The sequence below is a fragment of the Xiphias gladius genome, chromosome 11 (genome assembly GCF_016859285.1).
Source record: "Xiphias gladius isolate SHS-SW01 ecotype Sanya breed wild chromosome 11, ASM1685928v1, whole genome shotgun sequence".
In the NCBI taxonomy this organism is placed as follows: domain Eukaryota; kingdom Metazoa; phylum Chordata; class Actinopteri; order Istiophoriformes; family Xiphiidae; genus Xiphias; species Xiphias gladius.
The window spans coordinates 1,026,610-1,165,193 of NC_053410.1; the positions used below are offsets into that span (position 1 = coordinate 1,026,610).

At 46.0% G+C, this 138,584-nt stretch overlaps 4 protein-coding genes across 9 annotated transcripts in view; 2 read left to right on the forward strand and 2 right to left on the reverse strand.

Annotated features, from left to right (window-relative positions):
* Window positions 1-7,658, forward strand: part of shld2 (shieldin complex subunit 2) — a 14,147-nt gene extending 6,489 nt beyond the window's left edge. The window contains exons 6-11 of the mRNA XM_040138507.1: window positions 1-43; window positions 149-295; window positions 436-651; window positions 1,574-1,817; window positions 2,195-2,310; window positions 3,716-7,658. The exon at window positions 1-43 is cut by the window's left edge and continues 152 nt beyond it. Coding sequence (XP_039994441.1) covers window positions 1-43; window positions 149-295; window positions 436-651; window positions 1,574-1,817; window positions 2,195-2,310; window positions 3,716-3,888 — 939 coding nt within the window. The 3' untranslated portion in view covers window positions 3,889-7,658. The remainder of the gene's footprint in view (window positions 44-148; window positions 296-435; window positions 652-1,573; window positions 1,818-2,194; window positions 2,311-3,715) is intronic.
* Window positions 7,659-24,955: 17,297 nt separating this feature from the next.
* mmrn2a (multimerin 2a) lies at window positions 24,956-56,813 on the forward strand. 2 transcript variants are annotated; one of them, XM_040139036.1, is made up of 12 exons: window positions 24,956-25,459; window positions 25,494-25,559; window positions 35,982-36,104; window positions 37,632-37,738; window positions 40,194-40,268; window positions 44,528-44,755; window positions 48,838-49,244; window positions 49,497-49,691; window positions 50,775-51,239; window positions 52,246-52,609; window positions 53,719-54,255; window positions 55,007-56,813. In XM_040139036.1, the coding sequence occupies exons 1-12, from the start codon at window positions 25,308-25,310 to the stop codon at window positions 55,408-55,410; spliced, it is 3,123 nt and encodes a 1,040-aa protein (XP_039994970.1). In that variant the 5' UTR covers window positions 24,956-25,307; the 3' UTR covers window positions 55,411-56,813. The 2 variants fall into 2 exon arrangements, with proteins under 2 accessions (XP_039994970.1, XP_039994969.1); XM_040139035.1 differs by lacking the exon at window positions 44,528-44,755 and having other exon boundaries at window positions 24,959-25,559.
* A 1,747-nt stretch (window positions 56,814-58,560) lies between these two features.
* usp54a (ubiquitin specific peptidase 54a) lies at window positions 58,561-121,287 on the reverse strand. 5 transcript variants are annotated; one of them, XM_040138994.1, is made up of 23 exons: window positions 121,121-121,287; window positions 104,156-104,250; window positions 96,746-97,658; window positions 88,685-88,777; window positions 88,460-88,594; window positions 88,130-88,243; window positions 86,105-86,187; window positions 84,497-84,599; window positions 84,207-84,353; window positions 83,774-83,923; window positions 80,583-80,751; window positions 80,022-80,213; window positions 78,550-78,684; window positions 76,192-76,900; window positions 74,950-75,074; window positions 74,011-74,175; window positions 72,478-72,597; window positions 70,082-70,298; window positions 68,173-69,077; window positions 67,720-67,817; window positions 66,472-66,588; window positions 64,284-64,542; window positions 58,561-62,784 (listed from the first exon to the last, which is right to left on the reverse strand). In XM_040138994.1, the coding sequence occupies exons 3-23, from the start codon at window positions 96,914-96,916 to the stop codon at window positions 62,201-62,203; spliced, it is 4,791 nt and encodes a 1,596-aa protein (XP_039994928.1). In that variant the 5' UTR covers window positions 96,917-97,658; window positions 104,156-104,250; window positions 121,121-121,287; the 3' UTR covers window positions 58,561-62,200. The 5 variants fall into 5 exon arrangements, with proteins under 5 accessions (XP_039994928.1, XP_039994925.1, XP_039994926.1 ...); XM_040138991.1 differs by lacking the exon at window positions 121,121-121,287 and adding an exon at window positions 109,303-109,421; XM_040138992.1 differs by lacking the exon at window positions 121,121-121,287 and adding an exon at window positions 108,854-109,202.
* An 11,541-nt stretch (window positions 121,288-132,828) lies between these two features.
* prorsd1 (prolyl-tRNA synthetase domain containing 1) lies at window positions 132,829-137,067 on the reverse strand. Its single transcript, XM_040140128.1, has 4 exons — window positions 136,887-137,067; window positions 135,780-135,905; window positions 134,763-134,852; window positions 132,829-133,579 (listed from the first exon to the last, which is right to left on the reverse strand). Exons 1-4 carry the CDS (start codon window positions 136,965-136,967, stop codon window positions 133,367-133,369), a joined length of 510 nt encoding a protein of 169 aa, XP_039996062.1. The 5' UTR covers window positions 136,968-137,067; the 3' UTR covers window positions 132,829-133,366.
* Between the last annotated feature and the right edge of the window lie 1,517 nt (window positions 137,068-138,584).

Here is a 138,584-nt window from a genome sequence, read left to right on the forward strand (position 1 = left end):
GTTCACGCCCTGCTGCGTGTCACGCACGCACGTATCAGCCCAGGTGAGTCTATGACATACAGTGTGGGTGTGGTTATGTCACTCGGTACCTGTCCTGTTCATTTATGTCATAGAAAGACAGAAATGATCTTGTGTGTGTGTGTGTCAGCGTGGCGGAGTGAGGCGGAGTCTCGCTGCAGGTCGGGGGTTCAGTTGAAGGCTGTTCTGACTGTGGAGCAGCCAGATGGCCAGCAGGGGGCGCTGCTGCTTTGGGGAGCTGCTGTGGACTGGCTTCCTCGCTTCAGCAGAGACAGAGGTACACACACACACACACACACACACACACACACACACACACACACACACACACACACACACACACAAACACACACACTTGTACTATACTCTTACACTAATCTTAAAGGGTCAGCTCACACACTCCTCCGTCTCCTTCAGCGGCCGTCTGGGACTTCCACGTCCTCCTGGTGAGGGATGGTTTGACCCCTGACCTCCCGGAGCTGCACTCCACCCCCTGGAGCTCCGTCCAGTCCGTGCCCCCCACCGACGGCCGGGTGCAGGCCTTCCTCCCACCGGGACGCAGCCAGAAAGGAAACAGCAGCAGCAGCAGTCTGGAGCTGGACCTCGACACGCTGCTGTCCCAGAAATACAGCGGTGAGCCCACTGATCACTGGATGCAGAGCACTGTTTTTAGTTTTGTTTGGTGTTCACACAGGAAACACTGCCGGTTCATTGCCTGCAGCCCTTACAGTGAGAGACAAGCTACGTTTTTGTTACATATCGCAGACACGGCGATGAACTGCACGATACTCTTGAACTGCATCGCTCCCTTTCATAATAATGATGCAGTCGTGGTTCTACCTGGTCTCTGATATGATTCTTCTATGCATATATGACAATATTTAAAGAAATTTATAAGGGAGATCAAATTTAGAAAATGTTTATTTTTTTCTGTCCCAAACTGTGTGTGCTGGAGACTCTGAGGAGACAGGAAACTCTGCGCTGGACAACATTTAAAGATTTCAGCCTAAACCTCATCGTCCACCTCATATTTGTTGACACTTCGGGATGTTTGCGAAAATTGAGATTAATTTACACAGTAAATCTAACTTTGTTAATAACTACTGTCAGTGCTGTAAATACAGACAAGAGAGTGTTTCTCTGGAATAATTACAGACTTCCACCAAGTTTAATTATAATCAATTAATAAACAGATCAATTAAAAAAAAGGCTATTATAAATTAATTAATTAAATTAGCATTAAAAATTATGTAATATAAAACATATTCCATCTCCTTTCTCTGTCTAAAAAAATAATTAATAATCACAAAATGTATTATAAGAGGCCTTTTGGAACTCTTTGTTACCCCATGTACTTACACGTCTGCCTATCATATGTCCATAAGACCTAAAATCAAAGTCACAAGTTATCAACGCTGATAAAAAGCATAAGACCTCAAATCGAGCCCTGAGTTACACCGCAAGTAATTCAAAGCTGTTTATAACCTTTACATAACAGCAAATTTGAAATTTTTTTCAGGGGAAGGTTTTATTTATTAACTCTCTCTTCCACCAGGTGACGTGGAGCTCAGAGTCCAGGTCACCGCTTTCCACTTCCAGGACGCTCCTGCCTCCCAGAATGCACCTCGACCGGTCCTGGACAGCTCCACGCCGCTGGATGGTATCCTAGAGGCGCTGAGCGGGGACATCACCTACACCGGCTGCGGTCACTGCTCCGCCGAGCTGGATACCGACACCAACGGCATCTACAGCCCCTGTTACCCCTGCCTGCCCCACACCGCTGTACGCCGCTACTACAGGTACGACTGATGTCGTTGTAATTATTATCATTTTGATACTGACATTTTAGGAAATCCTCTTTTTGTAGAATAAAAGATGAAAATTCATCATTTTGCGTGTTCAAGAAAACGTTAGTATCTTAGATTTAGATGTTGTGTACTGTTAATCCCAGTAATAAAAGGCCTGTCAATCAATTTGGAAGTGAGAGGTTCATCCAATCATGTGGTTCGATCTTTGGTGGTAGGCCGGGCTACACCTGTCTCCTGTCTTACATTTGGATTGAAATGGATAGATTCACCCTAAACATACAGTCTGTGTGTGTGTGTGTGTGTGTGTGTGTGTGTGTGTGTGTGTGTGTGTGTGTGTGTGTGTGTGCGTGCGTGCGTGTGCGTTTCAGGCCAGGTGTGCTGACTGTGAGCGGGCAGGGCAGCATTCGGGTTTGTGTTCAGGTTCCTCCTGTTCCTCTGCAGAAGATCCTCAATGCTCCGCCTGATAAACTGCACAGGAGCTCAGGTGAGACACAAACCAACTGACTGGCTGTCCGGGTCTGTCACAACAGCCACACCTGTGGTCTTGAGCACTTAAGTACACGTTCACTCACCACCTAGTAGGCAAAAATGAAGACAACCGCACACTAAGCTCCAGTAATTTTATTATATGACCAATGTTTCAACCACACCTCCTCTTTCTCAAGGCAAATTCAATAATAGTGTCAGGCAGCGTGATATACACACACATCCCACACCTGAAAAACAGTGAGCAGAAAAGCGTCTAAGAATGAACAACATGTCCAACCTGGAGGTGGATGGATTACAACAGCAGAAGACCACGTCAGGTTCCACTCCTGTCAGCCAAGACCAGAAACCTGAGGCTGCAGTGGACACAGGCTTCACCAACACTGGACAGTTGGAGACTGGAAAAACGTAGCCTGGTCTGATGAATCTGGATTTCTGCTGAGAAAGCAGATGGTAGGTCAGAATTTGGCATCCACAGCATGAATCCATGGACCCTACCTACCAACCAGGCTGGTGGTGGTGGTGTAACGGTGTGGGGAAGGTTTTCTTGGCTCCGCTTTGGCCCCTTAACACCAACCAATCATGGTCTGATGCCACAGCCTGTCTGAGTGTTGTTGTTGACCATGTGCTTCCCTTCACGGCCACAGTTTACCACCTTCCAATGGCTACTTCCAGCAGGACGATGCTCCAGGTCACAAAGCAGAAGTCGTCTCAAACCGGTTTCATGAACATGACAGTGAGTTCAGTGGACTTCGGTGGCCTCCCCAGTCACCAGACCTGGATCCAGTAGAGCAGCTTTGGGGTGTGGTAGAACAAGAGATTGGCAGCAGGAATGTGTAGCTGACAAATCAGCAGTCATGTGAACATGGACCAGAACCTCAGAGGAAAGTTTCCAACATCAGGTGGAATCCAGACCACGAAGACCTGAGACTGTCTTCAGAGCAAAGGGAGGAATTCCCCTCTAGTGGTATGGTGTTCCTAATAAAGTGCTCGCTGAGTGTATGTCGCTAAAGTAGACACTCACAAACACCACAGAAGGTATCGGGACAGACCCTTGTACATAAAGTGAGAAATAGTCCGATTAAGAAAGGAAGTGTTCTCTTCTCTCTAACAGACACTGATGCCACCTGCTGGTACAGAAGAAATGTCTTCATTTCATCACTGACAACAGATCAGATCAGCAGCTGCTGATCAATATTGGATTTGGATTATTGTTGTATTACTGGACGCTTCCCTCGACGTGTCTATAAAAAACAAATTTATTACATTTAGATGTGTTTTTTCACGTACCACAGTGACTCTACGACCACAACTGATCTGAGGACTCACCTGCTGCTGCAGCCCAGGTGAGGCAGGGGTGTCGTGCATTAACCCGCGGGTTTTTTCTACCTGTCGTCTCGCAGCTCCAGACTCGCAGGTGAAGCACATCCAGGTGGCAGCAGAGAGGATCCACACCCTCCTCTCCCTCCCAAGGAAAACCTTCATCATCACCATCCGGAGCCACTTCCTGTGCGACGAGAACAGCGTCCCGCTAAACCAGGACTTTACACTGCTGGACCTTCAGTTCCCCGGCTGATGGAGTTCGGTTTGTTCATCGTTGGTTTGCGTTTGACAGATCACTGAACCCTGGAGTGGTGTGCATGTGGTGGAGCTTTTAAACAGTGTGTTTATCTGCCCTGATGTGAGCTGCTAACCTGAGCGTGTCCAGCTAACTAGCTTTACCACTGACAGTGGTAACCTCCGAGGCCGAGGAGCGTTTCATTAGCTCACTATTTAGTTTGTGGGGTTAAAAAGTGAGAACGAGACAAATGTTGGCTGGATCAGCCGGCTACAAACAGCTGATAAAAACTGCCGGTGACGGTCATCTTTTCAGTAAAATCGAAGGTCGTCGACCGGAAATGAGAAGCTGCTCTTGTCTAATTTGATCTGAAATCGAAGATGCACTGTTGTCAAAACTTTTATGATTTAGATTGTAATTTAAATTATTATTGAGGCTCATTTAACAACTCAGAAATGTGATGATCTGTGTAAACCATCAAATTGTTCACAGATACTATGACAGTTTTTTTTTTTTCTTTTATAAATGATTGACCCAGTCGGAAGAGTTGGTTCAGAAAACTGTCTCACACCATATAAACAACTGTATATCCCAATATCACTGTGACCAAAAGCTTGAGGATCTCTACTCTCGTATCACATTATCAATACGGTATTTGATCAATAACAAATCACACGGCAGACCTGAAGAACCAACCGGGGCTGCCGACGGGAGGAAGGAGCTGCTCCTCAGTCCACCCCAACTCCTCGTGGTCACGCACGTTGACCGGGGTGACTAGTACGAAACCTTTACCGATCTGAGATGATCAATCAATTAAATCAGTTTGCTCGTTTACTTGCTACCGCTGCCTCTATATTACAGCTTTCACATGCATCTGAGCATCATGTGCAACGTCATAACTGGTGAAAAAACCAGGTGAAAAACGAATAACGGTCTCGTCAGTCCCGGGCCGCTCCGGGTAGGCGAGGTCACTTCCTCTTTTTTTTATCCACCTGGAAGATTTGAACCTTGGACGCCTGGAAACTAACTGCTAACTCCTTGAACTCAGACATAAACGGTCAAATGACAGTTATCATGGCATCATCGGAAAACATGGAGAAACTCCACAAACCATTACGCCCATCAAAGATCCCAGGATGAGAACACCTCTGCTTGACGAACCCCAGCCTCTGCCAGCGGGACACGTCCACGATAATGACAGAAACCATAGATGCCACGGCTGGTAGTCAACCCAGGTTCAGGAGACAACAGCCTGCTGTGGCCACAAGGGGGCAGTAAATGACAAGATGAATGAAAACAGGAAACACCAGAACCTTTATGAACCAGAGGAAATTATAAAGTGATGCTGTTATGTTATTATTCCGCTCTGAGGTGTAAGGAGAGAAATCTCTTCCACTTCGGTATCGTTCCGATGTCTGTTTTTAGCTTTAACTGGTCAAGCGCTGCTTGTGTCCTGACGGCACGACACTGCTTTTAGAATAAACTCTTTATTACATGGCATAGTTGAACATCACACGCACCCTATTGCTTAAAGTGATATTCACTAAAACACGTGTTTCATTGATAAAACTTTAATACGCAACCTCATAATTTCACACGTTGTTGCTGCTAAATTGAGTGAAGTAAATCTGACATTTGTGCTGAAAAGGCAATAAAATGTTTTGTCATGAAGTGAAGACGAGACAGTAAAGAAACAGGAGAAAAGCTCATAATCACAGTCTGTGGATACTGTGCAAAACAGCCAGTGTTTATCAGATATGAAGAAAACTGCAGATATCAAGCAATCAATATAGCCGATCAGCTAGCGTAGCATTAGCTAGCATATCCTCACCCCACATCATGACTTCCAGGGTGAGGTAGGAGACGGATGTTAAACTCTCCTTTTCCTTTTGGATGCATCTTTTGACTCTGCGAAGGAGGCGTGTTCAAGCTAAATGTGAGGAGATGACGGATTTTTCAGTCTCTGGAGAAGCTCTCCTGACAGCTGAGGTCAGTCAACACATGACGCCGAAGGTGAGGCTGGTGGTCAGCCGCTTCAGGTTTTTCCTCAGACGTCAGGATGCGGTTTGCTGGTCTCTGTTGGCCTACTTCCCTTTTGATGTTTCTTCAGCCACGTCGATCAGATCGTTCAGTAAATCTGAGATGGAACAAAAGGCGACAATTACTGGACCAATTCATTCAAGACCCACAATTTTTACCCTTTTTGCACCAGAAAAATACATTTGATTAAAGAGTGAACCAGAGGAAGGTTCTTCAGATGAGTCAAGAAGGCGTGTTTTCATCATTTTCTGACTTGGTGTGGAGTCTTCCAATATGAACATAATTCTGTGACAGCTCAGTGAACCCCCCTACATACCTCCATCATTTACTCCCCCACTTTCTCCTGCAGTTATTCCCTCGTTCCCTCCGGCAGCGCCCGCTCCCTCCTGCTCAGTGAACAGACCTGCGAACCCTGATTTCTTCTGCTTGCCCTCGTCGCCCTTGTCGTCGTCTTTGTCAAAGAGCTGGGAGAAGAATCCTCCTTTTCCCTCCTCTTTCTTCTTGTCGTCTCCAAATGAGAACAGTCCTCCCTTCTCCTTCTCCTTCTCTTCATCCTTGTTGCCTCCAAAGAAGGAGAAGATTCCTCCTCCCTCTTTCTTCTTGTCTTCGTCCTTGTCACCGACACCCAGAGCGTTTTTCACTGCGTCCTCCACCATGTCCCCTGCGCAGCAAACAGCACCACACTGTCAGTTCACAACATTTCAAACGAAAGCCATGTTTGTTTGATTTACCTGGCCTGCACCACCGGAGGGGTGGGGATAATCTCGCCTGGCGAAGATGAGAAAGTATTTGAAAGTATATTTGGTGAAAGTTGGCCTGAATCTCCACTCACCTGGAGCGTTTTCTTCCAGTAGAGATTCATATTCTGCGGATTATCTGTTAATTTATTGAGCTAAGTACTTCAAATGTCAGATGAGGCTCCAACTGAGAAATGTTTTTCTTATCATTAATCTCTTATTTTCTTCTTATTTTCATCAATTATTTGATCAGTAAAATGTCATTTTTTTTAAAAGTTATTTCTAAGCTGTGGTTTATTCCAGATACCTTTCTCCCATTGCTCCTTATCAATCTTGTCTTCAAGTCAAATGTACATGAAAAATAAAGTATGACAATAACTGTGAGGTCAGTCTCAGCTCAGTATCACATTTCTGCCTTACAAGACATGGATCCCATCCCCTGTGTCCCCCTCAGTGTCCTGGGCTGTGAAAGTAAATTACATGAGAAAGGGCTGTTTTTCACAGGATTGTTTGTATCTCTGCCAAAGGGAAGAGAAACACAACAAGGCGACAAGTTGAGCCTCTAAACGAGATTTAGAAAGAAAGTTCACTAAATGCAACAGTGGCACGTGAGACATGCAAATCAGGACCATGAGAAAACAAATCCGTGACTCCTGGATTTGTTTTTCCTCCCCCTTCGCCCTGTTCCTACTCACCCATTTTCTCCCCGACAATATGTGCGAGTTTATCCATCTCTGCCGACCTGCTGGTCTGTCCTCTGGTCTGCCTGCTGGACTTCGTAAAGAGAGTGTGGGGAGTGTCTCTTCTGGCAGGTGGCGGTGAGACCGAGGCTGTCCCCGTCTCTTTCGCTCTCAGGTGTCTCCCTGTTGGCTGTAGCGGAGTCAGGTGTGTCTGCAGACAGGACCGACCTGTTCCACCTGTCCTGATGCTGAGCTTTTACCTCGTCACGAGCCACAGTAAAACCTCATTTAATGATACAGGATTTTATTGACAGGAGCCTGATATATACGTATATTTATTTATTTTTTAGCTGAATTAATGTAGTTTTTCTGTGTTGTTACGATGTGAGGTGCAGCTGGAGCCCTGAGTTTTGACTGCAGGTGTTTGTGTTGCTGAAGGGCAGGTTGCTCATGTTTCTCTGAGACAAAGAGAAAAATGCCATCTATGTGTGTTGTGTGGCTCTTCTCCCTCGTATGACTCACTATGACACTGACACACACACACACACACAAAACTCGTCAGATAAAATCCAAGGCAGCCATTGGTCCACACAATGGCGTATGTTGTATGCAGCCCGCGAGGAAGACCTGCAGACTCAACCCAGGGCTCAAAATAGTCACAGTCAAATATTCTCTGCATTTTCAGCTAAAAAAAAAAAAAGAAGAATGACCAGTTTTTATTTACAAATAATCCTACCAAAAGATACTAGACAGAAATAAAACATTCATTGAGTTAAAGGTTCGTTGTTGAAACATGGTGCTTTAAATAACATAGCAAATAAGTTTGTATATGAACACGTTTTGGTCCACAAACCGATTCATTCGGTATTAATGCAAAAGCCTCTGCCAACCTCAGCTCCTCCACCAGTGGCTGCCTCACATCAGATCCCACGTCACTGATACGGCGAGCGATGGTTGTGTCCGACAGCGGAATCGTTTTCAGTTTATTAACCTTCAGATCTTTCCCAAACACTGTGTTACACATATCAATATTAAATCATGGCCAGTCTCTGATACCAGAATTTGCAGGTGATATAATTTAAATTGATTATTATTTAAATTGACTTCTGGTATTTAAATGCATTAACCCCAGGCCATTTCTGGATGTGAGAGCATGTGGGGTAAATTTGGAGTTTGGGTTTTATGTTCATTAAATTTTCAGGGTTAAAACAGGAAACAGGCTGGTCGCGTTTACGGGGGCCGTTATTGATCAGGACAGGAATGTCAAACGCAGGATCAGAGACTGAGAGTGGAGGACAGCATGCGTTCTGAATGTGATACCTTCATGATTTATGCTACAAAAATTAATTGTAGTTATTTATTTCAATGTATATAAAAAAATTGATTTGTAGACCACTTGAATGTAAACCTAATTTTCCACTGTCCACCACCTGCTCAGCAGCAAACAGCAGACAGACCCAGTCAGAGACCAGCTGGTGAACAGGGTGGAGTATTCAGCAGATGTGTCCCTCAGGAGCTGGTGGAGACCAAAACTAGGGCTAAAAGAGAGGGAGTACCTAGACCTAGACCTAGATTCATCAGTGGGACACAAACATCAGATCCAGATGAAGGATCATGTTGCTCTGTAGCTGCTGGATGTGGAAATAAACAGCTGTTTAATAACGAGTTAGAAACAACTACTTTATAAACTGATGTTATAATGTGTGCAAGCTTTAATAAGTGTCTTTTGCCCCCTAGTGATCAAAAATAGAACATCATCATCTAATCATTTGAAGTTGACGGAAAAAAAGTTTATTATATTTATCTCTGTAACAATGTCCTCATGGTTAATTTTATTGGCCAAAATTAAAATTCATATTTCAAACTGGAGGCTCAGTTTTTTTTTTCATGGTCGCATCTGTTGACTTTCACTGAAATCACCAGTATCTCTTTTATATATGCACTGATTATAATAACAAAAAAAAGTATATGAATATGGAGTGAAAGAAGATGAAATACAACAAGAAGATTCCATCAAACTTTGGAAAGGGTTTGATTAAAATATGAATATCATTTGAACAGCATTACAAGTCTTCACCAAAATACAGGACAGCACGGGTGTTTTAATTCATTTAAGTTATGACAGTGATTGTTTAACTTAATAAAAATCCTGGTCGTCTCCAGGTGACATTAGTCCGCTGTGGACAGGGTTCACAATCCACAATTTAGCACATAATAATCCAGTTTGCCAATATTCTCATATCTTTTCTACCGAGCTTAACAGATTTCAGTACAGATAATAGCGTTTCATTTCCATTGTTTAGAATTTTTCAGTACATTCTCATGGTTTAAAACCAATAAAGAAAAAATAAGCAAGGGCAGTGTCGACAGGAATTCAGTAATTAACATCTAATTAAACATTTAGTCACGACCTTCAGCATGTTTATTGACAATTACATATATTTTTTAAGATATTTTCATATTCACTGTACAGTCAGGTTTTTTTTTGTTACTGCAACAATTTTAAACAAACAAATCATTTGTAAATATTGAAAACGGTCATTTTTCTACCAGTGTGGGTGGAGTTGCTCCTCTCCTCCGTCCTGACGGCTGAGGTCAGGTTGGAGGTGAGGGTGCTGCAGGTGGAGATTTGGTGGACTGTTTTTTTTCAGGGGAACCATGTTTTCCTTGGAGGTCAGGATGTGGTCTGCAGGGTTTTTATTTAAAGAATCCTGTAAGGGTATTCTTCACATCCAGTCCTGAGGAAAGTGACGGAAAGACAAAGACAAGAATTTTAAAAATACACCACAAAAAGCAGCTGCTTTGCTACAAACTTGTCACCTTTTGGCAAAAGTCATCATTTGTAATGAAAAATGTTGTCTGTATGACTTTTCTGAAGGGTATCGGCTGCTTTTATTTGAAGGGGTTACTGTTTATCGGAGCTACAGTAATGTTTCATTAGAAAAAGTCACTTTCTAAAATAATTTATTTGATAAATTCCAGTCTGGTTTTCGTCAAAGACAGAGCACATCTCTTCAGAGTCACAAATGACATCCTGTTCCAGGCTGACCATGGGGACAGCTGACGGTAAGACCTTGTTAGAAGAAGTGGGTGGGGATAAGTGGCTATTTATCACATGGTACATTCTTTGTATCCATCGGTGATAAACTGTCGGACTGTGCTCCTCCAACCTGTGGAGGTCCTCAAGGCTCCACGCTGGGTCCAGTCTTATTCTCGCTCTACACGCTCGCTCTGAAACACGTCATACATACGTTTGTCTGTGTTTCTTATTGTTATGTGGACTCTTGTAGTGCTCTGTATTCCTGTTTGAGTCAGGACGCAGCAGATTACAGTTTGATCAAAACTCAGCTGAAGAACTGCAAACTAAGACTGCACAGCGTTGTCGTATCAGCCCGGTGCTGGCCTGTTCTAGACCCTCTTCAGGATCACTATCCCTTTGAAGAAGCCTCCTATTTTCATCCTCAGCTTCTTTACTGACGGTGCGATGTCTGCTTACAGAATTTGCTGGTATTTAATTGAAACCATTCTTCCCTCTACCAGCGAAATGCTCCCCGTGCCACTGGCTGCAACACAGGCCCAAAGCATCATTGATCCACCCCCGTGCTGAACAGTTGGAGAGCTGTTCTCTTCGTGACATTCTGCACCTTTTTTCTCCAAACATACTTTTGCTCATTGTCGCCAAAAAGTTCTATTTTAACTTCATCCTTCCACCGGACTTGTTTCTGAAATGCATCAGGCTTGTTGAGATGTTCCTTTGCAAACATCTGACGCTGAATTTGAGGACACAGGAAAGGTTTTCTTCTGATGAGTCTTCCATGAAGGTCATAGAACAGGGCACCACCGCTTCAGAGTCTGATCAATCTTCCTGAAGGTCTTATGCAGCCAGACGGGGGGGTCTGATTTGCCCCTCTAGCAATCCTTCCAGCAGTTCTCTGTGAATGTCTTCTTGGTCTTCAAGACCTCAATTTGACCTCCACCGTTCCTGTTAACTGCTGTTTCTTAATCACATTAGGAACTCAGGAAACAGCTGTCTCAGAGCGCTAGGCAGCTGCTTAGAGGAGCCCACGGCTGCTGATTGTCGGGACGAGGTTTGAGGAGTCAGAGTCTTTATGAAGCTTGGAAAAATACATCACCTGGCCTTTCCCAGCCATGACAGTGGTCCAACCACAGCCCTGACGGGCTAATTAAGCTCTGAGACCTTGGTATAAGTTAACTGAGAGCTCAGATCTCTTTGGGCCCAGACTTTTGGTGCTCCATTCTTATTTTCACTCTGACAAAAACTCAGTACAAAAAGAAAAGTAACACACTGAAACCTACGTAAAATGTTGAAAAGATTTTTTCCTCTTTAACTTTATGCCTTTTGGAAATCAGGTCATCTTCTACTCACTTAACTATTCACAGTAACAGAAACTTTGACCAGCAGTAACCAAACTTTTTCACGTCACTGTAGATGGATGAACTGCTTCAGCGGTACACTGTACAAGTAATTACACTGTAAATTGGGAAGAATTACGCTCTGTGTTGCAGGCCGCAATCCAAAACAGTTTCTTAGGTCGGTTTGAAGGGCTGCTGTGGAGGACTCACCTTCTCCTTGTCCTTCCTTATTGCCACCAACGAGTGAGAGGGCGTCTCCGACACTGAATCCTCCTTCGTCGTTATCCTTCTTTCCACTGACGAATGAGAGGGCGTCTCCTACTCCGAATCCTCCTCCCTTCTCCTCCTCCTTCTTTTCCTCACCTCCACCCATGACTTTATTCACCGTGTCCTCCACCATATCACCTGCAGAACAAACAGCTGTTAAGTTCCTCTGCACCGGTGAGGTCGACCTGTGACGTACGCAGGTAAGGGCGGGTCCAGGGAGGCGGCAGCCCCGAGTGTAATTTGAAAGGCTGCCGTGGGAGCCCCCCTGTTAAATCTGACAGGTGTTAGTTCAGGTAGCACATGTGTTTTCTGTCTGTGTGTTCAGATCTGACTATGGTAGGACTCTGAGAAGGACGATGGTTCGTGACTCTATTTCACCTCACTCGGGATCTTTGCCTCCCCCTCGGCTCTGCCCCGCTTTCTTTCTCTGCTCAGAAACGTCTTAATTCAAAGAAGCTCCTGCCATTTCAATCATTCATACGATGCTTCTTTCTACCAGGTTCCCTTTAATATCTATAGATTTTTGAGGTTTCGATCGTATGTGCTGGACTGTGCCTGAATTACTTGTATTTTCCATTAATAAATAAATAATGACGAATAAACTCTCATTGGTCAGGGCTCCAACTGTCAATCATCCGTTGCCATGGGAAACACCCACTCACAGGCTTAAAAGTTAATATTATGTCCAAAAATGTTTTTATCCTCCAGTGGCTGCAGTGTCGTTATGGTTTATGTTTCCTGACACAGAAAGTGAGGAGCAGTTTGACTGTGAGACACTAGTCTGGAGACGCCCCGTCGACGGCATTTGCATTTGATCGAACCTGCCTGGAGCACCAGACGGCTGTGGATGATCAGACTCGACAAAGAGAGCACATCACACCTTCAACTCGTTTAATTGAGTAAAGTCGGTACAATTTCACCTGAAGCTCCAATCACCCGATGGTACCTGAACTCGTCTGACCCTCTTCTGTTTACCTGTCGATCACAGATTTTGCCTTAAAGGAGGCAGGAGTGGAGTCAGACGTGAAAACCAGTTGTCCGAACAAACTCTAGGAAACAGAATGTAAACGTTCAGCTGAGGGTTAATTCATCCTAAAAAAGCAACAAACCTCACTGATCACCAGACAGCAGCTCGAGCGATCAGTGCTAGAATTGAAATTTGGAAAATATGAAGAATTGTAACTTTCTGAAACCTGGTGTTTACCTTCAATCAAGAACTTTTTAGGTCGGAAACGTGATTTCTCTACATTGTCTGATAATATTCCTTATTTACTGTATACTGTTTGTTAGAGCGCTCCCTTTCCAGCCGAGGGCGCCGCCAGCTCGAGGGGCGCCAAAGAGGAGGAAGAGATATGGCGAAGTTAATTTCAGACGCTGCCTTCCAACGCTCACATGACGCCGCTCGGTCTGTCCCAAACCCCCGAACCTGAGCGGAGACGCTGCTGGGGCTCGCTGTCGGACCTTTGACCTGCCGGCTGCTGCCGTTCATTCGGTGTAACAGAAGAAAGTCTACAACGACAGTCAATCATCTGCACGCTGAAATGAAAGGATTATAACTGACGTCCTGAGGACGTTTCCATGTGGGAAGTCTATCAGCCGTAGAGCTGCGTTACACACCGAAGGCTTTGAGAGCGAGTGACTGAGCCGCATCCTACTGTGTTTAGAAACAGTCCTGTCCAGACCTTCCCACAACACCCCGACGCCCTCTCTCTGCGGAGATGACAGGAAATGCCACAGGAAACGAGCACGTTGTTCGCTCTTAATGCCGAGCTTTTCTGCCGTCAAACAGATCTGAATGACTCCACTGATCATGATGTGCGCCTACGGAGCGAGCTGCACGTTGCATAATGAAGGAAAATATAGTCTGGATCATAAAACACAGTCAGGACAGCTACGGGTAAAAGTCTCGCATCAATAACAGCTGCTCCTCAGTAAAGAAATGACAGAGACTGTTGGATGTGGAGGAGAAGACACAGACGATCAGTAACCGGAATCAAACCGAGAATATATGATAATGGACTATATCCTGACCATGATTCAAACTAGGATGCTCCGTCACAGGGACTAGTACAGACACTAACTGACAGGTGATGCTGACGGCAGGACACAGGACACGAGCGTTATAAAATTATTATAGTTGTGGTAGAATAGTCAAACACAAGGATCAGTCCACCAACAGCCCCGTCCCTCTGAATCATATTCCATGTGTAGTAAGCTGTGCATCATGGTTATGCTGTGTGTGTGTGACTCTTACACTGGGTGAAATATTCAAACCCACGACACCACATATATGATAAGTGTAATTTTAGACACGTTTCCCCCCATAAATTCAGCCGGACTTCTCTGGACACTTTCTACTGGAATTTCAAACAAGCGTCTGCAGGTTTGGAGTGAAAAGATGTGAGCAGGAGGAAAGCCTCACCTGACCTCGCGAGATATTTTCCAAACGTTACTCACCCACTTTGTCCCCGACTATATTTGCAATGCCTTCGCTACCCAGCACGTTGGAGAGGAGGTTGGCCATGGCTGCCGGCGGGTTTGGACTGCGTTTGTGGATGGAGGAGGTTTGGTCTTATAGAGGCAGGTATGCCGGTCCCGTCAGCGTGACGCCTCTCTGGTCTCGCCCTGCAGAGGAATCAGGTGCGGCCGCAGGGAGTCGAACGGGGCCGACCTGTCGCACAGGTCTGAGACATCACCTGTGTGACAGGGTGAAACATGAGGATGAGGAGCTTTATTTAGGTTTATTTAGGTCGAGTGTGAAGGTCAGCGAGCACTGAGGCCCTGAGCAATGACTGCAGGTTCTACCGCCACGATGGATGGTGGTAAACGGCTGTTGTGAGCCAAACACACCCAGTGTGTGTGTGTGTGTGTGTGTGTGTGTGTGTGTGCGCGTGTCCTAGTTTGTTATTTGGTCTCCTCCCTTCAAAAGAATCTTAAAAAACCTGCGTGACTCATCACAACACTCGCTCTTGTTTATGTTCATGCAAAGGCCCTTTGACTGAGAGATCGATCTCTGGGCTGATTGATTCAAATGTCCCTGAAGGAAAACACAGCGCCGGGATCCTGGGCGTCATAATTTCCTGGTGCTGGCAGAGGTGCTCCTCATTTCAGGCGAGGTGCTATATGCTGCTATAAAACCACGCTGCTTCCAAAACAACAGGCACTCAAGCTGAAATTTCTGCTCAAATGCAAAATGTCTTTTTGCTCACTTCAGCGTTGTTTTTCTGCCTATTCTCACCTGTGGTAAGATTCAGCCAATCACATTTATACAATTAGTGCTGCAGAAGGTGCAGATCTAATCAACGTGTGTGTTTACCTGTTTTATTGTTCTGATTTTCTTTTATACGAGTTGTTATGAGCCCATGTTTTAATGTAATCAGAGTTCTGATGACGTCTGACGTGCTGCTGACCTTCCCTCAAAAATAACACATCTCTGCTGTCAAACCGGCCGTCCTGCTTCATCACAACCGCTTTTTTATGTTCTGACTGTTGGTGATGGTGGAGAGGAGGATCCGGCCTCTGTACTGCTTAATGATTGGTTGTCGAGGACAGGTGTTGCTCCGGGGCAGGTGTACAGTCATTCGTGGAGACAGAAACTGAACATGTTGCTTATTCGTGCCAACGCGGTCTGACCCGACCTGATGCACAACTAAAACGGTCGGATGTTCTGAGATGCAAAAAGTACCTGAAAAGTGATGGAGGTGAGGAAGAGTAGGGGTGATTTCCCTGGTTTCCGTGGTTACCTCCTCTTAATTGAGACAGCCACCTATCCGGGAGATGCTTGCTGAATTCTTTAAAAGTCTCTAAAGTGCAGCGCGGCAGTAGGAGCTGGGAGATACGAATAAAGCAAAGCATACGTTCATGAATCAAAAGTTCAAAAAGAAAGTTCACGCTTTACTTTTGAGACAGAAACTGACAAAAACCATCTCATCACGAGGTCCATTCAGTAGCTGTTCTGGAGCTTTCGGTCGTATCAAATGATCGTCCCCCGCAGAGGGAGTTCTCATGAAATTGCTCAGATAAATTTCTGTCCGAGCGCTTATCGTTCGTGTTGGCTTTTAAACCGATTGAAATCTCCAGCAGGACAACTGAGTGGAGCGCTGAGCTAAAATCAGACTGTTGTTTTCATTACTGTCAGAAATATCACCACGACAAAGGCCCCGTATATTCTGTGCAGTGACCTACGCTCGTTTCTCACCAGACAAGTGGAGGCACAAAAAGGGTCAAACAAGAGGGTTTTGGGGAAATATGATTAAATGTTCAGTGTGTCTGTCACACGTCGGGACAAGATGGAGGCTGTGAGAGGGGGGTTCATTTACATGTTGAGTCCATCAGTGAATTCAACGCAGAACTGAGGCTGTCGCTGTCAACATCGACATGAACGCTGAAATCCTTCAGTGTAGTGTCTTCATCTGTACTGAGCACTGACTCGGATACAAAGGACGACAGACAGTGAAGAGTAGATCTGGTGTTTGCTTTCAGATGAGTTGTAACTAGGTTTGGGTCTGGGGTTGATTAATAAGATGGAGTAAATAAGAAATCGCTGCGACCCGTCCCCCTGTGCTTCGAGGAACGTGAGAATTGATATGATTCGAGGGGGTTGAGTCATTTAGACTCACACGTTCTTCTTGTCGACGTGGTCGGTTAACGACCTGGAGCTGCAGTTCGTTTGTCCTCTGAGACAGGGGACGGGGGGAGACCGACCCCGAGAGCAGGCTCAGCCTCCGCCTCGCTGTCCTGGGAGAGTAGAGTGACTCTAACTGGCAACTGCTGCAACATGATCATTCATTTCTCCACACTAGTCCAACCTGCTCTTCACAGACCTCACAGGGCTCCACTGTCTCCCACTGACACAATCTGGTATTACACAAAATAAAACGACAGGTAACAAACGGGCTGGAAATGACTAATTTTCATTAAACAAAAACTGTTAAATATGCAATAACTCAAGAAGCACAACTCTGCTTGGATTAACCCTCACACACTCACAATCACACCTACGGGCAACTTAGAGCCAACAATTAACCTGCATGTCTTTGAACCCAAGGAACTTTTCATGTAGAGCAGGTCTAGACCCGGACTCGTTATAGTTACGTCTACAAAGACCCAACATTCCCCCACGAGCAAGAACTTGGCAAAGGCGGCAAGAAAAGAGGTTGAGACAAAGATGCATTTTACAAACACTCCTTGGAGAAGGAGACAGGACAAATCTCGCTGCCCGATATATGTCAACATGCCACAACCTGTGGGACAGTGAATGACCTAGACACACACACGCACACACACGTTTATAATATACTGTAAGAATAAAATGAATGTATACATGTATATCGATCTTGCTGTTATTTTATTTGTAATTTTATTGCGGGTTTTTTTGGGGGTGGGGGTGTAAAATTGTATGTTGATGCTTTGGCAGCATTGTTTGTTTTTTTCATTCTAATAAAGCACCTTTGAATTGAATTGAATTGAATTGAATTGAATTAGAATGAATCGAAGCGACTGGTGGGGAGTTCCAGGTGTTTAACTGCTGTGGGGTCGTTACAACACCCACGGTGGGGTCCAAAGACCGTGTGTGTTGTAACGACCCCACAGCAGTTAAACACCTGGAACTCAAAAATTCTTTGGACCCCACCGTATTCATTCATTTTTCCTCATTTTCTTTTGAACCTCTTCTTGAATCTCTTCCACATTTTTTGCACCGTCTTTGTAATGTCTTTTTGTCGTGTGGACGTTGTCTCTGCGCCTCTCGACTCCCCTGCAGCACACGGCAACTTTGGTCTTTCGGGTTCTCGAGCTTCCTTTTTCAGGGGAATTATCACATCCTCGTTGTCGTCAGTCTTCTTACGAGACTTCTCTCTGTCCAAGGCCTGTAGTTGCTTCTGTCTGTCCAAGGAGGCATTTTCTTTGAGGCGTTTGAATTCTTCTCGAAGCCCTTTGTTTATCTTTTCCTCAGACTGATAGAGGAGACGCCGTGCTTTGTATTTCATCTCTCTGGTTTTCAATTCATTTATGAAATTTTGAGTATCATCAATGTATTTTTTCTGGTTCTGAATCAGCCTGTCTACCTCCTGAATCTGTGAGACAAGCTCCTGCTTTTCAGCAATAAGTTGTTTAATGTTCAGACAGAGATTGTCCTCCTCTCTGTGCATGTCCCTCTGGAAAATTTTAAACTCATTTTCAAGTTTCTCTATTTTTCTCTTGAGCAGCTCACTGTCATTGAACATCTCACTGCAGACGCCCTGTAAGGATTCCAGACCCCCACTATGTTTGAGATGATCTCGGAGGAACTCCATGCTTGTCCTGTCCCGACCGGAACCGTCCTGACCAGTCACGTCCCGACTGGAACCATCCTGACAGGTCCCGTCCTGACAGGTCCCGTCCTGACTGGAACTGTCCCGACTGGTCCCGTCCTGACTGGAACCACCCCGACTGGTCCCGCCCTGACTGGAACCATACCGACTGGTCCCGTCCTGACTGGAACCATCCCGACTGGTCCCGTCCTGACTGGAACCACCCCGACTGGTCCTGTCCTGACTGGTCCCGTCCTGACTGGTCCCATCATGGGTCCCGCCCTGACTGGAACCATCCCGACTGGTCCCGTCCTGACTGGAACCATCCCGACTGGTCCCACTCTGACTGGAACCATACCGACTGGTCCCACTCTGACTGGAACCATACCGACTGGTCCCGTCCTGACTGGTCCTGTCCTGACTGGTCCCATCATGGGTCCCGTCCTGACTGGAACCATACCGACTGGTCCCGTCCTGACTGGAACCATCCCGACTGGTCCCACTCTGACTGGAACCATACCGACTGGTCCCGTCCTGACTGGTCCTGTCCTGACTGGTCCCATCATGGGTCCCGCCCTGACTGGACCCATCCCGACTGGTCCTGTCCTGACTGGTCCCGTCCTGACTGGTCCCATCATGGGTCCCGCCCTGACTGGAACCATCCCGACTGGTCCCGTCCTGACTGGAACCACCCCGACTGGTCCCGTCCTGACTGGAACCACCCCGACTGGTCCCGCCCTGACTGGAACCATACCGACTGGTCCCGTCCTGACTGGACCCATCCCGACTGGTCCCGTCCTGACTGGAACCACCCCGACTGGTCCTGTCCTGACTGGTCCCGTCCTGACTGGTCCCATCATGGGTCCCGCCCTGACTGGAACCATCCCGACTGGTCCCGTCCTGACTGGAACCATCCCGACTGGTCCCGCCCTGACTGGAACCATACCGACTGGTCCCGTCCTGACTGGAACCATACCGACTGGTCCCGCCCTGACCGGAACCATCCCGACTGGTCCCGTCCTGACTGGAACCACCCCGACTGGTCCTGACTGGACCCATCCCGACTGGTCCCGTCCTGACTGGAACCATACCGACTGGTCCCGTCCTGACTGGAACCATCCCGACTGGTCCCGTCCTGACTGGAACCACCCCGACTGGTCCCGTCCTGACTGGTCCTGTCCTGACTGGTCCCATCATGGGTCCCGCCCTGACTGGACCCATCCCGACTGGTCCCGTCCTGACTGGAACCATACCGACTGGTCCCGTCCTGACTGGAACCATCCCGACTGGTCCCACTCTGACTGGAACCATACCGACTGGTCCCGTCCTGACTTGAGCCATACCGACTGGTCCCGTCCTGACTGGAACCATCCCGACTGGTCCCACTCTGACTGGAACCATACCGACTGGTCCCGTCCTGACTGGTCCTGTCCTGACTGGTCCCATCATGGGTCCCGCCCTGACTGGAACCATCCCGACTGGTCCCACTCTGACCGGAACCATCCCGACTGGTCCTGTCCTGACTGGAACCACCCCGACTGGTCCCGCCCTGACTGGAACCATCCCGACTGGTCCTGTCCTGACTGGTGCTGGCTGACTGGTGCAGGCTGTTGTCCATATTTCCAAGGTTCGTAAAGGCGTCAGGACGGGTGCTTCAAACAACACAAGTTTAAACTGGTTTGGTGGACAGCCTCTTCCGTCTCACTGATGACATCACGACTGCTTTGATGTTGTACTTTGACTTCTGGCCATTGAGGGGTGTGATGTCATCTGTGATGTCATCTGTGATGTCATCTGTGATGTCATCTGTGATGTCATCACCAGAGCTTTATTTTGAAAACACAACTATTATTTCTGTAAAGTTCATTTGTAAACCTTAACAAAATGTTTTTTTTTTTTTTTTAGTTAGTTCTTCCTTCCAGGAAGTTCCTCCTTTTTCTGCTGCTTGTCCAGGTCCAGGTCATGTTTAATGACTAAATAATGATATTACAGCAGGGAAATGCTCACCGAAAGCCTTTCAATGGGACACTGCTGCAAAGTGTCTGGGAAGAGTGAGGAGGGTGGTTGGGTTCCTGCATCGCAACACGAGGTCACCATTGTGTGGGCATTAAAGTTACGTTAACGTTACCTTGCCCATATGTCAAGCTTAATGTCAACATTGTTTAACGTTGGCTAACAAACGTGGTTGACCTTTATTTTCCAACCTCACACAGATGCCTTATGCTAAAAAGTATTATCAGCATAAAGTCTAACACTTCTCTTTTAGTTTGGACTTCGGTGCATGCAGGTTTAATAAATGTGCATATGCTCCCGTTAGCATCGTTAGGACAGCTGGGGACGTTGCTCAAAGGCTAACCCAAGGCTACTTCATTAGCTGGCTAATTAACTAGTTAACAAGCTAAGCTAACAAGCCAGGTATGGTTGGCCGAAGAGAACCGAAACACCCGATGACCTCAGGAACATCACAGACGATGTCGACCAGCGCATCCTAGGATTGATCTTTGGTCAAAAAAAGAGATGTGTGTAGAAACAAGGTCTAAAACTATAAATCTTTACGTGTGTAAAGGGCTATATGGGCTTGTGTTAACAGTTATCAGACCCTGCCTGGTTGGGACGTACTGTAGGCGTAGGTTTATGGAGGTGTGTGAGCCTGCTGCCCCCTGCTGGTCAGATCCTGAACACACAGCAGCCTCACGGCCTGAATCAGATCAGTGTATCGCCGGACTCAACCTTGTCTTTGATGGCTTGGGAGAAGAGCTAATTCAACTTTACTACATTTTCTGTTCTGATTTGGAAACAAAAATCACTTTTCTGTATGTTTAATACATTTTAGTGGAAGAGTCTCGAAACATGAGGCGTGTTTCATCCACACACAGTCTGACGCTTCAAAGAGGCGAGATCACATGATGTTGGGTTGGTTTTTATAAAACACTGATTGACAGATGATCTTCTCCTGCAGGTTATTTTGTCCCATGTGAACTCAAGGCACCTGTCACGGCCCTGGTTGCATTTCCTTACCCGCGCCTGGTTTCTCATGTATTTTTTGTGCGGCTGTATTGTGTGAGAGCGTGTGCTCTTTTGCTGTGAGGATCTCTGAGTGCCAGGCTGGCTGGATTTGTGGGTTTCGGCTTGGGGAGCCTCTACCGCTGAGGGGTCCGTTCACAACATCCCTGCTTTTAAAATGGCTGCCAGTCCAGCGGCAGATATCTGACGGCAACACCTGTTCCGTCCGCCGCCTCCAAACCTTTACTCTGGTCTTGCATTTGTAAGGATGGATTACAGCTCCGTACCAAAATACTGTGGCATCCTGTATTCAGAACCAGCGCAACACCTTTCTGATACGAGTCTACTTCTGCTTTGAAAGGACGATACTGCGTCATGTTGTCTTTAGGGTTAGGTTCAGTAAATCTAGTCTTCTTTCACCTCGGTGTTAGTTTTCACGTTTTGAAGAGAGCGATTCCTTTGTTGCTTCCGTTTACTGACACAGCTTCACCTTTTCACTCCAAGTCAGTGGTCAAACTTTTGTTTGCGGTCGGTCGGGGGGGGGGGCAAGCTTTAAACTTTCATGTTGCCTTGCTGCCCACCTGCAGGGGAGGTGTAACATGCAGCTTTGTCAAATGCACAGCTATGGAAGGTTTCTGTTGTCACCTGAGAAGGAAATAGTAAAACATAATAAAGTCATGTAATCATATAACATAGATATAGGTCTATCAAAGATGGCTATTCCTTAATGTTTAATGAGGAACCTGGTAATTATTATTTTGTTGGGTTTTCTTCCACTCTACCTACATTTAAGTTTTTATTACTGGTACTACATACAGTATGTAAGATATATTTTTTTTAAAAGATGTTGGCGTTTGGCGTCTTCCTGGGCTTTGCAGGTCTGCCCGGTGTTGATGTTCTTGTGTGGTGAGTGGGGTTTACCTCGCCGCTTTCTTTCTGCCCAGACTCACAGGACACAGGTTCGATGATACGTAAATATCTACGAAAAAAGATAAATACCATTCATGTAAAATGGTAACCTCTTTGTGTCTCTCGCTGCAGTATTGTTCCACACTTTCTCCTCTAATTTCACTCTCTCTCTGACTGTCACATATTTACAATATCCCCATCCTCCACCTCCTCACAGCTCTCTGAAACAATGCTCGGAAACGACTGACCCCCCCTCCGGTGGAAAAGCCCCCAGCTCCGTCAGCCTGGACAGGAACAGTCAGCCTCCCTCCCTCCCACTGCCTGTCTCCTCTGCTTCTCTTTAATTCACTTTAATCTGTTTCAAACAAAAACCTGTGCCAGAATAATGTTGTCAGAGTGAAACTTCTCCCCGGGACCGTGACATTTCAATGATTCAACCCTGAGGGTGAGAATGTTAAGACACCGTTGGACCTTCATCTAATGAGTCACCAGTAGACTCCCTGTTCTCTCGTTTTAATTCAGCGAGTCTTTAGAAAAGCCAACACCATTTGTTCATTTATCTTCTAAACCTGTGAGGACGCACATTACCCCCCAACGTCACCCTGAGTAGCCAGGTTTCCATCCAGTGCGAAATTTAACATGAACGTCTAGAAAACTGGCAAAAGAACGTGTGAATCGATGCTTGTTTTTCCCTCCAATGCTGCTGTGTGAATACATAAACAACTGGCGGAGCTGATTCTCCGGTCGCCGCCGTTAAACCACCACAGAAGAAGCAGGACGCGGCGAGACGAGGTCGTTAAAAGAGCTGCAGTCAGAGCTCAGACGATGGGAAACCGTGTGGAGAACGTGATGGAAATCTGAGGTTTCTGTTGGTTCCATGTGTTGATGCGGTTCCGGTCTCAGTTCTCTGCGTGTCCACTCAGGGATTTTTATGCGCAAACTGAAAATCTGCCTGAAAACAGGTGGACGTAAAAAACACACCTTGTGTAGCCTTTGCTGAGTAGGAGCCACAGCAGCCTCTGCTGCCACAAATGGAAATGACAGGATGCTGGCAAATTGAATTCCTCAGGTATCAGCAGTGAGAGGATAACACTGGTCCAGGGGAAGCAAACATCGACCCGAGAGCGAGACAGAGAAGAAAGGAAACATGTCTTCAAATGAGGTGAGAACCCTCAGACAGCCCGTTAAAGATGAGACCACCAGACAAAATGTCCTAAACACTCCAAAACTGTCCTCGCCCTCCAAAAACCCTAGATAGAAGTAGAAGAACACACACACACACACACTGAGGAAGGAAGGAGGCCATTTTTCCTGCAGGTCAGTGGACTTCCCGTCTTATCACTTCTACAGGAACCAGACGAAGACGGACAGAGAGAGCGAAAGAGTAAAGGACTGTAGGACAGTCTCAGACCACATGAGCACACAGTCCGGGGCCGTAAGTATTTGGACAGTTACACGTGTTTTGTGCTTCAGGCTCTGAGCCTCAGCACATTCAGTTTGAAATAAAATAATAGAAACTACGTTAAAGACCCAAGTCTCATGTCATCATCATATTTAATATTTTGTGGAAAATCCTTTAGTCTGGTCTTCACCACAGTCAGCAGCTCAGTGGGACTGAGACCAGGTGACGGACTCGGCCAGTGGAGGATAATCCACCTCTTCACCCTGACAAGCTCTGTGGTTGCTTTGGCCACATGTTTGGGATCGAATGATGAAACGTCGTCCGCTGAGTTTCGGTGGATTTGACTGAATCTCATCACATCTGATCACAGGATGCTCCTGCTTCCGTCAGCAGTGAAATCAGCAGGAAATGCCAGCGACCCAGTTCCATTGGAGCCGAACCTGCCCGAGTCATAACAGAACCAGCACCAGGTTTGACAGACGAGGTGGGGGCTTTGGGTCATGAGCCTTTTCTCTTTGCCATCATTTTGACAGAGGTAGTTTTTGTTCCATCAGTCCATAGAACTGTGGTACTGAGCTCTACTGGTTTCTCGTTGTGTGTTTTGGGGGAACTGCAGCCTGGTCCTTCTGTTTCTGAGGTTTACCAGGGGTTTGCATCTTGTGGTGAATCCTCCGAGGTTCTGGTCATGGAGTCGTCTCCCGATCACTCACGAGGAAACATGTCCTCCTACATCCTGGAGAGCGTTCTTGACTCGCTGTGGGGTAACAAAAGGGTTTTTCTTCATCATGCAAATGATTTTCTGCTCGTCCACCAGACTGGTGCTCCTCGGTCTAACAGCTCGTTTCACACCTGCGATGAGCTTCCTCATCTGCTGATTTTGACAAACCAACTACCTTTGAAATCTCTCTGATAGATTTTTGGGTTGTTTTTAGTCTAATTATTATCTTCTTCACAAGCCAAATGTCCAATTACTTTTGAACCCCTAAAGTTTGGGCACTATGTGTTGTGTCTTTATTGACGTAAACCTGCTCAGAGCCGAGACCTGGCTCATTAATGTGGTTTCCATTATTTTATTTGTCACCTAATGTGCTGAAGCTCCGAGCCTGAAGCGAAAAAGAGAAAACTAGTGTGACTAGTGACTCGTGTGGTCCTCGGCCGAGAGTCAGACGAGGCGCCGCAGAGGTAACTGGGAACACCTGTCCAACACCTGTCCAACACCACATCTGTTTGATATTGCACTGTCCTTTTTTTGTTCTACTCCTTGTCACCGCATTTATATTCTCATAGATCACTGACAGCGACGCTCACACCTCAGTGCTTCTGTTATTAGGACCAAGTTTGGCTGCGTCTCCCGTCTTCGCATGTTTTAGTGACACGTTAACCAGCTTGTCCTTTCTCTGGTGAAAATTCAGTATCTGTAGCTTTACTTCCATCCAGCTCCCTGTTCTACATTTGACGCACTCCCTCCTCGGCTGCTCCGTCTCTCTCTCTCTCTCCTGTTCTGTCCATTTTTTCCCCAGACTTCTGGGGGAAGGTGAGAGAAAGAGAAGGAGGAAAGACGGAGACGTGTAGATGTGACCGCTGAGAGAAACACAAACACACTCTACCAGCAGAGGAAACGGGAGGTGTGTCCTCCCCCCTCCTCCCTCCCTCCCTCTCTCTCTCTCCTCCAGCTGTTTAAAAGCAGCTGGTGGTCGTGCGAGCCTCCACTCTGTATTGTGGCCCTGGAGCAGACATGACAGCGGTGGGACAACTGGTGCTGGTACTGGGTTTACTGGTCAGCGCTCACTGTGAGGTGAGAGCAAGAGACCCCGAGGTGGAGGAAGAGGAGGAGGAGCTGAGAGCAAGAGCTTCAGCAGGAGGAGGAGGAGGACTGGCAGCGGGGGGGTTTGGGTCGGCGGCGTTTCCCCCACCTCAACAGGCTTCACCCAGGGGCCACTGAGACCCCCCCAGTGGGAGAGAGAGGCAACTACCCAGCCCGGACTGGGTGAGTCCAGATATAAATATCCCCAACTCAAGCTTCACTTACTAACTTTTTCTCTGTGCTATTTTGTTAATGGACTAATCAATGCGTATAATATGTGCACATTTGCTGCTTTTCCTTGTCTTTTATTACAGTAGATTAAATATGTTGTGTTTTTCGCCTGTTGGTCAAACGCAACAAGACATTTGATGACGTCGCCATGGATTTTCTGCTACTGTCTGATGTATAATGAACCAATCAATCAATCAATCAATCAATCAAGAAAATATGATTACCTAATAAAGAAAATAATCATTAATCGCATTGATCTTATGTTCTTGGTTAAACATAAAGTTCAGGAAACAAACTTCTTGTTTCCACACATTTAGTTAAAGCACAAATTTTGGTTTATTATGACTAATTTTTATTATTCTGTCCAATCAGTAATTAATTAGTATATTAACAATATACTCACCAAGCTCATATCTGAGACCTGGCAACAAGTGGTGGAAAATAACAAACTACAATGTACTGTATTTACTGTATTCCAGCACAGTTTTGAAGTACTAGTACTTGAGTATGAGCCTGAGTATTTCCATTTTATGCTACTTTCTACTTCTACTTCACTGAATTTCAGAGGGAAATATTTGACTACATTACATTTCTCTGTCAGCTGCAGTTACTTTTCACATTAAGATTTTACATAAACAAACATATAATAAGTTTAAACAATACAATGAAGTGTTAAAGTTTAGGGATTAAATCAGTGTTTCCCAACCTTTTCAGCTTGTGTCCATTTACACAAAATAGAGCTGAGCGTCCTTGTCACGTTTGAGACGTCTCTGAGCTGTTTTCAGCTCCACCACAGAGACATTTCCCCTCTGAACTTCTCACATGGTTTCATTTAAACGACCGTTCAAATGATCCAGTATCTCACAAGTCCCCAAACTGAATCCAGATCGGATGGATCACTTTGTTTCTTCTTCTTCTTTCCCATGAATCATCCGACGACCCCTCAGGTTTATCTGGTGACCCTCTGGAGGGGCCCGACCCCCGGGTTGGGAACCAGTGGACTAAACTCTCTGCCTGTCTATGACGTAGCTAAAAGCAGCTCCACCCGGAGCAGCTCCAGCAGTAAAACGCTGCTGAAGCCTCCGTGACTCAGGATCAATGATCTGAGAATCAGAGACCAGTCACAGGAGACGGGTCCCTGCACAATGAAGGACTTTTACTGTGATACTGGAACTACAGGAAGTTCTTTTACTGTAGTTACGTAGGATCGTGAATACAGGACTTTGAAAGGTAATTGAGTAATTTGATATTGTTGTGTCAGTACTTTTACTTCAGTGAAGGATATAAATACTTCCTCCTCCACTGCCTGGAGGACAAACAACGGACACATAAAGCCCGTCTGGGACTCATAAAATCTGCTGTGTGTGTGTGTGTGAGAACAACCTGGGTGGTAGCAGCCTATTACATGCATGCTGGCAGTCAAAACATTTAACGCTCCCTCTTTGGAACTTGTGCGTGTGTTATTGTAGTTCCATCTTTGTGAGGAGATTCAGATCTTTGGAAAGTGAGGACACTTTGTCCGGTCCTCACTCCTTCAAAGGGCTGTTTGAGGGTTCACACTTGGTTTTCGGGTTAAAGTTAGAGAACTGGGTCAGGGTTGAGGTTTGGGATTGGGTGTTTGCGAATGCATTACGTCTAAGGAGAGGTGCACAAGGGTCACCAGATAAATCTGAGAGCTCGCCAGATGATTAATGAGCGAGAAAAGGAGCGAAAACAAAGCGCTGCCTCAAAACTCTGTGGTAAGTTTCGGCTTGAGCGCAACAGCGGGTCCAACCTTAGAAACACAGATGTCTGCTGCTGACTGACTGACATGCCGAAGCTACGCCACTGGTGACAAACCTTAGCTACTTTCTGTAGAAGAGAGGAAGGGAGCCCCCCCCCCCACGGGAGCAACACCCCCACACTGAATGAGACACCAAATGACCACAAACAACACGGCAACTTATCTTCGTGGTCATTTAGCGTCTCATTATAGTGTTTTTCCCAAAACAGCAGTTAGAAAGGAGGAGTCGTCTTATATTTGGGCCGATACAATATTTCTCGCTCTACCTTTTAGTTTACCTTTAGGAATCGATCACATTTCATCACTGCATCGCGTGAACTGATCTGCTGTATGTGGAGGTTTGGATGTTTGTTCTAGGGAGAGTTTTTACAGATTTAAAACGGAGATGATGGATGGTCAACTGTTGGTCACTTACTGAGACTGACAGACTAAATAAGAGGATTTTTTTTCGAGTGCCTCCCTTGTCGTTCAGACCCACATCCATACATTAAACTGCAGATTCCCTGATAAAACTATCCCTGAGGGCTTTTAACAAAACAACCCTCCATTAGCTCCATAACATCCCCTCCCCAGTGACCCCCCCCACTTTAAATGCTGCTTTAATGACAGCATTCACAAATGGAGCTCTTTGTGCAGTGAGTCAGAGATCTGTCGGTGTAATTGTGAGCAGGTTTTGCATGGTTTTCTCTGTTTTTATCTTTGGGGGCTGAGGGTTGATTGGATGGGGGGGGAGTCAAAAGGTAGTTAAGTGCTGATGGAGTGGAGGTGAAAAAGTTTGTTGTTTCGCTGCAAGAAGAGAAGATGTGAGGCGTTGCAATAACTTAAAGAAGCGTTCTTTTGTTTTTACACGTTTGATAGAAAACATCCTATTCCCTTTACATCCTGATCAGTTTCCACATCATTAGTTTTTAGACTGAGTTCCTTTCTTCAGAACAGCCATTGGTCTCAGTTCAGTTCAATAAGATCGACTCGCAGAGAGACTGCTGGATGAATTGTCATTAAAACGGGTTCATACATTCACGTTCCCCTCGGGATGAACTGTGGTAACTTCAGTGATCCTCTGACTTGTTAGTCCAGGTAGTTCAGGTGCACTCACTTTCAGTTTGACCTCCAAATAATGTCGTTTAGATAATCTGAATAATCTGCTGACGGGAATTAGCTTTTAGCTGCCCGAGAAACGGAGAAACATCTAAGGTACGTGCTCTTATTTTGAAGTATACACAAATCCTTCCTGTTTCTGTGCCCCTCTGTCTGTCATGGTGGCCTCCCAGGAGGACAGGAACATTTGCTCCTTTGTCTCGGCCTTGTGACCTTCAGCCTCCTCGGCTGCTGGGATCACTGCTGATCTTGTAACTGAAGGCCTAGGTCAAAGTGAACTGCACGTATCCCCGGGTGCTCGGAGCACACGTACGCCTCTGTTTGAAAGAAGAAGAAGAAGAAGAAGTGAAGGTCAGACAGATTCAGATCAAAGAGAGCCGAACCTGCTAACGTGATCACGAAGGCATCATTTACTGCTCATCCAGCCGCGAAACACAGCTGGCAGATGAAAGGACGACACTCGACGTCCGAGGAAAAGTGGATGAGACGGGGATTCAAAGACAGAGCTGTTTTCAGGCTGAAGATCGTGCAGGTGAATCTGAACGTTAAATCACAGTCGTATAAGGTCTTTTTCTGGGAGAGTGTGGTGGGATTTCTGAGAGCCAAAAGTTACGGCTGGATGAGCTGCAGAGGAAGGAGGAGCTGACTGTGAGAGCACTTAACGTACATCTTTGATTTTAGCAGAGCGGCTGAGAAACTGGAGGATTCAAAAATATGTCCGCAAAGGAGCAGATTCGTCCTGGCCAACACCGAAATATCTTCCGCGACCACTTCAAATTTTGAACAACGGGAGCCAAACTACACATGGCGACACTCGTATAGAATTACTGTGCAGTTAATGTTGAGCCAATGACGTAAAAAACCAGCGCAACGCGCAGTGATGACGACACTGGTGCTTCTCTAACCTAATCATATTCACGATGATCACATAATCACCTAACTCAGCTCACCCCTGGTCTTCATGCAGTTCGGGGTGATGGGTAATCATGGCGACGGAAAGCAACCAGAGGACTTCTAATGTGACAATTCCGGAGGGCGTATCGAGTTTCTCTCGTGGTAGACTATCACTGAGCGGTCTGTCCAGGTTCAACTGCATCTTGTTGACACAGTCTTAATTCCCGAGGAGCACAGGACGTATGTTGTAGTTGAATGTACTTGAAAGGAAAAACTAAGACCGGAGATACGAACACGTAGAGCCCGGAAGGTTTCGCGGAGAAAGAAAAACTCATTTGTGCAGTTGCATTGATAAACCATCCTCTCAGATTTATAATTTGTGTACACAATTCATTAATTCCAGAGCCTCAAGTAATTATTTTTCTCCATGACACCTGCTAAGCAGCCGGATAATTTGGTAGCATTACGTGTAGTTCATCCACCCGATGTGTTTATGAGTTAGTGAGCAGGATTTATTCATTCATGCACTTGAATTTGTTACAAACAAAAGGAAAAAACCAAGAAATAAATGCAGAAAGTACAGAAGAACAAAAAGGACAAAAAGGACAATGGCTGTCTGAGGTCAAACACTGGTCTAGAGACAAATATCTCAACACCTACAGGCCATATTCCCTTTAAATTCACTGCAGAAATTCCTGCTCCCCAGAGGATGAACCCTTTAGATTTTAACGAACCCAGGACCTTTTTCCTCAGGACAAACTTTACATTTTTAGATCCACTGCTAGTGTTATTGTGACAGACCATCCAGCCTTCGGCTCTGAACTCCTACGGTCTCATTATTCAGACTCTGGCTCGTTCACAAACATCCTTCAGATCTGAACCTGAACTCTTGGACAGAAACCCCCGCAGACCTCAGCTTTTTTTCCTCTGTCTCTCCCAGGATGAGCCAAAGTCTCAAAGACTCTCTTTGAAATACAAAGATCTCTTTCTTGAACACTCAGCACAACAAATCCACACGAGACACAGCGGCTAAAAAGTCACACTTGTCCAGATCACAGCTGCGTGACGCTTTAAGACACAGCGTCAAATAAAAAAAGAGACGTCTTCAGTCAAGATTTGAGGATTTTTGGTCCAGAACGAGACGTGCTGTTTGAACAAAGTGACGCCTCCTCTTACAAAATGACTGACAGCATGAAATTAAACCAAATGACTGGATGTTTGTGTTGGACGGAAGAAAACTAAAGGAAAAAGCCATTAGCTCTCTCTTACAAGGTTACAGCTCTTCAGTCTGAACAGTTATGTTGAGATGTTACCTCGTGGTGAGCCCTATTTTAATCGCACAATCACAACAACAAAATGTAAAGTGGGTCTTGGACACACGCTCCAGATATTCTGTTTTCTTTTGCTGAAAGAATTAACAAAGTGGCAGCAGAGTGACTTTTCTCCACAGGCGTCTGTTTTTTAAGACACAGTTTCTACAAAAACACCGGCGCCTCTCTCTGCGCTGCCTCATTTGAAGGTAGTTGGTTAGTTAGTGTCATGGACGGATTACTGAATAGGTATATCAGGCAATGGCCTAGGGCCCCTGGACCAGAGCTGCTGGAATCAGTTATTGTTGGAATAATTGGTTGGTCGATAAAACATCCAAAAAGAGACAGAAAACAACCAGAAAGAGACAGAAAACAACCAGAAAGAGACAGAAAACGGCTACAAAGAGACGGAAAACGGCTACAAAGAGACGCAAAACAACGAGAAAGAGACAGAAAACAACCAGAAAGAGACAGAAAACGGCTACAAAGAGACGGAAAACGGCTACAAAGAGATGCTAAACAACCAGAAAGAGACACAACAAAACTACAAAGAGACGGAAAACATCCACAAAGAGACGCAAAACAACCAGAAAGAGACATAAAACGGCTACAAAGAGACAGAAAACGGCTACAAAGAGACGGAAAACATCCATAAAGAGACGCAAAACAACCAGAAAGAGACACAACAAAAATACAAAGAGACGGAAAACATCCACAAAGAGACGCAAAACAACCAAAAAGAGACGGAAAACGGCTACAAAGAGACGGAAAACATCCACAAAGAGACGCAAAACAACCAAAAAGAGACGGAAATCGAACACAAATGCAGCCGACCTTTTGTCTGGGGGTGTTGCTCCTGTGTAGGGGGGTTGGCGGGGACACATGTCTGTGTCTGTGATGTCACAAATAAGAGCTCTTCATTGATATTATTTAATATTAGTTTTAATATTAGTTGTTTATTTGACATTCATTTATACCGGGACTTTAAACATGAGTCTAATTTCTTAATCATTTTAAAAATGTGCCCCCCCCCTTCTTTAAAACTGAATCAGAGTCAACACAGTCAGTCTGGGTTTTCAGGGGTTTCGCAACAAATTCTGGGAAATATACAAAGAGCTCAGCTTTAGGACGTTACAACAATTCATCAACCAAGAAAAACATTTAGTTTCATTTTGTTCAGTCACTTTGTTCAAACGTCTCATGTCAGAACAAAACTCCTCACATCTCGGGACGTCCTGTCACTAAATATGAGGCGGTGATATCAGACAGAGGGGGAGGATCTTAGAGGAGTTTTCTGCACCGCTCATTTCACTGAATCGAACTCCTGAATGTGCCAAATCTGCTGCACATCACCGATAAACCAACAATTAGCTGATAAATAAATGGAGTTTTAGAAATATCTTTTTCTCAGGCTGAACCAGGACAGAGGAGGAAGCGTCTGAGATTCAACGCCGTCACCTGATGGAGGAAAGATTCACAGAGAGCGAAGGGCTTCCGATGATGTGATTCGGTGCCCAGAGTTCAGTCTGACAGGACAGATTATCCTGAAGATGAAGATTAAAGATTCATTGTCTGATGTTGTTCCAGCGTCCTCAAATCCCCAAGTCTCCTGTCAGTCCACCGACCATGGTTTCAAACTCGGCTGTAGAGAAGTCTGGAGACAGCCTGACGTGAAATTTTGACCCTTTCGGTGACTTCAGTGTTGTTGTGAGTGTGTATTTCTGTAACCACACACCCTGGACACGGGCCATACAATCACACAACAACCCCGTCTCCTAGAAATCACGTGTACGTCCCACTGACCTGAGAAATGCGATGACACATAAAATGACATCATTTACCAACATGATGAAAAAGCATTTTATTTGTACAATTTTAACCGACGACACATTTTATTGGTTTTCATTCAAAGTACTTTTGTAGCAACTAAAGCATTATTAGAGTTTTTCGAGGTGGAAACTGACGTGTTTACTGTGGGACTCGTACGCAGTACAAACACATCCTGCACTGGAAAATCCATCGTCAGGGAACTTGATCCAAGCAGCAGTTACTTTTCCTTCAATGTGTAACTGGTACATTTTCTGGCATATAAATGAAAGTTGCACACAAACACTTACGCAGCCACATTAACGTCCAATAATTTGAGTGGACTCCTTGCAAACCGAGGACGTGCTACGTCTTTCAGTACGTACAGCAGTGAAAGAAATCCCTGCCAGACCAATTCAACTCTCCCGACGGAGACAGTTTTTTGCCATCGAACGCTAACGAACCACCCGGACAGTGTCGTAGAGTCCAGTGCGGAGAAGCCTGTCGCCTTCGTTCATGTTACTTCATGCAGTTCTGCTGCAATACTAGGTGGTGGCGTGGTCTACTGTCATTACTGGTCCAGTGTTGGGGAAGAACCTGTGTGTCCTTAAAGACTGGCATTATTCCATACTTCTGTTATTGTCAACTAATCCCATGTTTGGACTCAAACCAACAGTGTGTTTGTGCATCTGTGGCTCTCAGCTCCGAGCCCATTGGTTCCCACTGAAGACGTCAAGCTTTATAAAAAAACTTCACAAACATATAGTTTCACCTTAAAAAAGAAGAAACAAAAACAGCTGCTCACTGTGGATTTTATCAAACAAACAGGAGAGAACGGTGCATTTGTGGGGGACTATTTTCAGCGGCGGATTGTTCCACATGTGGTGCTGTAGAGAATATTTGGGGCAGCAGGACCGTGTGTGTGTGTGTGTGTGACTGAGTCAAAATAAACTACAGTGTGTGTGTGTGTGTGTGTGTGTGTGTGTGTGTTCATGGTGATGAAGGAACGACAGTGGAGCTCTGTGGCTCAGAGGAATAAGATATAATATCAGGCACTCAACAAACAATAAAGGCAGAGGAATAAAATCCAAAGGCAGCAGCGAGTAAAAACAAATGTTACGTAAGACAGAGGGAAAAAGCTCAGTGTATAAACCGTAAAAAGATGTCGCACTAAAACACAGAATGATTCAAAGGCTAACAGATCAAATTGAGTTTTAAGAAGTGACTTAAAAGAAGATAACGACTTGGTGAGTCCGACCTCGGTCAGTCCCCTCTAGTCTTAAATCTGACCCTGGAACAGCCAACAAGTTCTTGTCTGAGAACCTCAGGCTGCACACTGCTTGGTCAGGCGAGAGCAACTCCGAAATACAATCCGGAGCCTGGACGTGACGAGCCTTAAAGGTCATAAATAAAATCTCAAACTCGAGCCTAAGACGAACCAGTAGCCAGCAACGTGTTCTCTTCTCCTGGTTTTAGTTAAAACTCTGGCAGCCGCTCTGCTCGCTGATCTCTGGGTCAAACCCTTAAAAGACCACTGCAGTCATCCAGACGTGAGAAGGCGAAGAGAACTGGTCGCATCTCTGAAATAATTCTTAAAAACCGCTTGGTGAAGCTGCAACGAATCTGTCCATTGGCAGGAAATTGATGTAAAAGCATCTTCTTAGTCTTTTTTTTTTTAAACACAGGTCCAGTTTCTCCAAAGTCAGGATTGGATGATTCTCTTGGTCTTACTCTGTAATAAACTGAATACCTTTGGGTTTTGGACTTTTGACGACATCATCTGTAAACAGGGATTTTGACAGTTTTTGGATATTTTATGGACAAAATGACGCATCAGAACAATAATTAATCGATAATGAAAACGATGGTCATTTGCAGCTCTGCTTACTCGGACCTGGGTCTCTTGAAGGGATTCGTTGACGAGTTAAATATAGAATATCCCGGACGCACGTCCTCATCGCTGCCTCCGCTGTTGATGCGCAGAGTTGAAGATCAACTTGGACCCGAATCACGGCGTAAAATGCTGTAAGCTCTAACGTGTGTGTTGGTAGGTTTATTTTAAAGTCTGCGTACTTTTGTATGTGTTACAGCAGCTCAGGACGAGGAGAGATTTCCTCTCTATGGCTGTGTGTGTGTGTGTGTGTGTGTGTTCCCCCGGTGATGTTACAGCTCTCCACAGGAAATGACACCAGAGGAAATGACACAGGGCTTGTCTGAGTCACATGAGTTCATTCACATGTAGAAACAATGGATGTATAATTATCTTTCTGCATAATGTTCCGACCAGGTTCAGGATTTTCACGCCGTCTGTCTCTGAGCGTCCAAACTTGATCGGGACCAGAATCCGGAGAAAGTTTTTATCGCTGCTCTCCAATCAAAATACAGGAGGTTTGCCTCTGAGACACAAGCAAATCTCATCGATCTCATGAGTAACCTGGCAGTCAGGGCATCCTATGACTGAAACAGATGTCGAGGCTGGAGGATCATTTTGAGGAGGATTTGCTTGGTTTCCCTCATAAGCGCGTGAGACGTAGCGAGCGCTGAGCCTCCGGAGAACCCCAGCGAGGTCGTGGTTTGACCGGGTTTGTGTAAAGAGCCGTTTCCAGGAACACAGAGGCGATTGTGAAACACGAAAGTGGAGCTGAACTCTCAGGGCGGCCGGTGTCACCGTCAGCCAGAGTCAACGGACAGGAAGTAACGAGACACGCGGTCCAACATCCACATCACAGTAAACACACGCCCCGACCCGACACCACGCGGGGTTGGCTCCGGAGCGGTGGAGATGGAGAAGGCGTCAGGTGACTCTCTAACATCTACGCCAACAAAAACCAACAACAAGCATAAAAATAATCACAGCGGTTACTGACGTCGGCTCTGACAGTACAGGAGAGCGGAAACAGGGGTCTGATCCAGGAGGAGGGTCCAGCTGCAAACCCGAGTAACAGATTATGAGACAACGCCGAACCCAAAAGTACTGAGGTGTCACAGAGGGTCTGTTAAAGGACTAGTATGGAAAACGGGCCCTCTCTCTCTCCGAGAGCTCGATGTTCCGACTGATCCCACTCTCACGTCTGTACAGTAAAGATGAAGCTAGCAGCCGCTTAGCTTAGCTTAGCATAGAGACTGGAAACAGAGGGAAACAGCTAGCCTGGTTCTGTCCAGACTCGCTGCCGGTACAAAAACCAAAGTGTGAAAATGACTCGTTGCGGTTTCGTGGAGGTTTGCTGGACCATTTCCCACCAGAGGCGTCGATCTTCTCACCTAACTCGCAGCTACAAAAGTGAATAAGTGTATTTTTCCCAAAATGATGAACTCTTCCTTTAAGAAAAGTGTCGGTGGTCAGTAGGGAGAGCACACCGTGTTTGACCTCTGACCCCTAAGAGGACGGAGGCCACAGCAAGCTGCAAACAAGCAAAGTCAGGAGCAGTTAAAGACCGTGTGTGTGTGTGTGTGTGTGTGTGTGTGTGTGTGTGTGCTGTGCAGGAACTGGTGTGCCTTCGTGCAGAAGCGTGTGGTAACGACGGCCATGGTGTGTGGAACAGAGAAGTACACCATCAAGTCTCAGAGTCCCTGTCCGAGCGGGATCCCAGACTGTCAGCTGGTCTTGTGAGTTCACACCATTAATAGTCCTGATGTGCAGTAGTGGGCTCAAATTATTCCACTGTATGTACACGCACACACACACACACACACACACACACACACACACACACACGCACACACACACTTATTATATATATACATTTTTTTAAATAACATGATAATGTGTGAAACGTACTTTTATTTTGGAATGTCTGTACTGGAGGTACATCATCCTTCAGAGGCGGGGTCACGTACGTGTCCAGTCCTCATTGGATGATGAGGAAGGACCTGCGGGGTATGAACCGGCTGTGAGTTTACCTGCGCTGTAGCACACCTGAAGACAGGTGGCGACACCAGCAGAGGCAGCTTCAGCAGGTCAGTCAGGTCTGAGGTCTTTTCCCACGTTTCCACTTGGAGGCAGGTTGGAGAGGCTCAGTGACTCCGTTAGACTCGGCTGCCAACGGGTGACACTACATCTGACCTAAACAATTACAACGAGAAAGAGGAAAGTGTTGGATAGATTCTTGATCAACACTCAGCAAAAGGGAACTGAGAACGCGAGTAAGTTTAAATATCTTACCTCAGATTTCAGTTTCCAACCCAAAATAGAAATAACTGTCCTATGACATAAACTGATTAACGCTTGGTTTTTATCTATATATATATAGAGAGAGAGAGAGATAGATATACACATACATACATGTACATGTCTTTATCGAAGCCTCTGAGGTAAATGTTTTCAGAACTGACAGGAACAATTAATAAAACCACCAAACTAAGAAACTGGTACTTTTCCTGAAACCTGACCCACAGTCACAACATCCTGCTGCTCGCATTTAAAAACCTCGTTAGCTGTAAATTCGATTTTCCACATTTTCTCGTGTTGACATCAGCTGAAGGCTCAGATCGACACAACGATGAACTTGAACAAACTGTTTGCACTTGAAGTACGAGACTGTTTGAAACTCTGCTGAAACCCCAGAACATAACAGGTTTGGTGGTCGAGCTGAAATCCAGACTGTCGGACCTCAGTCCCCGAAAGGTTCGATTCCTGGAGAAATTTGGTTTATTTTGTGACCTGGCAGCAGCAGAACTCTGATCTGAGACCAGGATCTGTATTTATCAAACCTCTAAAAGTCAAATTCTGGACTGAAGTGAAAGATAAAAAGTAAAAATCCTTCACTTTTACTCCCAAACTTAAGAATAAAAACTATTTATCAAACTCTTGTTCTTTTAAAACACGTCAAGGTGCGTACGACTGAAGTCCGCGGGTCCGGAGCGTGGACTTATGGATTCATCCAGCGTGTCTTATTGCCCACACTTGCACAAGTTTTTCCTCTTCAGCCGGTTCTTCAGACCCTCCGGTGGAGTTCTCCAGATCCCTGTCGAAGGCCGTGTCCGGACTCATCCATATTTTGAACCTTTACGTTCAGTATCAGGTTTCTTGTCAGTTTCAGGTGTAGGTTTCGACTTGAACAAATGTGTCCTCAGCAGTGAAGACAGTGTTTGCAGCTTGCTAAAGTGTGTGTGTGTGTGTGTGTGTGTGTGCAGGTACAAGCTGTCCACCAGGCCGGTGTACACTCAGAAGCAGAAGGTCTTCACCACTCTACAGTGGCGTTGCTGCCCGGGACACGGAGGACACAACTGCGAAGACACAGGTGGGGCAGCCGAAGCATCGCCGTCACCATGGCAACAAGCCACGGTGACAGTCGTTACGATACCATGGACGCAGGCGACAAAGGGCATTCCTTGTCTCCTTACTTTACTCCGGCTCCGACGAAGGCCATTAGCTGGATTTAGGATTCTTGTGTAGCTCGACCAGCCCTGGATTTCTGAGGCTGATACCAAAACACAAACACAGAACGTACAGAAGCCATTTTCTACTGGTTGGCTGCTCCACAGTTTAGGGGCATCCATGGAAAAAGCTGCATCTCCAATGTTTAGTGCAGTACGATGTTGAGAGAGAGGCTGGGTGCTTGAGGACCAAAGGACTCCTGCAGGAATACGTGGATTTAAAAGTCTGGTCACCTGGATTCTGAAAGCTACAGGGAGCCAGTATTAAAGAGACCAGACCTCAGGGGACGCGGTCTCAACTTCTTTGTCCGGGTTAAGAGATCAGCAGCAGAGCTCCGAATCAGCTGCAACCAGTTGATTGTTGTGGTAGGAAGACTTGTTGAAGGGCAACGCAATAATCGAGTCTAATCATTGATAAATCTGATCATTGTGCAGGGACCTGTCTCCTGTGACTGGTCTCTGATTCTCAGATCATTGATCCTGAGTCACGGAGGCTTCAGCAGCGTTTTACTGCTGGAGCTGCTCCAGGTGGAGCTGCTTTTAGCTACGTCATAGACAGGGAGAGAGTTCAGTCCACTGGTTCACAACCTGAGGGTCGGGCCCCCTCAGAGAGTCACCAGGTGAACCTGAGGGGTCGTCAGATGATTCATGGGAAAGAGGAAAAGATAAATCTGTTTTCAATTTCTTTCTTTTCTCTGATCTTAGTGACGTTTTAGTGAAATGTTGGATCATTTTCTCTCTTTGGGATTCAGACATTTTCTTTGAAACCATGTGAGAAGTTTAGAGGAGAAACGTGTCTTTGGTGAAACTGAACAAATAATAGACGTCTGAATCATGAGAAGGAGGAAGAGACACGACAAGGCAGAAGCATTGGGAAACTACTTTGAACTGTATTTTATGATCTTATCATGTGTTTTTAATGCAAAATCTGACACGTTTTAGTAACTAGAGCTGACAGACAAATGCAGCGCAGTAAAAAAGTACAGTCTTTCCCTCTGACATGTTCCAAGTGGAGGGTCTGAAGATATTAAAGACAAACCAGTGTTTCTGATTTTAACCAGAGGTTCTCTGGGGCCACACACAGTGGACACGTACTGAAAAGAGACATTAGCTCTCTGAAAAAGACGCCTGACGGACGCACAGTCACGCTGCCTTCAGGTCATGTCGAAATTGACGGAAATTGCAGCGGACCACATGAAGGCTGACAAAATGGGAAATGCAAAGGAAAGAGTTGGGTGTGAAGCACAAGTAACGTCCTCGTGGAGTTTTTCATAGTGAAAAGTCCGATCCTGGACTCTGTATTTTAGAGTTTCAGAAACTCAGCTCTGGTTTTCCCCTCATTCACTCTCCTCTGTTTTTCTCTGCTGGAGTCTATTTTTAAATGTCCATTTTTCAAAAACAACCTAACTTTGGTGTGTCGCTCAGGGACTTAATTTAGTCCAGATTTTCTGTGTGTGTGTGGGAAACTGCAGTGTTTACCAGATTTCTGAAGGAGGACGTCCTCTCCTCTGTTCTCAGTCTTCTCTCTGTGTTTGTACTGAAACTCAAAGTTTATCAATGAAAACTTCCTCAAAGCCAAATAAAAAAAGTAGTACTTCCTCTCTATCTTCATCCACCTCCGGTCACACCCAGATTTTTCCTCGTCCTCTCCCTCCGCCGATCACGGCGACGTTGTTTGAGAACCGTTTACTGGCTGGAGTGTTGAAGTGCAACAAAGCGAGAATATTTCACCATGAGTGAAACTCCAGAGGAAGAACATACCTTGTGTCTGCAGGCAGGACTGAGAGAAACCGATCCCTGCCTAAATTTCCAGAAGGTTGGATTCAGGTACTGGTCTTGTCTCGGGTCTCGTCTTCAGCTCATTCAGAAAGCTGCTGCTCGAGCGCTGATGAAGACACGTGACAGCAGGACTGGTCTCAGGTCGTCAGGTCAACAGGTCGCTCACTGTCCCCTGAGTCCAGACTAAACATGGGAGAGGCAGCATTTAGTTACTGTGCAGATCAGAGCGGGAACAAACTTCCAGAGGATACCAGACCACTTTCAAATCCAGATAATCGACAGGCTTTAAATCCAGGTTCAAAACGTTGATGTTCTGCACCTGGCTGAACCTTAAGTACTCCTCCCTAATGACCCTTCACCCTCCTTTCCTGCATTTTCCTCTTTGCTCTTAACTTTGGAAGTTTTTTTATCCTTTCAACTTGCATTTTACTCTTTCAATTCGGGTTTTTTCTTGGTTCCATACATTATGCAAAGTGCTTTTTCTGTGCGTTAGTTCGTTTGTGTGTCAGTCTGTTTGAAGCCTGTGTTTGTCTCTGACAGTCCCGGACCCTCAGCTGGATCCTGGAAGCTCGAATCTGACTGGAGGATCTGAGAGAACAGAGCCCCGTGGTCCAGGTACAGTTACACCGCTCTACGCCTCACATGTACAGAACCACACAAAGTTTTAGGCCGTCAAAGTAAAGTCGGGATGTTCTCAAAAATAACACCATGGATTTTTCAGGTTCTTGGCAGGTAGGTTGTTCCAGCATCTTGGAGAACCTGCCACGGTTCCTCTGTGGATTCAGTCTGTCTCGGTGTCTTCTGTCTCTTCACGTGGTCCCAGACTGACTCCATGATGTTGAGATCAGGGCTCTGTGGGGGCCAGACCCTCTGCTGCAGGATTCCTGGTTCTCCTGGTCTCCGTAGACAGCTCTCTGTGACTCTGGCTGTGTGTCTGGTCTCGTTGTCCTGCTGCTAAAAGTCCAGTCCGAATGGGGCTTCAGTCTTGTTAATCTGTCACTTGCGAGTCCCCCGACTTTATGAACGTGTCACACGGTATGAGTACACCTGAAGTCCAGGGATCAGCTCAGTCGGTACTGTTCGGAGGTTGAAGGATGAACATGACGACCCAGAATTTGAGCTGTTGAGATGTTTCAGTCAGAACCAAAGTGGTGGACCCACTAACCCACGGTCTGGTGGTGGTCTGTCACTGACGTGGACTCAGAGACCAGTAGTCCCCCGCAGCTCAGTAACCCTCAGACTGTTCATGATGTGTGATGCAGAGGAATAAAACATCCATCCAACATCCATCTGCGAGCCAGATTTTCTTTTTCTCACACACACAGTCTCTCAGCGTTACCAGTGTCAGTGCGGTCTGACTCATTCCCGCCTCTTTAACAAAGCGAGGAAGCTGTGAAGTGCAGAGCGACACTCGGGTTTGATAAACCTCCAGCTCAGGTCAGGAGAAGGTTCAACCACCCCCACCCTCCTCCATCCCCGGCAGGCCGCTCCCATAGGACCTGCAACCGAGGTCAACCCCGCCCCCCCCACCCTCCACATCCTCAGCCTGTAAACACGCAGTGACTCACACGCTGGGGGGGGGTTTGACCTCGGTAGGGGGGGTACAGCGGTGTCCCGATGGAGGTTTGTTATCGGAGTCGTGGCGTTAAACTGTACACAGAGCTCAGAGGTCACAGCAGCGTGACGGACGAAATGGATGAAACTCATTACTGTGTTAATGTGACCTGACGGAGCGAAGGAAGAGACGCAAGCGGAGGAGGGAGGGTGGACAGGAAGTGTGTCGGTCGTAGGCAGTAGCTGTGTTTGTTTTAAGTCCAGCCCAGCACGGGTGGGCGGGGTTTGAGCAGACGGCCACGCTCCTGTTTGAGGACACGTTTCCGATATCGAAAGCTGGATGAACAATGTTTTCGTGTTCACGCCACCCTTGATGACAGCGTTTCCATCCACAAGTGACCCGTTGGGTTTGTGTATGATGACTGTTGCCTGTCAGATTTAAAGTTAGGAGTCGCATGGCAGAGCAGGGCAAAACCTGCCAGGGAGGAGGTCAGGGCGGGCGGTGACTCAGGAGAGCGCTGTTGGTTTCCCATTTCCTGCCAACGCTTGTAGTTGGGATGAGAAACTAGTCATGGAAAAACCACTTCTGTGACGTCTCTGACAAGTTCTTAAAACTGTTACAGTCTCCAGCCGCGTTAGCATTTCCGGCGGCTCCGGGGACGACAATGTCAGTTCCACCACTTTGATTCGGACTGAAATATCTCAACAACTGTCGAACTCTGATGTTCCTCTGACTGTGCCTCTGGCGCCGTGAGCTTCACCTTTGTGGTTTTGAGTGAAATATCTCAACGACTGTTGGACGTCGACGCTCCCCTCAGGACGGGCTGTAATAACTTTGGTGTCCCAGCGTCCTGCGTGGCTGGAGACCCTCAGCCCGGTTGAAAGTTGACCTTAGGCTGATGATTATTTCTGAAATTTTATCACCAAACAACAGAAAAGGTTGTTGTAAATTCATCACGGAGGGAGTGACTTCGCTGCCACCTGAATATGAACGTTTGGATCGTAAAGAGAGACGGCGGAGGAGAGGATTAAGCCGCAAGTTTAAGAACTCTCTCGCCATGAAAGCTCGTCACCATTTGGATTTGTTGTAAGTTACAAGAATCCAAACTGACCACAGCGGCTGTTCTTTGTGAAGAAAGAAACAATGTACGAACGGCGTCGAGCATCTGAAGCAAGACATTTCTCCTGGCCTCAACTCTCGGACGGTTTTCTGTGAAGGAGCCGTCTCTCATTCGCTTCTCGGTCTTTCTGACAAACTCTCGGGTCAAAATTCACCTCTCGTCTACTTTCGCCTGCAAATTCGCGGTCGTTCGGTAGAAACTGCGTTGGAAAATGGAGGAGTCATTCTTCTAGTGTATCCCATCAACTCTGTTGCAGCCTGCAGCACAGCCAGGCTTGATATTTCTTTGTCACCTGTGACACGGGGGTAGAGACATTCGACTGGCCTGTCGTTCACGCAGCCGCTGGCCCCGTGGTTCGGTTTAATTCAAGCTGCGGTCTTTCTCCCAACCGGGAGACGAAGTGGAACTCAGCTGAAGTCAGCTGCTGCAGGGCTGTAGGATACACATGCGCCGTGCCTGACATGGAGCTTTTCTACCACTGAAAACTCTGAGAATCAAAACAGTCGATGTTTCTGGAAAAAATTCAGACCAAAATAGATGTTTGCCCTTTTAGAGGCTCGATTCAACAAAGAAAGACAAACAAAGAGGCTGTTGCACGCACACGCCCACACACACACACACGCCTCGACATGGTACAGTCCGCTCCCACCACGCCTCTGATTGAACCGACTTCCTGTGCGCTGAAGTCGATGTAATTAAGTCATCAACACAACTGTGGCCCGGCAGAAACCGACTGGACACAATAACAGGAACACCTTCAAATTCAACGGAGGTGAGTCACCGCCTCTGCAACGCAATAAAAGTCAACTCTACAACCTGACCACGGATCAGATCTGCAGCAGATTCGCCAGGTGTTTCTGTCACCGTGTCCACCGCCTGTACACAAAGGGAGGATATGAACTAGAAGAGAAAGTTTTCCCAGGAAACGTAGGCGGGTCCGTGCCGCTATGCTTCAGATGAAGCGTTGCCGTAGTTTCTGTGGGGTCTGAAGTGGACGATAAAGGAAGAGAATTAGTGAAGTTGAAAAGCTTCACAGCTTTTTCTCAGTCAGCTGCGCTGGACTGAACCGCCTGATATGCAGTGCATGCTGGGATACAATCCAGGCTGCGCTGTCCCACTCAGTGATGCTTCTTCAACATGTTCACTTTAGTTCTTGAGGGTTTTTTTTTTTTGTTTTGATGATTTTGATGTTGTTGACTACAGCTAATACAAAGTCCAAGACTTAAAGGCCAGGATGACATTTTTAAAATCTGTCTCAAAACAATACTCAGCCTTTATGCCCGGTAGTAACAGTAACCGTTCCGTTCTTGCTGTAAGCACTCCTCTCGTTCATGTCGTCCATTTAAAGATCTCTACCTGAAGTGTACTTCTCGTGTAAGTGATGGGGAATGACATCCGCATTCTCTCATTCTGTGAAAAATGTTTTCAAAAGTTAATATGAAGATTCAATCGGTCTGAATTAGACAAATCCCGTGGACATATCTCAGGTTTTGTGGCATAAAATTCCCTCCTTTTGTTTCCGTCCGTGCGCTGCAGCTCAGGACAAGAAGGGAAGCACAGAAGAGGGAACTTACCTCTAGCAACACTGGAACATTGGAAGATAAACACTTAATTTATCTGACTGAGACAGTCTCATATAAACCTCAGCTGAACTTTGGAAATCATTCGTCTCGCTGAAATGGCTTCAGGGAGGGATCTCTTCACGGACAGTAATAGGAACCAAGTCAGTGGCGAAAATGCTGCGAGTATTCTGCTCAGGCAGACTTGAAAAATGTTTATTTGAAAAGTTCTTTAGCAGGACTTTCTGACCAAAAACCGACCTCTGTTTAAAAAGAAACACAAGACCGAGGAAACTCGGTTGAGCCATCTCCAAATACATCAGCCTGTTTCCCATCAGCCCCCCGTCTCGCTCTCGGCCCGTCAGCCTCGCTTTCTGTTCCTCTCTTTCTCAATTCAATGCAATGAAGCCATATTTATCGCTCAAGTCAGTAGGATCTATCCCGTCCAGACCCTCAGCCTGGACAACAGCGGTGGACTGACGGACAGACGTTCTGATATATGCTGCTACGTGGCCAAAAAGGAATGAAGCGCATGAAATCCCGCTCCCGAAATCGCTTCAAGGCAAAGGCTGGTGATTTGCTGCTTGTATTGCGCTCTCTCTTTTAAAAGTGTGATTTCACTGTGACCCGTGTGTTTCAGATGAGCAGGCGCGACTCCAGCGGCGGCAGGGCGACCCGAACCGCGAACAGAACGACCACCAGGCGTCCGTCGGCGAGCTGTATGACGCCGGCGACCCCGACAGCCAGCACAACACCACACACCCGGACCAGGGCCCAGGGCACGCCCACGACCCCCATCGAGCGTCACACCACGCCGTAAACACGTACGACCCCCACCACCACCGGCGGAAGGAACACCACCTTCCTGGTGAGTTTTGGTCGGATGAGACTCTAAAACCTTAACCCCAAACTTGACAGAACCCAACGCTGAGATTGGTCCTGGTCTGTGTTTCTGCTGGACTTGAAAAACCCCAACGGTGAGTCAAGAATCATCACGAATCCTTAATCTCTCTCACCGGGCTCAGAACCTGTGAACTGTTGTTGGAAGGTGGTGGTGTGATGGACCCGGGCTCCATCACACCACCACCTTCAGGGTCTGTGTGAGCAGGGGGGTCACTAAGCACTGACTTGGTAGGGGTCCAAACCCCTGCACAGGCCAAGAGCACTGACATTTGGAGAAAGGATCCTTTTAGTGTCAGTTCGCTGCAGGAGCTGTGTTTCCTTCTTTTACCTGTAAAAACATGGAATCAGCTCAGGGGCCTGAACCTTCGCTTACAACCGAAGCTCCGAGTGTCGACGCCGCTGCTGCAGCTGCAGCCTGAACAGGACGTAACGATCAGCGGGGAGTGTGTGTGTGTGTGTCTGCGCAGGCAGGTGACTGTCATACTGAGAATCCTGGTGTCTCATTCACATCCTTTAAATGAACTTTTAACACACTGAACCATGAGATGAAAAAAAACACACACCGAGCTCTGTTCCTCTGCACTGACACCTCCCCCAACCCCCACACACACACACACACACACACACACACACACACACACACACACACACAGTGTATATATGAGAGGCAGAAGAAAGAGAGGATTTCCTGTGGAGGAAGTGTGTGTGTGTGTGTGTGTGTGAGAGAATGTGGACTATACTATGACTGCTGACTCCATATTGTACCTCCTGTGTCACCAGACCGGCCTGTGCATTGCATCACACACTTCCTCCGTCCCGTATGGAGGTTGTTTGGGGATCCGTCTCGCGCTCACTTTCCCACAGTGCTCTGTTCTGCCCTGACCTTTGACCTCACTGACCAGCCAGCGTTACACATCCCTTAAAGGAACATTCAGCTTTTTTTTTTTTTTTTTAATAAAAGTTTTTCCCATGATCTAAAACAGCTTTACACTTTCCATCCCCGCTGATCATGTTCCATATCGTCCATCCGTGTTTAGACTGATTCTTTCTTTCCAGACAGACGTCATTTTTCAGACTTTACTCACCAAGTAAATGTGTACAAGGAATTCATTTTGGCTTCTGCGAACGTAGACCTGTTGCGACGGTGGAGAGCCAGGACTGTTCTGGAACACCGCTGCATTTTAGTCCTTCGTGGGAAATGGGAAATTTTAAATTCAGCCGCTGAGAGGCTTTTTCAATCATTCTGGCAAAAACAAGCCCCAGATGACCAATAAAAATTGGATCCCAGGTCAGTGACACGCCACACACACTAGTAGCAGTGTCTAAATTACCTCTGAAGGAGGGAAACAAGGCCAAATGCTCTGCAGGGGCCAAGAAATACCAGCACTTGACAGTAGCTGACTGTAAAAAGTCCTATTTACTGATGAATCCCAGTTGGAGATTTATGGCCGTAACACTCCAGTCTTTAGGGATGTGATTGGTAAAAGACAAAAAAGCAGGAGAATGTACAAACGCCCCGTCCCCAGTGGGGATAACATGGGAAACGGGTTTAGCACAAACCTTGACTCCATGCCAGCCTGAGTGCTTGTTGTCATGAAATCAAAAGGGGGACAAACCAGGTTGAGGTCAGGTGACCCACTTGGCCATTGAAGGATCTTTTATTCCTTTGCCTGGAGAAGCTCCCGTGTTGCTTTCTCAGTAGGTTTTGGGTCATTATCCAGTCAGTTTTGCAGCATTTGTCTGAATCTGAGCAGATAGTTTAGAACTATACACTTCAGAATTCATCCTGCTCCTATCAGCAGCCACATCATCAATAAACACCAGGGACCCTCTTCCACTGGCAGCCACACAGGCCCAGACCACAACACCGCCTCCACCAAGTTGGACGGATGACGTGGCGCCGTTCCTTTCCGCTGTTATCGATCATTCTTCTACAGTTTTGAGCTCAGTGTCTGACAGAAGAGTTTTAAAATGCTGTTTTAATTGCTCTCACCAAACCCCCTGTCCAGCATGGAGACATGTCTTTAGGTAAACCATGTCTATTTAAAACCAAGAGGTCCAGCAGCAGTCCAGTCCTTTCCTCGTCTTCAATCCTTTACCAGCCCTCAACGATCAGAGAGTCTGAGAGGATTCTGTTCAGGGAGCCGGTTTCTTCAGGCTCTTATCTTCTACTCTGTGTCCTAACCCGTTTGGTGCTGTGCTGTCTCCGTTTCCCCTCGTGTCTCATTAAAGTGTCGTCCTACTTTTTAATTGAGACATTTACGACAAACGTCAGAAGAAGCAAACAGAGCCACGGTTGTGTAACGCTCGTTTTATCCGAACAGGAAGTCGACTCAGCGCGACTCCGTAAATCACACTGACGGTCATTAGATAGGAACGCTGCCAGCGGGCGGGGGTGTGTTTGATTTCAACCTCCAAACGCCCCCGCAGCACCCCTGCAGCTGGAGTCGGAGGTGACCTGGAACTTCCTGTCGCAGCGTGGCCTCACTGTACGGTGACCTTTGACCCCTCGGTACCCCGCAGCATGTGGGAAAAGGGAGTTTGGTTTGCTGTAATGAAAACAGATTGTGATGAAAGCGGCTGTGTGTGTGTGTGTGTGTGTGTGTGTCTGGACTGTGTCTCCAGGAGAGTGACAGCACTGACCTGAGGCAAACACACACAAACGTTTGTTTTTCTATACCTGTGAGGACCCCCCCCCCCGCCCATTGCCGTGATACATTCCTTAACCTATGACCTTAGACCAAAACTAAACCCAACATTAACCTAAAACCAGGTCTGAACCCTCAAGCAGCTCTTTGAAGACGCGACAAACTCTCCTTTCTAGAAAAAGTCCACGCTATCAAAACATGTTCTCACTTTCTAGAAAAATACCCTCACCAAAATCCTTTACTCTCGTAAGTCTTCACCTTCGCTCTCTCTTAAAAAGCTTCACTTCTTAGAAAAATTCTCACTTCACAGATGAAGAACCCGCTTTTCCAAAAATATGCTCGCTTTACGGGAAGTCCGCTTGCTGCCCAACATGTCCGAACCATTCCTCAAATGAATGTGACTTGCCTTTACCCTTCTCTTTTGGTTTCTGTTTCACCCGGTCACGAGAACTGTCTGCTGCTGGACATGAGGTCGATGGATGAGGCCCCCTTTCTTTTTTCCATCCAGTTCCATCGAGCAGAATCGAGGCTGCCGCTAAAGTTGGGAAACATCTTTGCCAGTTAAAAAAAAAAAGTTTTCATGCTTTCACCTGCCAGTTTCTCCATTAACAGGATGAATCACAAAGTAGGTTTGATCAGAATCTGGTGGATCACTGACTGAGAGGAGTGCAACGCTGATCTGGACTCAAACATCAGCAGCTTTTTTTTTCCCCAGCCTCTACCTTCCAATTCAGAGCCTCTGTGGATTCGTGAGAGCGATAAACAACAGGGAATGTAAGCGCAGTCGGGTCTGTTTCAAACCCCGGAAATAACAAGAATTTGCAGGATCAGATGGATCCACTGAGCCCCGAGGCGTCTCAGACCTCCGGAGTGTGAAGTCCAGCTGGAGGACGGGCAGCGTCCTGTGGTCGGTGTGTGTTCTGGCTTCACTCTGTCAGTCTCTACCGAACCAACAGAAACAAGCAGTGAACTCTCATCTAATCTCTGAGCATCTCTCCTGGAAACCGTCTTGCATCAGTTCTGACTCCGCAGCCCCCGCTGTGTGTCTGCAGCAGCGCTTTCAGAGCAGAGAGCCGTTTTTAGGTGCTTTCCAGGCGGAGGGCTGCGGTGCGTTTGCGATCCGGTTTTGGAAACTAAACTGGTTCCATTTTAGAGCAGAACCACCAACGGCCGACCCCCAGACAGCCATTATTCATCATGGAAGTGTGCGTTTTTGTAGTAGGGAGGAGAGTGTGTGTGGGTGTGAGAAGAGCTTTTTTGACCATTTCTTTATTTTAGCACAGAAATCCGGTTCAGACGTTCACATTTCCCACAGGAAAAACCCTAATCCTGCCCTCACTGAAATTCCTCCTATGAAAATTATTTTTATCTGTAATTAAACAACTTTACTCCCTTGTAGATGAGGCGGATGCCACTGTTGCCCTCCTCGTCCCCCACATGCTGGCCCTGGTCATGTCACAGCTGCAGCCAGTCCTACAGGGCTTCAACCGCTCGCTGGAGCACCTGAGCCGGCAGGTAGGGGACCTGGCCAGTGATGTGGCCCAGCTGAAGAGCAGCCAGCGGGGGGCGGAGCTGCGGGCGGGGCCCCTGGAGGGACCGGAGATTGAAGAGGCAGCAGAGGAACGCTTGGATGTCAAACTGGGCGAGGTGTTTCAGCAACTCAGGGAGGTGCGGAGGCAGATGGAAAGTCAGCGGACAGAGATGGAGAACAGGTTGCACTCCCAGCATGCAATGCTGCACTACAACCTCACCAGCTTTAAGACGGACGTGGACATGAAGCTGAAACATCACCAGAAGATGCTGCAGGTCAGTGGACGACAGGGACAACGGAAAGTTTTAAAAAGGTCTTTTTTCATTCTGAAGGTCTGGACAGCAGTAAAAAAAAAAAAAAAAACCCTCAAAGTATTTTTTTTTTTTTATTATCATTAGTGGGGTGATTTTGAAATGAAGAAAGACAAACTGCTATCTTAATGCTTAATGTGCATGAAGCTGTGAGCAGCAGGTTTTTGGTTTTTTTAACACTCCCTCACAGGCATTAACCTCCGTCCCCGATCTTAGGTCAGCCTGCAGGCTATGAACACCACATTGTCTGAGCTGAAGCTGGACCAGGATCAGGCCAACGAGACGCAGCTGGATGACCACCTCCCTCTTCCTTCCCTGGCTCCCCCCCGGCCGCAGCAGCCCTCAGACTCCTCCGCACTCTGGTTGGCCATCGAACGACTGGACAACATGGTGGTCAACAACACGGTGAAGGTGGGTCGATCCACAACACATTTGTTTCCCGTGGACAGACGTTACCCAGCGTCCTGTTTACAGCCACAGTCCTAGTGCTGGACAGAAGACTTCCATTATTTATCTATTCTCACCACAGCCTCTCCAATAGTGGATCTAAGAATTTAAATGTTCCTCCAGATGGCGGCGCTACAGAAAAGATTGTGGGGCCTTTAAAATCTAAAAGTTCATCCTCTGTGGAGCAGGAACGGGATCAGGACTGCACCTGTTGATATTTCTTCTGTATAAGTGAATATTTTTCCCTGATGGAGGCAGACGAGGAAACGTCAGGGGGCGACCAAAAATCTCCAGCATTCAACCTCTGGGGATCATTACATTTATTGCATTTACTTGCTCAAACAAAAGAAACTGCTCAACTCAAAGGTCTTCAGAGTTTAATGGGCGACGACCCACAGCCACAGAAATGGCACAAAATAAAAAAAACCTCATCAGCACTCGCAGACAAGTATATAAAACTTTTAACAGGATAATTCAGAGAAAGAGTCGGACGCGCTTCAGCCCGAGGCATTTTTCAACGTTTCTTCAGCGTTTCTCTGAAAATTGTTATAATTACCAAACGTTTTCTGGGGCCCTTCGGCAATTGTCCACTTTGCTCCGCCTGTAATCCAGCCTTGAATTCATGGACAAATCCTGTGAATTGAAAAGTTGTAATGAGGAAGTTCACAAAGACTTGATCCTCTACGAACATGATTTACATACATTAACAGAATCATTACATTGTAATTCAGAGAGACAAAAAGTTCTTTGATTTGTGACTTTTTCATGATATAAAGTTTCAAAATGATAAAATAATAAGTAAGGACAGTCCTTATTCACATGACCTGCCACGATTTATTTCTTCATTGCTGATACAAATGACACAAATTCACCTTCTTACAACAGTAAATGTCAAATGAAGTGAGAAATGTAAAAAGTGCCGGAGCTTTGTTTTCTCTTCAACCTTTTCTAACCTCCTGCAGCATTTTGGAAAATACAAACCGGAGGTGAAATCTTACTAAAAGGGGGAGTTGGAGAAAATTAAACCCTTCATCACACGTTGTGCAGGTGAGCGGGCTGATGGAGGACGTGGAGGTGACCTCGGGGAACGTCCGGTGGCTGAAGTGGGACTTGAAGGAGCTGGAGAAGCAGATCAACCGGACCGCCCGGAATACCCAGATCCTGTTCATGGAGACGGGGCTGGAGGTGGAGGACGCGAAGGTGGCGGTGCTGAAGCGGGTGGAGGAGCTCGCGGGGAACCTGACTCAGCACGACAAGCATCTGCAGGAGGTGGACGTGGACATGGACTACCTGTACGTCAACCTCTACCAGAACCACTCGGCCGGAGACTGCGACTGCAAGGGGCTGAAGGCCGCCGTGGTCCGCCTGGAGACCAGCCTGGCCAACGTGACGGCGCTGGCCAATGAGAACAGGTTGGCCCTGGATGAGGACAGCGAGGGAGGGGCGGAGCTGCAGGACGGGGGCAGCGACTGGGAGCCGGCGGTGGAGGCGCTTCAACGTGGCCTCCAGCAGGTACCACTTCAAAACTGCTGACAACAAAACAACATTATTGTTAGTAGTAGTATTAGAAGAAGAATTACAAGAATCAGAAGAAGAAGAATCGAGTTAAAGTAGTAAAACCACACTGTACAAATACTCCATTAAAAGTAAAAACACTTAAAGTTAAACATGTAAAATTACAGAAGTTCTGGCAGCAAAATGTACTCAAAGTATCAAAAGTAAATAAATAAATACTTTATATTAGAGGATTATTAGTACTGATGCATTAACGTGTAAGTAGCTGTTTTACTGTTGTTGCTGTTCTTGGTCGAGCAAATTTGAACTAAAGTGTTCAGTTCAGTTTCATCTGCAAAACCCCCAGTTTCTGAATAGAATTACACCCCAAAAGCCTTATTTTGTTCCAACCAGTGGAACAGTCTGTCGCAGCAGTAAGAACTGGTCAACAGGTTTTACTTGAGTCTGAAAAAACGCTCGGAGAAGGAGAGTCTGCAGTCGGACACATTTCCGAAAACGGGTTGGAATATTCTCGCCGCACTCTCAGATTTCTTTCCACTTGTCTTAGAGAAAACAGGACTTTCAGGACTCAGCTACAGAGTGAAATGACGAGAAGGAGAGTTTCTGCCCTGAGCAAGTTTTAGATTTTACAGGCAGATCCCACGTTTCGTATGAAAACTCGACAGCTGTCAAAGTATGAAGTCACTGGGTGACGTGTTCCTTCATCACCACAGACACACACGCTGTGGTTTATCTTGACTCAGTCCCACACACACACACGCCGTCCTACTGCTGGAAATACTCACTACAGCACCAGATGTGGATTAATCCACCGCCGTCCCCAGCAAACGCACCCTTTCCTCTTGTTTTTCTGATGAAAACTAAAGCGAGCAACTGTTTTAGGAAAATTACTGAGACTTTTTAAAATGAAACTATATTTGTAGGAACCACTCAGCTTTCTAAATACTAACCTTATCATTTAATAAAACGGGTTTGTTTTCTTTACCTCATCCTCATCCTGCAGGCGAAGGAGTCCCTGGCCTCGGAGCAGAGCAGGACCAGGACTCTGGAGCACAGCCTGTCCCGGCTGGGCGGCTCGGTGACGCTCAGTCTGGCCGAGGTCTCTGGCCTGAAGGAGCGGGACAAAAAGCTGAGGGAGGAAATGCAGCACCTGTCCAGCTCCTTCACCTCTCTGCTGAAGGACGCCGTCCGACACAGCGATGTGCTGGAGCTGCTGGTGGGGGAGGAGGTGCTAGATTTCCTGGAGTTGCCCCTCGAGGACCGGAAGGCCATGTCCATCCTGGCCCTGAAGGAGCAGCTGAGGAACCTGCAGGAGCAACTGACAGAACACAACCTGAGTATCACAACACTGCTCGGCAACAGGCCAGGTACGAGCCACGAGGAGGGAGATTCGGGGGGGGGGGGGGCTCCGCTTCACACTTTCTGCTCCTGTTCCACTTTTCCTCCTCCTCCGCAGTCTCTCTGCGGGCCTATGGCGTTCGTGAATTCTTTTTAGATTTTTTTTCTTTGGTCCCACTGAGGTTGGAAATGACATGTTTGGACTTATTTTCAACAGTGGTGGAAAGTAACTAAGTAGATTTACTCAAGTACAATTTTTTTGAGGTACTTGGGGTTGAACATTTGCATTTCATTCTTCTTTCCACTTTGACAGCTGTCTCGATCGTTACTCCGCAGTGTAAGAGTTTTCATATGAAACATCATCTCTGTAAAATAAAAGGACTGCGGATTTTGTCCGCCACCTCTTACGGACAGGAGGACGGATTTTACACACACACACACACACACACACACACACACACAGACACACAGACACACACACACACACAGACACACACAAACAAGTGTTTTAACTGAGTATCGAATGAGAATAGACTCCATCCAACCTACAGCTGCTATCAGTCAGATGCAGCTCTCTAGCGACATCTGGCGACGACTCTAACTCCGTCAGTGGAGGCTGCTGCATGAACAGATGATGAACAACAAGGTAGTAAAACACAGGATGGAATAACAGAAAATGTGTGGAACAAATACTGAACATATAAAAACCACATATATTCTGCTTATAACGCTACATAAGGGGACTTGAAGTAAATTGTTACCATCAAAACTGCGTTCAGTGCATCTATCCAGGGTTTTTGTACACTGAGAAGTTTCCACACTTCCAATGACTACAAACGGAGTTAAATTAGGAGCTGTACAGCAACATTATCGGATGACCTCACGCCAGGTCGGCTCACATCAGTCACTGGTGTCAGTGACCTCTTCGGCCATCGACGGGAGCTGGAACGTTGATTGACCGGCAAAATGAAATAAGTATATTCAGCATGCAAACTGGCGACTTAAGGAGAAACATTTGGTAAAAGAGAGGGAAAAAAAAGACGGAAAAATCTGTCCTGACACCAGAGCTACTTCCTGAGGTTCGCTTGTTTTTGCACCAATAAAACTGCTTTTCCTTTTCGACTCCTTCTGTTCCCAGGGGGCAGAGAGGAAGTGCCGTCTGCTGACCAGCCCTCCTCCTCCCACCTCCTCCCTGACGACTGGCTTCCCGGTGGCACGAGGAGGAGCAGGAGTGAAGTTCCAGCCAGGGAGCGACAGCTTCTCCTCTACCCTGACATGAGGCGTCCGGCGCACAGAGGAGACGGCAGCGATCTGTGGAACCTGGAGAAAACGGTGGAGGAGCTGGGGCTGAAGGTGCACCGGCTGGCCGAGAAACCCTGCCCCTGCCCCAACACCTCCGCCGAGAGGGAGGTGCCGCCCGGCGGCGTGGACGCCAAACTGCAGGCGGAGGTGACGTGGCTGAAGAGAGGGCTGGAGGAACATCTGAGAGTGTTCAAGAACGTTTTCAGTAACGCTGACGTGCTGGCGGGGTCCGACGCCACGCTGGAGCTCGATAAACTGTGGCAGCTGGTGAAGAACAAAAACGGGAAGAAAGAAAAGAAGGGAGGAGGAGGAGGAGGAGGAGGGGAGGGATCAGCAAGAGGAGGAAACCATCGAAACACGAGGGACTTATCAGGTGAGTGTAGACTCACTGGGCCTCATGCAATGTTTTCCTAGACTCTTTCTAAACCTCTTTTTCTGTGAGGTTTGTTCGTACTGCTACTCCCAGTTGACTTTACCGAACTCTCCTAACTGCACAAACAATTTGTAAATTGCTTATTTCAACTTCTGCCATCTAATCAAGAGAAAACACGACTACAAAGGAAACAAAATGTCTGCAAAGAGGCAAAACTACTGCGAACGACGCAAAAAGACACTCAAAAGAGACATTAGTCTAAACTGTACAGAAACCCAAGTGTATAAGCGAGTGTTTGTGTGTCAGACTGTTTCTTGGGTTTGCAACCATCAGCGACTTTGGGGAGCCCCTGCTCCGAGCCGAGATGTAGTCCGACAAACACCGTGACCCCTGTACAACAACTGTCATTTTCACACTTCAGTTTTTGTACGGATTAAGCGAATGAGATATAACGTGTTAGTCGGTGATCTTCAGAGGCGCTGGTAGGTGGACTTGGTTCCCTTTGGACGGAGCCAGGCTAGCTGTCTCCAGTCTTTATGCTAAGCTAAGCTAACCAGCTGCTGTCTGTAGCTTCATATTCACCTTCCAGACACGAGAGTCAGATCATTCTGAACTACGTCCAACTTTTCCATAAGGACTGAACCTGTTGGTATGAGTGGTTCTTGCATGAGGTCCCCGTGGTTTTTGTTTGTGGTTCGTGTTCATCAGCAGATCTCCATGTACACACTCGTGACCCTCCTCTTCTCTCCAGGTGTTGGTCCTGTCCCATCCGGCCTATCAGAGGACTCTCTGCTGTTCGTGGCTGGATCTCCTCTGAGTGTCTCAAACGGCGTCATCTTGTTCGAAGCATCTCTGAACCGGGGTCGGTTTTACTCAGACACAGGCACCTTCACGGCTCCGGTGGACGGGATCTACATGTTCATCCTCACCTTGGACTTGAGGCCGGGCCCCACCCATGTGGTCCTGAGGAGGGGGTCGGGCGGAGCTCTGGTGTCTCTACACCGACAGAAGGTGACGGAGGCGGGGCCGGCCACAGGTGTGGGCCTCCTGCCGCTGAGGAAAAGGGAGGTGGTGAGGCTGGAACTGAGGGGAGGAGCATGGGGGGAGTCAGAGGACAATGTGTTCACCGGGATGCTGCTCCACCGGACCACCTGAGGGCGCCTTGGATCAACCAGCTGACTATTGGAGGAAAGACACTGATCAGAGACTCTGGTAGCGGCAGAGTCACCGAGGTTCAGAATTTGAGTTGAAACGCTTTCAAGATGAGAATTTAACATTTGCTGAAATCCAGTCAATGGAGGTTTTATTCCAAAAGCACCTTACAGTATCATTAATAGATAGATTGTGTTGGATTCAGAGGGAATCAAACCCTGAACCCTTAAAACCACCTGTCAGTTCGGATAAATCTGTGGACTGCAGATTAGTTTGAGCTCTGTAAATGTCTTGGACTAAAATTCTTATGCGCAGACCTCCACACCAAGATAAAACTGACTCTCGTTGCTCAGCTCTCAGTTGTTTCCCCCAATCCTAGCATGTATTTCCTGTTTCAGTGCATGTCTGAGTTTAGAGCGAAGCTCGAGTCAGGATGTGGTTAGCCTAGCTTAGCATAAAGACTGGAAGTAGGGGGAAGCAGCTAGCCCGGCTCTGTCCAAAGTTCAGAACTCCTTTTAAAGCTCACTGATTAACACCTTGTATCTCGTCTGTCTAATCTCAATCGATTGGTGGTTTTAGTGGGAGTTGCTGTAAGTGCTGCGACATTATACTGACTACCAACAATCTATCCACCGGCCCAGTACTTCTGTCCAGCGTCTCTGGTCGTAGTCCAGGTTGCCAGATTCGGCAGGTGTACACAAGCTGTGGTTTTCAGTCCACGCAGCGACTGTCGTTCCATAAAAACTAGTCACAACTTTGACCAAAACCACAAAATCCAGTTTTTACATTTCTGTTTTTGTACGAATTAAAGAAACATTATTCAACACGCATTATTCAATGCGTGAGCTTTAGAAGAGCTGGTAGGTGCATTTTTGAAGTTTGGACAGAGCCAGGCTAGCCGTTTCCCCTGGCTTCCAGTCTTTATGCTAAGCTAAGCTAACCACTTCCTGATTCCAGCTCCAAAAACCAGGACAATCACGTAACTTACTGTTTGCATAAGGAAACTCCAATGGGCTGATGGACTAGAAGGGGCAGAACAGTCACCATTAAATATTCTCAGTGCTCCTTGGTAAACAGTCTGACTGCCGCTGCCTCGCTCTACTGACTGAGCCCAACGCAACAAGCTTCAAACCGTCATGAGTATTTGCCCGATCTGTTTGGTGTCTCGACTGTGATCGGCAGGGCTGACCCTGCACAGTCACTTTAACCTCGAGTCTTGACTAATCGTCAGCTTGAAAAACCTGACCACAGATCAGCTGCTGCCACTTCTATCTGAGGCTGAGGACGGTTAAAAAAAAAAAAGTCAGTGTATGCCTGTAAAACTGAGCTGAGCTTATTTTGTTAAGGTTCCAGCAGAATTATGTGCAAACTATTCACGTCAATGAGTTTTGTTTAAAAAAAAAAAAGAAAAAAGGAATTTTTACTTTACATATTTCACGAGGAAAATATTTGTATGTAAAGTCACCTGTATGTGTAATGTTTGTAAAGTTCCAATATAATTATGTAAAAACACACAGTCCAGTCAATTTTATTTATATAGCATCAAATCATAACAGTTATCTCAGGGCACTTTTCATGTAGAGCAGGTCTAGACCGGACCCTTTATAATATTACAGAGCAGTATATATTTATATTAAGGAACAGTTGAGCCGTTTTTTGGGAGCTGAAAATGGTGGAAAGTGATGGATGTGTTTTCATGAAAGTGAAAACACCTTTGTCAGGTGAGGAAAGACCTTTGAACTGTCACCAGCCTGTAACTTAATAAAAAGGTTTTATCTACACAAGTGGCTGCGTGATGTTACAACGCTGCAAACACAGGAAAGACACAGATTCATTTGTTCTTGTTTTTCCACACTATTTAAGAAACGAGTTTCATGTCCAACGTCGCTGCTCTGTTTCTCTGCAGCTTAGTCAATTAACAGGAAATTAACTGTTATCGATTCATTTTTAGTCCAAGTCAACGACTTCAGATGGTCAAGACATTAAAGTTACTATAGTCCGGATGTAGGGTGTGGGTATTCAGTCCACCACTGAATTTGGAATTTCTTCAGAAATTATTGCAAATTAACCAAGTTTGTATAATCAGAATATTTAATAAAATGCGTGGCTTTTTGTTGACGCTCAGGGGACTTTACCTCTCGGTCACTGCTACAGATTCAAAGGCTGAATCCATCCTCTCAGACTCCGGTCGTGCACTTTCATCCTCATCACGTCCGGTCTGCGATGGCGCTGGGCTGCAAGGGGACACAATGATACACGAGACGTAAAACCTCAGTCACGTTCCAGTGATGTGAGTTCAGGTCCCTGACATCGTGACACACCTTCGGAGGCGTTTTCAAAGGGTAATGATTTTGGTAATTCAAGCCGAACCGGTGCAGGTCTGTTGCTCTTAGAGATGAAGGTTAAAGGCTAAATAAGAGGAGAACAGTAGATATAAACTAAAACTTTCCCTTAACTTCTCTAACTACTGACACTGATATTTGAGCAATCAAAAAACAATCTTACCTCAGTCTCCATTCAGTGGCTGTTCTGGAGCTTTTGAACATTTTACATGGTCTTCAGCAGCAGATGGAGTTTGCCCAGTTGTCATGGAACTGAAGACGTTAAAACTGTTTTGTTTTTTTGAGCAATTTCCGTACTGCGAGCTCAAGTTTAATCTTGATCTCAGAAACCGCCGCCCGACTGATATCGGAGTTTTGAAGCCAAACCGATTCCGATATTTGATATTTTATTAAATATAATATAATGATATATTGGCTGATACCCAATGAACCCAAAAATTTTTGATGTCAATGCTATAAAAGTCGCTATTAAGACGTTTTCACCACAAGAAAGAAAAGTGGCTTGTTTCTCACGTTTGCATTGAGGTTACAGACATTTAGGCAAGAAAATCACCCTATTTCCCGAATGTGTCTCTAGATACAAGAAATCAAAACAAGAATAAGAGTCATCTTTACCCCCCACTGGTCACCCGCAGGGATGAACGTGTCAATAAAACAATCTCATCAGCGAGAAAGAAGAAATCTGATTGGATTTCAGCCACTGACGATCCAGAAGATTGCTCGGGATTTTCTGAGGAAATGATCTCGCAGCTGGATGAAGAATAAAAGCCGGACTGGTGAAAAAATAAAGACGCACAGCAGATTTCTTCGGCTGCTCCTCGTCCGAGTGCTGACGACTTTATTGCAAAAATACAGAATCTTTCTGTCGGCACAGCATGAAAACACAAAAGGCTGCAGAGACGGAAACAGATCATCTTCACAGCAGACGTATCGGTTCATCACAGCGGGACAGCACAGGGTCCTGGCCTTGTGCAGCCTGGGTCACTGTCATGGCCTAATTAGTTTCACCTGTGATTTTCCTGCTACGACAAGTCCAAATGTCTGCTGGGAAAAAGTCTATGCAGGAAAAGAAAAGTGAACATCTCGAACGTCAGAGTCTCTGCATCCGAACACAGACCAACGCTCTGCTCAGCTGCTGTGTGGGAAACAAAACACAAACCGAAGAATTCAACTGGATTTTTTTTTTTTTTTTTTTTTTTTTTTAAATTTGACCAGCGATTCGTGACGTTTCTCTGTTATACTTTCTCTCTCTGGTTTTAATTTCTGTCTCAGTCTGTCATCAGACACCTAATCCATCACACCCGTTTCATTTATCTTTAAACTCAAACATTTCTGATGCATAATTAGTGCATCAGGAAAAACCAACAGATGTATGGAGTTGATTTAGGGCCAGAAATTCTGACAGAAAAAGTCAAAGCTGTAGCGAAGTTAAAGGACGACACAGCAGGTGAGCAGCTTCAACAGGAAATGTGATGATTTCCTACTAAAATAATCATCTAAAAGACACTCTAAACATTTCCATAAACACTTTAATCATCTTATCTCTGTTAAGTCTACAGTGTAGAAAAATAAGCATCAAAAATATACCAAAAATCAACAAAATAAAATCTGGTGAAGCAAAGAGCAAAAAAAAAGAAAAAAAGAAAAAAAGAACCGTGACATGATGAAAAAATAACTTCTCTTCATTTGAATTACTGACACTTTGTGTTGCATTGTTACTATTATCAACTCAGGTCTGGTCTGAAATACATCTTTTATTCTGAAAAAATGAAATCCTGTCAATCAAACAGCAGAGCAGAGTGTGTATCAGGGTGCAACAGCGGAGATGTTTAAAGGAATCAATCAATCAATCAATGAATCAGGACAAAATTATATCGTATTTAGCTCCTTTGCACTTTAAATGAAAAACTTGTCACCGTAATGATCAACATCTTTGACAATCTGCAGGAAAATGGTGGGTGAAATAATTCAGAATCAATATTTAATGTGTCTTCCAGACTTCAGACCAGACTTGGGTTTGTTTGTTTTAGCTCACCCGGAGCACCGGGTGGGCGGGGTCAGCACTTCTACCAGAATGCCCCTGGATTCTTGGCATCAGGACAGAGGTCTTTCAGTCCGTTCACGAACAGCATTCTCGACGCGAAGGCGTCCCTTCAGGATCTACCGAACCGGTCTAACGTGGTCCGGGTAGGAACACCAGAGAAGCTCCCCCCTGAACGACGGGAGAGATGGCGAACGAAACCAGCAACAAGCAAAAGGAAGAAATCTACCTTCAACACCTGTGAAGTTCACTAAATCCGAGTTAGATGCAGTCGAGTCGCTGCACTAAAATAGATCTGCATATATCTTCAGTAGAATAAAGTTACACCGAATGGAGCGATCCTCTCAAGGCTATAATACGTTGAAAACATCATGCTAAATATTAGCTGCTACTCTGTCAAAATAAAAGCTTTAGTTATTCTTCTAAAATCCTCTAACAGGCTCTGAAATGACAGAAATCAGCCCGTGTGCAGTATAAGAAGGCTGGACATCCCAAACAAGGCGACTAGCTCACTTTATAAAATTAGATCAGGTCTATAGTAGAGTATACTCAGGTTAGGCAGGTAGAACAGTTCAGTTAATCTATGCACAACTCAGTCTGACAAGCCTACAAAAATAAATAAGAGGAATAAGTCGAGTAGATTTTTAATCAGTGTCTGGAGGAAGGAACTCTCTTCTCCAAAAGCTCCTTTTGTATTTCCTGTCCTTCGGAGGCGTCTCGTGTCCTCATTTTCCCGTGCAGATGTGTGCAGTTGTGAGGATTCAGCCGCCCTCAGGAACCTGCCGTCTGTTCAGCTGCAGAACAAAAACACATCGACCGTCACCTGAAACCGCGCCAGGCCGCTCATTCTCCTCCTCTCAGCGCCCTGAAGATGCAGCTGCTTCTCCATCACCGTCACAGTCAGTCGATGGAAAGTTCATCCGCAGCTTGATCACTTCCGTCATTTTTACGACAGCTGGAGCGATGCAGGATTTTCGGGCAGATACCGACATTCATATTTCAAAGTGGCCAAAAGATAATTTTCTTTCAACAACCCATTTCAGAGTAAAAATTAATCTGTCACTACCCTCCTGTGGACAAACCATAGACGTTTCAAAATGTATCTTTGGATGATTTGTTGGTTTGGCTGGTAAAAAAAAGTCTCGGATTTTTCTCAGGCCTTGACGACAGTAAACCGAACCCCTTGGCTCTGGACCACGTTCCGTTGCTCAGATAAAATCATCCGGGCTCTGGAAAACCAACGGACATTTGTTGATATTTTCTGACGGGCTAGAAGCAGCGATTTCTCCTGACTTTTACTTTGACAAAGACGAGGCTTGTGTGGATCAAAAAGCCTGGGACAGAATCATTGCTGTGCCAACGCTGTTTAAATGCTGCTGTTTGAGCTGAAACACGGAAGGAAGGGGAGAAGCTTCCCAGTTTGAATTCCTGCTCTTTGTCTGACCCGTGGTCCAAAACCCAAAGAGATTCAGTTTACTTTGATCTAAGACCATGAAAACAGAAATTTCTCACATGTAGGATCCTGGAGCCAGGGGATGTTTTTGGCATTTTTGCTTGAAAAATGACTGAAGTGATGAATCGATCAGACCAGTTGCCGATTAATTTTCTTTCCATCGATTAATCACCGCAGCTCATTTTTCAGCTCTACGACTTTACTGCTCTTATTTGTTTTATCCCGTGAAAAACTGACTCATCTCCAGTCACCAAACCAGTAGGAAGCTCCAGTTATGAGTCTCTATCCACCACTATCAACATAACCAGCATGTTCACGTGTTTGCAGTTCAACAGACAGCAGGTTAGCAGCAGCCTCCGTATGGATGATCACACCGACCTGCTGTCCATCACAAACCGGTCTTTTCAGTCCGTCCGTCCACGGCGCTTCATCTGGATTAGAAATCTAAATGTGCTTAAATTCGGCAGACATTCATAGACATATACTGTAGGTAGGAGATCTGTCTGGGGCCTTATGGTGGTTGTCGGGATGGGGGAGGACCAGGCGAGACGGGTTCTGACAAAAACATGAATGTGTGTTGTGAAGCAAGAGAGAAGGAAATGATACTGAAAATCTGACTGTTGTGAAAAATCCTCCCCCAGAACCGCAAAGATTCTTAAAGTGATTTCTTTGATTAGAGAGATTTCTGAAAGACGATCCCGTGTGTCTCCCCAGGTGATGCTGCAGACCTCGAGGCAAATCAGAGAGTCTTACGACAAAATGACAAATCCACCAACAGCCCCAAAGAACGATGGGCAGCGTTCAGTTTAAGGAAAGGTTGGCACAATTTAAATACAAAAAAAGCAAACTTCACTTTTCCATCAGGCTGGATCCTCACCACAAGGTTTCATACCGCATGTCATGATGGATATGTGACATCTGTAATAAGACTCTTCTGTTGTGGCGTCTGCAGTAGGATCAGCTGGCCGGGCGGAACCGAGCCACGTAAGCTCCGCAGGACGAGCAGTAGGGGCGCGACGGCTCAGCAGGAAGCTGCTGGCAGAGGGAGCAGAGCTGGAGGTCTCTGTGGGGCCGGGGCGGGGGAGGCTGCTGGCGAGAGGTGCGGAGGTCCCAGGAGGAGCTGCGTTGGACAGTCCTGTAGTCAGCGTCGCGGCGCCAGTCACTCTCAGGCGGGACGTCCAGGCGGAGAGGCTGGACAGGGGCTTCCCCCGGCACCCTGAGGTGGTGTGGAGCGCAGTGGGCAGACCCGTTGACTTTACTGGGCAGCAGCGGTTGCCGGAGGTGACCGTTAGTCGCGGTGGAGGTGTTGGCAGAGCGACGAGGGTGGGACAGGGTGGCGTAGAGACTCTGAGGACCAGGTGGGGGGGCGGGGCTGGAGTCAGTTCTGGGCCTGGGGAGCGTGGAGGAGGGAGTCGGGCCTCGGCGGGGAGCCCGGGGCAGAGTGCCGTAACTCAGCGCGACGCTGTGGAGGCCTTGACCTGAGAGAGCTTGATGCCTGTCAGACACAACCAGAAACTGCTGCTGGACACTCGGTCCAGCTCCTGGAGGAGGAAGAGGAGGAGGAGGAAGAGGAAGAAGAGGAAGAAGAATGCGTCAAAGTCAATGATTCCTGGTACATTTATGACACGACAACATCGATTTCACTTTGTTTAAATCCAGAGTCTGAACTGAACTCAGATCAACTTTCCATCTCTTTCACACATGAATGATCAGCTGCTGCTCTTTGTTTTGTCCCAGTGTCCGGTCCAGGCCCAGAGGAACCGGTTCGGATCAAACAGGACCTGGGTGTAGTTTCTGTTTATTAATGCTCCTTTTAGTGGTTTAGTCAGGCTAAGACCTCATTTGTGGCACCGCTTTTTTTTTTGAGGCCTTCACTGTATTGTGAGGAGGCACCGTAAGATTTTAGATACTAAACATATTTACAGACAGAACAAACGACAGATTCTAAAAAGAAACAAATCAAAAGTGTTTGCTCAGAAATGAAGAGGATAGCCTCTGATTCCACTGCAGTGTGTCTCCTCTCACGTAGGTGGGTCATGAATCCCGTCTTCTCTCCCTGTTACCTCGGGACAAAAGACACAGTCTGACAGGTTCTATAAAACTGTACTGGAATACCAGAGAAATATATATAATATTAATACATATATGATATGATAAATTAAAACCAAGATCAAAGTGGAGAGAGTCGTGATGTGTACTGTAGAGTTGAGTCATAAGCTACGTGTTAAGCTCACTGTGAAATACTAAACGCTATCAGACAGGTTCTAAGTCTCCATGGAAACATTAGGTCAATTTTTACTAGGATGTTAAATTATAAAGTCAGCGAGCTCGTGCTCTTGTTTTAGATGTTATCGTGGCCTTTTGTTGACTGCATGCAGTCACATCTCTCTGATCTGATACAGATTTCAAGTTTTGATTTGTTATTTTTTAATACACGTGACAGTGGAAATGGTCAAATAATCGACTTGATGAGAGGAGACACTAACATGGTGCAGTGGTCTCATTTTATATTCTCGCCTGAATGAGCGAGTGTTTGTCCTGCAGATTTCTGTCTGCAGCTTGAGGTGAATCTTAACACCTACCTACTCTTTATACACGGCTTCCTGGATTGATCAGTCACCCCTCATCCCTAGCAGTTTTTCCGTCTTTATTTTTTATTTTATTGCTATCGCTTAAATTATTTTCCCCGAGTCTGGTCCTGAGTCTCGTCTGGAGGCTGATGGATCACTGAGACGCCGCTGAGACGGCAGGTAGAGGGACAACCCACGCAGCTCACTGTTTTAACGCGTCCAAACTTATGGCCATCAGCTCTGCGCACGCTACTGTGAAACTACAGTCCAACAAATCTGAGTTTACGATCATTTAAGGACTTTTAATCCCCGATAACCCAGATGCGAGACGTTCAAACACCCCGAAGGAGCAGAACTGTGGAGCGAGGGGATGATGTTTGGTTGATTCTGGTGGTGGTGGTGGTGGTGGTGGTGTTGGATTTGGATTTGGTGATGCTGGTGAAGGTGGAGATGAAGGGCCAGCAGGTTACCTGTGCGTCCCCAGGAGGAGAGGCCCGAGCTGCGGGGCCATGATGTCTGCAAGGGGGGGTGCTGTGGAGGAGGTGCAGGAGCTGAGGGGCCGTGGTGTCGGGGTTGGTGGTGTTGGAGGTGGTGGTAGGAGGGATCTGTAGTGAAGGAGGAGGCAGAGGGGAGGTGCAGGGAGGAGGTGCTGGGGCGACGAAGGAGGGAGGAGGATGAGGAGGCGTGAAGGTCGGCGTGTCTGAGGGGGGGCCTGGACACAGAGGGGTCCTTCAGGGTGAGGAGGTGGGAGGAGGAGAGACGACAGGAAAATAAAAAAAGATGGTGACCGAGGCAAAACAAAGAATGAGGAAAGAAAGGAATGAGGGAGGAGAAAGGATGAAGAAAACATGGAGAAAGAAGGTGGAGGAAAAAGTGAGAGCAAATTAGAAAAAAGGGAGAAAGAAGAGGAAGAATTGAGGGAGGATGACGAAGCCAAAGAAGCAGGACAGAAAGAAAATCGATGCACACAGAGGGGATTGGACGTGTTGAAGCGAGAGAAAAGAAGAGAAAAAAGAGAATGGGGCAAAAAAATGAAAACACGTTAACACGATGGAGGGAAAACCATGAAAAATGACAAGATCATAAAATGAAACAAAATATGAGAAAATTTAGACATTGTGGGGCTGTGAAAACCTTGAATCTCTAAGATGCAAGTTTGTTTTTCCTGGAAACGAAGAAAAAGAAAAGCGCTCCAACTGTACATGGTCGTTTCATTACCTCACCCAGAAACCAACCAGTACTCTACAGCCGAAATGATCAGTCAATTCATTGATTAGTTGATTGACAGAAAAGCTTGACAGTTGCATCATCATTCAGCTCTTCTTAACGGAAAAATGCCAAAACTTCACTGGCTAAAGCCTCTCATTTCCCACTTTTCTCTGACAGTGAACTCATCCTCTTCGTGTTTCTCACTGTTGCTCAGACAAAACAAGACGTCTGCATGTGTTCACTTGGCCTCAGGGAATAATGAGGCATTTCCCACTATTTTTCTTACGTTTTTGCCACCGAACAGTCAATCAGTTATTGAACAAAATAACTGTCAGACGTATTGATAATGAAAAAAAACTCTTGGTTCTCCTGTGATGGAATAACCGGACCTCACCGAGATTTTCTGACATTACTGACACGCAGAAAAAATCGAAGAAATAAAACCTAATAACACAACATGTGAACCATTAAGGCCCTAAAACTAGAATTTCACAGAGTCCCTCTACAGGGGCAGGGGCGGAAGATGGAGGACCGGACAGAGTTGATATTTCAGAGGTACAAATTCATAACAAATTTGCAAGGAGAGGCAGAGGTGGGCAAATTCTTCAAAACTGCAGTAAATAAACAATAAAAATGAGTGATTTTCTTGAAAGTAGCGGATTTGTCTTGTCAGCATTTTAGTTCTTTGTGACGATCGCTGACTGCAGGCCAATTCTTCCCCCATGTTAGCCTGAATGTTTCCAACAGTCGGAGGAAGAATAAAAAACCCTCTGACTGAAGTAAAACATCAGGATTCCTCCCACAGTCGCCGATATCCGGAGTCAAGCCTCAGCTGTCGGTTCAGATCAGGCCGGCTCCGCCTCGCAGCGAGCGCAGACGTTAAAAGCTTAATGGAAGAACTAAATCAGTGATCAATCTTTAATGCGCTGGCCTGAGGCGATTCCTGAGGGCTGAATACAAGATGGCTGAACGCCAGCAGCAGCAGAGACGGCTTCTGTGCAGAAACATTCATTTTCCTTGGCTGGAACTAAGAGGCCTCGACCAAACCAGGACCAACCTTTCTCAACAGATCAGCACCAGGAAGTGGTATAAAGACAGTACTACGACAGTGCAATGGCCTTCTATAAAACCTGTTTTATGAATGAGAGGTGTATGTTGTCATTACCCTTCCACACAGAAACGTGATCATAACCAGAGAACCAGTGGAGAGCCGTCGTATCACCTCTGAGTGAGCAGCAGAACCTGAACCGGGCTGCAGTAACATTGTACGAACGCAAGATGGCAGCAGAATGTTCAGATGAAATCAATAATGGAGGAAGACGACGACGATGCAGACAAGGGTTCACACCGATGTGCACAGAGCCGGTGTGTTTCTTAACTGCTGTGTTTGTAACTGAATGTGTGAATGAAGACTTCATGAAGGAAAGTGTGTGTGTGCGTGTAACTTACACAGCTGCGAGAGAGGCCGAGGTTTTGGGGTCGTGACCCGATGACGGTTCCGCTCAGGCTGCGGGCGATGCGTCGCAGGTTTTCTGCGCTGTAGCTCTCGTCTTCACCTGACGGCAGCTGCACGGAGAAAATCCTTTTTACAACATGAGCTCTGTGAGGCCACGCCCACAAACCGCCACACAAACTTCAACAGATTCTTCAGTTTTCGATCAGCAAACTAGGGAAGCACTAGTCCAACTTTGTTGGAACCTCATCTTTCAATTTGTGATTAAATCTAATCCTTAATTCGTGAGATGTTTGCAAACAACCTCCTGACAAAAAGTGTAGACAATGTAGTTTTTAGAAAAAATTAAATAGAGTCACTGCAAAAGTCACTTTCAACACTTCTGGTTTCACGATTAAAGACGACCTCAGCCTTTCACGTCAAAGTGCATTTACTGCGAAGCACGTGGTGGAAGCGGTGAGTATCAGCAGTAGCTTATTTATAACAGCGAACGGAGCAGAACAGTTAATATTAAAGTGTCTGATGTGGATCGTTGAATAAGGTCAGTATCAGAGCTGACATGGATCCGACCCCTGAAGCAAAGCTGAAGCTCTGTGGATTTTTTCTGTGTAGAAAAAAATATTCTCAGAGAATATTTTCTTCAAACCTCTTAACAACTTAACATCTGCATAACTTTAAATGTAATTTCACGGTTTCTGCAGTTTTCACTAAAAAACTAAATTTAAGACTTTGTAAGACCCTCTTAAGCCCTGCAGTCATACCAGTCAAAGAACGAGAGAGAATGTTAGTCTAACATATATTTATTATTATATTTATAAGTACATGAAAATGGCAGTTATATCACATTTTTGCCAGAACTTCCCAGCTGAGTATTTTCTAATATTATAATTAATCATGATCTGCCAAAAGTTCTATCTGAAGTTACTGCCGACGGCAGGCAAGAAGAATACTCAAGACTTTTGTGAATACAATTTAGAAATGTTCTTAACTTCTAAAACCTTATTTTGAGGAAAACAGAATTCAAAGCTTTTTAAGACTTTTCAAGACCTGCAGACGCCCTGAATTAGACTAAAGTCCCAAACTGCTAACGAGGCGGCAGTGATGTATGTTGGGTAATAAACTAAACAACTGTAAAATGATTATCAGAGTTCAGCTGTCAGTCTCTCTCACACACACACACACACACACACACACACACACACACACACACACACACACACACACACACACACAGTCAGTCGTACCTTATGCAGAGGTGTAACCGGTGTTCTGTAGGCATATCTCTCTAGCTCCGCCGTTGGGGTTTTGGACCTTCCAGATCCTGACAGCATTCTCCTCACACCTACACCCACACCCACACACACACACACACATTAGACACTGTAGTAGATGACAGTAGATGCCGTAGTACTAATACAACTATTAATTTCAATATCATAGCAGTAGTAAGAGTAATAGTAGCAGTGGAGTGTTTTATTGTGGAGGAATGTAAGTCTTTTTCTCTAAAACAGCTGTTTGGGGGGGGGGGGGCTGATATTCAGGCTAATCCTGTAACTTCTTCACGCAGTGCAGCAGTGTTTCTATTGGCCAATGAGTCAAAGCTGAACAAAGGAGAAATCATCATCATCTAATTCTTCATCTAAACATGTGTAGGAGGAACGTGTCAAGTGCCCATACCTCTACTCCGCAGCTCTTACCTGGTTTGTTGCCAGTTGGCTGAGGACTGACTCCGTGGTTGCCCCGGTGCACGCTGGGAGCCAGCAGACTGGCCTGGTAGAGCGAATCCAGCTCCGACAGCTCCTCTCCAGGCACCGCCGCCCCCCCTCCGGCTCCCGCTCCTCCTCCTCCTCCCACTGCACTCTGGGAACCGTAGTATCTGTTGACGTTCTCTGCCCAGCGCTCCACAGGCAGCGCTGCTCTATAGTCCTGGCTGGGGGGCGGGGAGGAGATCCGACCAGGCCGGCTCACAGGTGGAGGGGGGGCACTGGAGGGTGAGTCTGGGGGTGTGTAGGTTGGTAGATCAGGAGAGTCAACAACATCAGGGAGGTCCAGTTGCAAGCAGGACCAGTTTCTGGTTGGACAGGTGGGAGGGGGCGGGGCTAGTCTGGAAGTGGGGCTGGGCGTAGGGGGTGTGTTCTGTGGCTGTCTGACGTAATATGGCTCCTCCTCCATCATCAGATGACACCTGTCGTCGGCGCTGACAGGTGACGGGGTTCGGGAGTATGGCCTGGGTGGGGGCGGGGCTTGTGGTGAGATGGGGAGAGGGGGGTTTCTTGTCCACTGGGTGGAGCGGTCCGCCTCCTCAGGTGGAGGGGGTGGAGCCAAATTTTCCAAAGGACTCTGCTCCCAGGTGTCCACACACAGAGCAGGGAGGGACCCAGTGTTCGAGAGGGGTTTCCCAGTGCGAGGGCAGGGGCCCCCAGTCCGGCTGTCCTCCCTGGGAGAACCTGTAGGGACCTCGGGGCTGGAGGCGGGGTCTGTCCGGGGGGGAAGGGGCTTAACAAGGCAGGGAGGGACAGGCAGGGCCTGCTGGTCCTGACCGGCGGCTGATTGGTCGCCCTGTCTGTTCGTCAGAAGTATTTGGACCGAGAGAGGCTTTTCACTGCAGAGAGAGAGAGAGAGAAAATAGAGAGAAAAAAGACAAAAAGAGAAAGAGAGAGAGAGGCGGGTCAGGAAGGAAGGGTGTGTGTGTGTTGAGCGGCAGTGTGTTTGGAACAGATGGTGTCATTCGAGAACTCTGGCTAAACACAAGGCTGGTTGTGTGTGTGTGTGTGTGTGTGTGTTTCAGAGGTTGTTTCCCGGGGAGCGTTGACAATCTCTCACAGTGGCTCGCACGCCGAATGAGCCGGTCGTCACGACAACACTTCACAATATGAAAGTGTTGGACAGAACAAACAACACCCTGATGGTTTACTGCTCTTACTGGGGGGTTATAATCAAGAGTCGATGGGCTACAGTGAAGCGACAGCCTGAGCACGAAGCCGCTGTAGCTGATGCAGCGGCTCAGAGACGCCACGTGGAGGAAACAAGAGCAGTGACTTAGGATGTCTAGCGACCTCCTTCATACCATGTAGAATGTAGTTCAACAGGCCTCTCAGTATGAAAGCGTGGTGGAAAACTAGTAGGGACAACATGGCCTACAATTACTATTAAATCCCATTTTTTTCAGTGATGCCCAGCTAGAGTAACATCGATATTCCTAATGATGAGATTAATTCAATTTTATGGGACCTGGACCCGGATAAGCGGCAGAAAATTGATGGATGGACTCAGGACTCAGGGAAAAATGATTCATCTTAGTTCCACTATCACAACAATCCCACTTTTAGTTTGTACGTTCTAACCGCAGCCAAGAGACAAGATTTAAGTTTCTGTAAATTGAATTTCGGACTTTGTAAACCTTCTAAGGCTTTTGATAGATATAATGATGTAGCTATTGTTGAGAGGGAAGACAACAGGAAGCAAAGTTAAAACAAGGTTCAGTAATGCTGCTTTTCACTAATGCACATCTGACACCTGTGGCACCACGCTGCAGATGTTTTAGGAGTCTGTGGTGCCATTTTCTACGCTGTGGTCTGCTGGGGCTGAGCAGACTACAGGTGGTACCTGGGCTGTTCCTGGAGCTGCTGCCCCTCCTCCTGTTGTTGCTCTGGCTGCTGCGGTTGCTGTCTGACTGCCTCTGAGTCCTGCTGCTGCTGCTGCTGCTGCTGCTGCTGCTGCTGCAGTTGCATGCGCTGCTGCAGGCTGCGGGCTCTCCTCGTGCAGCGCTGCAGCCGGCTGTGACTACTAGCTCCGCCCTCGGCCGCCGCCGGCCGCAGTTTGGCTGCAGCCGGGTCACATGTCAACAGAAAATAAACAGAAAGAAAAAACAAAGAGAAGAAAGAATAAATAAGGAAAAAGAAAAGAAAGATGCAGAAAATAACTTATGATGATTTCATGAAAAAAACAAAAAACTTAAAAGTAAATATACACCTGAAAGAAAATCAAATGTCCGACTGGTGACAGGGGGGTGTGTGACCGTGTGAGCGTGTGTGTTTATTATGGGAATGGCAGGCATGAGAAATGACCGTATTAAAGGACCAATAACTCAGGTTTGGTTCTCAGTGATGAAATGGAGAAATTATATCTCAAACCAGCCAGTTAGACAAACTTATTCAGAAGAGAAAATGACTGTGAGCTGTATGTAAATTATCACCCAATCGGTCGTGAACGTCTGTCACAGTTTACAGACCTGCTCCGTCTTCGACCGACCGTATTTACTGTAGTCGCGCGCACATAGTTTTTCTGAGCAATCGACATTTCAGGTATGACCTCCAGATAAAGTAGATCAGGGCTTCACAGCCGTCTTCTCACCGTGGACCACTTTGTCGTGGTCCAGTCAAGGGGGTGGGGGTGTGTGTGTGGGGGGGTTTGCTTATTTACAAAATTATAGGATATTATAATAAACATGTAATTCCTATTATGTCCTCTGGAGAAACTCTCAAGCTCTTGAAAGTTGTGGCTCGTTGTCTTTTGCGTTTTGGTTGTTGAACCCAGACCATTAAACCTCACCCCACCTCTGCTGTTGGGGTTTAAAGCAATATCTCCTCTTTATTTCAGGCATCACTAACTTTTAGTTTGCCGGTTTGCCTTCACTCTGTCTCTTTCGCTCTTCCTACTGTGTATTGTATCCCATAATTTCACCATTAACGTTCATTTGTAGGCTTTTAATGTTAAAAAAGACCAACAAAAAAAAAACTGCAGTAAGTCTTGACTTTCATTGACGCCACCTGACCAGTGACTGGAAAACTGGTGTGGTAGAAGCAACTGGAATTAATCAGTGAATGAGAGGAACAGTATTGTTTTCAGGAGAGTGGAGAGTATGACATGACTTTGTAGTTGTACTGATGGATTTAGTTGAAAATGGACAATATACTGAATTTACCCCACGAGCCATGACAGTACAGGTGCTTCTACTGCCCCTTACTGATCCTCAACAGGTGTTTTTGGGCGACCGGCCTTTATTGGTTACTTATGCGAGTCTGGCCATTGTTTCAACACTGTCTTTTTATGGTTGTACACATTTTGGTCCCTTCTTGCAATAATGGCGCACAAGGATGCAGACAGTTGGCAGTCAGAGAGAGAAAGGAAACATTTCTTTATTAATTACGTTTGAAAATGACCAATACTGAAAGTAAAGTTTTTTGCCAAATTCTATTGTTTCTCAGCTTTCTGGTCAGCAGCCCAGATGCTGAAACCCCTGGTTTAGGTGGTTTAGGTAATCTGGTTTGTTCCCAAGCTGTCTGATGGCCTGGCTGCTCGGGTTTCTTGTTTTTAGTAACGTCTCCATGTTCACATCCCAGATATTAACTTGGTGAATACGATGTTACTATTACTGTGAGAAATGATGAACAGACCTACCAAGCCAAGACCCAGGTTGTAGTAAACTGGAACTGTCCTTTAAAGAGCAGTCCAGCTTCAGAAAGAAAAAGCTTCTGGAAAGTGACACGGTTTTAAGAAGCTCAATTCACCGGTCTGCTTCTCATCTCGAGGTTTTGTTCCCTTTGGATTTTGATATCCAACGCTTTTGTTTGATCTGTATTTTATTGTCTTTCACGGTTTTGTCTGCAGAGTTTGTTTTGCCGCAGCGACGACACAACAAATGATGGACGTGAGGCTGTGTGTGTGTGTTCAGGTTTGACTGACGGATCAAAAGAAATGAGTGAGAAATGTGGGGAGTTGAAAGGTTCAGATCGAAATAATGAGGTGTGTGTGTGTGTGTGTGTGTGAGAACATTCCTCAGTAGCACACAAACTTGTTGAAATCTCAGTGGCTGATGTCGAACCGTTAACAGCAGCACGCTGGTGGGCGGCGGTGTGTCTAACTCATTCAGTGTGTTTACTTGGTAAGTACTGACCTACTAAATGTGTGCGCGTGCGTGTGTGCGTGAGTGTGTTTGTGGCAGGCAGGTGATGTGTGTGTAAAGGAAGGAGGAGGGGTCAGGAGCGGTGGGAGGAGCTTACAGACGGCTTCGTTGACAGCCGACAGCGCGGCAGCGACCTCGCCCGCCTGCTCCAGACGCACCGACTGGTCCAGCAGGAGCTCCGCCTCCGACACACACCGCTCGAAGCTGTCGCCTTTACCTGCAGGGTGAGCGCCCACACATTTAGTGATTCTGTCCACACAATCTTAAAATCTCACCTTTAAAATCCTCAAGCAAAAACGGTCTCGAGCGCAACATGAAGGTTGTTGGTTTAGTTTACTGCTTTTCAGATTTGACCTTCTGCTACTATGAGTTTATTAGTCCTGCTGTGGCAGAGGCCGAGTATGGAGGTCAGTGGGCATTTCTGCAAGACACGTCCTGAGCTGATTCTAAGGATGACAAGGAACCTGATTTAAAGTCAATCCTTTGTTTACTCTCGCCTGCTGTCCACCTTGGTTTTCTGCTTTGGCTTCGTGCTGCAAAGCTGGCTTCAATTACGGCAGCCGTCCAGATGTTATCCGCAACTCAGCCAAACAAATCTGCTGTGTGGAAGGACTTCATGGCTGAAAATGACTGGAGCCCTAAGGCTATGTGCAATATTTACAATCCTATTATTTCATGAGGTAAGGCGCCTGAAAAGAAAACATCCAACAAAGTATAGTGTGTTGACACAGCCGGAGGAGGCAAAAACAACACCGGAGCAGCGAAGTCTGGAGGCTGATTCCCGAAGACGAGAGACGTCCCTTCTGAATTGCGCTTTTTGGACACCCCGTCCATTTTAGTGGAGAAAAATGTCGGTGATCATTGTTTTATGGAGTATTTGGAAACTAGGTAGAATTGAATGCATTATATTCTATTCTCTTATTTTGGTAAAAACAAATAAATAACAGCTGTCAAGCTGCCTTCTGTATTAATGCAATGTTATTAATCTGTCAAGCAGATTACTTACATCGGCTCTAATACACTATCTTGAATGTTCACTAGGCACCTGTGGTATTTGGGTAAATACATGAACCGGGGCCAAACAGATCAGAACAAAGACAGAGTTCTGCTGCAGAGACGTGCAGTCATGACAGACGTCTGCAGAACCAACAACACTGCAAACAGACAGCAACTGAAGAGAAGCCAGGAGCGGGTTACACACACTTACACTTACACTTACACACACACACACACACACACACACACACACACACACACACACACACACACTCTAGCACTGTGCAGGTCATTCTGTCTATTGTGTGTCGGCTGAGTCGGGCCCTTTCAGCTGCTCAATGAGGAACATTCCTATTGTCCGACAACACACACCTGCTGACCACCCACACACACACACACACACACACACACACACACACACACACACACACACACACACACACACACGCACCCCAGTAAAATGCAACAGTAGAGTGACTGGATCACTGATGGACTGAATTAATCTCTGGTAGTTAATTTACCTTCTTCTGATATTTACTCATTAAAATGAATTCTGGTGGGAAATTCTTTAACCTTCTGTCTGGTGCAGATTTAAATCATAACTCACTGACTCCACCATTGTGTGTGCGCTTACCTTGGATCTGCAGCTGGTCCAGGTCCATGTACTTGCTGGGTCTTGGGTTGAAGCCGAGCGCCGCCTCCCTCTCCTTCTCCTGTCGTCTCTGCTGCTCCTCCTCCATCGCTCTCCTCAGCACCTCCTCCTGCAGCTCATCCAGCTCGCTGCGGCCTGCGGGGGGCGCTGGTCCAATACACACAAACCAAGTCATCACTGTGAACAAAGGCCGTGTGCTCACAAAATAACGAGCCAGCCCATATGGACAGTTTAAGGTGTCCACTGCCTCGTAGCGGAGCCAGTTGTTGTGCCAACCAGGACTCGGGACCTCGTCTGAGACATTAGGCTCAAACATGTTTGATATTTTTGTCTTTTAGTTTGAACTCCTGAAAAAGATGATTTGTCCCTTGACCAACATCGTGTTGAAACACTTGCTATCCTGGTTTTGAGTCTTGTCCTGGGATTTGACATTTACATCTCCATGTGTAAATGATTGTAAGGTTTCGTCTCAAGTCTCAGAGTCTTTGACTCCTCAGCATCTCAGCTCCTAATTTCTGTGCCGTCTGAGTTACCTCAGCGGTTGGAAACGAACCCCGTTTGGTTTTTGGCTGCGTGGGCTCTGCTTGATCTGGCTTGTCCATCTGACCACGAGTAACTGGAAACGACGGCGACGTTACAATTTATGCACTTCCACATTACCAAAGTCAGACTTTCACATAAATTTCAGGAACATTTCAAATTAGTCTGACATTAACATTTGTCCTTTTACTGACTAAGCACAATGTAGTTTGAGTTGGTGAAGACACATCAGCTCACATGGCAGAAAGGGATCAGAAACCTGCTGTTTTCAGTGTCCTGATTCCTACTGCAGTTTTACAACAAGCATATTCAAACCAGGATGAGGACAAAACCAGGATATGATGTTTATGACACACACACACACACACACACACGTCTTACCAAGGCTCCCCCTACTGGAAGAGCTGACCTCCTGCAGCAGAGCGCCACTGCTCTTTGACCTGATGTTCCTCCATGACGGCCCTAAGGAAGAGGAGGAAATTGAAGGCTTCTTCACTCCACACTCCCTGAAGAGAAAGAAAGAAAGAAAGACAGTCATATATAAGCACTGATACCCATTTTTCTTGTATATTTTGGAACCAGCCATGTGGCTCCAACTTCAGCTTGATGTCCTGGGCTGAAACACAGAATCCTAATTGCGTCTGATCAATGGATTTGTTTATTAACCAGTGTCAGCTCTGTAAAGCTGATCCATCTCCAGTTCTTTCTTAGTTTAACGGGGACTACTTTTTAACCACACAGAATTGTAAGTGAGTGACATAGCTGTGACCTTGTGATGCAGCATAGATTTGATGGTACCCTGGTTCCAGACCTCCGTTTCCCCCCGCTTGGAAAAACTACCGGGCCCATCAGGGCTCTGTAGGCAGCGTTATGAACGGGGACGTCACCATTCTGCTCCGTAACGGGAAAAACTGTGACTAATGTGGCACAGCGGTGTCAGTAAGCTGGGCTTATAATCAACCAATCATTTCAGCTCTAGAAATACAGGAACAACTCTTAAATCAACATATTTCTTCAACTGACATGATCAAGTTAAGTTATGATAATGTCCCTTTTGCTTCTTCCTGTAAAGCACTTGACTGTTTAGAAAATTGTGATATAAAGTTTCCTTTCTTCTGATTGGTTAGGGCAGAGTAACAGCTCCTCCCAACATGAATCTGAACGATGACTGAACAATGAGGTGAAATTTTACGGCACTTCAGTCTGATCGTCAGGCTGATTTCTGGCCCTGTGAGCTGCTGTATTTAATAGAAAAATTATACTGGTAATACCTAATTTAAATTAGAGCTGAAACGATTAATACTCAATAAATTGATTGACCAAAATAAATCATCTTCAGCCATGTTGATAATCAATTAATTGTTTTTGTCATCTGTCAAGAAAATAAGCTGGTTCAGCTTCATCTTTGGGTTTCGTTCTGGTTTTTGGACAAACGCATCGATTTGACGCCATCACCTCTTGTTTCTGGGATATCAAGAAAAATTTCCAACATTTCATAGACCAAGTGATTAACCGTGAAAATAATCTGCAGCTGGGCTGATAATGGAAATAACTTCAATTTAAATCATAAATACTGGATACTAAAGGACAACAAAACTCAATCAGGACCTTTTGTGCACCCACCTGTCTCCCAGGTTCAGGTCCAGGCTGACCGGGCTGCTGCTGTTCCTCTCGCTGCTCTCGTATCCGCTCTCCATCCTCTGGATCAGCCTGGGAGGGGGAGGAGGAGGTGGAGGCAGCTCCGCACCTCCGGCACTTCCACCTCCGGGTCCGGCTCCATCTCCTCTGTGGCTGCTGGAGGTGGAGGGGAGAGTCCAGGAAGAGCCCGGCCTGACAGACATCTCCTCCTGCGGGCCCGGAAAGGAGGCGTCCGCTCCCTCGGAGGCTGGAGCTCCGCAGTCGTCGGGCAGGGAGGCTCCGAGCGGGCTGTATCCTGCCTGCCTTCGCCTCTCACGGTTGAAGATGCTGTCAATGTTGAGCGCCTCCCTCCGGGGCTTCCATGCTGGCCGGTACCTCGCTGACCCTGTTCCTCCAGAGGAGCTGGACTTGGACTCGCTGCTGGTGCTGTCAGCCTCCCAGTCGTGGGGTTTATTGACGGAGGAGCAGGGAGCGGAGGTGGTGGTAGGGTGGTGACGGCTGTTGGTGGAGGAGGCGATTTCAGATGAGAGAACGGCGGCCGGTAAAGAGGTGGAGGAAGAGGAGGAGAGGGTTCGGCTGTGCAGGATGTTGCTCATGGTCTCCTTGAAGTCTCGGAGGCGACTGGTTGAGGATGAGAAGGATGAAGAAGGTTTGGGGAGGTGACGAGGAACCTGCTGCTCCTTCAACGTCTCTCCTGCGGGGAGGAGAGAGGGAGAGAGACGGAAGAGAGGAACAGGAGAGATTTACACAGAGGAAAAGAATGAAATAAAGATGAGAGAGAGAAGGTAAAGAAGAGAAGAGGAGAAAGGAGGGGAGAAGGAAGACAAAGTAACAAATGGACAAGCGAGTGTGAAAGAAAGGTAAATGGAAAAGATTAAAGATCAAGATTAAATTCAAGGAGTGATAGTGGAAATGAATGAAACAGAATGAACGATGTTAATATGACAGAAACGTAAGACTAACAGGTTAATGAAAGCGACGTTCCTCCTCCTTTACCTAAAATCTTCTGGTTTTTACTCTCTCCTCTGTATGGAGACTTTCTAACTGTTGTGCGAGGTTTATTGTCTACGGCTACATGTTTATACTTCTGGGGACCTCCATTACAAAATAGTTTCTAATCCCACAGAGAAGCATTTACTGCCCAAATTTTAGAATCAAGGAAAAGCTTAATATTTTGCAAAATATGCTTATTGAACTATTGCTTTAAATCAAACTCAAGTTATGAAAAGCAATTAATAACATATTATTCGATCATAATGTAGTGTCGTAAAAAGCTTTTCACAAATGCTTGGAGGCAAAATTGTCTTCGAATGATGCTAAAGGCACCCTGTGGAGTCTTTGACCGCCAGCGGCGCTATGGAGGAACGTTTTAATGAGCGGGTTCTGGTGTTTATACACAAGGATGCACATGCGTGAGCATGTGGGTGACGCGCTTCACATTCCTACCGGCGGCTTCACACCTTTCCACTAATCTACAGGTGACGGTAACACGAAAAGAAACTCAGCAAAAGTTTGTTTCTGAGGCAGGTTCTCCAAGATGCTGGAACAACCTACCTGCCATGAACCTGAAGAACTGTGCGCAGGTGTACCGAGGAGACCTGGCGCTGGTTTAAAGGTAAAGAGGGGTCACGGCAAATACTGATCTGATTTAGGTTTTTTAATCTTTACTGCAGTTTGGATGAAGTTCACTGAGAAATTAAAACTATTTACGGCTTTATTTTTGAAAACATCCTCACTTTATTTTTAGAGCCTAAAACTTTTGCACAGTGCTGCATATTAAAAACAGTGGTTTGGCAAATGTACTTGTACTGCGTAACACACGTTAGACCTGAGGATACACAGTTTTCATGGCAAACACTGAATTTAAATACAGGTTTTATTTTGTTAAAAAACTCCACAGGGCAAAGCTTATTTTATTACAGCCCCACTAAATGTTCAGTTGTATAGTTGTAGGCTATATCACCTACTTTTGTAAAAGTCAACACTGGATAAAACATTTAATAGGCTGCATTTTGTTAACATTTCAATCTCACTTTTCATATCTCCAATTTAATATATTTTTGTTGTATTTGTGTTTTTGTTTGTTTTTGTTTGTTGTTGTGATTTGTACTAATTTAATTTCTAGTTAAGTTTGCTGTTTAAAATTTACTTTTATAATATTTGCTATTAGCATTACATTTTTCAACTGTAAAATGTGCCACATCGTCAGCTATCAGGTTTTTGTAAACCATCATAAAAACCAACATCAGCAACAGAAACCCGTTTTCGGCGACGTGTCACATTTCTCATAGCTCTGCCCAGTAGTTCGCTCTCTGCCCTGGGACTGGCCCCAGCCCCGCCTACCCTCGCTGTGGTACCCGGCTGACGAGGCTTCGTTGTCGGGTTTAGATCGCCGGGGGCGGCTAGAGCTCCGCCTCCTATCCCCGGCCCCGCCTCCCTTCCTCTGAGATTGGTGCTGCTCACTGTCCGTCACGTGGCCTTAGCAACGAGAAGCATGGCAACGAATGATTAAGGTATGGTCACCACGTCATGCAACACAATGACAGAAGAAAATGAAGCAGCGTGGCAGAATGTGAATGGCTACACAGCAGGGTCATACAGGGTCAAATCTCTTTGTGGGACACTGCATGTGGGTTTCTGTAAATATAACAATAATAATAATAATAATAATAATAATAATAATAGATAACCTTTGTGCAAAGGATGTATTTTCTAAAAAGCATGAATGACGTGTTTTAAGAGAGATGACTGGTGCGAACCCTGCTGTGATTGGTTAACAACATGAAGGACAACAGCTGATGGTCTTTATGAAGCTCTTCACTTCACACAGTCTGGTCTTTACAATCTTTGCCACTAAAGTTATTGTATTTATTTAGACAAGAACGTTATGCATATCTTGGGGGGATAAACGTATAGTACATGTATACTGTATATGAGCCAATGTTTTGGAGTTAGAGTTTCTCATTTGCATCAGCCTGGATACTTAGGACGTAGTTGGCCCTTCTAGTCTTTTCCAGCCTTCAATCTAAACCTCAGCTCAGCATCTAGAATCCAGTGTGGATCCTCCAAACTTGTGTTGGCATCTAGTCTTAACGATTAACCTGACAATCGTATTCGTAATTTGTTTATTCATTGTTAAATGTACAAGATGTCAAAAAAAAATAAAAATAGTAGTTTCTCAGAGCCCAAGGTGACATTCAGTTCAGTCTCGTGTTTTTTCCAACCAACAGTTAAAAAACCCCCCAAAGATATTCAGTTTGCAATGATACAAAACAGAAAAAAGCAGCAAGTTATCACAATGGTTGAGTTGGAACTAGTGAATAGGTTAAAAAAACAGAAATGATCAATTGATAGATCTGCAGGCGTAGAGGCTGAGTCGATTTTCAACATAAAATAATAACGTTGCACTGAAACAGTCAACGGAATATTAATCAACTGAAGTGTTTATAGCTGATTAACCACTTAAGTTATTTATCAAGACAAGGAAACATGTTGTCAGTTTCTTCTGCTTTATATCGTTGCAAACTGAATCTCTTTGGATTTTGGGTCGTTGGTCAAAGTAAGAAATCACCTTGGACTCTGGGAGACCATAATGAACGTTTTCCACAATTCATTTTGACATTTAATTGATAGAAAAATGAAACCGTCTACTTGATTTTTATTCTTATCGGGCACATCCATCCCTCAATCCTAATGTTAAACATTAGCCTCCAGTCCTGATGACCATTCGAACCGACTCAGTATTTAATGGAAAAATCCTCCTGGCCTCCTATATTCTACTCAGAAGACTCTTTTGGGCCATCCCGGCGACCCACCTATGGTATCCAGGCTGCAGAGCGAGGTGTGCAGGGGTCCGTCTGAGCGTTCGATGCAGATGACGGTTCCCTGGGAGTCAGAGGAGTAGTGACTGGCCAGGGATTCATGGTGAGAGTGGGAGGGCTGTCGGTACGAGTAGCTCTCCGTCGACGAATCGGTGCGAGTGTCGCTGGAGATTGACGGCTCGCGGCCTGGCCGAGGGGTTGGAGGGTTGGGGGTTAGTGAAACAGCCGGGGGTTTCAGTGGTGATGTACATGTGCTCACAGACAGACCACACACACACACACACACACACACACACACACAAATATGCATCCTATCAGACACCCCTAAACATCACTGCTACTATAAGTACTACGACTACTGCTACAAGTACAACAGCCACAACGACGACTAATTCTACTTTCTATTTCTACTTCTTAGCTGTTCTTTTAGTTACCTCAGTCTTGTCTGTCACAGTACTACCACTACTACTATTACAAGTACTACTGATTCTGGTTTAGTTACCTGAACGTTTGCTGTTGTGCTACTACTACGACTCCTAGCTGTGTTGTAGTTACCCGAGTCTTCGCTGTCGTAACAGGCCTTGTTGAGGGTGTGGAGGTCGAGGCGTGAGGGCAGGTCCTGCACTGACACTGGCGTCCCCCGGGGGTCGGCGTACAGCAGCAGCAGAGGCTGGTAGTGGCCCTTGATGCAGCGAGAAACCACGTCCTTCCACTTGGGACCGATCTGCAGGAGGGAGACAAAACCACACAGAAGACGGTAACTCCAAAAGCTGATGGACGTGCCACAAAACCTCGGACTGAGGTCTGCAGACCTCCAAACGTCTGGTGTAGTGGACAAAAATATTAATAATGATGGGCTAAATTTTTTCATTTTCTGAGCTAAGAGAGACACACCACTCTGTAACACCATGCAGCAACAACAAGACCGACAGAGTGGTGACTCTTTTCTAGAGAAAAGATCCGGCTGATCGACTCGCATCATTTTCAGGATTAAAATCTCCCAGTTCAATTTTTATTCATATGAATCGGGAGCCCCAGTATTTGGTGGCCAACAAGGTGTAAAGGTCAGTCGACTCCAGTTGTTATTCCAGCGTGTCAGACACATATTTAATCAATATCTCTTCTACTAATCAGCTCATTTCAGGTTGGAGCTGCAGGGTGTCAACATTAACCAGGCGACCGTTAAACGTAGTTCTGCCTTCTCGGACAACAAAAGAGTGGTTAGAGATCTCAGCTGAATCTTTGAATTTTACTTAGCTTTAACTGTTGAAGGCTGAACCTTCATAATTAGATTCAATAAGTGATTCAAAAGGATTCCACATCGATGAAGTGAATTCAACAGCGGGTCTGGATTAAAATGCTGTCTAGCCTGAACCCTAGGTGTAAAAATCCAAACTTGGACACGGTAGAGACAAAAAACGTCAAACAATACTTGGTCGTAATCATGTCACCTCTTTTGAAATAGCAGATATTCTCATTTTTGAACAAAACTTTCAGCCTCAAACCATCCGCTGAAATCGTTTAAAGTAGCTAGTGAATTTACCCGCCGCAGTAAGGACGTCCCGTTCACCTCGAAAGACACCGCTCAGCAGGTTAAACAGAGACGGAAACTGAAACGTTCGAGACTGTACCACCCTGTTGCGTAGGGCTGCTGGAAAAACGACGTCCTCCTGCCCTCCGTCCGTTTGTCTTTTTGTGCGTCAGAAATCCTCCCGCTTGTTATTTCAACCCTTCCTCCATTTTCCAAAAGTCAATGTCCACCTCCAACTCTGCTCCGATCTAACAGCACGTCCTAAAATTCAAAAACCCAACCTGTCCGTCAACCATGTGCCGCTGTGTGTGTGTGTGTGTGTGTGTGAGAAAAATGTGCATGTTTGTGCAAGAGAAAGAAAGAGATAGAATGAAAGTCTGCAGTGTGAGCAAAAGTGTCGGCTGTGGTGGTGGCGGTGTGTTTGTGTGTGTGTGTGTGTGTGTGTTCTGACCACACCCTCTGTTCTGTCCAGCTGGACTGATAAACAATAGAGGGATATCCTTGTTTTCACAACCAGTAGAGAGACAGAGAGAGAGTGAGGGAATGAGATATCTCATTCCACCAATGTTATTAGAATACAGCAATGATGACAAAGAAAGCAAAGAGTGACAAGGAACAAAATTAAGCAAAAGAGGAGGAGGAGGAGGAGGAGGAGGCGGCTGCAGGGAAAAGAGGTAAAGAAGGGAGGTAGGAGGTAGAGCAAGGAGGACACAGGAAAGAGGAAGGAGAGAGACAGGAGAGAGGTGTGAGGATGGACAGGAAGAGAAAGAGATCACTTACTACAACATGAGGTCATTTCTTTTCCTTCAGCTGAATCTTTCATTCATTTCCAACACACACACACACACACACACACACACACACACACACACACACACACACACACACACACACACACACACACACACACACACACACACACACACACACACACACACACACACACACACAACCCCTTGTCTTACTATATTGGAGGGGTCCTGTCACTGACATAATGGATTCCCCAGCCCTTCACCCTAACCTAAACCTGACTCTAACCTGAACCCTAAAACCAGGTCTGAACCCTCAAACAGCTTTTTAAACTTGTGGGGTCCAGAATTTTGGTCCTTCCAGTTTTTGAATCCCACAGATATAATAAAACAAGGCCACAGACACACACGTTCTCAGTCTCATGTCTGTGTGTTAGGTACAGAGCTGGACTCAGGACGTGTTTGGACTGGAAGCAGGGTGAAGCCTGGCTCTATCCAATGTTATATAATAACAACTAATAACATTTATTCATGTATCACTTATCAAAATTAGCAAGTACAAAATGCTTTACAAGGCAGACATAGCACAAATACACGTACCAACTACGACTGGGCTGTAAGCCAAAACATTTGTTATGATAATATTTTGCAATATTGATAAATATCCCAATGTTAGAGCTGAAACGGTTAGTTGATTGAAAAAGATTTGGCCTCTATTTTTCATTTTCTCTCTGGTTCCAGCTTTTAATATTGTGCAGGTTTTCTTTGTCTCACGTGAGACTTAACGGAATATTTTTGTTTTTTGGACTCACGGACAAAACGAGCAATATAACAATGTCACTTTGGGCTTCAGGAAATTGTGATGGGTATTTTTCACAATTTTTTTTTTGACATTCTATAGACTAAACGATTAACTGAGAAAATAATCATTAGATGAATCCATAATAAAAATAATCAATAGTTGTAGCCCCACAACAATATAAATCAAGTCAACATTACTGTGGAGCTCAAGATTTCCTTCAGCTCAAAACTCCCTAAGAGGGTGTCACCTTCTATGAGACAACCTAAACTTCCTCTACAGAACTGTCTCTCTCATCTTTCCATCTGGTTTTTGATACCAACAGTAAGTAAAGTGTTGCATAATTTGGGGAAATGGGCTGTCTGTTCCTCAAAGACTGAAATCAGTTTTGTTTCTCTGATGTAATGGCTTGTTAGTAAAAATGTCAGGCAGTGTTACTTATTGACAATGAGTACCTTTTTTTGGACATTTTATATCTTGAGTTCATGCAGAAAAGGTCCCTGGTCGGGGACGTGAACACAGGACATTGCAGTTCTCGGCTGATGCCCCAGAGGGTTCTGATTTCCTTATCAACAAAATTCTCCATAGACGTCGGTGTGTATCTGGGTTCTATCGCCACGCCCTACTACCACCACATCTATTTGACATCATGCATCACTCAGTATACCTCCTTGACATGTGCATCATCGAAGTACATCCATCGTCGGATCTTTGTCTGGAAGAAGAAGGTGGAGTAATGTTTCCCGTAGTAACACACCATGCCGACCAGATAGAGCTCCGACTGACGGGCCTTCTCCTCCGTCACCCTGTAAAACAACTGCAGAGAGAAAAGAGAGAAGAAGAGAGAAGAGTTCAATGGAGCAGCTGATCTGAACCATGACCTTTCACCTTTATGCTGATAACACTGCTGTATATCATGGCGTTTGGACTGGTGAACGTTTACTACTGCTGCTATTGCTGCTAATGCTACTACTACTGTTGCTACCGTTGCTACTACCGCTTCTACTACTACTACTACTACTACTGCTAATACTACTACTAATACTACTGCTAATACTACTGTTGCTACTACTGCTGCTGCTACTGCTGCTACTTCTTACATCACCCAGACGCAGGCAGGTTCCCAGGGTGTGAATGACGTCCTCAGCCAGGTCTGAGTGATCAGAGTCCCAAACCAGACCGATGGTGATTATCTCCGGACTGTTGAGGAGGACACGAGCCATCCTGAGCTGCTGACCACACTGACTCTGAGGAGGAGGAGCAGGAAGAGGAGGAGGACCAACAGCAAGAACCAAATTTTCACTGATATGAAATTAAGCAAACACTCACATTTTAGAAGCAAAATTAGGTATTAATATATGACAGTGAATCAGTTATCAAAGTGTCTTACAGGACAGTTGCGGAGGTCTCCCATGCTGGCGTTTCGCAGCAGCTCGCCAAACATGCCAGGAGTCGCCTTCTCCCTCGACTCCAACATCTTTACCGCCTGATTGCTGAGGAAGAGGAGGATGTGATTTTCATAGCTGCAGTTTGTGACTCTCATGAACAGCATTTCTGATTACATTATAGTTATAGAAAGAAGCAACAGCTTTTGTTCACTTTAAACAGAAGTATGTGTTCATAGAACGTGTTTTCTATCATTCATCTACAAAAGTATTTCCATCAAGTCAAAATAATTCAGTTAAATAATTTCCCGTGCTTCACTCCTAGGCCCAGACAATGAGGTCAAGCAGGGTCCATATTCTGCTGTTCATGATAATACCGGTATGAATCTTGATGTGATTTTGTAACGTATTTTAATGTTTAAGTCATAACTACAAACGCTGCTGTTTGTACGTACACACGACTGAAAGCAAAAGTAACGTTGCTGCTGGCTCTGCTGTGGACGATTTCGGTAGCACGGAAGAGGTCTGATAGCATGAAACTTGGAGAAAAATAGCGTGGTAGCTACTTCACACGTCAAAGGCCAAAAACAATGTCACCTAGTTACTACTATAATCACAAGACGTCAGGATCTGATGCAGCTCAAGTGGCAAACATTGATCAGTCACATTGTACATTTATTTCGGTGTAATCAATTACAGCAGCACATCACAACGAACGCTTCAGTTTTTTTACAAGTTGGAAAAAAAAAACAAAACCCAAATGGCTCCATCGATCACATTCAGGTGAGGATGTGAGGAAAAAGTTGCACGCACGCAGCTCTGCAGTCAGACACCAGGCTGAAGGTAGTTAGACACAGTGGGGTCTGAACTGAGCTGAGTGGTGGATATTAACCCCCTGGACTCAGCTGATTACCAGTCCAGTTTTGCATCAATGACCAGTGTTATCCTAAAGAGGAGGACAGAGTGCCCACCCCCTATGGCAAATCGAAATTATGATTGGTTACTTGTCCGGTCGCCATCTTTATTGGGGTCGAGGGGTGGAGATAATGCTTGAGAGAACTGGACATAGTGTTCAAGATGGTGCCTCATTCGTGCCAGCGAAAGCTGCTCACTGGGTCAAAAAGTTCTTCGGGCTTTCACGTTTCTGGGGCAACAGCCCGTGACCATCAGAGTCCGTCTTTGGGTTAATTTGCAAACTCACCGCACACAAAAATAGTACAGAACAATCAACTCATACGACTCCAAGAGGCTTTTTAATGTGCATCGCATTACATCGCCTCAAACTGCGATAATTCAAAGAAAACTTTTGAATAAATGTGATGTTCAGTAATGTTCCTGATTTCATTTGTATCACAGCTGTTCTTATGAATGAGAGAGAGAGACACACCTAAAGAGCCATGATAAAGACAGCAATTAGTCAGTTGCCTTGGTGACCCTGGAGTGTAACCTAGAGACTGGAGTGAGGAGTGAGGGGGGTGTGGCCTCAACTTACCTCTTGAGATGAGAGCCAAACATAGTGTCTCACTCACACACACACACACACACACACACACACACACACACACACACACACACACACACACACACACACACACACACACACACACACTTACCACAGGGAGGTGGTGGAGATGTAGTGGACCATCTGAATGAAGGGCAGAGGGTCTGAGGACGCTCCACAGCTGCTGCACACACACTGACAAACACACACACACACACACACACACAATACCACAAGGTAAACGTCGCATCCAAGCTTTTTTCTTTCTTCATCACTTTTAAACAGGCAGAGTGTTTCAAATCAGCTTTGACTTCAGTTGGTTTTGTTTAACTTTGACTTGTCAGGTGTGAGTGGTACCAAACTACTTTTTACCAAAAACCTCAATGGATAATATGACAGTATTATAAAGATATATTTCTACTTATGCTGAATGGAAATTTGCACCTGAAACCTTTGAGAAGCAATCATTACTAGGCTCAAATTACAGAATGTTAAGGGTCACGGGGTCGGGGGCCATGTTAAGGGAGGGTGTCTGCCAATCCAGGTGAAGGAGGCAGGATTTGCACACTGCCTGAGACGTCAACAAAGTTCCCTGAGTATTCAGTTAGACCAGTTTAACTTATTTGGAAATGTTTAGAGGCCCCGTAGACCCAGACGGGTGTTTTCTACTCCGGCTGATTAGACACCTGCTCAGGTTGATGTTTAGCAGGGCTATGATGGGAGACAGGTGAGCTCACCTAACTTAATGTACCAAAAAAGAACTAGTATGGTATAAGTTGTCCCGCCTTTACAGGTAAAACAAGACTAGCAGGACATTGTGGAAGATGTCAGTCATGAACAGTCTGTGCACTCTCACACACAGGGTTTCTGCAGGTTCAGCAAGTTACATTTAAGACTTTTTAAGACCTTTTCAACACCACACAGAATCTGATTAAATAACTGTTACTGGAGAAATTATGAAAGACTGATGGAAGACCAGCAGGGACGATAAGACTTAGAGTTATTTATTGTCAAATCACATTTTTCAGTACCCCCCTGCGGGATATAACAATACTTCCTAATGACATGATATAATTAAATTAACGCAACGTGCACCCTAATGAGCGGCAGAAAGCAGAGGGATGCATAACCAATTAAAAATGATTAATTCTTTTTAAAGCTGCTATGATTATTCAACTGAAAGAAAATGAATTAATTGATTAATTGTTCTGTCAAGCTTCAGGCTAAAATGTCAATCACCTGCTGGTTTTATTGTAGCTTCTCAAATGTGGGATTTGGATTTGCTGCTTTTCTTTGTCATATATGATTAATATATGATGATTAAATATCTGGTTCTTTTAAGACTTTTTCTTTTTGGCAGCAATAGCAGAGATTCAGAGAGGACACGTGGGGAGAGACGGCTATGACATGCAACGGGGTCCCCCAGCGAGTCGAAACCGTGGACCTGGACGCAGATGTACGCACCTTAACTATTAGGTGAAATAATCATTAGTTCTAGCTCTATTTCATGAAAGTTACTTTCAGTTTATGCTAAAATCGACAGTTGTCCATTCTGAGCTGGTGATCTTCCTGTCAACCGTAGCAGCAGTAATGAGTGTTTGACTGAAAAGGACAAAAAAAGGGCCAAGCAGCCTCCTGCACAACAGTCCCACTGTGAGTTTAGAGGAGGAGAAACAACAACACAACAGAAACATTTGACCTCTTACATTAGTGCACAGAGCGGAGAAGATTTAAGACTTCTGCAAAGAGCCTACAAAGAGCTGAAGAGTTGTAGGGTGTTTAAAGGAGTTTTTTTTTTTTTTTTTACTTTTGAAAGGATCCATCACTTAACACAATAGACAGGACATATAAATAGGATAAACTAATACGATTTAGGAACAAGGACTTTGGAGGGGGAATGATTACAACAAGCAGTTTCAGTCTTCATGTGGCCACCTGACTGCTGTTAAAGACAGACTTGAAAAGTTGTGAACCTGTTCCTTAATCTAAATGAATCGTTCTCAAGGTGACAGGTGTTCTTGCGATTTCTCCCGGCAGAGAGTAACTCAGCTGGTCACCGGGACTCTCCTCAGACCCGACCTCAAACACAGACAGGTAACACAACACTGCTCATGCTCGGCCCATGTCTCTGTCTCACCTGTTCGAAGAGCGTCATGGCAAATTTCTGGTGGGGGATGCAGTGTCTGGCTGTGCAGATGTCTTCTTTGGTCTCATCTGCAATGTGGAAGTGAATCCTCATCAGGATGTTTTCCTGCAGAAACACAGAGCAGAAACGAAGCCCTAACTGATCGGTAAACTGTGGCGACATCAGTTGCTCTGTGGATACTAATAACTTTCATCTGCTTGAAAGACAAAAACAGCAAAGTTGTCCATTAAATACCTCATGTAACTCCATTTTCCTACCCTGATTGGAAAGGCAGCACTGCATGAAATGTGTGTGTGTGTGTGTGTGTGTGTCTGGTCTTACGAAGCACTCCGCAGCGTCATCCATGATGCCGAGCTGAAACCTCTGCTCGTCCTGGAAGGTTTTGGCCAGCGCACTGCGAAGAGCGTCGGACGGTAAAACTTTCTCACTGCTGTACTGAAACTGAGCGAAGATACTCTGAACAACGAGAAGACAGACACACAGCGAGGTCAGAAACGGGAAGCTGGTCCAGGATCAGCTTCAGATGTCGGTCGGTCCGATTCTCACCTTCAGAGCGCAGAAAATGCACGAGTCCTCCATACACTTATGAGTGGTCAGCTGACGGAAACTACGACGGAAGATATCAAGGTGCCACAGGACCTGATAGAGACAGAAAGAGATTGTCAGTAATTAAGACACGGATGAAGGTGCTGAAGACAAAACAAAAGCAGTAAGGGAGGAAGAGTAAGATAAAAGAATACAGAGCAGCTCCTAGTCAGGATTTCATTTAAAAAAAACAAAAACAAAAACATCTATCCACAACTCTGCAGTGGGATTAGTTGAGCAGACAGACACTTGGAAATTGGAGTCATGTGTGCAAATGCTTTAAAATCTGCAGCTCTACGGGAGGAAGCAGGGAGACAAAAAGCAGAGTCCAAAAATCCAGTGAACTTGAGCAGCGAGGTGTCGCTTTGCTGCAGCGGCCGCTCCGTCCTGCTGCTCTGACTCCACCAAAGAGTCAATGTGATCAGCGAAGCTACCAACCAATCACTGGTCAGCGGGGACGCACGGCTGCCGCTGACCTGAGACCACAGCCGGCCAATCACGGAGTGAGTTTAGGGACCTCAGGACAAGCTGAAGTGCGTTTAAGAGAGCAAGACCGACTGAGTCAAACACATAAGTAGAGCTGTGTGTGTGGGTGTGTGTTAGCATGTCATACTGTGTTCATCACTCTCTCCATCTGCTTCAGGAAACCATCTGGACTCCTGCGTGACGACAAGTTCGCTTGAAGACGAGTGTGTGAGAGAGAGATGGAGTGTGTCAAAGTGAGAGTGATGTTGGGAGATAAGAGTGTGTGCGCCAGGAGGAAAAAGGAGGTTAAGTTCTATGTTTGTGTGTGTGAGAGAGAGAGTGAGAGACAAGACAAAGAGGGAAAAACAGCGAACATGATGTTGCATGTGTCAGAAAGAACAAATGTCACAATCTTCATGTGTCTGTGTGTGTGTGTGTGAGAGCTCATATTTTCACTTTCACTTCACGAGGTTTCTGCCGTACTCTCAAAATTCGATTTAACGCTTCATACCCATCAAAGAATGACAGAAGACAAACAGTACAGCCTACGATTCTTTATTGCATGTATGGATTTACTGACATTTATAATCCCATTTTTGCCAGTGCCTCCCAGCTGTATGGTCCTCGTTATGAAAGGAATCAATTTAAGTGACTTGGACCCATGCATGGGTTACTGAAGGGGCCTACAGAGCCTCTGTGTGAAGCGTATGTTGAAGTTATTTAGTATTTATGAAATAATAATTGGTTGATATTTCTTGTTTGGAAATCGTAGAGCTCAGTGAAGGATACAGAAAGAACGCAAAGAATCAGGAAAACGACTACACACAAACTGACCACCGAACTGACTGAAATGCGACGTTGTGATCAGATTTCAGGGTCACGTGTTGCTCGTAGTGCTTTTCCATCCTAATTAGAATAATATTCTGATTGAAACGCTACATAAAACACTAGTTACGCAAGTTTTTTTTTTCCATGAAATTTGTAAATAATTATTTTATCTGCAGCTTCGGCTCAGGGATCATTTGAACTGTTGGTCCTGAGTTGTGTGTGCGCTGATGGTGTCTGATCCTGTTATGAAACCTTTGGCTGCTTCACAACCCGCCGTCACAGCTGGTTAAAATCCTGTGTGTGTGTGTGTGTGTGTGCGCGCGCTGACTGTCTGTCATAGCTTAGGGAGCTCCATGTGATCTCATTGCAGTCAGATGCTTCATGCAGACTGAACTGCAGTCTTGGTCCACAGAGTTCAGAAGAATCTTGTGTGAAACTGACACAGACCAGTTTTAACCAGACTGAGTCTGAATATCATCATCAAAACTTGCATTTAAACTTCACAATTCACACAGTTAATGACCTTTACGAACTGCTGTCAGTTCAGCCAAGTGTTCACTGATGTGAGAGCCAGAGCTTCAGTTTGATTCCCACACTTTGTGGGTGAATAACTGGTGAAACCGAAGGAATGCTTGTAAGAATAAACTGATTCAACTTAGATCTACTGATCTGAAGTCAGGACAAATACAGCCGTCGCTATCATAGGTGACAGTCTATGTGGTTTCTACGCTTCAATTACTTTATAATGACACATGATGAATGATAAAACACGCAGCACACCTCTGTTTGCTTTGAGGTTTCTGACGTTTCAAGGAAAATCCCTGCACTCAGCCGCTGTCATGCATATGCAAATTCTGCCTGTCGGTCTGTTTTGCTTTCACACCACAGACAAATCGCACCAGTTCACTTGGAAACCGTCTGAAAAGTAGGGTTCAGTCCGCTTGTTGATTCGACACCATGGTTGGAGCGACCCGCTTTGTGTTCATTTCATCTCTTTGTGGTGGTTTTTTTTGTATCTTTGTAGTTTTGCATTGTAGGTTAAAGGAATATTACAACAACGTCTTAAGTCTTGTGTCTTGTACTCCTCCTTCCCTAGCATCCAGAGGCTCTGGGCATCTCCTCTCCTGCTGAGCGACAGGAATGCAGACATGAAGGAATTTTTTCATCACTATTTATGAGGAGGGTTATAAAAAGAGCGGTGGCGGTCTGGAGGTCACAGAGGCTGGCTTGTGAATGGACGGTTGGGAGTCTGAATCCCTGGAGTGATGCGCAATTTCTATGAAACTGAAATTTGACGGTGGCGCCAAAAAAGTGCTAAGAAATTGAGGTGAGGCAGAACTGATCGGTGTTTGATATGAAGGCAGATACTGCGTTATCCTGAGCTGTTCAACTCCACTTCATGAATGTACAGAGACGAACGAAAAGGACAGAAACTGGAGCAATTACTGCTTTCTCAGTTTAATATGAGAGCAAAGTTTATATTTTTGGGTTTGGACTGTTGGACGGTGAAATCAACATCTGAAGACGTCATTATGGACTCTGGGAGATTGTAACAGGCTTGTTTTACCTTTCTGTCACTTTGTAGACCAAAAGATTGAGCAATTCATGGAGAAAATGGTCAGCAGATTATTTCGACAATGAAAATGATATGGTTGCAGCCTTAGTAGAGACTTCACTATGAAATAAATGCTGACAGTGCAACAGAGAGAAAACTCCAGCAGTGAGAAAAAAAAAAAAAATAATAATAATATTATTAATTTTCTATATTAATGGAAAGAAAGTGTGTTGGAATGAGAGCCCCGATGTGTGAATCTGGTAAATCTTTGGACCTGAGTCCTCAGTGCAGCACACTGTGGTGTCAGCACTTTGGGACCCCCACCGGGTCCAATATGTTGCTCTGTTCCTGCAGTGTTCAGCAGGTCGGTCAGGTAACAAACCTTCAGTACAGATCTGTGCAAGACTGCTGGGTTTACACCATAAACTACAAATCCTCTTTAATTTTGTGAATCATCTAATTTTTTAGATCAACTTTATTGGTTTCAGTTATGGCTGCAAATACATTATCATCACATGAATCTGCTGATGTTTTCCATTAACTGATTAATTATTGTCTATAAAATGGCAGACATCTTCAAACATCTTTTTTTTTTTTTCAGAACAACAGTTAAACAACACAAAGATCTTCAGTTTACATTTCATTTATGCCAAAGCATAAAATCCTCACATCTGAGGAGCTGGAACCAGCAATTTGCTGGTTGTTTTTTTTGGCTTAGAAGTGACTAAAATAAAATGATCAAAATAGTTTGCAAGTAATTTTCCGTCGATCGACTCTAGCATCAGTTCGTTTCTATAAAAATCAACTCGCAGAGAGTCGAAACCTGCTGTAGAGAGATAATCCACCACAGTCGCGTTGAGTCTGCTGCGTTTTCTGTCTTTAATCACCACGTGACGATGCAGTTGACGGCTGGATCTGCCTTCTAATGCAGCATTTATGGCAACTAGATATTGACCGATCTAACAGGAACTTCTCTAGTGGTTGAAAACAGCTTGACACTTCATATTTACAATTTGATTTTCTGGCAACAAAGATCATCAAAAACTGACTTTCAAGTGTTGGACACCGAATAGAGCTGCAACGATTAGTCAATCAATCAATAATGAAAATAATAATTAGCTGCAACATCAAAAATAACTTCACAATGAAACTACTTTTTTGGTTATTAAATCATATGAACGGTCACTTTATTATAATAAAGTGACTTTAATAAAGTGAGTGTTTTGAATATCTGAAGGCGGCGCATTCAAAGAAAGTTGCTCTTTATCACACGGTCCCTCTTCACACCTGGATAATCATGCAGCATCAACATAAATGTGACCAAATAAGAGAAAAAAAAGGTTTCTAAACACTGACTTTGAAGAGTCATCTCTCTGCAGCAAAAGTTTGTTTCCCAAAACAGGAAACAGAAAAGAAATCAATCTAAAATCCAACAGGAGGTTACGATCACGATTTGTAGTTAATGGGCTAAAATCTGCAAAAAACAGCAGTATGGTCCTTTAAAAACAAGACGAGCTGAGGGTGGAGGTATAAATGTGATGTGGGAATCCATAAAAAACTGTTTAGGAAGGCCTGAAGCAGCTACTTTGGACTGCAATGTCTTTCAAGCTTAAAATGTACATAGTGTGCAAATTAAATTTTCAGCTCCCTCTCTTTTTCCGTTTTGTAGAATGTGATTTGCCATGGTTGACCTGTGTAAGATACTGTATGATAAATGTCCAATGATGATAAACATGAAAATTAGTTGTTTTATTTTATTTAATCAGGCAATGAATTAAAAAAAGTGAATCAGAAGGTCAGATTGGTGTCTGGTGACCCAGACAGATGGATGTCTTTCTTAGAAAGCTGGATGTCCTGACCGGCGGGGAGGATGAGGAGGATGAAGGTGTGTGAGGAGCTGAACACAAGGCCTCAGCTGCTTGTTACTGCGATGTTCTTCCTCACATGTCGGAGCCGCCGAGCCTCCCGATGGCCTGACGACGCGCCGCGCCACCTCCACTAAGCTCAGCTCAACTCAGCCGCCTGCAGGCTCGCGATCCTTTCGATCACTTTGTTTTTGACGTAAGGCGACGGCGACGAGTCGAGACAGACAGACAGACAGAGGGCTAAGGGACTGTTGGAAGGGCTGGAGGGGTCAGGTTGCTGAAGTTTTTCAGTTGGCCGGTGAAGAGGTGTCACAAGGAAGTGTGTGTTCACAGTACGCTGGGCTCGGGGGGGGGGGGCAGCAGATTGATACCTGGGGCAGGTAGTTACAGATTTACTAGACACACACACAGTTTATTATGGGTAATAATGTGATGTGTTTGTGCTAAATTATGAAAAGGGAATTGTAAATCTCTGGGTGGTAATTTGAAGGGTACAGGTACACATTTCTGGTTTCTACGTTCCTTGACAATATTCTTACTGGAGCAAAATTAATTTCAGATATAATTTAGACACCTTCCCTTAAAAGGGGGGAACTTCTGTTCTACTTCACAGTCCATCGACTGAAATCTAATCAGCAAGTATTTTTATATCCAATTGTTTGTTTTAGTCATTTTTTCAAGAAAAAATTCCAAATATATGCTGGTTCCATATGAAGTCATTACCTTGGATTCTGAAAATAAAATCACCAGATTAATTTCAGTAATGAAAATAATTGTTAGTTGCAGACGTAGTGTCGACTATGCTTTGAAATAAATGCTGAAAGCACCAGAAAGAGAAAACTCCAGCAACAAATCTGAGCCAAATAGGTAAGAAAATATTTGAAAACGATTGGCATTCCTCTCGTACCGCAACCACGGGTACTGCGTTAGCTCCTGTGGTTGAAGGTAGACTTTTTCCATGCATTTTCATGCATGAACCTGTTCATTAAAAAGGAAGTTTTGTCAAGGCATGTGTGTGGCTGCAACACTAGAGTGTACTGTTGACATAGATTACACGGGTTCACAGAGAGAGACCCTGTGAGTGAGTTGTTATCTATAATTACAGCTGCAGTGATTACTAATAAACTCACTACACAAGTGTAATGTAAAAAAGGACCAGAGTACCCACACAAAGGAACAGTTATTAATTACTTTTAATTCATGCTGTATGTTTTTAGAGCTTTTAAGTTACGACACATTTGATGTTTCTTTAGACCCAGTGAAACGGAAAAACAGAATGATCCTTGCAGGGTTGAAACCAAGTTTTCAGGTGTTTTAAATTTATCATCCTTAGGATTTGTTCCTGCAATGCATTTACATTAAGTCTCTCTATACAGTAGTCTTCTTTGTTAGTAGCCAAGTCCATCATTCCTGCGCTGGATTCAGAGCCCCTTCGCCCCCCCGAGGGACTGACAGGAAAACGCCGCAGCCTGTAATCCAGCGATACTGTTTGTAATTTAATCTGATTGATATCAGCCTCACCGTTCACTGTTCGCTCTCCCACAGCTGAACAGGAAACGATCTGAGGTTAGCACTGATTGTGACTATCCTTCAAAACAGCAAAAGACAACTTGGCTGTGTGTGCAGCGTGGGATCAGCGGAGGCTGTAATTACTACACACAAACACCCTTTGAGTTTGTTGGGCTGCACTGCGAACAGATACACCAGCTGCTCTAACGCTGGATTTCTAAAAAAGTAGCTGCTCAACCACTGTTTGCCAGAATCCTGCACAGCTCCAATTTTTTCAAAAAAAAAAAAATAAAAATAAAAATAAATAAATAAATAAAAACAAAAAACAAACAAAACCCCAGCTCTCACCTGTAAAGCTCAGTACCAGAACCGTCCCGACCTGACTTAACGTAAGACCTGCAGCTACACACTCGCTCTAAAACTCATCCAGATTGTCTTCACACGGGGCTGGTGTGATGGCTGGTTTGAGGTTTCCTGCCGGTTTGTGTGATGTACTGTTCCCTTTAAATGTGCAAAACACTCGTGACAGGAAGATAACCGATACACACACACACACCCACCCAAAAAAAAAAAAAAAAAAAAACAACAACAATCATGGCGGCTAATTAGGCGTTTTACGTTGGTTTAAATGTTGTAATTAAATGAGTGCCTTTATTTTCATTTGTTTTCTCTTTTATTTTTCGTGCTCATGTTTATTTCCCCTGCTGCCCACCTGCACTTAGTTCACTGTTGCCCAAACCCATGAAATAATATAAACATATCATTCCCTTCACGCTACCGTTTTCACAGTCGTACCCCCCAACACCTGGATACACACGGAGGAGGAAAACTCGGTGGAGGTCTCCTTTAAAGATTACAGCTTTAAACAGATTAAGGGTTTTTCTGGTGCCTCACCCAAATTATAAAATGTCTGTCTGTGGGCTGTGACCTCCGACCTTTGGCTGCGTCTAATGTTTGCCGATCCAGGAGCGGCTGAGTCTCAGCGGCTGTGAGCTTTAGTTAAACGATGTAATGAGTGTTTCCTCTCAAGCCCAGTCTGTCATTTCAGCAGCCTAAACCGTCGGCCCCGCCCTCCAGGGTTAATGAGTCAGCCTCCGTTTAAACGAACAACACAAATAATTGCCGCTCTCACACACTCCATCCCTCACACTGTCTCAGCTCTTATTGTTGAGGCTGGCAGAGGCAGACAATACACCCCCCGCTCCCTCCTCAGGAAGCTGATGAGTCATAAATGAGTGTAATGTGCAGTCTGAGGGGTGTTACCGGCTGATCAGCTCCTGGAGCTGCAGAGGCTCATTACAGGCTCACGCAAACATACAGCAGGTTATCAAACTGGTTGTCATGTGTGAGTGTGTGATGGATGGCGGAGTAATCTGACTGCTGTTTACCAGCCATAGTACTGACTGGCTCCAAGGCCCTGTGGTGGGACTGCAGGTTTATGAGGCTTCAGTCTGCAGGGTGTCCTGACTGCAGACCAGGCTGTAGTGGGTGTCAACACTGGATGCAGAAGACACAGTTTTGCTGTGCACTACAAGCATTCAGACAACTCAAAGCGCCACACACGAACACAAAGGAACACCCGAACAGATTAAAACGTTTTTAGACTTTTTAAGACAGGTACCCTGAACACCTTAAGCTTACTGTCAGAGCTCAGTACGTGGAAGCGGCTCAGTGTGCAAATGACACACTCGACACGGGTCTCAAAGGTCAGAGAGAAAGAAATGTTTATGTATGTTTGAGAGAGGAAGTCAAGAGAGTACAAGATGACAAAAAAGTGTGTGTGTGTGTGTGTGTGTGTACCTGCAGGGCGCTGTTCAGGAAGCAGCTGTTCTGTCCTGGCTCGTTGCTCAGCCCTTTACTGGGAGCGATGGACGTCATGGTGCGAGGCGTCAAGATTCCCTGCACCCCACCATCCACCCCACTGCCACCGCCACCGCCGCCTGAGGCAAAGTAGTTCCTCTTCCACGACATATTCTTCTCTCTCTCTCTCGTTTGTCTCTCGGCCTCGCTCCCTGCAGGGATCAACTTCCCGTCGTCCGTTCTCGAAGCGAAGCAGACAGAGCCATTTCCTCCGACCGAGAGGAGGATGAAAATAAAACTGCGATGAAAACTCCAAGCAGGATGGACAGAGCAGGAAAAAGTAACTCCTCTCCAAAATTTAAAATGAAGTGAAAGAATAGAAATAGATTCTCCTGGATATCCAGGAGTTTTGTATCCCAGGATTGAGCTCAAGCAGCTCCAAAAGTTTTATGTCCTTTGTGAGAATTCAGAAGATCATAAATCCACTATATCTTGTGAAATTTCAGCGGTTAAATGTTTACAATTTTACGTTCCACAGGTTGTGTATTTAAGGATCCTGTAGTTCATTATTCCAGTGAATAATAGGCTTCTTAGTTTTTTTGTTCTGTATTTCAAGGAATATTCTTTACGCCGAGAATTTCAAAGAATTCCAAAGGTTCTCTGCTTTATGATCCATGACTTTCAAGGACTCGCGCCGCTCTGTCTGCATGTGCTGCACCCGCTGCAGGTGAGACGACCTTTTCCCTCCTTTCACGCGCCGACACGTGCGGCTGAGCCGTGACGGCACCTCCTCCTCATCAACGCCACCCGGCCTCACTGCAGCCAGAACCGACGGCTGAGGTCCCAACGCCAACCAGTCGGAAGAGCGGGTCACGGGTCAAAGGTCACGGGTCACAGGTCAGAGACTGAGGATCTGCAGAAGAAGAAGGACAAAGGCTTTGAGGGGTGTCTTCTACGCCAGGTTTTCTGCTTTCAGGAAAACAACATTCAGACGCTGCTGGAGCGACAGAACGATACAGGGATCTTTTAACGTGAGGCACTGAAAACACGGGGCTTCTGCAGTGAGACTTTGCAGTGAGCGTCATTTTTAATAACTCTCATAATGCATCTCATAACTTTAACACAGTCATACTGAAAGAATCAGAATGATAGGCATAAAAATAGGGATTACAATTACTTATTAAGTGCATGAATTAATTGACATTTATCCCTTTTTTTTTCCAGTACTTCCCAGTTGCATATAACAATAATTCCTAGTAATATAATTGCACCCATGTATGGATAACCAAACGGGCCTACTCGTGGGGCTGACGCTTCAGACGGCCCTTTGACCAGAGCCTCTGTTTGACTGAAGTGACCACAAGAGACACAAAACGACCGGAAACACTCAAAACCACCACAAAGACGCAAAACCAGTTTTAAGACTTGCAGATACCCTGCACACAGTATGTTTTATTGATATATTTGATCATAGTTTAGTAACCAGCTTTCCCATTTGCTGTCAATACAAACTCAACACTTCCAGCAATAGCAATTACAGCAATTACTCATCAGTGATGGTAAATGCTAAATGGACTGGCCTCATATAGCACTTCTCCAGTCTCATCAGCCACTCAAAGTGCTTTACACTACTACAACATTCACCCATTCACACAGCTCTCTCTCTCTCTCAAACTCACACACACACACACACACACACACACACACACACAAACACACACACAACATCGGAGGCAATTTCAGGTTCAGTATCTTGCCCAAGGACACTTCGACATGCGGACTGGAGGAGTCGGGGATCGAACCACCGACCCGCTAAACCTCCCGAGCCACAGTCGCCACACAGTACGACTCCACTCATGTCATACCCACCACTCAGTGAAAAACGCTCTTGTGCCATAAATAGTTTTCATTCAACAATTATTCCCAGTAGCGTCTACTCTGCCATTTTTGTCCAATCGCTGTTAATCTACCGCCAATGAGACGTCACCACTGAAAACCTACCAGGGGCTCTTAAACGAACAGCCCGGTTCTGAATGCCGATGAAAATCTTAAAACTGTGAAAGGGAAGAATAAGGAAACGAAATGTCAAGAAAGTCTGATCAGCAATGCAGACAGACAGGAGCAGATTCTTCTGTTCTGGAAAGCTACCATTTCTCAGTAAACACAGGATTTAAGGCTTTTAAAACCTTAGATTGAGATAATTTAAGGCCTCTGCAGACGCTGTAATGAGTCAAGGAAATCTCCTCCTCCTGTTCTTCACACTGAGCTCTTCTCGTTTCTCCCACACTGCAGTCACAACAACGGCCTCTCTGCGCTCATTCTTCCTACACCTTCCTACTCATGGTTTTACTGTCCTGACTGTCTACTCGTGCTGCCAAATCCCTCCGGGCAATTTCTGGCAATTAACACAAAAACACACACACATTAAATGATAGTAAAGATACAGACAGATGGACTCAAACAGGACAAAAATACATCTCTCTAAAGCAACGTCTGTCAGAGCTGCAGAGAAAATGTCTCGCCGACTGATCAAGAGTCAGCAAAAACTCGACGATCTAAAGAAACGAAAACATTTTTGCTTTTAAGCAGTTTTACTTGAGAAGGACTGGAGAAGACAGAGAGGGATGAAATGTACCAGGCCTGCTGGGCTGGACTGCATCGTTATGAAGGCTCTTCAACGCCTCAGCACAGCTGCACTTTTTCACTTCCACATCAGTCAGATGTCTGAGCCCCCTGAGGTTTAACCTTTAGAGGCCAATCTAACATTTCTGCTTCTTAACAACTTTCCAAGAGGGATGTTTCAAGGTTTTAACACAGATCAGTGCAGCACATTTGACACTTGTACCTGATGTACCGAATCTGAATCCCTTACCATCTAACGTCTACTCAGGTTCAGGCTGAACGTCAGACTAATGTTGACGACGTGTCGGTCTTTCGATAAAAAAAAAAAAAAGGAAAGGGAAGAAAGAGTCCAACACAACCGCAGGAGATAAAACAGCAATAAGAAAGAAGAAGCAGTTGCTGAATGTCTGAAGGAGTTTGCCTTGTGATCCAGCAGAGGGCGCTCTAAAACGTCACCATCAGCCTGACCGTAAACTAAACTAGTAATGTTGTGTAGTTTGCTACGGAAATGGAGGACTCTAGCGAGAAAAGCCGTCCCGAGCGGACAATCACGACACCAAAGCATCTGAGAATCAGCGAGTGGAAGTATTTGGGGTTTTACGCCGTAGAGGGAAAAGTAACTAACGAAGACAAGGCGACTCTGACGACAAATCTGCAGACTGGCCTGCTAGCTTGCCGCCCGAGCGACATTCGAATTCACTCGAACAAACTGCGTTTGATTTCAGTTTCGTCCTAACATGATTTTTGATAAAAACTGACAGTGAGTGCAGGAAGCAGATTAACTAGACAACAGCGAGTGTCATTTTGGCCTGTCATCGACTGACTCATTGAACAAACATTAATTAGCTACAGCCGATATCACCTGCAACCAGCAATGTTTTGATTGGACCTTCAGCAGGGAGATGTGATAAATTTCAGGTACTGTAACCAACATGGAAGTGGATCCATAATAGAACCAGCAATCAAAACCCCACCATACACAGTGTACACCAGATGCTGATCTTTTAAAAACCCTCATCCCGGTCTTGTGGACTGGCTCTGAATTTCTGACGACGTAAGTACATTTCACCAGTAAGTGAGATTTACACACAGATAAAAAAGAAAGACACCTTAGCTACTATATGCGCTTCAGGTGCCAGTGTGTGTTCAGACCATGGCTGATTACTCCAGTGAGCACTTGTGTACTCCAAGAAGCATCAGCTGACAGACTCCTACAACAACTCCCACAGTCAACTGGTCACAGGACTGACAGCTTGACAACTCTCTCTCTCTCTCTCTCTCCCTCCCACTCACACACTCACGCAGTATATGAAACCCCTTCTGAGCTGAAGTTTAAACTCAGAGGATCCAGGTAGTAACAGTGGACTGAGAAGTGACAGCGGAGCAACAACATTTGTGCTGAAGTCTTGAATTGAGAACAACATTTGAAAGGATTCCAGACAAAGCTTGACCTGAAAACAACCTGCTGTCAAAAACCCTGTGAATCTCAGCAAAACCACTGAAAACAAAAACTCCAAGGGTCCCAGCTTCTATGAAAAACTGGGTTAAAACCTTCAGAACTTTTTTTATGCAAACACTGGGACTTTGCCTCATTTTAGCTCGTCAGTTAAAAAATATGTTCATAAATGTATCAACAGACTCCACGATTTAGTGAATGACAGAGAGATGGGAATGGAGGATGTAAGAAAGTAATAAATTTTCTGTGTGTGTGTGTGTGTGTGTTTTATTTATGCAGCCAGGGAGGGAGGGAGGTAAACTGCAGGTCAGAGCAGAGGGAGGTGAGGAGGGATTAGCCTGATCAGACTCTGTCTGTACAGGATTAGACTGTCTCTGTGTGTGTGTGTGTGTGTGTGTGTGTGTGTCTGTGTATCAGTCAGTCAGTCTGTATGTATTTCTGTCTGTAGCTCCTTCATTGACAACATTAGTCTTGTTAATGGCAGCAGGTCAGCGTTTTAAAGCTGCAGCAACGGTTTGTCTCTGTGTGTGTGTGTGTGTGTGTGTGTTTTTGTGTTTCTGTCTGTCTGTCTGTGTCTGCCTGTGTGTGTGTGTTGAGCTCAAGGAATGAACGCAGGAAGGAGTTTAACACCACGCCGCTCACAGAGGAGGACGGCACTTCCTCCGATGGTGCTTTTGATTTGTTGCTTTTCTGAGTGTAAATCGTTTTGTTCGGACTGTGCACATAGAACAGCATCTTTCCACCGTATTCACGGTTAAAGACAGACATCATCGGAAAGCAGGGATGGGTGCTACCACTTGGGATCTGGTTCCCGGACTTTTTTTTTATTTTTTATAAATCAGCAGTGTAGAAAACATTGGGGTAACTGGTTCATCATTGTTAGGTTGGTGCTGACGGCAGCAAATTATTTCAGCTCCTGATAATTAACATTAATTCAGTAATGGCTAAAAAAAGAAAAATTAATTTATTAAAAAACAAACAAACAAACAAACCAGTGTCTATACTCATCCAAAGATCACGTGTGAGGTAAGAAGCATCACTCTATATCTGTGCCAACAGAGCGGGGACTCTCCTCTATATAAAGGACAGATGACACGCGCACGTACAATTTCAATCTTTTACGTTTACTAACTTAGCAGATATGCTCAGGGATCTCTAGTATTTGAATCCAAATGCTGGTGACCAAGGTGTAAAGGTCAGTCGGCTCTAGCTGTCATTTAAAATGTGTCAGATAGGTATTTAATCAACATTTCAGATCTTCTGCTGCTCGGCTCATTTTCAGGTTGGAGCTGCAGGTTGTCAACATTGGTAGCAAACCCGAATCTTTTCTGCCATATCAGAGCTACGAAAGCTAATTACAGATCTAAAGTGAATCTTTTGAGTTCATAACTTTAGTTACTTGCATTCAACACCAGAACCAGATTCGTTAAAAGCCATCGAGCTTTCACCCTTTCAGATAGTGAGTGTCTGTCCGCTGGTGAGAAACTGACACGTGGGGACTTAATACGAGACCGAGTTTAGGACCCGAGCTTTCTGAGACACAGGCCCGCCACGAGCAAATTAGCCACCTGAGTTCAGCAAGATCGAATGAGGATCGAGATTACGAAAAATCAGAGCGCATCAAGACCGAGACCTGGGCTGATCCGGTCAGAGATCAGAGCTCGTACTACTGTATAAATGCAAAGACGCAGCTGAAAACTTCCAGGGACAGAGCGAGAAACAAACAGACCTTTGAGCAACATGAGTCCGTTTAAAGTGAACGACTACAACACTGTCTAACTGCCACAGTGACAGCTCAACATTTAGGCCTGCATCGGTTCCTCTCTTCACATTTCAAACACACAAAACACTGCCATCATTTCTTAGTCACCACAAGGAAGTTCTGTGATATCTACGAATAGTAAAAATAAAAACAGAAGACCAAGTAAAGACGGAGGACGAATGCTCACAGACAGCAGCTACAAAACGTGACCTAGAGGTGGATATGAACAACGAAATCCGTGAACGTTAGAGCATCCCTCGTCGCTTTGAGAACATTTTAGGTGGTTAACGTCGTCGTAAGTTTGCTCACTGCTGTTGTGGAGTAAAAATCTCGCTAGTGAAATATTTCTGAAACAAATCTATTCCTTAAAAATCGACTGTTCAACTATCTAACAGGATAAAGGCTTTTTGCATTGCTGGACCCGTGTTTGGGATCCTGGTGTGTTCTGGTGCGAAAAGTCTTTAGAGAAGCTTAACGGAAACGTCCCAATGACATTTATGAACCATGAAGAAGCTGTTTCCAGCCGACCGGCTGCTATCACAGCACTGCAGGAAGGAGGGAAAATCTCTTTCTAAAGCCTCCTCCTCAATAATTACAGCTTTTTATATCCTACAGAAACACATTAGGGTCCCAAGGTCGAATCAACACCAGTGAAATGTTAATTAAAAAGGGAAAGAAGTGTAAAATTAAGAATAACTCAGAGGCAGTTAGGGGCTTATGGAGCCTCTAGGATTAGAGAAATGGACCTTGATAAAACCCTGGTGACATTCACACTGAATAACTGGAACGAGCATAAAGCACACAAACAGGACCGGACTGACATCACTGTTTCCTGGTCATAAAACCAAATCTATGTTGAACATCTCCGCCTTTCAGGAGACGACAGAAGCAGCCTCACCCACTATTTCTGTCGCAGTTCATCCAGTGGTGTTTTGAAAAAGGGTCAGTTCACCCTAATTATAAACACACACACACCTCCTCTTTTCCCTCTGGGGTATCTGGAGAGGTCCGTCTCCCCAGTACAAGGGAGGTGAACGGAAAATTGCAGTTTTGGAATTTTTTGAATAGTCGCCCATTAATTTTCTGTCAATCGACAAACCGATTAACTGACTAATCGTTGCAGGTCTAATTTTGATTACGTTATTTAAAAAAGTGTCTCAACAAGCTTTAGCGACATGACGACTGATCTGGGCTGTTTTCTGATTAATGCGCTCACTTCTCTGGGTGCCAACCGTTAAACTTCAAAATAACAGAAGAGACATGGTTCAGCGTATTTAATATTTTGTCTGCAAGTGCCATTTTCGTGCAGCACGTGAAAATCGAGAATTAAAAAAAACGGGCCCAGGTAACGTCTGTGTACCTGGATGACAGACTAACCAATCAGAGATTCAGGATTAGTTCAGCTGGTTAGAGGTTGTTTCCTCTCCTGGTGAGCACTCAGGCTGATTTGGTGTAAAATGGGTTATATAACAAAACGGCAGACTGTCGCAGAGGCTTTGCAACCACCAAACAAACAAACACACACACACACACACACACACACACACACACACAGCCGTGCTATAATCACCTCTAATTCGCCAGCCTGGCTCAGTGCCTGCTCAATGCAGCCACTCTGCAGGGCTGCCAGGAGAGCCGCCAGGAGACTGGGTGATACTGGGAACACTGGGAAGAGTAGGGAGACTGGGATGAAGCCAACAGGGGAGAGACATGGAGAAGCAGATATAAAAGGGTCTGACAGCACAGAGATAGACGGAGAGACAGACAGACACGCTGACTGTGTATTGATTTGATTCGGTCTGGCCTGTCAGCCTGTTACAGCTGCCAGACTTCATTCATTTTCAGTATGATTTTCACCCAGCTGCTGTTATTATTCGCCGTTCCTCACCAGTGAAATTTACTTAACACAGTGAAACTACCATTACGGAGCAGGAGAGTCAAATGGTCCAGGTCCAGGATCGTGCATGCTCACTCACTCTCTCACTGCCATGGCTTAGTTCACACAGGAACGGGACACAATCGAAAATTAACTGAATCATTTTCTTTCAGTCAAATAATCGATCAATCTTCAACTATTTTGATAAGTTATAGAAAGTTTATAATTTAATAAAAATTCTTTAGTATTTCCAAGTAAAAATGCCCAAAATTTGATCGTCCCAAGTTCACAAATGTTACAATTACATTCCAGTAAGTATTTTTTGGGTCTTGGACTTTTACTCTAAAAAAGACATTTGACGAGTTCACCTTGTGGCCTAAGATAATGCGATGGACACTTTTCAGTTTTCTGATGTTTTATGAACCAAACGATGAATCAATTAATCAGTAATGACTAGAATCGTTAGTCTGAGCCCTACAACAAAAAGGTCACAGCCCGATGCAACCGGTGACACTGCAGGTCACAGTCGGCGTCTCGACCCCCTAAGCCACTGTGACACTAAGGAGGTACTTGAGCAAGATGGGGACTCGCGAGACTCCGATAAAAAGAAGAATCAAAGTCTGTGCAGCAGAGGTGGAGACACCGGATCCTTCATTTCCCAGATCCTAATGCAACTGTAAAGCGTCTTTCATTAAAGCATCCGTGTCCTTCAAAATCCACAGCTCCAGTGCGTAACCTGAAATAACCCCGATGACATCCCTAGAATGAAGAATTCATTTACTGAAGTAACTGTAGTTTTTATTTTTAATATGTAGACCTATTAATACCAGGCTTTACTTCCTTCTTGACAAGAACGTATAGGTTACAATAACTTTACATGTTGTTGGGCAAATGAAATAAAGCTACTGAACTCCACTAAGCTAGTGAGCTTCTTCAAGTCCGGTTGTAGTGCCTCGTTTAGAGTTAGCCAGCAGTTTCAGGGAGGAAATGGAGTTCAGAAAGAGTCTGAACAATGCTAACAGCCAGACAACATCGTTCTGACGGCTGCCAAGAGCCTGACTGGAGAGTGTGTGACTGTGTGAGTGATTAAGAGATTAAAGAATCAGCTGCAAACTTGGGATTTATGATTTGCTTCAGTGGAAGTTTTAATGGCTCCCTTTATACAAAAGAAAGGACTTCAATGATGAGGACTCTCTCCACTTGGACTAATATTATCTCTGTCCCAACAGGACCAGTCTAATAAAGGGTGCTTCTGATCTTCAAAAAGTATTTTTGACTAAAACAGCAGGGGTTGGTTTATATGTGGGCCAATACTGTACTGCTAAAACAAACGTCCCGCTAGACACTCAGCAGCCTGCAGCCGACATCCGTCTGTTTTTTCCATCATAGTCCGAATCATTATTTTGAAAAATGAAACGGGAGACAGGATGGAGGGAGAACACTCGATAGTATGAGGTGACGGCAAACTATCCCAGAAAAGTTAGAGAGGAGGATGAAGACGGAGGATGAAGAGAACACAACTGTTGAGACGAAAAAATAAGCGTTGTCTTGTTCGCTTATTTTCAAGGATTCTTTCTAACCTGACCCTGCACATAAAAGATAGAACCGTTTAATTTAAGGGTTCTTTTCCTGAGGACGTGAATTTAAAAAAATCTGTGCATCTAAGTTTTCTCTGTGAAACTCGAGAGAATTGCGAAGTCCAGTATTTCCTTAAGATGCTTTCTGGGCACAGGAGCTGAAGCTCCTCCTGCTGCTGACCTCGTTGGCAGCCAGTCCGGGGGAAGATTTGGGGCCTAATGACTAAAAGAAGAGCTCATGAATATACAGCCGTCCTTCAGCACTGAAACAGCACCAGAATAACTCAGGGAATCTGGGAATGTGGAGCACTTCAATCACTTAATTCCACCCAGTGAAAGGAGGAATTAGCTTCTTGTCGTGTCCCCCCGAGACTCTCAGACAAGTCCACGTCCTGACCAGGCGACGGCTCGAGCTGCTCTGTCCCTGTCAAGGACACTTCAGTTACCGGGGGGGGGGGCTCAAAGCAGTGACAGTCGCGGGTAAACACAAACTCTGGTCTTTGACACCGACAGGATGGACACAGACGGAGAAAACTTTCCTCTGATGAATCTCATTCTGAACTAAAGACTGGTTTAAGTGAGGAAATTTTCTCTAACAGGACTAAACCTAAAAAACAGTCGATATTTTTAATCGTTTGTTCTTGAAAAATACTGAAAAATTCCCCATCACATCTTCCTAAAGCCCAATGGGACGTCTTCAAATGTCCAAAACTTAACGACGCTAGGTTTACTAACACATAAAACCAACAAAAGCAGGATGTTCTTACATTTGAGAAACTGCATCAGGAATTTTTTTCGCTTGTCCAATCGTTTCTAATTCATTTTGCCAGACAACTAATAGTTTCAGCTCTAGTCTTGTTCTGTCTCAACAGTCCAAAACCCAAGGATATAAAGTTTACGATCACATAAAACAGAGAAAAGCAGCAAATCTTCACATTTAAGAATCCACAATTCTTTTTTTAATTAAAAAAGTGATTAAAAAGACCCACTGACAACTAAAATAGCTGCAGAATCATTCTCTATCGATGAACTAAATCGATTAATTCATTAAACACCAGCATGAACCAACTCAATTACGTTTTCCAAAACCTAGGGCTGACCTGAATGCCTCGATTTCAAGGACTTTTCAAGGACTTTCAGGCAACTCTGAGATGAAATTCACAGACTCCAAAATGCATGTTTTTGAAGACTGACTGTTCCAGCACTAACCTAATTATGGATGACATTACTAGTCAATCGAAAGAAAAATGATTGATTATCAAAATAGTTACCAATCAATCAGTCAGTCAATTTAGTCATTTTCCAGGCAAAAAAAAAAAAAAAACGTCTCCACAATCTCAGGTTCCAGCTTCTCATAAGGAGGAGCAGGATTGGCTGCTGATGTCTGTCATGTATAATAAATGTCTTGGGGTTTTGGACAAAACAAGCCACTTTGGATTCTGCGAGGCTGTGACTGGTGTTTTTTCAACCCTTTCCAAAAAATTTCATCCACCAAATGATGAAAACAATAACTGACTTGGAGGAACTGATAATGAAAATAATCGTAAATTGCAGCTCTAATCCGGACAGCAATGTGCTCTATTCTTTTGTACCTACCTTGTGCTCTACTTAGAGAAACACTTAGCAGGACGTAACAGACACCGCAGATGTAACGTGTCACATTAAACAGTCACAGATCCACGGGCTCAAAGCCTGCTGATGGATGGGGCTGCTCCCTTTTAATTTCACCGCACGAAAACTTTCCCCCCCTGAAATCCACAAACTTTTTCCAGTTTTTCTAAGAGCTCGGTGACTTGCGGTTGATTCGTCAACACGTCCCCCGTTGTGAGTGTATTGTTCTAAACTCCACTGTCCCACATTCCACTCAGCAGCAGCAGCAGCTTCCATCAGTGGAGTGAATAAGCAGTAAATCACCCAGACTGGGAGGAGCTCCTCCTCCTCCTCTTTCAACACATTATTTTCCAATGAATAATGCTGAATAATGTTCTTTAATTCAAAGCTCAGCGGTCGCACTCGCAGTAGCCCAGCACACCCAATGAAACCCCTCGTTTCTGCAGGACAACGGATCCCACTGCACCGCATCACTTCCACCAAAACTTCCCCGGGAAGCGATGCATCACTCCGATGGAGGTTCATTCATTCAACATCAAGGGTCCGTGGCTGCACGACCCGCAAGTTGTTTGGCTGACTCCTGAGAACCGGCTCCCTGCTGCTCCTTCGACCAAAACCCCAGCCTGTGCAGTGATGATTCATGGTGAAACACCAGAACCAACGATCATTAGTTCCAGGTCCAGGACCTGGGTCTGCACACAGGAATGTCTGACGCATATTGTGAGAAATGAGCTCAACAAGTCATTTCATCAATGTGAAACTGTGAACTGTATGTTTTTAAGACCTAATCCACGTTCTGACCATTGATTTCTGACGAAACCGGTGAAACAAAAGCTGATTCCAACGCATCCTGCCTCGTTAAACGTTCTCATTCTGCCATGCAGCACCACCACCACACCAAACTCCGCTCACAAATCCAAAAGTTTGAAGTTTCTTTGCTTACAGGACAACGTAACCTCGCCGCAGAACATTAATAAATTACTTCCAGAATTCTACAAGAGCTACTCTTCAAATCGGCCGAAGTTAGATCCACCCCACGGCACTCATTTAAAAAGAAAACACGTCACTTTTAACTGCATCTCCTGTTATTCCCGTAGTTTCCTCCTTCCAAAACTGTGGTGAAGAACGCCAGCAGTTGGGATTTCATTCAAGCAAAAATAAGGACTGCATGCGGGATTAAACAGAGCACACAAGGCCTCATTACCTCCGGACAGACGAACAGTTGCCGACGAGCAACGTTAAAGAGGCCGTTTTTTAAACGGAGTCCGGCGCAGTGCTCGCTCCTCACAGAACGCACCGGGGCCACATTACATCACTTCCAGCAAACTTCACGGTGAACAATGAAGGCGAACCAGCGTCAGCGGGTCCGTTTTCAAACCGAATATCGCCTCCCGTTAGTTCGGCTGTGAACGCAGAACCACCGAATCCGTCTGCGGGTTCCTTTCTTCCGGCACGTTAACGCGTCGTTCACCGCCGACCGCGTTTGTAACCGGTACCGACAAACGTAGTATTAGCCACCGCCGGTGAATGAGAGTAACGGCTGCTGCGTACAAATCTCCCGATATGGGAAAGAAGAAGACGAAGAAGAAGAAGAAGAAGAAGAAGAAAAGAGGAGAAGGAGGGAGGAAGAAAAAAAAAAAAGCAGCGGCTCACCTGTGACCGGTAAACCGGAGGAAACGCAGGAATCCCGTCCGACCTGTGGCCGGTTCGTCCACGGACCCGGGGAAGCGGCGGTTATTGTGTTTAAAACGGCAGAAAGGAGGGGGCGGAGTTACTACCTGCAGCACTGAGGGCGCGAGCACGAGCGCGTGCGTCGGTGTGAACACAGAGGGGGCAGAGGGAGAGAGAGAGAGGCAGAGTGTGTGTGTGTGTGTGTGTGTGTGTGTGTGAGTGTGTGTGAGTGTGTGTGAGTGTGTGTGCGTGCGTTAGTACCCTTACACTCTTTACAGTATTACAGATAAACGTGGATGAAGTGTGTAACAGGCCTGTTTTCATCACAAACATTTAAAATAATAAAATAATATAAAAGTAACTTTGCCTCTGGTCCGTGTCCTGTCATCAGCTGGAAATCAGAAAACTTTTTAATCACGTTGGGCTGGTGATGCCCCTGACAGGTTCTGACATGAGCAAGTTCCTGGTCACATGTGCAGGAGGCCGGCTTCCAACCAAACGTAGCACAAATTTTAACCACTTCTGGAGGAAAACCCCTCCACTGCTGCTGTACACGGGGGAGCTGATTCTCCAGTTCTTCTTCTTTGGTTTTTGTTCTCCTGTCAGACGCAGCGAGACGAGGTCAGTAGCAGAGCTGATCAGTCGGAGCTCAGACGATGGGGAACCGTGTGGAGAACGTGATGGAACCCTGACGTTTCATCCATGTGTTGACGTGAGGAAGGTTCCAGCCTCCTGGAACCAGTTTGTAAAATTCTGGTGTTTCCACACAGTTTCTTCTTTTTTTTAATGTGCAAATTTAAAAATCTACATAGAAGCAGGTGGATGGGAACCCACCAGACCGCGTCCGTCATTTCTGTGCTGGGCTGCAGGTTTTCTCTGAGCCTTTCACTGGGGGAAGTCCTGCTCCTGTTTTCTGAGCCAGTATTTATTTTCCTTCCTCAAACACCGTGCGAACACCGTGCACTGCACATTTTCGGCCTGCATTAAAACCAGTACATATTTTTATAAAGTGTTTTGAAGCCGCATAGCTTAGCATTAAGAAAATATAATAAACAACATTTTGTACTGTGTGCGCACTGTACTTCAGTACTTATATTACCATTACCTTATCACTACAGTCTCATCAGACAGTCACTGGAGCCCGGTGTTGAAAATAAAGACACTCAGGAGTTAAACCTGCGAGCTGACTGCGCAGTGAGCAGCAGAGCTGGAGTTGCGCTTCCACAGCAGGGTGTGTGTGTGTGTGTGTGTGTGTGACTGTATTGATCAGGGTATTGATCACATTAGAAGCACAGGGGGACAGGTCAGGATCAATACATGGCAGCTCACGCTGCAGGAGCCGCTGGAGGACTCGTCAGGTTCATAATCAACGTGTTAATTATCATAAACTGACTGACGCAAACACTGTGTAACAAGTCATTAGAGTCGGTTTGCTTCTTCATCGACAGATTTTACTAAATCATTCAGATACATGTTTTATTGATACTTAGTAATACTAACACTCCTCTGTAATAGTACTTCTATTACTAACACTACTTCTGTAAATACTATGAAAACTGATGTTCATATTTAAGCCGTCCCTACTGCTGCTACTCTACCAAACAAAACAAAAAACCAAAAAACTGAAGAGAAACTAATGAAACCAACACATGATAATACTGATCGATGCTTTTCTGGGTCACCAAGAAAATCAAAGCCTGGGGGTTTTACAGTTTCCAGCTGGAAACCACTGCAGTCCGACAACAACAACAACAACCGCCGCCGCCGCCGCCAACACACCCCGTCCAGCAGCAGATCATGGTCATGGTTTAACAACAACACAAAATAAAAACAATGGCAGCTGTTGGTTGGAAAAGTGGACTGCAGTTGTAGGCTGATGTCTAGCTGACCCATCCATCCCCCTCGACCTCCTCCCTCTGTAATTAAATCACCTGACTGCCTCCTTCGCTCCTGTCATAATTCGTTTGTCGCCTCAGCGTCAACAGATGTGGTTTTTTTGGGCGCTGGCTGAAACGGCTCATGCCGATGTTCCTCTTGGGAGGAGCTTGCTCAGGCTGCTACATCCAAATCACGTACCCTCCATCACCCGAAACACTCGCCGACGCTGGCCATATAGCGTTTCAGAAGCCCCGCCTCCGCCCGGGCGTCCACCTGTGAGCTCTGCGTCTGCCTACAGTGGAGGTCGGTGTCGTCACTCCCCACTCCCTGCTGTGCTGAGCTCGGTGTTTCCATGTGGGGCGCGATAAGGTCGGAGTCTAGACACCAAACATCGGCACCGTACATACGCTACGTTCACGTAGCGATCTGCTCCACGTGAGGCGGCTGACCGAAGATAGCGTTTTCTGATCGGGCGCCTCCGTTTGGCAGGAACACATTGTTTTCTCACTGCCCTCCTAAATCTGGACAAATCACTGTTACAAAGATAAAAGCGGTGGCTAATCTGACACAGCTACAGGTAAAGTTGGGTTTAGGGACAAAAAGTACTCGGTTAAAGTCTGAGAAACGTTGTCGTCATCGTTAAAAACTGAGCGTCGGTAGGAAAAAGGCTGCACGAGGATGCATTAGCCGAAAGGACTGATGCTGGAGTCGGGACATGGTTAGCTTAGCCTAGCATAAAGAAACGGCCGGCCCCGCCCGGAGTTCAAAAATACACCTCCCAGCACCTTTAAAGCTCACTGATGTGGTTCTGTGCCTGAGAAGGGCAGAGCAGACCCTCACGGACGTGGGCAGGAGATGAAATTTACGTCACGTGGACTCTAACTGAAAAACTGAGCATTAATCACTGCTCCGACAGTGAAGGAGAGCAGATCCAAGAACACTGCATCTGCTGATTGTTAGCTTCCCGTCTGTACCTCCTTGTTTCTATGTCTCATGTTGAGAAATGCTGCACGAATAAAGTTAACGCTCATGACGATGACGATGATCATCACGAGCAGCAGTAAGAACAGGAATGCAGGAGTGAAACTAAAGTCCAAACCACAGAAACTCTTGCTTCACACGACAGCAGCTCAGCTACTGACTGCTGGACACAACAAGGCTTTTAAAAAATGGCCCTTTCTCCACAGTTCACAGCGACAACACAGTTGAGGTGGATATGAGAGACCGCGGCGGGTTGGTTCTGCTTCCGAAAACAACCGAAACATCCACAATAACATCGGCCGGAGAGGCTGTCCCACTACTACCATCGCTGCCGCCACATCTAATACTGCTTATAAAATTCAATATCTGCTGGAGTTAACAAATGGTCACGAGAAGGCGAACAGAACAAACAAGAGAATGAAATGTGTGCGATAGAAACAAATGGCCCGCAGTCAAAATGTGGTTAAAAATAAATGTATGATATTTAATTAAAATAACAGAAAACGTGAGAAGCAGTTGGTCTGCTGTGGAGCCGGAGCTGAACACAGCGTCTGGGTGGAGAACAGATATGAACCACAGCTCAGCCCTCGAACATTCCTCTGGTGGAAACTCCTCAGCCTGGTTTCTATTAAACAGGGCTGAACAGGACCAAACTGGGTTGGACTGGGCTGAACAGAGCCAGCCGAGGCCTCGCTCCTCATCGTTTATATCACTCATTCTTTGCCTTCAGCGCATTTCTTTTGTTTCGTCGGACTGGATGAATCAGGTTGCGTGTTATTTGTCAGCCGAAGCTCCCTTCGTTTGCTTCTGTCTCGTGCTGCAGAAGAAAGCGAGTGCAACTGTCACTTAGTCTGTTTTGTAAAGTTACAGAAAACTGAGCATCAGAACGTCCGAAAGGAGCTTTTCACCCCTTTCAGACTTATTCTGGTAGCTCTCGGCAGCTTCTATGTGCTTCACTTCATCCATAAGTTATCTGCGCATTTAATAATGGATTATCTTTTAGATTTTATGTCCCGGCGAAGAGTTGAAATGTTTTGGTCGTAAAACACATTCAGGGTTCTTAAGGGTTCTTCATCGCTCACCTGCAGCTCCTTTTTCCAATAATTAAAGTTTTTTCAAAGCAAAAAACCTTTGGCTGTTGTTAAAAGGCTGAATAATCTGACCAGAGTTATTTACTTCGCTACAGCTCTAAAAAGGTCTGGATTTGGGAAATACTCTCATTTGCATTCTTTCTGAGAGTTAGATGACTTCAACACCACTCGCCACATTTTTCCTTTAAAGACCCCGAACACACGTATTCTAAGACTGTCTGAATAATTGCACAGAAAAGTTCAATTACATCTCCCCGTCCCTCATTAAAATATCCAAAATCTGCGAATCTTAGGGCTGCCCCCCTAGTAGTCGCAGGAACTCCACAAGGAGTGGCGACCGTGGATCAGTTAGTCAGTCAGTCCCGGACAGACATCGTTCACCAGACATCGGCTGTTAAACAGTATTCACATGTCAGGCAGGAAATCCAAAGTGCGGGATCAGATCCAGAGGTCAAAGGACGGCCCCTAGAAGGTGACACGCAGAAACTCTGCAGGCAAACATTCGCCATCATTCGTCGAACTCAAACATGACTTATCGTTTTTAAAATGTGTAAGTAGCCTGGCGTCAGTCTCTAAGCGTGGCTGCTCGCTCTAAGCGAGCCTAGAAACATATTCGATATTAGGCCTATCCAAGTGTTCGTAAGTTGTGTGATTAATGAAATACACCAACAAAATGTTCGGTCTCCTTGCTGGCTGTTCCGGCACATTCTGAATCGTTACCGCTTTTTGCCGGTGTCGTTAACAGGCGGCTCGCTTCGTACGTGCACTTGTAAAATTTACATTTTTAAAGGATCGTTATTACGGTTTTGTGTTAACACTGTTACTTACAGCATCATTCCTCAGCCCTGCCTCGACAATTAGTCGACTAATGGCTCGAACTAACGACGACTCGTCGACCAGGGAAAGCTTTGGTCGGCAGCAGCCGTACTGAACATGCAAATGTTGTTCATTTCACAGGTTTAACTTCCAGACACGAGGCATCTCCTACTTTAATAAAAAGTCCATCCTTACTGTTTGTAACCTGCAGACTCACACTTGTGTGAACTTCATGCTGCACTGTGATTGGCCCCAAATTAGTCCTGCAGGTACATCCAGGTGTTAAACTTGAAATTTTAGCTGGACTGCATGTGTGGACGTGTACATCTATGCAGACACTAAGGTGCCCCAGTATAAAGACCTGATGGATAGACAGACAGAGGCTTGGACAGGGAACATAAAGAGGGTTACACTTCACACATTTCTCCATCAGCGCAACCTCAGAAAACAGCAAAACATCATTTACATCTGGGTCAAACCTGCACAGACTGAGCAGAATTGGCTCTGTTCACTGTAACGTCACAGGGTCATGGTTTAAAGTTAGCAGCACAGCCCCGGCTTTCACGTTGGAGCGGCATATTTTTGGAAGACTTTCCAGCAGTGGAAAAGGTCCAGCCCACTTTTCAGCCCCTGGTGTGAAGTTCCACTGCAGCGTGACAGAAACAGTAGAGCTGATAACGTGTAACGCTGTGGACGTCTGTGGGGTTTCACGCTGTGGGAGCAGGTCAGGGTAAACAGATGCTTATCTGGTAAAGTCAACAGAAACTGGTTTTCCCCTCCATCCACTCTGAAAGCACCTACACCGAAGAAGAAAATAAAATCTGTGCAAAGTTTAGCCTGAGGGTGACCCCAGAGAAAAGATCAGGAGGTCTCCAAAATCATTGGGACCACGAATATCCACATTTCATCCATCCCCATCAACAATTAAATTACAACCAGCTGATCGGTTGTTTCCCAGGTTGTCGCTCCTGCACATCAGATGACATTTGCATAAATGTAAACCTTTCTCAACTGGCCAATAAGTGAAGAAAGTAAATGTCAGTAGAGAAATATCCAAGATATGTTCGAGGTCATTTAGAAAACAGTGTCTCCACCAGAGAGAACTAACAGGTGGATGTTTACGCTGTAAAATGTCCCAAACACTACATACCAAGTTTAAGGATCCTGATCAAAAAGGGTTGCTTACGTTAAGTCAAGTCAGCCAATGTAAAAAAACTCTCAGCTTCTTTTGTCAGTATCGGCCTCAGAACTCCAGAACGGTTGGGTTGGACAGCAGTTCAACGGTTTGAGTTCGCATGTTTGACCAAGGTGTTGCAGATAACAGTCACTACTCACACGTCCACAAGAGATCTATGTCAGGAAAACCTAAACGTACATCGGTTGTTAGGGGCCTTCGAACCGAAGGGAGACGCTGTCAGTGTTGTGGTGAGAATAGCTGCTACCTGTTTTGTTTTTTTTATCCCTGACCTCTCATCATTTCCTGGCTGCGTTCAGGTCAAGTTGACTGTACCTCAACAGCAAGGTTCAACAAGGTCACTTGGACAAACAGGGTCATCACAACAAGGCTTGTCGAGCGTGGATGGATCACTGCACGGATAAACCGGGCACAGGGGCCCAAGGACTCAGGGGGCTTCTGGACCAGAGAGTGAGTGACTGTTAATGTTTCTTGTTGGGAGGTCGATCAAACGACCACAAGAAGATGCAAAACGACCGCAAGAGGTGCAAAACAACTACAAAGGACATAACAACCACAAAGAAACACAAAATAGCTAACAAGGACGCAACAACAGCTACAAAGAGACACAATATGGCCACAAAGATGCAAAAGAATGACAAAGAGACACAAAATGACCAGAGACACAAAACTACTACAAAGAAACACAAAACAGCTAAAAATGAAGCAAATCAACTACAAATTTATGCAAAACAACCACAAACAGACATAAAACGACAACAATGACATCTCTGAGTCATTGTTGTGTCTCAGAGTCAGAGTTCTGGCTCACCTCTGAAACGTTATTGGAATGTTAACGTCTATTGGTCTGGGGGTCTTGCTCCTATGTAGGACGGGTGGGGGCCTTTTACATGTCTTTACCCAGGGGCCCATTGTCTCAATTTCTGTCCATGTTCTTTCCACAGCACGCCAGCTTAAATCTGGATAAAACCGCAGAGCAGACAGACTCCAGAGCTGTCGCAGAACCCTGAACATCGCAAAGATCGACATCACCTAGAGCACGAACAGGCGGCGCATCGCCTGTCTGTTCACACTTGCTGTAAGTCTGTGATCGTGATCGTCCGTTCACGAAGCACTCGGTGTGTCACACGTCTTCGGTGGAAAAATGTCTCATAATCAACTGGACTCTTGGACCATTGAAACGCCCGTCGCTCCAAAAATGGAGGAGTTCCTTCTTTCTATTTTCAGTGTCGGGACATTTAACACCGACCGTGTCTATCCAGAGAGCGTCAGCGTCAGCGAGCTTCAACACAAACAGCAGAAAGGAGGTCAAAGGTCAGAGGCCACAGCACACGGACAACAGTGATTAGCGGGACGCCGAGGCAAGAAAACTGCCTCAGCCACAAAGGAACGTGTCCAGCTAAAGCAGATAGAACTGGATATTTTAACACAAAACGTACATCGATGTGGGGAAATATGTCATACTTTTATTTTGAAGGAGCATTAAAGTGGATTTTAACAAAACTTAAAAATGTTAAATGACCGTGGTGATGCAGAGGAGAAAAGGATAAGGACGTAAGAGCTGGATTGGTTTACTTGTGAGTAAAAATCATGTTGATCAGGTTTTTCTCTAGTACTTTGTTCATGTCTGCAGCAGGATTTAATGTTTTTAATGATTAAAAAAAAAAAAAAAACCCATTATAATGCTACAAGGTAAAGTGGTAATTTTAGGAGAAACAGTAGTGGTATCCTGAGAATAAAGTCATACTATTAGGAGAAATGTCAGGTAAATTTCTGTTTTTCCCTCCCCGCGGCCCCAAACTTCATCTCGTACAACAGAACCAAACATTTTCTGAGTGAGGTTTATGATAAATTCCCAACCAAGCCTTTGTTCTTCGTTAATCTGCATGGAAACTAAAAACGGAACTTTTTTCCCCATAATCTTCATATTATTCCCGGCTCTTTGACGTGTAGACTGCAGTTTTAATCCAGCTTTTCGGATGCAGTTTGGGTGTCGTTTACCTCAATAACTCGATGACGCTGTGGTTTTCTGGTGAAAAGCTGAGGTTGTATAACGGACTGTGACCAACAGCTTGTGCCGTCAGAACGTGTTTTCAGACACGACAATGAGTCATTTCCGTGTCCTCGCACTGTCACGCTGTCTTTGATGGTCGCCGTCCCTCTCGGTCCCGTTGGCTGTGATTTAGTGTTGGGGAAGATGAACAAAGAGCTCAGTGAAGTGAGAGCGGAGACTCGTCTCTCATTCAGCGCGCAGACAAAAAAAGCTGCTGTGATTTGAATACAAAGAGTCTGCAGCCCAGAGCAGACGGGAGGGAAACTGTGCTGACCTGCTGCAGCTTCCCGCTCATTACGGAGACTGTGCCAGTGCGTGTGGGTGGGTGTGTGTGTGTGTGTTTACTGGGAGTGGGAGGCGTCCCGTATAAACCAGTTTATTCCTGCTGGATTTTCAAAGACTACTGAAGACAATACTAATATTATCACCGGAACCTTTATGCCCCGTTTGTGAATAATGGAACAAGAAGTAGCTTGGAAGACGAACTCTGAGCCTTCACCTCGGTAAAAGGGGCAATACCACAGTGTAGAAACACGTCGTTGCGAGTAAAAGTCCCGCACTCGAAATTCAGTAGCACTTCATTTTATATTTCCAAATAAACTCCCGAGACATTCCCTTCAAAGAACCACCTAATTAGCTACTAATTATTGGTGAAATAGAGACCGATTGGTACATGTCCACTTCTTTCTATATGCTAAGCTAACGCTACCCCGAGACTGTCCACAGACAAACAAACCAACAAACACGTGGCGGTCGATAACAAACTCCGCACAAGCAACCGGACCAACTGAAGCGACAGGCTCGGAGCTTTGTCTCTGTTTTTCCTGTAGCCAGAACCAAACTACACGGTTCTTTTCAGGAAGCATTCAACACAACGGAGCCTCACCCAAAATTCTAAAAAATACTTAAAGTTTCAAAAGTTAAAAAGTTCTCATCAGGATAGAACGACCCACTGCAGAGTGTTAAATTACGGAGCCTTCGAAGTCCTGGAAGCTGTTTTTATTTGAGATAATATTACTCGCACACAAGTTACTATCTTGAAAAACAGGACGATAAACCCTCCTTCGAGCTCGGGTGCGGGAGAAGTCCCGACTTTATGATTCTCAGTGGTGATCTCAGGTGAATCCCCGCAGAGCGCAGGTCTAACCAGCCGCAGCAACCGCCAACACCTGCGCGGTGTGAACGACCCGTAAACGCAGTGGGGTGGAGGTACAACGTAACTGCATTAACTGGAAATACTCATGTACCTAAAAACTGTACTTCAGTACAGTACTTGAGTAAAACTACTTAGTTACTTTCCAGCACAAAATACACATGTCGATCAAAAAAGGTTAATTTAAAATCATCTCTGGTTCAACCAGCTGAACGCTGAGCAAACCGTCAGACGACACCATACGGCGCGTGTGTGCGCGTGGGTGTGTGTGTGCGTGCGTCTGACATTTCACTATGTCCACTTCCTGCATTACATCACCCACAGAGTACCCAGCATTACATCCGCACTCTTTACTCTCAGTCATATGACTATCACACACACCATACACACACAGCCCAGGGGACTTTATTTAAACACTGCGTGTGTGTGTGTGTGTGTGTGTCTACAGACTGTTGGTCACCTGTTTGCAGGTTGCTGTTCATCTGTTACACACTGACGCCTTTACCACCTTCAGACTCCCTCACATACACTGACTCTGACATCTTTACTATATTATTTTTACTATTAAACTTCCTTTAAAGCTCAACTAATAGATATTTTTATGTTAATAATGGATCAAATGTTTGAAAAATCAAACATTTGGCCAAATGAACCCACCTGATCATGGATCTCTGCTCAAACTAAATCATGCAAAAACACGACATGAATATGGCAAAGAGATGGGCCCTTCCTCAGCCCCCCCATTTGATTAAACACAAATTTATTTCAGAATATTCACCATGACGACACGATTCTAAGTGAAATATCAAAGCTATGAAAAGTAGGTTTTAAACACAGGCCCCTCTACCAGGCTGAGCCTCCAGGTTTTATTCAGAAGAACCTGCCTCACGGTTCTTAGACCAGTTTCAGTTCTTAATAATCGCTTCCCACACGGTGAACCAGGGGACTTTGAGGCCCCTGGACAGACGTCCCCTTAGCCTGGTTGGCAGTCTGGCCTTGCTGAGAAAAAGAAAAAAAAAGCAGGGTTTGTAGCAGTTTCCCCCTGCATCCAGCCCGGTTTAGCGTCAGACGTCCGGCCGACAAGAGGAAAGACGGAGGAAAGGCACGAGCCAAGAATGATTGTGGAGCTTCTCCCAGCGACGGCAGGGCGGCTGAGCGGGAAAAGAGCAGGAAAGGCCTGTAGAAATGCGGTTTCCCAGCAAAAACCCAAAACAAGCAGAGCGCTCATCGGCAGGGTTGGAGCGAGTTTGGCGACGGAGATTCCAAAACCGGGACCAAAAACAGGGAGTGATGGAGAATCAAAGCCAGACTGACCACTAAACCAAAGTGCAGCTGGAGAAATGACAGACTCGGCTCTGAAGGAGCCAGTCTGCCGTTGAACTGTCAGCTCTTCCTCACCGCTCCTCTGCAGAGCTGCCAACACGCCTCATGTTCCCACCGGTACGACCATCAATTTCAACTAAACATCGTCCAGAACACACAACCGGGTCTTCGGTTTGGGGTGAAACTCAGCTCAAAGAAACAGTTCGGGATTTTACCGAGTCTTCAGCTCTGTATTTAACCTAAGCCCCTTTCAGACACGCTACCCTTTCATTTGACGTGTTGGTCTGGATAAACAACCGGACCGGACACATTTCTCTTTCTGTTACGTGAACTGATGCCGTCAGATCGACGTGAAGACGTCAGCAGCTCAGAAACACTCAGAGGGAGATGAAACGCTCGACTAAGCGTAGCACAGCACGTGGCGACTAAGCACAGTCGAACACGCGGATGCGTCACTGCGCTAACAGCCTCAGTCCCCCCGGCGGATGTCCGACCTGCTGCAGGGACCTGCTCCCTTTCAGACACAGGTCATCGGCTCTGGCTCACGGTGGATGGGGTTGAGGTCAGGACTCTGCGCAGACCAGTCAAGGTCTTCCACACCAAAGTGGAAAACCAGTTCTTCACGGATCTGACTTTGAGCCAGGTTGAAACGGGAAAGGGTCAGACACACAGCTGGAAGAACACTTTCATTATCTATTGGTCCTTCGGCTGTTTTTACGATGGTTAAAAAAACTGGGAAAACATTATTAGAATTGCGACCGACCAAGGTGATGCCTTCAGGTAACTAGCACGGCCTGACCCACAGTCCGAGACACAAAGATACTCTGTTTTTACAATTATACAAAGAAGAGCAAGGCAGCAAATCCTCTCAGTCTGAGAAGCAGGAGTCAGAACAAACGACCCATCGACCGACCGACGTTTCTCTGGCAGTTGACTTACAGGTTCAACCGCTAACGGTCTGGGCCCTCAAGGACGCTACCGTTTAACACGTCTTGGTGTGGTGCAGCATTGGGAGCTCCCTTCATTACAGGGACTGGGCCCAGACCAGACCAACCGAAAGCACACTCAGGTGAGTGGACAGGGTTGTCCACGCACTTGTGGCCACTTGGAAAACGGTCAGCAGGGATGAGAAGCGTTGGCAGTTAATGAGCTGCAAGATTCACAAACAGCAGCTCGGTCCCATGAAGAGTTGAGAGACGAGAAGATTTTTGAATGGAGTTTGGTTCAGAAGTTACTGAGCAGCTACTCGTGCTCTCTCTCTCTCTCTCTCTCTCTCTCTCTCTCTTTCATTCCCTCTGTCTCTCTCTCACCTCGACAAACTGCAGCATTCACACGATCTCCCCGCGCTCCCGCTCCCGCTCCCGGTCTCCGACCTCCTCAGGTAGAAACACAGGGGTGATGAAGGCAGCTCGTTGCCTCCTCCTCCTCCTCCTCCGTCTGGCGATCCGTCCACGCTCCGCTCAGCTGCCGTCTCCCAGGTGACTTAGCCGGAGAATGACATCATCCCTGTCAGCGCACACACACACACGCACACACACACACACACACACACACACACACACACACACACACACACACACACACACACACACACCTGTTCCCTCAACAAGCACCGCCCCTGAACCAGGAAGCCACCCCCCCCCCAGCACTTCCTGAGTCTCTTAAAGGGGAAGTGTCAGTCACGGCTGCAGGTGAGTCTGCTTCCAGAGGGAAAGGTGAGTCGGTACGTATGATGATCTGTAACATGCCTGTTCTTTGTCTCCAGGGCCCTGCACCCCCCTGAAGGGGTCTAACACGGTCTGGTTCCCCTTAGGATACCGGCTTCAGCGAGCCTGAGGACCAGCTCCGTGACACCGCTGGTCCTGGGTCACCAGCGTCACAGAGCTGGTCCTCGGGCGACCTTTAGACCTGGCTCTCCCTCCGGCTGCGAGTCGGTCGGTGTGAAAGCGGAGGAGTCGTTCATTACAGGCGACACGGACGGAGACGGAACGTGATCTTCGACGAGGTGAACGGGAAGAACCACGATGGCAGAACGAGAATAGAAAAAGAAGCTGCGCAAACATCAGAAATTATTTCCTAATATTCAAGTCAGAAATGGTTACAAATAAGTTATAAATGATGTCTCGTTATATCTATATATGTAATAAAAACACTTATGAACATGAGATGCAGATATGGAAAAGTTCCAAGTTTCTGCTGCCGAAGCAGCGAGGAGGAGAAAAGAAGCTCGCGTCTGAACGAAACGCTGCACTGATCATCTCCTGGGAGGGTTTAGTTTTCATCAGAGTCTCCTCGTGTCGTTCTGAGCTGCAGCGACGGAATCCGAGTAAAAGCATCGACGCCGCCGGGAATCGGAGAAACTTCGTGAAGACGCAGCTTTAATCATCACTGTGTGTTTTTATTTAGTGCTGGACTCTGCCTCCGTTTGTCAGAAGATCTGTTTGAAACCAGAGTGGACACGTGGAACGTCTGCAACAGCAAAACGATTCTACCGATCATAAAAATATCTATGGATCTTTATTGTAAACTCTTTTGTCCCTGTCAGGATCCTGTAGGAACGATGGCTCCGGTTTCCCGGTGATCTGATTGGTCAGTAGTCCGGCTGCCGACAGGTTCTGATCTGATCCTCTGAAGTTCACCTGGTCCGGAGCAGCGCAGGTTGCCACGGTGACCGACCTGGTTAAACGTAAACCAGCTTCATGGTAACAGGGAACCTGAGATAAGCCCACAGAGCTGGATAAAGACCCCGATCTCGCTTCGTGGTCCAGGGCCCCGGATGGTTCTTCTCCCCCGTGTCCGTTAGAGGGAACCCGAAGCACCATCAGTAGGACGGCGGACGCCATCAGTAGAAACGAGGGTCTAGCTGCTATTGTTAGTCTCAACTAACATCTAGTGTTTGTAGGCCACAGGCATGAAGTCTGCTCCAGCACATAAATCACATCCGCTTGGATAAATTCATGTAACTGCCCCGAGTTCAAGAGGAGTCATGGAAAATGTTTTTTTATTTTACAGGAAAAGAAAAGAGAATGTTGCAGGTTTTTTTTGGACAGAAACTTGTCATGCAACGAGACACACAGAGACGCAGGATCAGGACTCGGAGAATGCAGAAACCACTGTGGAGGCTCCAGAGGGGCAGAGGCAGGCGGGACGTCACTCTGTCCCACCCTCTGCTGTGAGCACAGCGTTGGTCCCGCGGAACTGAACGCAGAGACTGTGCTCGTCAGTCTCTGCGTTCAGTTCCGAGAAGAGAGAGACAAAGAGCGAGACCTGCACCGAGTGGTTCCGCTGCTCACGGAGACGAAGCCGTCGTTGCTGAGGATTCTCTCCAGAGTCCCGTCTCTAAGTAACACGATGCTGCTGTGTTTTCATATTTCATCATCTCGCCTGCTCCTGTGACAACACAGCATCACAACGTCCCCTGTCACAGCGGAGACCGGGACCCGTATTGATCAAACTTATAACGACACTGGGGACGTGCGTCGAGAACCAGCCGAAGAGGTAAAAGACGCCGTCCGGGTTTAAGACACGTTTGTCAGTGATTCTCACCTGGTCACGTGATTGATCACGTGTCTGCTCAGAGAAGGAGCGGAACATCAGAAATGATCAATAATCTGATATATTTTCAATGTGTAAATATAGAAACAGGGACGAATTAACGGGAAATTGTCTGAGGCAGAAACTAAACTCCGCCGAGAGACGTTCTGCTGCCGGTGGACGAGGTTCCTCAGAGAAACCAGATCTCGAGGAGAATCTTGTTCCACACTGACGAGAGCAGACGTGAAGAGGATCAGAGACAGGATCGCGTCAGGGCCACGTTTATTCTGCTGCTTTGGTTATTTTTATAATTATCATCATTATTGTTGTGATCAGACGGTTTCTGTGCCGCAGTCCTGGAGGATCTGGTCTGAACCCGCTTCGCAGACTCTGCAGCTCTCTGACATTTCACAGAACAAGTCTGACATGTAGTTTCTGTTCTTGAGTTTGTGATTAAAAGCGACGGATTTTTACTTTTATCTTTCACTTCAGTCCAGAATCAGACATTTCATGGTTTGATAAATACAGGTCCTGGTCCTTAAATGCAAAACCCTGACAATTAAATATTTATATTATAGTTCAAAAAAGGCAGGTTTGTCAGGAGTCCAGTTCAAATCAAATCGTCCCGTTTGTGATTTAAATCTCTCTCCAGCCTTTTCAGTATCAGACGCACTGATGATGAAGACCCAGAGGGAGGACGAAGAAGAAACCAGGAGCAGATAAACAACGAGGACAGAACAACGGAAAGAAGCAGAAGAAGAAGAAACGATTCTCCAGGGGAAAGACACAGGAACAGAAACTGTGCTGTACAGTCAGGGTGTTTACAGGCACAGGCACAGGCACACACACACACACACACACACACACACACACACACACACACACACCTTGGAGAGTCAGTTCTGACTTCTGACTCCTGAAACTGACGTGACACAATCAGCTGATCGTTTCTGTTGAGAACAACAAACACACTTGGACTTGAAGGACCTTTGGCTGCGTAAAGACTCCGGCTGCAGACGATGACGTGCAGCGTATCCGTGACACCGCAGCGTCTACACTACAGGGAAAACACAAGGAGAACCTCGAAGCAGAGACGCACAAGGTTCTCCGGAGTTCCGGTTATGGGAAGTGACTGTAAAGTTCCTGCGGTGGAAAATGGCTGATAATGTAGAGAGAAAGGTGTTTTGCTACAGGTCAGTCCCATGGAAGACACCAGACACTTCCCCACAGGAGGCCTCCTCCTTTACTGTGTGTGTGTGTGTGTGTGTGTGTGTGTGTGTGTGTTGATTTGTCACACATAATGTATGATGGCTTCAGCCTCCATATGAAGCTCAGGGCTCCGATCAGATTCAGCCTCTGCGGCCTGATGGACGTCGTGTTTCAGCAGCAGTGTTTCAGGTGAATTCATTAACGTTCCATCTCATTTAGTGTCGTCTTTTTTTTTTTTTCCTCTGCGCTGACCTGCAGACAGTTCTTCCCGCTCTTATGTAACAGTGATTCATTTTTCCATTTTTCATACACCCTGTGAATCCCATTATTCTTATTGTCTCTTTCTCGTTGATGCCCGTGCTCGTGTTTGGACGCCGACGGTGACAGACGTACAGGTACTAGTTACATTTACTCAGGTGTGATTCTGACGTACTCGTGTTTTAACGTTACTCTTTTCTGCCGCGTTATTCGCGCCTCCTCTCCACTACGTTTACCTGACAGCTGGAGTCACTGGCTGCTTTGCAGATAAAGATTTTAAATACAAATCACACACAACAATGTAAGAAGTCCGGTTTATTCATTTTATCACCGTGGCTCAGAAGCTGTAGGTTTTATTTTGGGTCTTTCTTTTTACAGCTCCTGCCACTATAGGTTGCTGCTCTGACCTCTGAACTTTGACCTGTGGCCCGGGCTGTCTCCCTGCAGAGTCACATGAAGTTAAAACCTTTTTTCTTTTCTTTTTTTTTTGAGTTATCTGTATCTAATGAGGCTGAGCGTTTCCTGCAGCCAAGCGTGAACCATGTTATTACCGAAGAAAAACCCCTGCTGGGCTGTAAACACACACACACACACACACAGGATGAACCATCCAATTACTGAAATATGCAAATGCGGAGAACAGATACAGATTATGTTCTTGTTAATTTTATATTGGAGAGGAATCGCCGGCAGGATGAGGAACAAACACGACTGCAGTCAGACTGAGTCTCTGCCCCTCAGGCTGCAGCGTTCGTCACGGACACAATATGAACGAACAACATCCCGATGATTCATCTATTCTTAGACTCTCACCAGCAGTGGAGCTGGAAATGTAAAGTTCGCCCTGAGGGTGGCGCTACGCGTTTAAAGGGGTCATCCCCTGAGGAGCAGGGATGATATCGCAACACTTCATCACAGCCCGACCGGCTGGATCTCATGGTTCCCGTATGTGATGCAAGAGGAGAGTCGCCGAATCGGGGAAGATCGTGGCCCGATGATCAGACTCAGCTGCCACGTTTCTTCCCCGTCATCATCTGACGCTGTGGCAGTGGTCGCTCTGGAGCCGTCATGTTAATGTCTGTCGTGTCGCCTACGGGCTGGAAACGGGGAAACAGCTGCCTGGCTCTGTCCCCAGGGAACAACAAGCCCCTACCAGCCCCTCTAAAGATCGCTGATTAGCACGTTTCTGTGCCGGTTGTTTGACCCGTGCGACAACTCGACTGGTAAAACATCAATTCCCTGTTTTACGGGGGCGTTGTTGTCTGCTGGACTATTTTTTCCTTGAGAAGTAATTACCTGCGGTCTCCGCCATTCTGTGAGGTAGCTCAGTGTCTCGGGTTTGATTCCTCACCGCCTCCGCAGTTCACCCTCCTCTTTGGCCTCCACCCTTCGAGAAGGTCTAACAGGACCGATGAACAACGTAAAGGTCACATTAAGTCTGCCAACGATTCTGGTCCCGCAGGGGGAAAAAAAACACACCCAGAAATCACTAAAACTACTTTAACTGCTAAAGTACAACCACTGCTACACAGTCCTGAGGCTGCATCAGCGACTGTGCTATGAGGATGAAGTGTTCCTCCTCCTCCTCATCCTCCTCCTCCCAGCGGACCTCTGTGCTCTGTGAAGAGACTCTTCAGCTGTGAAGACGCAGAAAACTAAAAACAGCAAAAGAAAAAATTACATCGTGATGGTTTAGACAGCTTTACACACAATCACACACACACACACACACACACACACTCACACTCACACACACACTCACACTCACACACACACACACACACACACACACACACACACACACACTCACACTCACACTCACACTCACACACACACACACACACACACACACACACACACACACACACACACACTCACACTCACACATACAGATTAAAAACAGCAGTTCTTTGACTTTTTGCTCTTTACTACTATTATTATGTGTGGGAGAAGCAAACACACACACACACTCATCTAATGACAGCTTATATCTGGCCCGTCTCCCATAGCGACCAGACTGCTCTCTGTCGCCACGGTAATAGAGCTGCAGCTCAGGACCACAACTGATGGAAGCCAGACAGACAGCGAGGGGCGAGAGACTACAGACAGACACTGGTGAGAGAGAGGGAGTAAAAACTAACATTAATGATCCAATGGTCCAGTTCTGGTTCTTTATGGCTCCTGTTTGAGGGATTCTCAGACTCCAAGTTCTGGAACTACAGCTCCCATGATTCGATGATAGGGAGGTAATCAGGAAGTATGACGTTGCCCTGGACTCAGTGAGTCATGCTGTGGGCCACAACTTGAGCCACGTCTTTTTAACCTGGATTTCTGTTCCATTCAGTCAAACCGTCCCGTTAAAAGCTGCTGAACCAGCTGTGACCGGCTCCTGTTCTCAGCGTAGCCGTGGACGTTCAGACAACTGTCACTGGATCACTGTGACACTGAAGGAAACTTAAAAACAGGAAGATTCTGAATGAAGCTCTGCATTGATGAGGAGCGTCTTTTTTTGTATGATATCTAAGCGGATTTCTGGCGATTTATTCGAGATGGACGTCACCCGCGATGGTAACCTAAGTCACTCTGCATCTAACAAAATGTGTTTCACGTCTGTGTGTCCAGATTTGACTGAGTTATAACTCCGAGAATGACGACCATTTTTGACACTAGTTGCGGTTATTGACCCTTCGCTAAGTCCCGCCCCTCAAACGCAGACTGGCCAATCACAGAGTAGGCCGTCTCCGACCAGGGTCCGACGACTGCTCGGCTGAGCTCCAGCAGACTCTCATACAACCGTTTCAGATTTTCGTCATTTTCCGGCCGGTGTTGTGGATTTCGAGCCAGTCTTGGTTAAGCGTCGGGCCTGGGGTACATGTGACAGTGATAGCGATGAAAGCGAGTCCCATCGGATGGGCCAACGTTACCGTGAGCACAGCACGTCAATCATTAACCAGCACTTCTGTGCTACGCTAACCACTGAAGCCATACTGAATCTATACACGTGCTGCCTTTGCTTTTGAATGATTTTCACTGGAGCAGCGTTGCTCCTTGACGTCACAGTCTTCTGTCTCCATTACCAGGTGATGTGGTTCACTTTGACATGGTGATCTTTAGACTCTAGCTTCTACCTTTTAACGTGTTTTTGTTGCTGAGTCAGTTCGACATCCTGGATTCATCCTTCTGAAGGCTTCTCTGCTTTTTCCTTTTTTCCAAAAAACTGGATAATGTCTCCCCAGGGAGCGCAGTTAGTGACAGCTCGAGGGACCGGCAGCGGCTAAAAACAGAGGGGCGGCTCTTGGCAAAGGGTCAGTTGGATGCTACCTTAATCATCTCTATAAATGGGGGGTCGGAGCCTCTGCCACACTCTGAAGACTGTTTTGAGAAAAGCTCAGTGTTTGGGGGAGAAAAACGATTTGGTCTGGACCGGAGAGAAAAAGATGCATTTACCAATGTAACCATCTTAACGTGGGCGCGCTCTGAAGTTCCCAGTTCCCTTCAGCCCGCACTGTCTGCAGGTTTTCGCTGTGTTCAGCTGCTCCTGAGCTGCTGCCGTTAACCCGCTACCTGCCTGCCCTCTGCCCATCACCCGCTGTGGGGAGACAACTCATAAACGTGCGCCGGTCCCTTCTGGGATTTGTCAGCTTCACTGCAGAACAACAGGGATGTTCGAGTTAATGAGCTTGAACGCACCGTTAAAAGGGACCATTGTGCAATGGACAGTGGGACGCTGATTAGCGAGGGGTGCACTGGTTACCAGACTAAAATGGGACACAGCACATCTACTGTGGGGAATGAACATGTGACCGTCTGAATACCTGAGGTTTGGTCTCTCGTGGCTCAATCGGAGACAACTCTGAGAAAAGGTTCTCTGTTACCACCTCCACATTATCAAGTATAAAACACAGCGTTTGAAATTTCCATTACCACCTTCGTTGCCTTGCTCAGTGGCACCGATACCGTGTGTGTGTGTGTGTGTGTGTGTGTGTGTGTGTGTGTGTGTGTGTGTGTGTGTGTGTTGTATATTTTCCCACACGCAATTTTTCCCAACAAAAAGTCTCTGTACAACGAGAACAACAACAACATGGGGGGGGGGGTCATCTGTAATTCTCTCTCTCTCACACACACACACACACACACACACACACACACACACACACACACACACAAAGCGTGTGAAAGAATGCCTGGGAACTGAGTGTCAGTGTGTAACGTTTATTCATTTGCTAATTTTACACAACAATGCAACCATACACACACACTCATTAGGAATGCAGAGAGAGAAAGAGACAGAGAGAGCTTCACACACAAAGAGAGAGAGAGAGAGAGAGAGTTGTGTTTGAATGCCTATGAGTTATTTTTAAACCTGAACCAAACCTGATTCTGACCTGAACCCTGAAGTCCTAACCCTCAATGAGCAGTCTGGACCCGTGGGGACCTCTCGAGTCCTCCCCAGGTTTAGGTCCCCACCGGGATATAAGAACAAGTACAAACACACACACACACACACACACACACACACACACACACACACTGAAACATCTGCAGAGAAAATGCTGCCTCTCTGCAGCTCTAAACAACAGCAGGTTGTGATGTGCATGTGAACTATCACTGTGCATGTTGTGAAATAACACGCTCACTCTCTCACACACACACACACACACACACACACACACACACACACACACACACACACACACACACACACACGCAGTGAACCAGCAGCAGTTCCAGATTACAGTGAATTGAGATAAACAGCGTGTGATTAAAGCTGAGTCACCCTCAGACACCAGCTGCTTACCTTCAGACTGAGAGCTGCTGGGACCGCCACCGAGGACCAGGGGCCACCGAGGACCAGGGGCCACCGAGGACCAGGGACCACCGAGGACCAGGGACCACCGAGGACCAGGGACCACCGGCAACTTACCGGCAACAAATACACAGGAATTCCGCTCTTCCTTTCAAAAATAGAATGGCGACGTTGGTCAGCTTCAGACCAAGCGCTCTGAGATACTGTATCTCAACCCCTACTGGCTGGACGCCTGTGAAATTTCCTGGTGACATTCAAGATCCCTAGGGAGAATGATTGCTGATGATTTTGATGACCCCTGACTTTTCCACCGCCAACACCATCTTGCAAGATTTCCTACACTCGTGGATGGTGTTGCACTGGGCTGCGGAAAGGGCCTACCTGGCACAGGCCAGGGTTCCAAGCGGGGTCACGGGGGCCCTGGGCTTCACCTGCAGAATTTCACTGAACGAAACACAAACCAACTATGAAGAGATGCAAACGCAAGTGCGAGACAACTCAAAAAGATGCAAAACAAACACAAAAGGGATGAAAAGTGGATCTAAATGATGCCAATGACCACAAAGCAATGCAAAATGACTAATAATAGATGCAAGGCAACTAAAAAAGTGATGTAAAATGAGCACAAAGAGCTGTAACAAGGAGTAAAAATAGACGCAAAACAAGCCCAAAGACACCTACGACTACAAAGAGACGCAAAATGACCAGGATGAGATGCAAAGTGGCTAAAAGTAAACACAAAAACCATTATATATAGAAAAGTCACAGTGTTTTGTGTCTATTTCAGTCTTTTTTAGGAGTGTCTGTGCCCAGGGTCTGTCGTTTCATAATCCCTCAGTGCCTACACTGAACGAGAAAAATCCAAATCTATCGCTCAGACTCCCATGAAACGTGCTGCTCCCCGGGATGACGGGGAGTGATGGCGTCGTACCGGGCTGCTGTATGTTCAGAGGTGTCTCTAATATTCCCACCTCCACATGTCTGGAAGTGGGAAGGACAAAGCGTAGAAACACTTCTCAGTAAAACCTGGTTCAGTACAGCAACAGCTTTAACTCTGAGCTCAGTGATAAACAGGGAGTTGAATTCACATCTTTCTGACGACATCAACAAAAACCTGGACTTTATAAACTCTGCAAAGGTAAATGACAGGAATGTTGTCTTAGATTGCATGTTCTACTGTTCTACTGGATCCAGGTCTGGTGACTGGGGAGGCCACCGAAGTCCACTGAACTCACTGTCATGTTCATGAAACCGGTTTGAGACGACTTCTGCTTTGTGACCTGGAGCATCGTCCTGCTGGAAGTAGCCATTGGAAGGTGGTAAACTGTGGCCGTGAAGGGAAGCACATGGTCAACAACAACACTCAGACAGGCTGTGGCATCAGACCATGATTGGTTGGTGTTAAGGGGCCAAAGTGGATCCAAGAAAACCTTCCCCACACCCTTACACCACCACCACCAGCCTGGTTGGTAGGTAGGGTCCATGGATTCATGCTGTGGATGCCAAATTCTGACCTACCATCTGCTTTCTCAGCAGAAATCCAGATTCATCAGACCAGGGTACGTTTTTCCAGTCTCCAACTGTCCAGTGTTGGTGAAGCCTGTGTCCACTGCAGCCTCAGGTTTCTGGTCTTGGCTGACAGGAGTGGAACCCAACGTGGTCTTCTGCTGTTGTAGACCATCCGCCTCCAGGTTGGACGTGTTGTTCATCCCGAGAAGCTTCTCCGCTCACCACAGTGGTAAAGAGTGGTTACCTGAGTTCCTAATAAAGCGCGTGGCGAGTGTAAATGCCACCTGATAACCTGACAAACGGTGAGTCACGCTCTGCTGCACTGAGACATCACACCACACGGGGAATCCACCTCAATACAGGTTAACAACAAAAACACCCACAGAAGTACAGAAGATCTCAGAGATCAAGTGCAGAGGTTTAGACTCTGTCTGACTAAGAAATAACCCAGGATGTTCTGTCCCGGTGCATTGACGTCCACGCGGACGACAGACCTGTGTGTTCGTCAGCTGGGATTTTACAGGTTTTTCCAGCCTCTCCCTCCCCTTTCCACACAAGTTCCTGTTATTCCCGCTGCGCCATCTTTCCTTCGTACTTTTATTTGGCGCTCTGCCACACCCTGAAGTTCGACAGCTCAGCTCTGAATCTGTGGGACGTCGGCTTGTCTGCAGGAAGTGACTCCGTCGAGCCGTTGAATCAAAAATGTGGCCCGGACAGGAAGTTCCCTTCGGTAGATGTCGTCAGGAATCACCTCCACAGGGCCAGTGAACGCATCTCTTTTTCTCAAGAGAATGAGGAATGCGAAACGTTTTGATCAAAAATAAATCTGGTGCCACTTTCCAATAAACCATCCTTTACAAGCTGTAACTAACTGCTTTATTAATGCTTAATGAACCACGGACTAATACTTTATAGATCAGTTATAAGCCATTACCAGGAACGAGAGTGTTTCCCTTTTTAAAAAGCCGGGAACTCTGCACCTATAAATGTTAAGCTATTATTAAAGGGTAATTACGATCAAATCTACAGTTATAAAAGTCATTAACAAAAGGTTCATGAGTGTCTCACTTTCTATTAAGCCAACAGCAAGTCATCTTTAATCAGAAGTGTTACTGAGTCATTAATGAAGGGGTCTTGAATAATTCAGGTCTGCAGCTGCAAATGTTAATGAGTTCTTCATGAATTCCTTTTGCTCCAGATGCTCTGCAGCCGTTTCCCAGAAAGTCAGAGGTCAAAGTGGCCGACGGAGGCGTCTGCCTGGCAAACGAAAGAGTAAATAAAATCAAAGACGTCATTGTGTGTTTTTAATCGACTACTAACAAAGCGGTTTATGATCCCTTGTAAAGTGCCTCAGTAGAAAGTGGTACCAAACATCTCCTCCCACCGTCTTATGAACCAGACATGTCCAAACGCTTTTAAGACTAGATGTGGTCCATATCGTGGAATATATAGTTCATGAGTGTTTTTATATATGTTGAAGCAACATGGCAAATCCCCGCTAACACCCCCTAGAGGCCGCAGTGATCATTACAGCCATAATATACAACTTGTCAACTCTGCACAAGTCGGTCAACTTCTTTCTTCACGACTTCTCTGATGGCGGAACGGACGTGAAAGGTCAGAAACAGAAACAATGTCACGAGAGAGAGAGAGACAGTCAGCGCTCTGACCCACGTCGGCAGATTAAAAGATGGACTGAAATGAAACTGAAACCAACAGTCTGGTCCTTTAATTAACAGACATGACTTTCACAAAGCAACAGAGGGAAATAAACTGATGAAAAACTGGAGTCGATTTAAAAAAAGAAAAAGTGGTATTCTATTTAAAAAGCCCAAAATAAATAACCGTCCTGTGAGGCTGATTTCTGTCTTCAACTAATGAAATGTTCACTGACAGCTTTATAAAAACAGGATTTCTGGCAGAGCTGTAACCAGGTTCCCTTTCTGCTGTTTTACTTGAATTCGGCACCGTGCGGGATTTGGATTCACATCTCACCAGATGTGGGTCTCAAGCGTCTCTTAATGGAGACTTTCAAAACTGCCTGGGTTTCATTTTAACATTTTTCATCGTTTTTAAAGTAAGTAAGTAAAACAAGTTGGTATTCCGCTCTGCTCGAGCCTCTGCAGGTCGCCTTCGTGTCCTGTTCTAACAAGAGACGGGACTATGACGCACTTTAATCCCCGCAGCCCGATCCTGTCCAGCGTTCAACTCCGGTCGAGGTCCAGGTTCCCGTCCCGTCCTACTCGAAGCTCTCCAGGATGGGTTCGTGTCCCGTCTCCTTGAGGAAGCGCAGCAGGTCGTCCGGACGGAGCCCCATGGTGGCGGCGTTGGTCATGGGGTGGAAGTAGACCATCTCGTGGCCTCCCTCCACCAGGTCCCGGTCCAGGACGAACTTCACGCTCCGGTCCTCGTCGAAGAGCAGAGCGAGAGCCGTGGCACAGCCCTGACCCACCTGAGAGGAGACGAACGGAAGAACCCAGAGAAAAGAGAAACCGGGGGCCTCGTTAATCAGGGCACGCGTAGAACAAGTTCTGAACGCGTGCGTAGGACCGGTCCGTGCAAACGGGCGCGGGGTATTGATCGGAGCCGCACACGCACAGCTTCGCCCAGGGATCAGTGATAGATCTCAGCTGCTCTCCATCCATCCGCTTGTGCCCCTACAGGCTCATTTACATACAGACGCGCCACCTGAATGCCAGAGACGGTCACCGCTTCCCCCGAGAGGCCTAGCAGCCTCGCTGTGGAGCTGCTTGTGGCAGAGCTTCCCAGCATGCACCCGGGCAACTGACTTTTGGGCACACGTCTCATTTTACCTGCGTTTTACTGTGTTACACGTTCCATTGTGAGAGAATGCAGCAACACCACCAGTAAAAAACTGAGTCTTCAGCAAGTGGCTTGTCCGAAGATAAATAAAGGTCGAGCTCGGTCAAATAAATCGGGCACAAACCTCTTATTCAATTCAACTGCTTTTTTTTTCTTTTTTAAATTGTTGGACTTTTACGTTATAGCGGAACAGGAAATATACCTGTCGATTAAACTGAGTGATACCGAAACGGAACAGCTCGTTAAAACGCAGCTTTACGGCTGAATGTCTTTAACGGATCCTCTGGTGCTCAGAGACACAACGGCGTCATCACGTACGCTGAAAGAAAGGACGACCTCCGTTCCAAATCAAAACGGAAATTCGCGTCCTCGGTTTACAACAGTTTACAACAGACCGTATCCAGTACCACATGGTTGACGGAAGAGTTTCCCCTGGTTCCGAGTGCATCACACTCGGAAGCACGGGTAGAAATCGATAAATCTCTGTGTAGAAACGAGCGCGCACACGGTTGGTGAACGAGGCTACAGAACTGCACGGACGTGACTGTGTACAGACGAGTAAACCGGTTCCAAGTCTTCAATTCTGCTCAATTAGATGTACTGAGTCACGTGTGGAGACGATGCTCCCGATGGAGGCGGCAGCCGGCTAACGGTCGACATTTTCTAAGGTCACTGAAACTGAGACTAATGTGCTGCGGCTTTGCAACTTTTACCAAAATGTACGAACAGCAGCGGAGACTCTTTGAAACACGTGGCGCAGAATAAATCCATCACTGGTTTGTTTTGGTTCCGGACGTTTAGTCAGTCCTCACCTTGAGTTTCTCCAACATGGCCGCCTCGTCTGCGAAGCGCAGGTTGCCGCTGCCGACGCCGAGCTTCTTGGCGAGGTCATTGAGGTTCACCTGGAACAGAGAGGATCATGGGACGGGGAGCGGATGGACCAGGGACGCAGCGGGGAAGCGCGTTCGGCCCGGTCCGCGTCGAGTCACCTCGCGGGTGATCGGGTGATTTAAGCTTAACTGGATTAACTGGAAACGCTTCCAGTCTCGAACTGTGGCAGACTCACATTTTAAAAGCAGAGGTCAGAGGTCGTGTGTGTGACGCTAATAAAGAAAGGGGGATTCTATGAGTTCAAAGCTGCTACACCGTCTTTTAGCCTTCATCAGTGTTGTGCCGGCTGTCCAGTGCCTGTCCAGCAGGTGGCGGTGATTAGCCGTGAATCTGCCGGGGACCTGAGTCAGTGGGTTCGGGTGCGGCTCCAGCTCACTCAGCCAACTTTTGCTGAGAGGATCGACTCGCTGTTTTCAGCGGGGACCAGGCCGCGACCTGTGACATACGGAGGAGACATTCCTGGGATGGTGGCTAGAGCCTCCCTGTTCGGCTTAATTCGCTCGTTAAGGAACAGCCGGTCAGGTGGGGAGACCTACTACCGGCACGGTGCCAGGACAGGACTCTTCCTGAAGAGGGACAATAACGATCTGGTTCCTGCGCGGTCAGTGCTAAGCTGTTTGAGTGGTTCGAATTTATCCGCTTCAGATCTCTGTCTGGTCTCCTCTACGTTTATTCGTTCAATCAGTGTAGAAATAAAACAGTAGTTTCACTCTCAACGCAGTGAAGGTGATTAGCTTCTCTACTGTGTTATTTCTGTTTCACAACCACACACACCTAAAACCCAAAACCGTGCAGGACACTTGTTCGGGGTGAAGGTTCATCGCTGGGGTCTGGGTCATGCGCCCCACAGGAAACACAGTCTGACTGACGTGATTTTACAGCCCGCACAGCTGTTCGCGTTTGGTCGCTTTCACGTATACCGTAGGACGGGGGCTGACCTGGCGGTCGTGGCGAGCCGACACCAGCCACAGGCTTTTCTTCTTCTTATCCTTTAGGAAAAGGTTTTTAGTGACGGCTCCGCTCACCTCCTGCAGGTGAGGCATCATCTCCTCCACCGTGAACACCTGCAGGAAGGGGAGTTAGAGAGTTAGAAGAAGAAGCAAGCACACGGAAAGTTGTCTTCTGGCGCCCCCTGCAGGTGTTTGCAGGTCCGTGCAGCAGAAACGTGTCAGACAGGTTATAAAACCAGCGCGTAGACACGGGACAGGTGAGGGGCTGCACTGAAGGTCCTTGTCCATCTTGTCCATCAGAGGGCAGGTTTCCCGGCGGTTCGCCGTCCCAGCAGGGAGGCAGGATGGACCTGCTTGGAATAATCCCATAAAATCACAGCTGTGCATTTTATCAACACTCTCGAGAGGTGTGGGAATTCTAGGTGGATAGACCGCGTTTGCATTTCACAATAAAACTGTCAGCACATTGCTGAGAGGTGACAGAGCCAGTCACCCCAGACTCCGTTTAAAAACCTGTCACTTTTGAGATTACCTTGATCGTGCGCACAAATACACGACTAGATGAACAAACCTTAGCGTGATTTCAACTTCAGCTGATCTGCTGGTGAATTCGGCATATAAGTAACAGGCAATGCAGCTCTCCTTTTCCTCATATGAAAACTTTTTAATGCGTCCACGTGTCTATTAACTGCGACGTTGCAGGGAAAATGCACAACTCCCCGAAGCTGAAACTGTGCTAAAGTAAGCGCCCCTCGTTGTACTGGATGTCGCCGAATGAAAATGTAAATCCTTAAAATTCAAGCAGTGTCTCTAAATACGTTTTAGGGTTTTTACACAATTTACAGGAGTCAAGGAAACTTTAAATCGTGTAGTATTCTAACGCGATTTAACGGCGATTTGTTCTCAATGGAAAGTACAGTGTGGAATGTTCCAGCATTGTGTTCCTCGCCCTGCTAAGATCGCTTAATGCCATAAATGTTATTTTGCTTGAACACAATCGCGACATAAAGACGTTTGTGAGTGAAAAAGTTCGGTCTCTGTAGCCGACTCGCTGACCGGTAACCACCGGTAAAGTCTTATCGGCGTCAGATTTACCGGCGGGTGCTCCACGCAGCTCGTCTGGATGCTCAGAGCCTCCAGATATTTCTGCAGCTCGGACCGCAGATCCTCCGACATCTTCGGTCGACGCGGTTTTCAAAAAAACCAGGGCAGAGAAACGGAGTCGGACGGAGACAGCCGCACGCAGAAGAAGAAGACGAAGAAGACGAAGAAGAAGAAGAAGAAGAAGAAGAAGAAGAAGAAGAAGAGCACTCTTCTTCTGCACCCAGATTTACTGCAGCTGATAGAAGTGCTGCCATCCTCTGGACATAATGTTCCCAGCAGACATTCTCATTTGTTTTCTTCCTCCCTCGGGATTGACCTCCACACACACACACACACACACACACACACACACACAGGAAAACAAACAAGCAAATTAAAAAAATAAACAAATAAAATGAACGGTTTCCTGCTTATTATTAAAACTTAAATTAAACTGTCCTCTCTGAGCGGACGCTTCGCTGAGAAGAATCAAAGTACGGTTGCATAACTATGGCGAATGAAAGTAATGGCTTCATAACGCACTCGTCCAGCATTTGACGACCAATTAAACAGAATCACGAGCTTCACCAGTGTTTAGAAAAAGTCTGCTGCGTGTCGTCGGTGTGGCAACGGTGGGGGACGTTGTGCCGAGACATGCGGTGCGTAGTGCAGATAAAACAGGACCTCGAATGGAGCCAAGATGGTCTCTAGGTTTATGTAACGGTGCGTGGTGGAGCAGAAGGGTTGTATTTATATGTCAGTAAATGTACCTGGTTACACTGAGAATCGGAAGAGTCCGAAGACAGCGGACGCCCGAGAGTCCGATCTGTCCCTTCTACCGTGTCCAGTGACCAGACGAACAAATATCAGTTGTATTTTAACGCACGGTCAGGCTAGTTTCACCAGTCAGATACAGTTCATTCAGAAAGTTTTCAGGCCCCTTCACTTGTTTCACATGTTGTTATGTTGCAGCCTGATGCTAAAATCGTTTCAGTTCATCTTTTCCCTCGCCAGCCTGCAGTCAGTTCCCCGTAAGGAACCTCTTCTTCAAATTCATTTCAGAGGCGTCCCTCTTGTGAGGTCGGGTTCAATTTCAGACCCAAAAGCAGGACTCGGACAAGACATTTCCAACTGTTCGAAAGCCGTTTTATCGAGGAGCTGGTTCAGCGAGGTTCAGGGGAGCTGGGCCGGAGTTGGCGTTGGAGCGGGGCTGGCAGTGGGACCCGGGAAGTCGGCGGGAAGGCAACAGAGCGGGAAGAGCCGAGGATGAGTAACCACGGTGGCGAAGCGAACGAACTGGCGAAGACCGGGAAGTGGAGCCGGATGGAGCCATCTTCCCAAAAGATGGTCAACTCCGGGTGGAACCCCAGGACCTGGCTACAGACGGACACGAGCTTCTCCACAGGACCGGTTTCACATCATTCATCACATCACGTCAAGAAAGGCAGCAACGCACCAGCAAAGGTGGTGAGGAAGAAGACTTGAAGCCGGTAAACGTGAACGTTGAGCCGGATTTGAAACGCTGCTTAAAATGCTCTGGACCCCTTTAAGCCAATCAATACCAATGGAAACCTAAATTAAAATATTAATAAATAATGATTAATTAACCAAATACAAAAAAAAGATACATTAACACATAACTGCCCACTTTGCTCATCCTGATCCCTATGACACAGACGCCCAGACAAGCCTGTTGGTATCTATTTAACT

Coding starts and splice junctions, on each gene's coding strand:
- mmrn2a (XM_040139036.1), top strand. CDS start 25,308: ATGACAGCGGTGGGACAACTGGTGCTGGTACTGGGTTTACTGGTCAGC. Junction 49,245..49,496: donor ATCACCAGAAGATGCTGCAG/GTCAGTGGACGA, acceptor CCCCGATCTTAG/GTCAGCCTGCAGGCTATGAA. Junction 51,240..52,245: donor TTCAACGTGGCCTCCAGCAG/GTACCACTTCAA, acceptor CTCATCCTGCAG/GCGAAGGAGTCCCTGGCCTC.
- usp54a (XM_040138994.1), bottom strand. CDS start 96,916: ATGTCGTGGAAGAGGAACTACTTTGCCTCAGGCGGCGGTGGCGGTGGC. Junction 70,299..72,477: donor GGCTGTCAACGAAGCCGTCT/GTAAGCTCCTCC, acceptor ACCCGGCTGCAG/CCAAACTGCGGCCGGCGGCG. Junction 64,543..66,471: donor TCGGCCTCTCTCGCAGCTGT/GTAAGTTACACG, acceptor CTCACCCTGAAG/GACCCCTCTGTGTCCAGGCC.
- prorsd1 (XM_040140128.1), bottom strand. CDS start 136,967: ATGTCGGAGGATCTGCGGTCCGAGCTGCAGAAATATCTGGAGGCTCTG. Junction 135,906..136,886: donor GCTGCGTGGAGCACCCGCCG/GTAAATCTGACG, acceptor CCCTTCCTGCAG/GTGTTCACGGTGGAGGAGAT. Junction 133,580..134,762: donor CCATGTTGGAGAAACTCAAG/GTGAGGACTGAC, acceptor GTCTCCTCTCAG/GTGGGTCAGGGCTGTGCCAC.